Here is a 121,896-nt window from a genome sequence, read left to right as displayed (position 1 = left end):
ATTGTCCCTTTAGTTTTGTCTGTTTTTTAATAAGAGAACAGATTTCAACATCTGACATTCATCTGACGTTTAAACACAAAAAAATTAAATGACAGCACTTTGCACAGATACAAACTTATGGTAACTCAGTCAACTTGATTATTAAGAAAATATTTTCACCCATTTATCTTTGTATGAAAAGCTTTATAATGCATGAAATCTATACACCCAGTTCAAATTAGGGTCGAATATTTCTTGTAATATGCCCTTAATGGTTAATAAATCATTTACTAATAGTACTAATTAAAACAGTAATATATAAGAACAACTTTGGGGTTGCCAGGTTGGGATTTTTGTCTGTCTTCATCCTGCTCCTGCCTGACACTTGATTTCACTACTCTGTTTTTTAATAATTAGGAAAGAGGGAGTTTTTATAAATTCTGACTTGATATATTATATGAGAAACCGAGGAGTATTACCACTCACTTCACAACCTGGCAACTCAAGACATGTTCATCGTTATGTCTTCTGTCTGATCTATAAATCTGTTCACCTGTTGTTGGCTCCTTTCTGTCAAAATTGTTCAATACCAAGATACTCAATGTGAATACATGTACACTACTAATGTACAATTCCCAAGTGGTAGCTAATGACTTTGTTAATGGTAAATAAATGATTTAATGCTGCTCTAAAGATGAATTAGAATTAATAATATCCATCTTTAAAGCAGCATCAATCATTTATCAAATGCTTGTAAGGAGTGCTTTATTAAAAGTGGTGTTTATTGATCATGAAAAAACTTCCATCCACACATTCAGAGGTTGAGTCCATTTATAATGTACCTGTGACCTCTGTGGGTTGATTTTCAGGCATGTATAAGTGTAAAAGAGCGACACGTGTACACACTCTCCTGTGTATAAAACATATTTATTTTGGCTACCAATTCAAAGCAGTGACCTTTCTGTTTTCTGCAATTTTCACAGGCTACACTGCCTGCGCTTCCTCACCAACAGCTGCCGTAGCTTGATGTAAACAAGGTTAATCTTTATTTCTTTTTATCAGTCAACGGTGTGACTACACCACTCCTGTAGCCAGTTTTGTAGTTTAACATGGCTCCAGTGCAGCCCAGCAGGACTCCTCCTTCCCCTCATGACCGTCTATAAAGCCGTGGGAGAGGACTGGGAACATTAATCCCTTCAAAGGCACAGATCTAATTCAAAATCTGCCGCTCCAAACTAGTTGAGAGGACAGTGATTGTTTCTGCAGGGAAGCCAGATAAAGATCAGAGAGTTGATATAGAAAAAACTACAACTTCCATTTCAACTGCTCTCCCACAAAACTCTGGATATTATCTTAGGAAAACTGCATATGTTGGCCCTCATTGAATGTTCTTAAACCGAAAAAAAAAAGGGGACAAAATGTGATGTGATGTGTCAGTTTGGCCTTTGTTTTAAAAGTTTTCTTAAATTTGAATCCCTCTGTTTGATTATTATCAAACTATTATCTGCACTGGAAGAGATCCTGTGATTTTTAACGTGAACATCCCCAGACACATTGACATAAAGGAAGAGGATTGAGACGTCACTGTTTCAAGTGCTGCTGCTGTTGTCACCTGATTTAAAACAGAGGTTTCCCCTGTGTGACAAGTTAAATAACATTCATTTGAATTAGCTGCTGGACCCCCCCTTCAGCTTAACACAGTTAACATTTTAACAACAAAGAGAGAGAGAGAGGAAGAAGAAGAAAAATCTAAATGAGGAGTAGGTTCTGATAAAACATCTGATTGAAATGAGTGTGGCAGACAGAAGTATTTAAATAAGTCAGAGGGGGCATAATTAAGTGTTTAATGCCGTGTTGCAGTTCAAAGGCACAACAAAGGAAAATGTTTTAATTCAAATTAGAAATGTAAAAAGCGACGCGCATTCTCCACAGAGGAGAACTTTGTGTCGAGTCACTTGAGTTGGTCTCTGTCCCCTCCATCAAGCAGCGAGGCTCTTGGAGATCTCCGGAGATAACAATGTGACATTGTCACACAGGGTTTCTGCCACAAATCCTTAATTACAAAAAGGAGGATCAGATGACTGCGGCATCCAACACCGGGGTCTCCAGGCGGCGCGGGGGTCTTTGATCAAGAAAATCCAATTATTTGTGTATATACATTTCCCACATAGTGATTACTTCATTAATTGTCCCGCCTTTATCTCCTCCCCTCCCCCTCCCCCCGCTAATAATCAGCTCCTTTATCCGGACCAACAAACACACCATAGGAGCTTTGTGGATTCAAAGGATTTGCTTTCCCCTCTCTCAGAGAGCCGCCATTCTTTGATGATTGGGCAGCGGCGAACTTCAAAGTAATAAATCTTATTTCTGACTGGCTGGCGGCCCACCAAAGTCCTTATCAAATTCTAAGGAGTGATCCCTCGCTCCTCAGATTCACAGAGGCGATCTCCGAGAGCGGCCGCACCGAGGAGCAGCGCCACCAGCTCCGCAGCCGCGGATGTCGCACGTCGATGCGAGTTAGAACTTTTTTTTTTTTTCTCGAACTACTGTTTTGATTCGTTTGTTTCCGTCGCGAGGCAGGAGGACGCGGACCATGGCGGCGGTGGCGGTACTGCGGAACGAAACGCTCCAGGCTTTCCTCCAGGTTTGTGCGCGACTTTCTGTTGACTTGTTCCTGTTCTGTGTTGACGACTTGAACAACTCGTAAACTCACTCGTCCGCGATGGTTTACGTTCTGGATTACGAGTCTCACGCGCAGGCGACCTCGGATCGCTGCACGTCGAGAGCCCGGTGTCGTGTCATTTAACGACGGACACTAACAGCGAGTGAACGACGCCGGCCGCGACAACTTTTATGTCACGAACACGCGATTCGGTGCAGAGGGAATTCAAACTCTTTAGGCATTTAGTTGAATAATAAAATAAAAAAAATAGTAGCTCATTAGACCTCATACATGTGTTGAACAATGGTCGTGATATAAAAACAACATGTGTGTGTGTGTGTGTGTGTGTGTGTCCATTATGCAGGATCGCACTCCCAACTCCTCTCCAGACAACTGTAAGCACTCTCCGCTGGCTCTCCTGGCGGCCACTTGTAACCGGATCGGGCATCACCACGCGTCGAACCACGCAGATTTCCTGCAGGTCCCCTACGACCCGAGCCTGGCCTCCCCTTCGCGTCTGTTTCACCCGTGGACTAACGAGGCAGCCCCCCAGAGCAGCCTGGCCGGCGGCAACTCGACTTTCGGACTATCCTCCAAGCCCCAGCTGCCTGCGCACATCCAGGGCTCCTTCAGCTCGCACCACGAGCTGCCCCTCACCCCGCCGGCGGACCCCTCGTACCCCTACGACTTCTCCCCCGTGAAGATGTTGCCTTGCTCCATGCAGTCCCTGCAGGCCGCCTGCCCCCCCACCTACGTGCCCGCGGTCAGCTACGCGGCGCCCGCGCCCCTTCCGACCGCCATGCCAACTTTCGTCACGGGCCCCTCCGGCCTCGTGCACCAGCAGCAGAGGCAGTTGTCCCCGAGCCCCGGCGAGGACGTCCCGTGGTGGAGCCTGCAGCAGGGGAGCCCCGTCGGCCACCACCGCTTCCAGCTGCAGCGGGGCCTGGTGCTGGGACACGCGGACTTTGCGCAGTACCAGACGCAGATCGCCGCCCTGCTCCACACCAAGTCGCCGCTCGCGACCGCGCGGCGGTGCCGGCGGTGCCGCTGTCCCAACTGCCAGTCGTCCACGGCCGGCGACGAGCCGGGCAAGAAGAAGCAGCACATCTGCCACATCCCCGGCTGCGGGAAGGTCTACGGCAAGACGTCTCACCTCAAGGCGCACCTGCGCTGGCACTCCGGGGAGCGGCCGTTCGTGTGCAACTGGCTGTTCTGTGGCAAGAGCTTCACCAGGTCGGACGAGCTGCAGAGACACCTGAGGACTCACACGGGGGAGAAGCGCTTTGTGTGCCCGGACTGCTGCAAGAGGTTCATGAGGAGCGACCACTTGGCCAAACACGTCAAAACTCACCAGAACAAGAAGAGCAAGTGCCACGACAAGACGCTGGAGCACGTGAAAAGGGAGGACACGAGGAATATGTTGTAACACAAACGCGAGACATCCCCTTAGTGCAATACACTCAGTCCTGCACTAGTCCAGGTGCACAGGTGGAGGTCTGTTTTCTTCACTTCGACCTCTCACATCCCGACAGTAGTTCCCACCGTGGCCGGTCTGTGTAGCACATTTTTTTCTACGTGTATATAAAGTTTCATAAGTTAATGTTGGGACCATGGAGAAGTTACAGCTCATGGGTTTGAATCCACTGTCTTTGTCATATCAAGGAAGACAAGTTTTCAACTTGTGCTTTTGATCATTGTCTTCGGTGGAAGATTTCACTCCCCTGTAAATTATATTTAATAGCTTTTGTTGAATGAAAGTGTCCGTCTTTTGCTCCATTACGGGGTGTTTTTAAGCATGCTCTTGAAAAGATCTGCTATTGTTGATATGACCCAAATACTGTGTGAGAATAAAGATTATAACATTTTCCTCATCTCGGAATAATTCATTTAATCTCCCTCAGTTATATGAGCGATGAGACGGGCAGGTTTTACATGTGCAGAGGAGCCGAATCTGATGTCACCTGGAAGAGCATTTGCGTTTCTTTGTTAAACTGCGTTGAAAGTTTCACAAATCTAGTTTTACATTTCAAACAAGTCTAAGTAAACTTCCTTTGCAGTCAAACGTGCTAATAGTCAGTTTTTGAGCTGTTGATAAAGGTCATACTCGTCATTAACCCAAAAGAGAACATGATTTTTTTTAAATTATTACATGAGAACAAAGAAGGTTACAAAAATCACAATCTACAAACTACCACTTTTTTTTTCTCCGTATAACCTTGAAAAAAAACACGACTAAGCTACATTTAGGTATCAATGAGGAGACCGAGGTTGGTTTGGTCTGCACTGTGTGTGAAAATCCTTAAAGAAATATTTAGAAAATGTGTAAATGCTCGAGAAATGTAGCTGTGTGAGCCCCAAAAATTGACACCAACAGAGTAAAAATGGACAAAATTCTTCTCCCTGAAAGCTGAGCACTTCATACACATTCTGAGATAAAACTTTATGAAACTTCACACTTTACAGTTTCAAAAAAGAGGACACAACTTCATAATTATGCTGAGTTTTGTTAATTTTCTTTTCTCCTTTTCGTAGGAAAAGATGAAACAAATAGTAAAAAAGAATAAATTAAATTAATTAGTAATTGGAGAATGTCCTACATATTCACATTTTCTTCACAGAGTTTATTTTTTCGACCATTTGGATGAACTGAAGGGATGTTGTATTTTATTAATGCAATCTAATAGATGGGGTCTATTTGTTTTGCGCCACAGTTGCTGCATTTTATATATTTTCCTCTGACACTGTGGATGAGACCAATTCACAGAAAAACACTTTTGAATGGATTGTCACTGGATTCAAGTTTTTGCACTGAACGTGTAGCTGCTGTAATGTCTCACTTTAAAGTGACAGTTGACAACATGTCCAGTTCCAGGTTCGACCAAACTGACTTAGGAGTTATACATATTATAATTTTTTTTTAAGGCAGATTGCACATTTGAGACATTTTAACATCTACATTAAGTGTCATGCAATATTAATAACTGCTCCACCACAGCAGTGTACTGTGATTCAATCGCCTTGTTCAAAGGCACTTTGTCGAGGTATGACTGTATTTGTTTGACACCTTGTTGAGCAATTATTTCATGTTGACCTCCACCCAGAATTTTCAGCACTGTTGAGTGGAGATTTTAAGTCTTGATCGACCTTCTTCATGGGGGGAAAATACCTTGAATTTCAAATCTTTGAGGCTTTTTCTTCCACGAAACTGATCCAACCCATCAAGGGTGAGGAACTCTTGGGCCTCTAACAGATCTGAGCGAGAGTGAAGGCAGGGAGTAGCCGCTGCCTGCAGCGAGCAGTCACACTGTCGTCCTGTCTGTCTCATGTGGGATCACAAGAAATGTCAGAGTGAAGACAACAACCGCTGCCACTCACTGGAATTTTTGAACTCTGAGTTTTTGCCTCAACAGCGCCCCCTTTTGAAAGACAAATCCAGATATTCTATACAAATGTAAGTCATCCCAGTAAAGGTTCACGCTTGAACGACTTTCTTCCATGATTCTACATCCCTACGCGTTGTCCCAGAAAGACCAACAAACACAGTCGACATGCTCAAGTCCATTTATCAAACAAGGTCAATCAGAGATGCTTTTGGCTCCTTTGTCGTACGTAGGTTAGATCTTTGCCATAAAAAGGCAAAGATCTAACCTACGAGCTACAGGATTCAATCAAATTCCCAAAGAGACTTCAACCTTTGAGAAGTTTGGGGCCCCCTACTGAAGCTGCTGCCCCCGCGACCCGACCACGGATAAGCGGTTGAAGATGAGATGAGATGAGATGAGACTTCAACCTGAATTATACAAGGTTAACCAGGGATACAGGTGCTGCATGTCAGCCTCAGTAAGACAACTTCTGTTTCTACAACAATTAGAACAAGATAATATATCATTGGTGTTGTAAAAGGTTTGTTTCCATCAGTAAAGCCAACCAGGCCCTTTTTTTGATCACAAATAAATGATCATAAAATGAAAAACACAGAAAATAGAGTTTTTATCTATAAGTCAAGTGCTTCAGTCATACACAGTAGCCTGCACAACACATGTATTTGTAATTTATAGTGAGAAATGACTGCTGCCTTGGTCAGAGATGTGGGACTGTGACAGTTGTTTTACCAAATCCAAAGAGTCTGCATGAATATTAACATACATTCTTCACAAAAGAGGAGGAATAAAGATTAAGGAAAAAAAACGCACTGTATAAGAGGAGATTTGACCATTTGAACTCTTTATCCAAATTTCTTGATCCTATTATAAAAATGATGCCAAATAATATTAATGTTGAATGCACCCAGACTGGCTGCTCACAGAGGCATTGTGAGGGGCACTGTTCTCCAACACTGTAAGAGCTTAACTGCTCATAGAAAAGAAGATCGTACGTGCTGGTTTGAATTTATTTTGCCAAAAATGAATTAAAGATTAAAGGTCTTTTAAATTTCCATTCACCCAATGCCCGTCCATATGTAACTCCACATTATTTAACCTTGACCATATGATTGACAGAGAAGCATTATTAGCAATGGTGTTGTTGCAGATAAATGCTTTTTATTAATTATCTTATTCTTTTAGCAGATATCAGGACATTTTTTATTAATTATTACTGTATTCAACAATTACTACCACTCTTGGGAAGGACACGATCAATATTATATACATTGTAATATGTCTTCATATTGTGTATGAATATGAAGCATCTAAAAAAGATATTTATTGATATCTATAATGTTTTATATATATTCTGACAACAACAAAAAACAATCCACTGATGGAAGTTACTCAAAGCTCTGGAAGCAGTTTAGTAAGTGGACCTTGAGTTAAGAATTTAATTTTGTCGATATAGTTTCTGATGAGTAAAATTTCAGGATCAATAGTGGTTAAGGTGTTCAAATGAAAAATGTAATAATTCTCAGTGGTCATGTGCAGCTTTACAGATCAGGTCCAGTCAACAGAGGGACAGACTTTATCATCAAACATGAATCTATACGTCACTGTGGCTTTGGCTCCACACAGGCCGTCAAAATGAAATGATTGATGTGGCAGTGGCACGACTTAAATCCCTGATGTCAACAACTGTGCTGTACTCGGCTGTACACTATGGAGGATTCTTACTGTGTGTACTGCCTCCGATTTTACAGCTGCCTGTGTACATTCAGTTTGGACATTTGATAAAATGAATGTTGAATACATTAGCCGAAGCTAGACTCCTCCTTCTTACCTCCACATTTTTTAATAGTAAAATAATAATATACCAAACAACCGACAAAGATTTTGAGTTAGATTTGGCTAAAGCCTTTTAGCTGCATGGAAATACATCAGGGAAAGGCATAGCCTTTAGAAACAGAGAGAGAGAAGCGCAATAAACTAAACAAAAGATGCAGAACATATTTCATGTCAAATAACCAAAATTATTCTAGTTTTTCTAGTTAACACAGTTTATATTTGGACACTGAATGAGAAAATAGGTTTTTAGGGCCTTTAGGTAAACTGTGACACTGAGGGTGAAACATGTCCTGCCCATGTGAAAACTGAAATATTTATTCAGGTTTCCCATACGAGGCAGGGCACATATTTGGACTCTTCATATGTCATATCAGCAGACGGACAAAAGGGAGGCAGGGTGTAAAAAAAAAAAGGATTGTAGAGCATAGTAAAATAAAGTTGCATCTTCACTTCTGAAAGTGTTCGGTGTGACACAAAGGTGAAGCAGTGAAACTTGAACAAGAAGGCTTTTCAAAAAAAAACAAAATAAGAACATAATCATATTACATGTATATAGAGAAATTAGAATCAGAACATTTATCTTTTTATCTGTTAGTTTTGGCTAAAGTTTGTGTAAAACGGAACCCAGAGCATGAGCTGAAACGAGACATTTCCCACGGTCAGTGATGAAACCACATTCAGAGATGACGGTCGGGCTTCACTCCCGGAGTTCAGACACTGCTCAGTTCATTTTGGTTCCATACATCAGGAACATATTGTATAACCAATTACCTCATTGTCACTGGCACATCACTTGACGATATGAGGTTTTACCTCTTGTTAGTCTTTGTCAGTCCATCTTATAACCTGTAGGTTGAGTCTTGTTGGTTGGAACAAATATGAGGTAACTTGTTAAATATGTTTTGCACACGTATAAATGACCATTATGTTGATTAGAGATGTTTGTATATGCATATTCAAATGAATCTTAAACACCGACTCTTCATACTGAACTGACTTTACTGAATCACCTCGTCACTGACTAACGGATCAGTAGCTTTTGGCTGTGGAGCTCCTCTCACTGGTGACTGGGAGCAGGATTACTTGCTTGTTAAAAGCATATTTAAATACTGTGAAATCCACACAAACAGACACGATCTGATAAATCTGTTCTGAGGATGCTACTGTGTTACAGAATCTTATAAAGGGGACTTGTATATTGTAGATAAGGAGCTGTACCAAAACAGTTATCAGTCTTTTTTATTTTTTTAACAATGACCATGATCCACCTTAACCACAGTGAGAAATACGTTGCCCCGACCTTTCCGGAATGGTTATTTTAACCCAAAACAAATTGTTCCTCTAACCTTGACCAAACGCTAATTTCAACCCAAACCATGACCTAAATCTAATCAGAACCCAACCAAGCTGATTCATTTTCTTTTAACAGTGAATTGTATTAGTTTGGAAAGTCAGAGATAAGTTATGTCGACCTGCCGATAGTGATGTCAAGATTTCAGAAAATGCTTCAATGTGTCATGAACAACCATCATATTTAGTTGTTTAGTTTGAAAGATATTCAGCGGCATCAGTCAATGAAAGCATCACTCTTATGAATCTTACTTTGTTCACTTACAGTTACAGTACACACGGAAGTGCTTTTGAGAATTATGCGATTCCCTTTCTCAGTGTTCCACCTCCACCCATGGTGTACTTTACACAGATAAACACACATCTGCTTATTGACAACCTGTAACTGACTCGGAAAGAGATTCAAGCTCAGCTTCAAGTGTCTGTACCTGTGAGAGGTGACAGAAGGTTTTCGTGTCCCACATAAGACCCGTTCAAACCACACCAGCGCTCAGGGCAACACAGCAGACCCATTCAGTCGGGGACAATAAACCTCCTGTTATAGTGTAATCGAGATGTCCACATATTACTTCTCATCCAATTTTGCAAATTGACGGCAGCAGCAGAAATTGAAATGAGTAAAATCCCCTGTTGTTCTTTTGATTATTTAATCTACACATGTTCCTTTACACAAGACAGAGATGACATTGCTTTTATAATTTCATGAAGACTTATTTCTCATTGTTAAACAATTCCTCTGATTGTAAGCAGCCATTTTGAGCAATTTACATTTTTATGAGAAAATTAAAGGATTGTACTTTTGCATATTTTAATTGGCTTTTAAGGGGAAAAGGGGTATTGGGTATTTAAACCATGAAAACCATTGAAAAATTGTTAAATTGGATTCTAACTTTGACTTGTTATTTCTAGACATAAAAAAGTGTTGTGATAAAGAGGACATTTCATGCCAGTTCTGATTAAAATGTTGACCCTTGAATGAAGATTAATATGTAAGGGGTCAGACAGTCAGTCTCACACTGAGCTCCATGTTTTATACATCAGTAAACAGTGTATAAAGTGTAATTAAAATGTGATATTTTTTTTGCCCCGCCTTAACTGATTTCCATCTCCTCATTGAATACATAAATATGTTTAGATGCAGATAAGTATTTACATAGCTTCACAGTGTATGCTCAGTGCGAGGACTTGAACCAGCGACTCCCTGTGGACATGCTTTCATTCCCTGAGCCTTCAGGACCGAACCATGTTTACACTTTGTCCTTGACCCTGTTTGAGTTCAAACCATATTTTTACGTGATGTTTTTGTGACCCTCAAATAAACAAAGACCGTTCCTGTCTTTACAGAAAAAAAGCTAAATTAATTCATTATTTATTATACATGGTATCTGTGTCCTTCTCTTGATAATATGATGAAATAACAGTTTCCTTGTCAACATAGAGCTCATTTCTCTAATCAGTTCAAAAGATGAAGTGCTAAGTGTATGCTAAGCTAACTGGCATTTTCCAAGACATCTCCCGAAAAATAATTGAGCGAAAATACAAAGCTTGTATGGTCAGAGATGTCATACGAGAGGTGATGTCATTAAGAAGTCGCCAATACGTCAGAGAATGATGCTGATAAAAAAACGCATCAAGTATCACTGCATCCTACAGGACTATAGACACAACCTAAAGCTTATCTAGATTGAAAACATAAGATCATATGGTAGAGATGATGTCACCATGACATCACTATGGAGTCAGAAAATGACTTATCTTCATCTTATTTATATTAAACCAATCGTTTTTCATCGTATGGTATAAGTGATGTCATCATGACATCATTGTGAAATGGTATTATTACATTTTAGCATTTCCCGATTGGGGTTATATACAGCTGATGATTATAATACATCTTAATTGGAGTGGTGCATCAAGTTACTGCCAATACCTCATTACCTACTGAAGAGCCTCTGCTAGTTTCAGACTAACACAGTTTTCCTTTGTATGTGTTGGTTTATCACTACATTGAGGCAGAGGAAAGCTCTGTTTTGTTTTGTGTCTGGGGGCTCTCTCTCGGGCACATGACGCCAGCTTTTCTAAAATTCTAGCTACGGCCCTGAAATGGTCACGGGAGATTGCTGCTGATGGTATCACAGTATCACCTGCTCCAACAAGATCAAACAGGGGATTTCACACGGCGGCAGCCTTAGCCTATTATATTCTTAATCCTCAACGCAATTAATCTGTGCCATGTGAATTAAATTCATCCATTTTCGTTTTTTTAAATGTGCTACATGAATTACTTTATTTACCTCTTTATTTTCAAACACGATGACTTTCCTTTTCGGAGGACTCAAGGCAGAATCATTGTGTTTTAAAGCCAGATTTGTGCAAAGCTCGCGCAATTCACTGACAGCTGCAGGCTCGCAGAGGAACAAGAGCACGACCAGGAGAAGTTTGTTCCCTCCAGGAGATTTCTTATGTCTTTCACAGGCTTAATTTCAGTTTCTGGCAATTCAGACAATTAGACATGTTCAAATTAGAGTTTGTCCACAGACTGCGGTGAAAATAATCACTGTCACACAATCAGGAGTGGTCTGTCTCACTGACAACCCCTCCTCCTCGTCCCTTCCCTCACACTCTGTAGGTTGGGTTTATACCCCATCTTGTGGACAGGCTCGTGTGGTGTTGTTGTGGAAGAGAACATCACAACCTGGTGTTATTTTTTTCAACTGAGGGACAAAAATTCTGTTTGTATGTCAATGTCATTGCATTCTTTTCTTCTTTTTTTTAAACAAAGACCTATTGTATTCGCTAGAAGTGTATTTGTTGATGAGTATTGACTTTACAAAAGGTTTAATTACCTAATGAGCAGAGCAGGTAACAGCCAGGGGCCCGAGACATCAAGTGGAACAGGTTTTCTCTACGTGAACATGGTTATTGTAGCAGTTATTTGATTAAGTACATATTTCTGAAGCATAATATAAACTGAGGGCCTCAGTTTGTCACAAGGGCCTTGAAGGATCTTAATACAAATACTAGCTCATTCTCATTTGTACATTCATGTCTGTTATTAAACTCTGAGTTCTTAGTCACTCTACAGTCGTCAGAGTCTATAACATAAACAGGAAGCAATTATGATATAGAAAGACAGACACTTTGGAAGATACCTACTAACACTAACCTAGGACTGTAGATGTATTCACATGAAAAGTGATCTCTTCATGGCCAGCGTGGATCAAAACAGCCCAGAGGTTGAGGCCCCCGGTGTCGAAATCTAGTCTTTAGAATTTATAGAGATCATTTTATATTGTGTGTACGTGGTGCATGTCAACAGCATGAATACGTGTTCAGTCATATTACCAGATCCTGACTGACTCACATCAGTTCTGGAGCAGAGGTACAGAGGGAAGAACCAGGTGGTCGATGAGAGTCTGAAGAGAAGAGAAGTCCGGATGGAGCTGTCCGGTGCTGAAACACACCACCGACACACAAACCCCCTCCTGGTGGTTAGATGACACGTTGTGTTTGTTATCAACAGGGTCACAACATGTGACATACCCTTTGATTCACAGTGATCCTTCACCAGACCATCTCCCGGAGACCCCCTGACCTTTGCCTGTGATTGGCTGTCCCCCCCCCCCCTCTTGCTCAGTGCCTGTCCACTGAGTGTTCATGTATGATGATGGTGCCGGCGTGTTCCACATTACCGGGTCGGTTTATAATTAGCTTCATGAAAGTATTTGTGGAGTGGCCCACTTGAGCTCAGCTCCTGCATGGAGCCATTCTTGGTTTCTCACTGCCACCTTGTGGATTGAGGGTTTCTCTCTCTCTGTGATGATGTCGCAGGTCACATCTTCACCATCCACCACCACAATCTGTCCGTGGGACAAAAAAAATCCAATGTTAGTGACTGGCGGGTTTTTGAAACTAACAACAGCAACAAACACAACAACTGTGAACGTTTGTGAGTGATCTCTGATCCCAATACCGATATGGTACAACCATGTGCTTGGAGATGGGAGAAAGAAATAATAATCATTTCAAATAAAGATAGATTTGTATTCCGGTTCAGGGCTGTGCTGCTGTCACCCCCCCCCCCCCCCCCCTCCTCCACCCCACCCCCTCCTGCCCCCCCTCCACCCTCCTCCACCCCCCCTCACCCCCCCCTCCTCTCCCCACCACCCTCCTCTCCCTCTCCCCCTCATCCACCCCACCCCCTCCTGCCCCCCTCCACCCTCCTCCACCCCCCCTCACCCCCCCCTCCTCTCCCCACCCCCCTCCTCTCCTTCTCCCCCTTCTCCACCCTCCCTCCCCTCTCCCTCTCCCCCTCTCCTCCTCCCCGACCCCTCCCCTCCTCTCCTCCTCCTCCACCCCCCCCTCCCCTCTCCCTCTCCCCCTCTCCCCCTCCCCGACCCCCCCCTCCCCCCCTCTCCTCCTCCCCGACCCCTCCCTCCACCCCCCTCCCCTCCTCTCCTCCTCCTCCACCCCCCCTCCCCTCTCCCTCTCCCCCTCCTCTCCCCACCCCCCTCCTCTCCCTCTCCTCCTCCTCCACCCCCCCCTCCCCTCTCCCTCTCCCCCTCTCCTCCTCCCCGACCCCTCCTTGCGTGATGTGTTGCTCGTGGCATCAAACTTCAAGTCCATGTTCGTGACCGGGATTCTTAGCGGAGCTGTTTAGATCCCGGAGACAAGCAACACTCCTAGAAGAGAAGAGGAGAAGAAAAGAAAGAGAAGAGGAGAAAGTGTCAGTGCCCCGCCGACACGCGGCGTCGCCCCGGGTGACAGCGGGTCCCATCCACCCCGACGAGCAGCAAGGTCACCTTGGTCTGGATGTAGTGGAGCAGGGGAGCTCGGCTCTCCTCTGTCTGCCCCCCTTCTTCTTCTTCTTCTTCTTCTTCATCTTCTTCTTCATCTTCTCCATCAGCTGCTGCTGCTGCTCTCGGAGTACCGAGCAGAGAGCGCAGCAGCCTCCTCTTCCTCCTCCTCTTCCTCCTCGGGACTTCACTGGGTGATAAATCCACTTGTGCTCATCGTCCCTCGCTGTTCACCTGGACACGCGTCGTCACGGTGAGTGGCTCTGCTCCTCCGGGGACTGGAGCAGCGGAACCAACTCCTCTGTCGTGTTACTGGAGATGATCTAACAGGTGTTTTGGTTTTGTGTTTCTTCCCCATAACGATTATGCTCCCTGTGACAATAAGAGGTGGTGTGCGTGTGGACTGAATGGGTGTAGAAAGTATTTATGCTCGTCGAAGCTTTGATGCACCACGTTGGTGTGATGTTTGTGTGTGTGTGGGGGGGGGGCACCGACTTCAACCTGCATCACAGTCAATAAGGCAATAATCACCTCGAACAGAAACAAAAAATACATTACTGCTGATCATCTGGGCCAAATGGATCTCCTCTCTGAGGTTTTTCTTTTTAATTATTATTTCATATTCCTGAGGATGAGATATCAATGTGTTACAGAGCCCGATGTCTGCCTCATTTAAGCAGGATGGCAAACATGAAGCTCCATCATCATCCAGCCTGATGCTGCCCCTGTCGCTGGTTATTAAAGGATCAGTTTGCTTTTGTCGACTCAATAGTTGTGACCTAACTTGTCGTCCACTCTTTATTATTTACTGACTCGTCTATTGATTCTGAATTCCATCCCCTGCCCGCCTCTCGAATGTGAACTTGTAAGGCACATTTTGCCCTTCGGCCACAGGTCTGTGTCTCCAAGTTACATCTCTTTCAGTGTTGAGCCGCAACAGACACATATTCACTGCGCATCCCGCTGTCTGTGCGCCTTTCTCCCTCTCCACCAGACAGTAGACAGGGGTTGGGGGGAAATAACGGAGGGGGGTTGGAGAGAAAAGAAAAGAAAAGTGAGCAGTCCCTCTGAGGTGAGGACTTTGGCACAGGGTCTCGGGAGCGATGGCGGCGCCTGCACCCTCCTCCTCCTCCTCCTCCTCCTCCTCCTCTGGCGGCGAGCCGGAGCCCAGCTCCACACGGTTACGACCACCGGGCTCAAGTAGGTCCATCAGCGATCAAACGCTGTTTCAAGTGTGCTATTTACTTTGCGGGGCGATGCCATTAATCATTTCCATCGAGGGAGACATGGGGGGGGGGGGGGGGGGGGGGGGGGGGGGGGGGGGGAGGGAGGGAGGGGGCAAAAAAAAAAAAGGAAAAAAGAGCAAAGAAAAAAAAAAGAATCCGCTGCCACATGAGAAGGCTTCGTCCTCCACGGAGCTCCCGGAGGATGCTGCTGTCACACCGACGTGCTCCACGACATCACACTGGGCATCACACTGAGGGCAGTTAGCCTGCGAGACCACAAGAAGGGCTCGATCCTATTTATTGTTAAAAAAAATTTAAAAATTTAAAAATATATCTTGTAATATTAATATTAGAGTGATTTATATTAATAACAGCATATTAGCATTTTTAAATTCCTTTCCCCCCTCCATTGGTTTGGTTAAATGTGCTCTGAAAGGCTCAAGTGCCGGGGGGGTGAATTCACCTTTATCAAGTGGACTAATGGCACTCAGCACTGTAGCCCCCAGGGGGGCACCAGAGTGGGGACCACAGGCAGCTGATTCTCACCAATGAATACGCGTGACGGAGGTCTGAAATCATGTTCCATGTGCAGGAGCGATCGTGTCACGAGAAAAAATATTTTGGGGGAAATACAACATAAAATCTCTGGCTCCTATATTTATTATTTGATTTTTAATTTTTTTTTTTATTATTTCGATGGTAGAACGGCTTTGCGTTGTGAATTGTGTGTGTGTGTGTGTGTGTGTGTGTGTGTGTGTGTGTGTCTGATGATGTTAGAGGCCCCATGCAGAAATCAGATGGTTTGCTTGTATTGTATTGGTTCAAATATCATATATTATTTTCTTCCAATTTTAATTTCCTCCCTTTTTGTTTTCTCCTCGTTGCTCATCTAATTCCCTCTGGTCTGGAGGGAGAGAGAGAAAAAAAATCATTGTGAGGACTGAGATGAAATGCGTCCAATGAGCTGAGCAGGGCAATGATTTATCTAATGGTCCAAAGCAAGGGTTAAATTGGGGTGTGGGAATGGGATCATCATCATCATCATCATCATCATCATCAGCACCCCCCCTCCTCCTCCAAATGTGTCTGCTTCTGAGGGTCTTGCCTGCAGCCCCCTCCCCTCCCAGGCGGGGAGCCCCTGATAACGCAGTAATTCTCTGTCTGTCACCGGTGCTCACATTTGAACCGGCATCTCTTCGCCCACTTAGATCTGGAGGCGGGCGTGGATCCAGAACGACTAATTCATTTCAAGTCCTCGCCTGAATCACGAACGGTTACACCGGGTGGAAACAGTCCAATCCAGGGGCCCGCGGAGGGAGCGCGGCTATAAATGTTAAAAAAATAATCCCAACACACCCAAGATGGCTATTTTTGTTTCAGCATGCGACTTCACTCAACCTCATTCTTTTCCATCTATTCTCGGGATTAAATGGATACAAATATGCAATGACAATGGATTCTCCTTTTGTGTCATTTGAAAGGCCCCCTAATTGTTTTCTTTATTAATCATAATAATTTCAGGCTATGATGCTTGGTGTGGAGTTGCACATGGGTGTACTAGGAAATTGGGAATGAAGATATGTGGTAAGTCTTTTTCTTTTTTCAACTGTTATTTTCAGTATTTCCAGTACAATTATTCAAACATTTAAATTTGTCAGGGAGGGATATCATCTCTGTTGTCAGTGACAATGAGCTCCATGGCCTGCATCGTTTCAATGGACAACAAGGGGAATTTTTTTAAATATCATCCAGACGGCGATTAACCGTTTTAGAAAGGCATCGAGGGCCAGAGCATGACTTGACCCCGGGGCCGGAGTTTGAGAGTGTGTGGAGGTGTCACCACCACCGACCGACGACCGACACACACCGTGGCGAGGGTCGCGCATCAGTGCGCAGCGCACATTCGTATTTGTTCCTGGCATTTTTGAGCGACAAGATCTGCTGGTTTCATTAGGGCCATTTAATTGCATTGGACTTCAAGTCAAGCTGCAACAATGAAAGAAAGAACAAATAGAAATAAATAAAAGCTTTACTCTTGTCGTGTTGTTACGAGCCGTGAAACAAATAGGGGTTGTCTCTTGCACAAATTCAATATTTCAAGATTGTTTTTACTCGTGCACTCGATGGCCCCCTGCAGGATTTATTGACAGATAATATATGCAACGTCTTTTCTCACGGACTCTGATGTGGCTCCGGGCTGCCGCTGAGGTGACAACAGAACAATCCACAGCCACATGACAGCAGTTTGTGTCCGCTCGGCTTGAATTTGGTGCTGATGTCACCGGCCACTACCTCCCACAGAGACCCCCCCCCCCCCCAGTGCACGGTATGGGACCACCCTCCACCCTCGCCCCCCCCCCAAACCACAGAAAGTCTAGATTCCCAGAAGGGGGCCGGGGCGAGGGGAGAGCAGCAGAATCACTAGTGAGCAAACAGCCGCAGCTCTCAACATGTACGGCAAGTGTAACCACTCTCCGGACCCCCCCTCTCCCCCCCGCCATCGTGTAGGGTTTTTGCAGAAGAACAACAGTCTGGAGGAGCGCAGCCGGATCGTGAGCTCCCTCCAGGAGCGCACGGCCAAGAGCCTGCTGACCTGCGACAACGGCGGCGGGGACGCGCGCTTCAGGCGCACGGAGACGGATTTCTCCAACCTGTTCGCCAGAGGTGAGCGCGAGGAGAGGGGCTGCAGATGGAGAGGAACACGACACGTATACGTCAAAGATGTGCAATTCAAATTACACTGCGATGCATTTAACATAAAATATGAAATCAAACAACATAGAAAAACAGAGATGGATTTTCTCATGACCAAAAGCACAAACATGATTCTGTACATCGTTACAATGAAGCATCTTTTCAAACTATCTATATTGCATTTTGTCTTGCCTGCATGTTAATTCGTGATTGCCTTAACATTTGTTTTAGGATTTGCACAAAATAGTTGAAATAGCCAAATGAGTAATTATTATCCTGCTGAGAAACCCTGAGGTCACCAGAGAATTCAACAGTGACTTGTGAAAAAAGGATCTGCAAAATGTCACAGCACGAGAGGAATCTTTAAGTTCAGGCTAAACCACAAGTGACCCCAGACAAACACAGATTTAACGGGTGTCTTCTTCTTTTTTCATTTTTATTTTTCGTAAGATCTGTTGCCTGCTAAAAATGGCGAGGAACAGACCATGCAGTTCCTGCTGGAGATTGTGGAAATACTCACCAACTACATCCGGAAGACCTTTGACAGATCCACCAAGGTGCTGGACTTCCACCACCCCCACCAGCTGCTGGAGGGCATGGAGGGCTTCAACCTGGAGCTCTCCGAGCAGCCCGAGTCCCTGGAGCAGATCCTGGTGGACTGCAGGGACACCCTGAAATACGGAGTGAGGACAGGTGAGAGAGACCCCGAAGGTGCGGCTAACATGCCAGAGTAATGATTACAGATGAGGCTTTTTCTCTCTCGCACATTCTCACGTGATGAATTGTTTTCTGGGGTATCATGTTGCTTTGTCGTCTCTCTGTCGATGGCAGGCCACCCCCGGTTCTTCAACCAGCTGTCCACTGGATTAGACATCGTTGGGTTGGCTGGAGAGTGGCTCACCTCCACAGCCAACACTAACATGTGAGTACTGTGCTACGTCAGGTCACTCCTTTAAAAATGATCTTTGGACTCTACAGATGCGGATGATAATTGTTAGCAATAAGAATTCGACCCAGAGTGAAAAGCTCATTTGTCCTCATTGTTTTTCGACGTCTCCATTGGAGGAGGAGCTTTCATTTGAAGGAACATTTGTAGTGACATACAGTAATTACTGTTTTGGGCCTAAGAATAACCTTCAGGCTCTAATAGAACATCATTCAGCGAGAAAATAAAAAGGCACAGAAGAAGACATTTGTACAGCTTCTCCCCCCACAGTCCTGTCAATGTGGGCCTGTGCACAGGCGGTGGTCACATAATTCAGCCCTGCAGGCAAACTAAATTGCATATTGATTCGCGTTCACAGTTTACATGGTGTCTTTGTTTCATGTAATGCTAGATCCTGTGACATAACAATGCTGGGGGGGGGGGGGGGGATAGCCTCTCCCCCTCAGACCATCTGCACACAATATATGAGCAACTATCACTGGGGCTCAGCAAAGACTCTTATGTGCACTGATGTACTGTAGGAACATCTTTACTGTAGTGCAGAGCAACACATCACATCTCTCTGAGGCCAATGACGCTGAGGTGTTGTTAACACTGCTTTAGAGCGGTGTCGGGTTTGAAATATTCTCTCCCCTAATGTATGTAAGTAATGGTCAGACAAAAACATAATGCAGGACCGTTGTATTTGATGCATCATTAAGCAGCATCTGGATGAAATAAGGAGATAACATTTAACCAGGGGTTCTGGGACTTCCTGGTCAGCCAGTGGTCCGAGATGCAAATATGTCGGAGGTCCTTTCCCACCATGTTTCCCATTCTCATTGCCATTATAGTAGCTATTTAGATAAAAGTGAAATGCTGGAAAAAAAAAGTGAACCATTAGTCTCAGACAGTTAGATCTCCATAGCGTTGTGTCATCAGTACTTGACCATTAACAGATTTGGATCTCATTTATCAACGCTCAATCAATCTGTTGCTAATGCTTTATTGATTCTTAAGCCATTCATTTAAAAAAAATTGTGTTGCCAAAAAAAAAAAAATAATAAAATTCAGCTTGAATGATTAGGCTGTATGTTCAGTGACTTTCTGTAAAAGACAAGCAATTGATTTGGACCAAATTAAATTTATCAACAATTTATTGATGACAGCATTATTAACAACTTAGCATCAACAACCCCACATTTTCTTATTAATGGCTTATAACTGACTTACAAAGCATTAGTAAATTATTTCTAACTATTAGTACAATTTATAAAACCTCCACAAAGGGGAACTCCTGATTTTATATCGGTATAAACCTTTAAAACAAGCCTCTAAATCTTGAACAGTGTTGAACAGGTTTTTCATACAGGCTCTAATCTCAAATGAGGAAGCGCTTGTATTTTTGGCAACATCACAGTTGAAAACTTGTAACAGAAGGCGGGGGTTGCTTACATACTTGTAATTTACCTTTATTAATTACTCCATCAACCGTAATTACCCTTGGCAGATATTGACTGACACTAATAGACTGACAGTCACATCCAGGGTCTTACATAATCAAAATGAGCGAGCGTTGTCTGCATGAATGAATGCGGTGAAATTAATGTGCGACATCTGCAGAGTGGCATCTGACTTGTTTATTTCCCCCCCCCCCCCCCCCCCCCCCCCCCCCTCCTCGATATCACCACTCTCTGTGTTGATATGTAGAAGATGCTGTGGGGCACAATGTGACATCCTGTAATGTTCCACTGATTCATTTTCTCTCTTTGCATGACTAGAGAGACACTCTCTGTTTGTAATTAGAGGCATATTGGTCAGAAGAAGATGGATGAGTCTGTCTGTGTTTTAAATCCCAAATCAACTCCTCTCTGAGGCAGAAGGGACTTTAATTAACTTAGATGGTACAGAAAAATTTGATACTGTACTTTTAGAGGGAAAAAAGCATGGAACAAACAAACACAGTCCTGCAATTACAAGGTTTAACTTTGTTTTGTAAGAGCAGGCCGTTCTGCTCTTGCTCCATGGTTTATAATAATGGTTAATCACATTAAAGGTACACTGTTGTTATATTTTGAATATTTTCCCTGGGTTTACATCACAATTTTCCCAAGTTCGGGGGAAAATGCTCGATTCATACAGAGATACGTGGATGCGCAGTAACTATGCTATGAAATTAGAATATTAAAAATGACTGTTTTTAGATTTTTTATATTGTCAGAAAAATGTATTGTTCCTATTGTGAGTTCAAGTTTATGCTTTGTTTTCAAAAAGCAATGAAAAAAGGGTTCACATGCATTTTCTACTAAATGGTGATTCGTTTCTTGTTATTTTAGGTTTACCTATGAGATCGCCCCTGTCTTTGTACTCATGGAGCAGTTGACACTGAAAAAGATGAGGGAAATCATTGGTTGGCCTGAGGGAGAGGGTGACGGAATATTTTCTCCAGGTAAGAGCCGAACCCATAATGGTAATAAAACAGGACTCGGAGCAAACATTGTTATTAAGTCGAATAATAAAAAATATATATTGTTAGCAATGCTCTGAATTTGTTGTTTTCACTGTAAAGATCTCACCTAGTTAGTTGTAATAAGCTTAAGTTGTGTAAATAAGCTATAAGCTAAAGTTATGCCATCACACTTGTTACATCACTTAAATGTTGCAAATGGTACATTTGGGGCTAATTTGACCAAAACCTAAAGTACCTCAAAGCTGTGCGTGATTACTGTGCTTGAGAAAATGTGTTGCTTCTGCAGGAGGAGCGATCTCCAACATGTACAGTGTGATGATTGCCAGATACAAGTACTTCCCTGAAGTCAAGACCAAAGGCATGACAGCTGCACCCAGACTGGTCCTCTTCACCTCAGAGCATGTTAGTCCTGCACTGTCTCCTCATCAATCTTCATTGTTCTCCTGCCATTAATCGCAATCACATTAAGTTTGACAATTAATACCAGTATCTTAAAGAGGCAACAGACAACTTTCGTGCCCATAACAGTTCCTTTGTGCCCTAAATCGAGTCGTCAAGGACGAATATAAACACGGAAGATGTTATTTTTCTATTGCCGTTACACTGTGCAATCAGTTTTAACATCATAATAACAGGTTTAAGCCTAAAAGATGTCTATTTCAACTTCCACTTGTACACGTAATTTCAACCTGGGTTGTGACAGTTCGCCATCTCTTCTTGCAGAGCCACTATTCCATCAAGAAAGCCAGTGCAGCTTTGGGCTTTGGAACAGAAAACCTGATCCTTTTGAACACAGACGAGAGGTTTGATTTATACTTGACCTACATGCACGCAGCCTGGTGAAATCTCAAATATGTGGACGTCTTTCTACTGCACACCCTTCTTCTTTTCCAGGGGGAGAGTCATTCCTGCTGATTTGGAAGCCAAAGTAATAGAAGCCAAGCAAAAGGTGAGTGTCAGCCACAGTGACTCAGATAATCGTCCCCCAGCTAACTTATTTATTTACCTCGGCCAGTGACTCCGTACAAGGAGAAACACTCACATGAGCCCTGGAGTTTACTTTTAGAGGAGAAAACACTTATGTGTGCCAGAGCAGCAACATTATTTCACTAAGGTTAATGCTTCCTTCTGCTCTCTCCTGGAAGTAGTTCTTCAAAGGTAAAATGATGTGCAGACTGGAAGAAATTGGAAAGCAATTATGCCCCAACAATAGGCACAGGCAGGAAGAGTGCATTATCTGAGAAATGTGCTTCAGCCCATCTCTTTCATGTCAACGTTCGCTGGGAGAGAAAGAACATAACAACTTGAATTCAGCCCAGAATTGTAGCCAGTGTCTCATTTCCCCCCCCAACGCTTTTTGTTTGCAGGGGCATGTTCCGATGTTTGTGAACGCCACCGCCGGTACCACTGTCTACGGAGCCTTCGATCCCATCAATGAAATTGCAGACATCTGTGAAAAGTATAACATGTGGCTTCATGTGGACGTAAGAGAATGTGCTTAATTATCAGTAACACAGATAAAAGCGGTTGTAGATAGCAGCCCCCTCTTAGGCCAGTGTAGTTTCCATTACCGTTACTTGATGAATCGTCACTGCAATAAGTGTGTCGTGTCCTCTGAAGGGTGCTTGGGGAGGAGGTCTGCTGATGTCCAGGAAACACAGACACAAGCTGAACGGAGTAGAGAGGTAAGAGAACACAACACATAATGTTAATGACGATGAATATAGTGAGCACACTACATCGACTTTTACACATCAAGTTCAGGGTACTTGTCACAGACAATACTTCTCAGCGTGTAAAAACAGTTGTATCTAGTCTTCTGTGGCTCTGGAGAAGCTTTTTAAAGTCAGAGAAAACACCAATTTTTTAACCTTTACGATTCACCAGGCGTTGTGCGGTATTTACCAATAGATTCTATTGGAGTTGCATCACAGGAAATGTAGAATCCATTGGTTTGGGGGAAGAGAGCTGAAACTTTCTCAGTGGCCAACGTTTTGGTATAGAATAAAAAATCTTAAAAAAACTTTCATAAAAGGCAAATAGGGAATGCCCCTTTAAAATCTACGCCATAAAGTGTAAAATGTCAAATCTGCAGTCAGCTCACATGGCCACAGATGTTTTAGCCATTCCTTTTGATACTCATGCATGGATATTGGCATGAAATTTAAAATGGCAATGTACTTCTCAGATTACCACTTCTGTTCCACACGCACACGCACGTACGCACACGCACGTACGCACGCACGCACGCGCACACACAGTTTACTGTTTCAATATCCTTGCAGGGCCAACTCAGTCACCTGGAACCCTCATAAGATGATGGGGGTGCCACTGCAGTGCTCTGCCATTCTGGTCAGAGAGAGGGTGAGAGCGTTCTTCACTTGTGCCACAGCACAAACAATGTGCACAAATAATCACAGATGCTCGCACACACGAGACATTTTCCGCTTTCCTGTGCTGTTTTATCTCTCATCACAATTGTTTTCCATTGCAGGGATTACTACAGAACTGCAACTCCATGTCTGCAGGCTACCTCTTCCAGCCAGATAAACAGTACGATGTTACTTACGACACTGGTGACAAGGCAATTCAGTGCGGACGGCATGTTGATATCTTTAAGTTCTGGCTTATGTGGAAGGCAAAGGTGCGCATTTGTCTCGAGCCGTGTGTTACTTATTGCCTCCATATCTAGAATGAGATGGTAAAAACTCATTATTCTTTTTTTCTTTCAATCCACCTAAAAGGGAACAGTAGGGTTTGAGCAGCATATCGACAAGTGCCTGGATCTGTCAGCGTACCTCTACAATAAGATAAAAGACAGAGAGGGCTTCAAGATGGTGTTTGACGGAGAGGTGAGGTCATTATTTCTACCGATAGGAAATGTCTTTCAAGTGAATACACAAATGTACACTGAAGATGATATGCTTTAACACTGAAGGAAAACTGTCTTTATTACACTTATCTGAACTCTGCTTTACACACCTGATGTTTTGTGAACAGAATATTTAATAATCTTAACTTGGTTGAAAGATTGATTGGGTCATTTTGCATCGCCGTCACGTTGGCAAGAAAAGCTGAAATTCTGCAAAGCACTTTTTATTGGCACCATTACAAATATTGTTCCAATTTCCTCTTATCAGCCACAGCACACCAACGTCTGCTTCTGGTACCTTCCACTGGGCCTGCGAGGCTTGCCGGATGGCGAGGAGAGGCGGGAGAGGTTGCACAAGGTAATGACTCTTTGCTTTTAAAACTCTGCTTCTAGTTCCCCTGTGTCTTTACTTTCACACTGATTAAGATAACCTGCTTACAGATTCAGGGACTCAATGCAACATCACTTACTGTGAATTTACTGGATATTTTCCCGCTGTATTCTCACATGGGCTCACTTCGACATTTTCCGGAAATTTTACAAGGCGGCTGGCAGGAAAAGCTCAGGAAAATGTGCAAAGCGACATTCGCAGCCATTTGCCCCTCCGGAGGAGTTCAGGAATTGTCTGAGCAGCAATGTAGTACAAGTCAACACATTTGTAGAGTTTGGATGGTAACGCCACGTTTTCCCACAACAGGTGGCCCCAAAGATCAAGGCCATGATGATGGAGTCTGGGACAACGATGGTGGGATACCAGCCACAAGGAAACAAGGTCAATTTCTTTCGTATGGTCATCTCCAACCCTGCTGCTACCAGGTCAGACATCGACTTCCTCGTTGAGGAGATTGAGCAACTGGGGCATGACTTGTAAGAGCTACCACTTTCACTGTAAAGCCGACCACTACCCCCAAACATCTGGAGAGCCTAGAGCTCAGCTTCACATCCTTTTTTGTCTTATACAGATGTTGACATTTTTGCTTACAATGCACAACAAATAGTAACATGCCCTGTGTGTCACTTCTCTGTCTCGTCTGTCTTTAGCAGCGGTGGCATATAATTAAAGCATTTGCACAAGCGGGTGTCTGAGTAAAAAGAACATATACGAGAATCACACATAAGCACACCGTTATTCTTGCCAAACAATAATATGTTAAGTGTGATGTCAATGTGATGAGTTTAACGAAAGGTTCCTTTTCATGTTAATGTGACAAGAATATCTGAGCACTTGGATGATTCTGTCATATAGCAGGTATAACTGTCATTTTATTGTTGTACTATATGAAGATCAGTATCAAAAAATGAATAAGATCAAAATATTTTTTCACAAGTATCAGAGCACAATGTAGGGAACCTCACAGCATTGACATAAATAGTATTAATGTAAAATATATACATGATGTTCTGACTGTTGGTGCTCCATCTAGTCTATGTCATTATCAAGCCAGATGCAACGCCATATTGTACCCTAGCTGTTACTTCCCTTTGATATTACATACGTGCGGATATATAACACAGTCATTGTAACAGGTACTGTACTTGAGTGCTGTGTTTTTAGATATTTTTGTGTAGATTGTGTATAGTATTGTTACATTGCCTTTGTGCCAAATGTGTCCAGGTTTTACAGTGAGAAAACCCTATATGTAAATCAACCAGTATAGTATGTGATAGAATAATAACTTTATTTATATCAAGAGATTATAATTGTGAATAGGTTACCTGCTATTCTGCTCCATTCCTAATGTATCCTTCATGATTGGAAATTCTGCTGTATCATACCAAGTCTTTTAGCGTAATTGTGAACCAAAGAAGGGATGAGTTACAACATGTACACGGACCTTATTCGAACCTCATGGATGAATTCATATGTTTATGTAAGAATACTTTAACTTGCAGCCCTTAACTTAGTGCAATCCATGTTGTGTAACTGTGCAATGTCATTGTATTTCACTGACTGAATGTTGTCCGGACATTTGGCTCGATGTGGGAGGCTCGACTGGCAGTGCAGCTGCTGCTGATGAAAAGCACAATGCTAAACCATGATCATGTGGCAGCTTATATTCTAGGGACATATGATTGTCTGTATTATAATGTGTTCAGTGGCGTGAGACTGTAATATGTAACATTTTGTTGTGTCCCAACATGCTCACTGCAGGCACACTTTTATGTTGAGGAGAAAACTATGTGAGAAACGGGGATTATTCATCATATTTTTTTGCTTGAACAATTAAATGCACAGTGTTTGCTACTGTAATAACATTTAGTGAACAATTGTACATTTCTGAATTAGTGGGATAAAACGTCCCTTGTCAAACTCAATGTAGGCACTTTAACCTAACCTCACACTATCATTTGCAGAGTATTACTGTTTTATCCACAGCACTAATAAAGACATGGGCTGTAGAACATCTGCGGACACAGTTTTTTCAGTTTGTGAAAAAGGACCTTTGAACTGATAAATAATCTAATAAATATGTGTGGAGAACAACACTGATGTGAGAGCATCTTGGATAAGATTGTATGTTGCACTCTGTTGTGTCATCATGACTTTGGATTCAGTTATACATCAGGGAGGTTGAGCCTCCTATGATAAAACAGAAATACATTTAGACTACTCACATTATTTGGTATTTTGCTGGGCCTCGTGCTGAGTGAAAAATACTGTTATCACCAATCACATATTGACGATAAGGAAAATCTATAGATGTTTTACAGCCGGGGTCTCTGAGACCATAAATAGAAGTAATGAATTATTTTCTTGCAGACGATTTCTGATTCATGTCATCAGATATGAATCAGGTTTATTAGCAATTCTCTATAAGTAGAAAAGGTTAGGAATTAAGCAAGTTGATGAAAACAGTGTTAAGTAAGTTTATTTGTTTGATACTGTTCATTAATCGCTGTCAAAGAAGATTGAATGCATCACAGTATCAAGGTGGTCACAGTTAACGGATGAGAAGATGTTCTCTGTACCGTTATCCAGCCTTTAGACAAATATATGCTAAATAAATTCAATATATTGAGAAAGAAATTGCAGTGGGGTAAAATAATTAATTTACAGAAATTTACAGGGCTTATTGTTTGGGGTTATTGTGTTTTCCATCTCATGTTCTTGAAACTGTTCACTTTATAGCTTTCAGTCCACCTGGCTGTTGCCAGTTGGTGGGATTAATCACCGTGTGGAGGGGCTTTTTTTATTGGCTGATCATCTCATAGCCTAGATTTCACGAGAACTCCCTGCCAATTCCTTCACTCCTCTCATTACTCACACTTTTAAGATATTTATCATAAAACGCATTCCGCTGTGCTCTCTTAACATTTTTTTCCCCTCGAGGAGGCTATTTCAAGGCTCTGCCTGGCTGCGTTTTATTTCGACACAGCCGTGGAGGGGACTGGCTGTTTCAGTGGCTCTCCTCCCATCCTCCCGTTTTTCACCAGGCAGACGCCGTTTCTTTGTTTCACGGTTGAGTGCAGCGATCATTACAGGCTCGGTGTCACGGGCTGCTTTGTAAAGTTACAGCGCACAGAGGATTAAAGGAATAACCACCCATAATGGTGTAATCAAAATGATAACCCTTGACTTATAGCCACATCTATAGGGAGAGTTATTTTTTTTGGGGGGGGGGGGGGGGGTTTGTTTGTTGATCACTCTAAAGATGGCAGTATCACTGACGGTTAAACGTGCCAAAGCGTAATGACATGGCTAATTTGGAAGCAGGTGTTGGAGAATCCTATAATGATTAAATGCAAATGAAATCAGACCTTCAGCCGCTGTAGTTTGTCACAGTCTAGTAACTCTGGACATGAATGAATGGCCACCCAAAGTAAGTCCACACAAATATCAGTCGCTCTATTCACAACAAGGCAACAAAAATGTTTGGATTTGGTATGCGAAGGCAAATTAGGTATGGCGAGGTTTGTCACACAATAAAATTGATATCTAGCAGTTATGTGATCAACCATCAGTATCGCCGTTAATTTAACTTCAGGTGGGTAAAAGGATAAGGAGCTGGAGCAGTTGTGTATCTGCGGGAGCCTCTGTGTCTGGAGGGGAAGTGGGCTCTGAACACCAGACTGTGAAACACTGACGGTCTCGGCACTTGTCCGTTCATCCTCCATTGCACAACTGGCGCGCACGCGAGGACACGCGGACACACACACTCTTTAGAGCTGCAAATGAAACAAAGACAGTTGAATCTATGAAGCTCAATGCACAGCCTATTTCACCTTGTGTTTATTGTATTTCCGTGATGGTTACGCTTTTTGTTTTCCAATGCTAAGGCAAAGTTTCCTCTCACAGTAGGACAGTGGGACATTCACCCATCTGTCCCATCTTAGTTGTGTTAAGTCCTGTCTCTAATATCTACAACTACGAGTCTTGTCAGTGGTTTCCTGATGTGCCAAATATATCTCCCGCCCCTGGGAATCACTGCCACATTAGCTTCCTGATAGATACTGACATTCCCATTGTGTAAGGCAAGTCTAATGAAATGATGATGATGATAATGATATTGACTGCGGGCTGCTTGCCATCCCATCCCCCCTCTTCTCTCCACACACACACACACACACACACACACACACACACACACACACACACACACACACACACACACACACACACACACACACACACACACACACACACACACACACACACACACACACACACACACACACACACACACACACACACGATAATGATTGGGAGGCACAAACAGCATTGAGAAAAGCTGTATCAGATATACAGAATGTACAAAAAGAAAAGAAGAACAAAAGGAGGGTTGTGTTTTAAAGAAGCATTTAGAATGAAAAGAACACACTGTGGAATAAAACAAATATAAAATAGCTCTGTAACTAAAACTACGGATCATCTCTCTTTTTTCAGCGTACTAGTAAAATCTTTTATGACCAGTTTTTACCAAAAATGAACAAACAAATCCTCTCTACCAAGGTTGATATTTCATGGGTCTATGCTGGTGAGGGCTGCCTCCAGGAAATATTAGCCATTTGCTCGCCCTCAAATGAGAGACTAACAAAGACTCTCTCTCTGTTCACACCTACTCTGCTTTTATAAAAAAAACTACTAGCAACATCCAACCCTGGATGCATTGGGTATACCGAGAGAAAATAACACTCAAACCTCCACGCACTGGCAGCAAAGTGTGTGATTACCGTAATTAAATACGAGAGTCAATTTGCAACTCACTATTGTTTTCACATTAATTTTGCCCATTTTGTTTTACTCGAGCAAAGATACAGCGCTATATTCTGTCTGCCCTGCACTAGCTGTAGAGGATGGAGGTAAGTTTTATAAAGTATATGTTTTATCAATATTCCACTAAGAAACGTTAACTGAGGTTATGTGATACTGTTGTTACCATCACACTACTTATGCAGATCTTAATATTTATCATAAAAAAATTTATTGAAATGCCTTAATGAATAATTGTCTGTTTACATAAATCCAAGGATCAAAATTTGTGCTTGTAACTTGTATTTTCAGGGTTACTGTACATACGGAATGTATGTGTCCATCTCTCAGCAATCCCACGGCGATTTCTTCAATTATTCCATTTTGTAGCCTGTGCTTCTGGTGTGTATTTGCCTCCATATTCTGTTCATTTTACTCTCAAGCACAAAGCATGCTTGACATTAGAAAACAGTGATAACAGAATCAATTGTAACACCTCTGACTTCTGAGGTAATAATAATGGGTCACACTTATCTAAATTGCCTCGTCCTATTGACCGAATGCCCACGGCCTGATTAATCTTGGCAGAAAGTAAATTTTAAGCAGGAGATTAATAGTCCAGGGACTGTAACTTGCCTCTATGACTGGAGACTGTAAACCTAATGTGGCGCCTGTTGAAGTTGAAAGGTGGATAATGAATGTCTCTGTTGGACATTTTATAAACGAGCCCGGGGGCAATTACACCGCAGCTAAACAAGTATCTGTGCACTGATTGTTATCACACTTACTAAATGAATGAAAGTACCCCCCGGCACATCACCAGATTATAGCACACAATATATATAATCCAATGCTTTGAGGCACCTGCTGTTTTCTATGTCTAACACTGATTTTTTTTCTTTGCTGAATAGGAGCTATGGGTCCGGACAGGACTGGACAGGAAACATGTGTCCGATCTTGCTGCAATTAAAATGATAAACAACAACAATAATGACATGATTACTGCTTAGTAGTGTGTGGCTCTGCTCCTGCTCCATCATCTTAACACAGGCTTTTTCTAATTTACTCTAATTCTATCTCTGCCTCCCAGCACAGCAGAGTGCATTATGTCAGCACAGAGCAGGTATTTATTAGACAACCCTTTCATCCTTCCCAAAAAAATAATCACCTCTCAGACACACAGCACTAAGCAAATATAACCCAGATGGTAAGAGCTGATGACGTCTGGAGCTGTGGCTTTGCTTACTACGCAGAAATGCCATATGCAGCAAGCAATTAGACCTAGACGTATTCATCAAATTATAGGCATTTTAAATTTCTGGCCACTTCTTTGTTAGCGTCTTCCTCACCTCCTCCTGATGCCCGAACAAGAGTACAGTACTCTTCTTTGCAGCTTTAGCTGTAAATTCCTTGGAAGATGGAAGTATAAATCTGAGAGAGCATCCAGAGCAGTGATCACAGAGTTTTAAGGCGTCAGCAAGCTTCTGCTGAAATACAGAGTTTATTTATCTGCACCTTGAAAAGAGCAAGTGTCAACACGTAAAGTATATATCTCACTGGTAATAAATAATGGATATAAAGATCTGTTCAAATGGAACAATGAAGAATTTAAGTTTTAAATGGCTGCAAATAATGACTAAAGGTTCTGTTTTTGACACGGATATGCATACGACATATATTGAAACTTATCTTGCACCAAATCTTTTTTCAGTTGCTTACTCTCTTCTTTGGAAATATGTGAGTCATATCAATTACATGTCTGTGACACATGTTTTAAGATCTATGTCGGTGTTTGTGTGCAAATGTAAAATTTCAAAAATATGAATTAAAATGTTTGCACTCCCAGGAGCTTAACGTCTACAAGTCTCTGGTATTTACACATTTGAAGCAGGAGACAAAAGCGTAAAAAAAATAATGTCAACAATTAAATCTTTTTTTATCCGACTATATCACACCGATGCTTGATCTACTCTCTTGAATGTGGGAGCATTTTAAGCCAAAAATATCCTCAGTGTAGCCTGCAGAGAGAAGGCTGACGGGATAAGTGATGATTAATGAGGAGAATCACAATGCTGAGCAAGTTTATTTCAAATTATTTGATAAGAGCAGCTGCACTACAGAGATATTCAATTACATATACATTAATCTGCTCTCGAGCCCGGCGTTGTTTATAGCATTGATGATATCCCTTATTATTACTGTTTGATAACAGAGACCGTTTTATTCTCTCACATCTTCTGCTCTGATGCGATTATACGATCGAATCAAAAACAGAATAAAAACATAAACAAGTTTATAGTTAAGCTGGGATTTTTACTGATATTACTAAACTATGTTAAAGGTTATAGATGGTGACGGGGGTTAATCACTCACCTTCCAAAATTGCAGAATGGTTTTATCCCATGTATCTTTAATCAACACCAGTCATCACATATAGAGCCACACTCAAGCAGCCAACGTCCAGTATACCAGACAATAAAATGGACAAGATAAAGGCAGAACTCAAATTGACTGCACATACGCTGCCAGCACATTGAATTTCAGACAGTCACACGGCACGGTGGTGCCGTAGAGCAAGGCATTACTTGATGGACAGAAATATTCAAAACTTTTGCTTGTACAATTTGCAATATTGCAAGGCGATTTACAGATTAAAAGTAAAGAAGTGTGCACTGTGGTTATCAGCAGGATTTTTTCTTATTAATATTATATAAAAAAAAGCTCCATTTAGAGTCTTGCATGGTTGATTTAGGTTGAACTGTAACGTTAACTTTTTTATGCATGTTTTTATTGTTCTGTCACCTCCTCCTTCCCATCAAGCAAATTGTAGAGAGCAGATAATCAATGACAGAGTCATGATACTGTCAGACACTAACCAGTAGTCTACTCCTGAGCAGGATTAGCCTATTCTCCATTGGGAATTCATAGGCAAGTCAGGTCAAGTAGAATTTATTATAAACAACAAATGTTAAGCCTAAGTGCTCTAGAATCATAGCAAAGAAAAGCAATACCAGCATGGAAAAATAGTGTGTCTGTTGTTTGCTGAACAAAAATTATATATTTAGACAATGCACTATGTGAGGTTCAACACCAGATTTTGACTCAATTTAGTTGAAATCATTAAGCATTTGTGCAAATGTCTCATGGGGACACCCCTGAGGGTGTGGGGCCCCATGGTGGGGCCCTTGAGGCATCTGAAAATCCAGCCTCGCAAAAATCAACACATAACTAAATCAAAAACAAATTTGCTTTCCACCTAATTTCTAATTCTACCGATAAAAATTTCGAAACCTTGATGAATATAGTTAGATCGAACCTGACAGTGCTGCGGCTGCTGCTGCTGCTGCTCATCAGATCACACTTCACCGAAGCGGAAGTGCTGGGAGCCAGGATGGAACCGCCGGAAACACGGACGACACTTGTCACGGACATAGGTCACGGGACGTGATCGGGAGGAGAGCCGCCTGCTGCTGCTGCTGCTGCTGCTAACCCGACACAGCTAGCCCACCCCCCGACTCACACATCCGGGGAAACATGGGGGGCTCCCAGAGCTCGGAGGTACCAGGTGGAGGAACCGAAGGCTACCACGTCCTCAGAGTGAGAGCGGGTTTTAGTATCTTCTATGTACTGCGTTCCCTTCACCTGAGACACCTGCGGAGACCTGGAGGAGGAGGAAGAGGAGGACAAGTGTTATCGTTTAATTCTGCTGCCGCATACTTGACAGGACACCGCAGAGCTAGCAGCTAGCTACCATCAACTGTCAAAGGCTAACTGTCAAGATAGTTGACTGACAGCTCGTGTGAAGTGTGGTGGTCTGTGTCAACGCCCCCCTCAACCTGATGTGAATGTTATCATTCACCCGTGAGCTTGATATGCTCGTGTGGACTTTCTCCACCCGCTGGTTGTCACTTCACGTGTCAACGTCTTCGTCTAACGCAATTTACACTTAACAATTTACATGAGCGATTCGACTGCGCGTTTGTTTTAACGCATGCGCAGTCGTTGACAGCTGTATCCGGTTGGTTTCCTGTTTCTCCGACAGTGCTCGTGGTCCTGTTGTATCCTGCTTGATGCCTCTTGACTAACCGGTGTAACCACTGTGGAACTTCTGGAAAATTGGGCGTGGACCTTCGTTGTGAAAGCCCCGTTGTATAGCTCAAATAAAAAGATAATGAAATAGCCCTTTAATGCCTCCCAACCCCTCCCCCTTTAAAAAAAGAAACCAGTTTGGCCACGCCTGGGGAAATTTACATGATATTGATTTAGACATAAATCATTTGTGTTACTTTTAATTTAAAATACAAACAAAAATCAGTAGGCTCTTTTTTTTGGCACTTGAGTTATGCATTGATGCATTTGAGTCCTTTCACTTATTTTACCTACTGAAGTACACTTTTGAATACAGGACTTTTTTTCTTGTGAAGGAGTAGCTTCACTTTGTTCCATTGGTAATTTTACTCAAGTTAATGTCTGAGTTCTTCTTCCTCCACTGCCTCTAGCCTACATTTCACCCTTAAGTATTCCACATAAATGTCTCTCCATTCAGGCTTCTATTGCCCCTTTCTCTAAGATGCTGTATTTTACAGGTGCAAGAGAATTCCCCCAGTCACCGTGCAGGACTGGAGCCATTTTTCGATTTCATCATTTCCATTTGTGACATAAGACTGGTGAGTTTACTTCCTATAGCTGTGAACCTGCTTTTTTACAATAGAGTATTAGGGCCATATAGAACCATATTGATTTTCGAGAGTATAATAATAATTGAGAAGACTGAATATTACTACTTTTTTCTCATAATGTTACAACTTTTGTCTCATAATATTAAGTCTTTATTCTTGTCATATTGACACTTTTCCCCCTCTAAATCTGAGATTTTTTTGTGGCCCTAATACTCTGTAGCTGTAGCTTTACTATGTCTCACACAGCCATGGTATTTGACTGTTTTTGGATGGATCGCAGAACAAAGACAATGACGCCCTGAAGGAGCTGCTGAAGATGAACGTAGAGAGGCCCATCAAGATGCTGCTATACAGCAGCAAGTCAATGGCAGTGAGGGAGACGTCCGTCACACCCAGCAACATGTGGGGAGGCCAGGGGCTCCTGGGCGTCAGTATTCGCTTCTGCAGCTTTGAAGGAGCCAATGAAAATATTTGGCATGTCTTGGTGAGTGTTGCAGATCATAGAACAGTAGCATAACAAAATGTTCAAAGACGGTACAGAGCAAGTTATTCCTATGACCTCATGTGTTTTATAAATGTTTTGAGTACAGGAAGTGGAGCCAAACTCGCCTGCATCCCTGGCTGGTTTGAGGGCCCACGCCGACTATATCATAGGAGCCGACAGCGTCACGAACGAGGTACCTGCTCTGCAGATTGGTGCGTCGGTGTTGACACAAAGGCGGCAGCGAGTCACTGTGCTGTCCTTCTCTGCTCCCCGAACAGAGCGAGGATCTGTTCTCGCACATCGAATCCCACGAAGGGAAGGAGCTGAAGCTGTTCGTCTACAACACGGACGCAGACAACTGCCGTGAGGTGGTCATCACTCCCAAATGTGACTGGGGTGGAGAGGGAAGGTAGGACAGTCTTCAAGAAAATCATCTACTTTTCCCCTTGTCAGTTAAAAAAATGGGAATTTTTGTTGTGATATTTTTATGAATCCAATATAAGAACTCACTGGTTCATTTGGCTATTAACATACATAATAAACATAATGTTCCAGGTGCAAGTCTGGCCCCTAACAGATCAGATGATCAGAACACTTTTCACCATTATAGTTAGATTACATTATGAACCTTCATACTCAGATTTCAGTTTTATTTTGGTAGTTTAATTTAATTCAAGATCTTGATTTATTGTTTATAATAGCGGTGGTCATGCTTTTTATATTTGTTGTATAATATCTAATTTAATATTTGCTGAAAAGTAATCTTTAGTCCATTTTTTTTTAAATTAAAAAAAAATGTATTTTTCTTCAGTGAATGGCAATTTTAGTTTTAGATCGTCTTGTTTTTCTCAGTAAATGTCAAATGAAAAGACTTCTCCTGTCCAGTGACAGCTGGATTTAATAACTGTTTTTGTGGAAAATCTAGGGAGGTTTTTAAATTGTAGCTGTGCTGTCAGAACTATTACACCAGATGATTTCTCTGTTTCTTCAAATCGTGTCTAGTCATGTTGACATTTCACATCATCTTTAAAGCGTCCATGATATGTCTGCACATTTTCCCTCATAGATTTGCTGCATTTCTCTCACTTCATTCAGTCTAGGATGTGGGATTGGCTATGGCTACCTGCACAGGATACCCACACTGCAATTTGCAGAGGGCGAAAAGATCCATTCCCCTGCACAGGCTCCGAATGAACCCTCCCCTTCACCTAAAGATGGATTCACAGAGGTAGATAGCTCAGAATATACTGCATTTGCATCCAAAGGAAAAACTTTATTTTGACGTCATCTAGGTTCAACATCTTGTGAGGATTTACGGAGAAATGGATTTTGGTTACCAGGTCCATCTCTCTGCCGTGATTCCAACTGTTCCGGTCGCTGTGTCGTCTTCTGCATCGACTGGATTAGAGCAGTCTCTCGCCGGCTGGTCGGTCGTCTCTAATCCGACCTCTGTCCTCAGCAGTATACAGACAGGTACTCCATCATCTTTGTAACACAGGCTGTTAGAATTGAGGTGAGCTCGATCGACCTATAATGATACATGCAGATGAAGTGAAATGCATGTGAAAAAAAATTAATAAAAATGTCTAAAACTACAAAAAGAAAGAGCAAAAGCCAAAAGTCACATTTACCTTGCTGTTGTTCTAACGTGTAACAACAACAATAACAGTTTTGCAAAATATATTTTCAGGGCACCCTACGATTCCACTGCCCAACCAAGCCCCCTACTCACTCCCCCTGTCTGTCAATCCTACTCCAACAATACCAGGTGAGTAGAAATTATTTTGGGGCCTAAGCTTACTCAGCTACTCTGCTAACATAACATTCTAATGTATATATATATATTTGTTGCACAGGCTTGATGTCCTTACCTGGAGGTCTTCCACCATTTCCAAATTTGCCAAACCTCAATATGTCTTTGGCAGACATACGCCAAGTATTGCCCCCTGGAATTAAATTCCAACACCCAGGTAATGTTTTTGTTCTTAGGCGTTTGTTAAGTTAGTTGTAAATAAACTTTAAGTCTGATGTTATTCTATGTTTTTCCTACTGTCTGCAAAGAACATGGAAACACTATACTAAGGTGGAAGGGAATTCTCTAGGGCTGGTATGAGCAGGAGGGATGATTACAGCAAGGAGAATCTCTTTCAGCATTCATATGGGCCGCTGAGCTGACTTTAGTTTTTAATACAAAAATGAAAAGTTGTGAGACCATCATTAACATTGTTGGTTATGCAGCGTTCAGAACGTTGTGCATGTTATGGTTAAATGCCTAAACAATCACCAAATATGGGATGGAAAATCTAGCTCCTGAAATGTTCCCAATTCAAAGTTGAATTGGGAACTTCCTCCTCTCAACCTTCCCGGTGTGGTTCCTTGTGTTATTCTGCCTCCATATGACTTTGTTCTTCCTCCCATCACAGCGGACACAGCTCCTACTGTTACACAGGACAGAATATCTCCCTCCTCCCGCATTCAAATGAACAGGTCACTGACCAATACCCCGATATCATCAACGACCACCTCTGAATCAATAAAAATCACAATGTCCATAGACTCGTCTTAGCAGAGCTCCATTTTACGTTTGTCAGTTTGCTCAACTCTTGACACAACATACAGTCAGTCAATCAGCTGCTCTGGTCAGTTGACAGATTCCCCCTACAGCGCCTGTTTCTTGGATACTGGAATTACGCCGCTGTTCTTCTCAAGCAGTTTGCTGATGGACTGAAAGAAAAATTACAAGAATCAAACTTTTGCTGCAGAGTACAAATATGCACTGTGCAGCAGAAAAACACTTAAAAAGTTCACCTCTGTCAAAGTATATTAAAATTTAAGTGGGTTTTTTTGAACAGGTTACTTTCTAATGTGCAAGTCAGAATCTTTGCATTTTTCTTTTGGGTAAAACTTCTTCCCAATAGTGTTCTACTGGGCATTTTCCTTTAAATGAGCAGGTTTTCTTGCTGTTGTAGCCATGGAATATTTAACAGTTTTGTACAAAAAGAGTTTGTTTGATTAAACTATTGTATTTTCTCTATCTCTGCCTTGTATTGTTATTGCTCATCTCCTGCTGTCATGTTGTGAGCATCCCTTTGTACGTAACTATGCAGTACCAAACAAAGACACGTGGGGTCAGTAGAGCCCCAGGAAATGTTTGCAGACTGCACACAAAAATGTCTCTTGAGGTAATAACTACGGATGTCAACTAAATACACTGTACAACACTTTTCACTGGGAGAAAAAGTTTCCTGGTATTTATTATTCACTCTTAGCAGAACTGTACAATTTATACCCGAAGTGGAACATAGAGCCCTTGAAAAAGTAAGAGCAACAAAGCAGCAAAATGAAACCACTTCAGGAAACTAGTTTTACATTGGGGACAATTTAAGTCTTTGTACATGTTACTGCTGCAGCTCCAAATTTGAAAATTCACCTGTACAGCATATACAGTTGCCAATCTATCTGATAATTAATATTCCTGCATAGGATTTTATACATTGTCATTTTTCTACACTTGGTTACTTTGTGCATTAAACGTAAGTATGCTGCCCCGACCTACACGTCACTAGATGTCACTTGTATGCTACACATTACATTCCCTTGGCTAGGTAACTCAAATTAAAGCCTAATATGTGTGAAAAACGAAAAAAGTTCAGCCAAATCAACAGTGAAATCTTTGTAGTTCTACTCAACAATGACTGTCCTCTCCTCACAGTATATTAACTTCTAGCAGCTGAATCATTTGCACCCTGGCAGGACCATGTTATTTAATCTTAACGGCGGGCCGCCAAGTTTCCCTTCGGCTCTTTAAGGCTTTATCCAACTGCAACATCTGAACAGAGTGCACAGTCACATTTTCTTCAAGGTACGTCGTCAGTTTCAGTGCTTTCGTCGGACCCTCAAAAGATCCTTTTACCCATGTCCTTTAAAAAAACATCCCGTCACTGTCCCTCCATCAATCGAGTCCTGGTAAACAAGGAGGAGCCTGGCACAGGTCGGAGGGCGTCAGGTGAGATCTCCCCACCTGTGACTTGCTCCTCCTCTTTCTGGCTGTCGCTTGTCTACCGAGCTTGAGCCTCTGAGGCGCGCCGCTGGCGTAGAAGCAACTTGGTCAGTTTGCCCTTCTGTCACAGTTCGATGCCGTCAGTATGAGATGATGCTGGAGGAGGCCGGTCCTGAGCCGGCAGCGTTCATCTGCAGATTTCCAGAGGAGCTCGACCTTCGCATGTGGGGGAGCAGGTAGGGGTCGCTTCCGAGCTGGTGGACGTCGATCCGGTCCTCCTTCCTGTATGCCAGGCACCGCCTTATGAAGGCCTGGAGAAGGGGGGAAGAGCAGTATCCCAAATTTCCAAGTCAGTTTGGGATGTTTGGGCTCTTTAGAATATTTTTACTTGATAATACAATAAGATAAGACATCTTAAAATGACCTTTTTTTTTTTTACAGTAAGTTCACTTACCTTTGCTTCGTTACTAGCAACAGGCTTGACAGGGAACTGGATATCTGTAGCTTTGAGAATGGTGTTCTCCTGCAGGATGTCTTGTTGTGACTGGTTGTGGCCAAAAGGCTGAAAAGGAGGAGAGTTGCTTTAATCATCAAGCACAAATTACAACAAAATATCAAAAAAGGGTTAGGATCTCAATTTCCCTCCTTACCTTCCTTCCATACAGACACTGGAAAAAGATGACGCCCACAGACCACACGTCCACCTTGTTGGAGATCTTTGGAGGTTCTTTACCAACCACAAAGCATTCGGGAGGCAAGTACCTGGCAAAAAAAAAAAAAGTAAATTCAATTTTAAAAGTTGTTCAGTGTCTGTACAAGCTGTCTGTTTTTCACTTCAATGTCCATTGGTGGATTATAATTGAGTACGATTTTGAGATACTCACGTATTTTAGAATCTGTTTTTTATGCTACCTTGTACTTTTACTTGTCTACATTCATTTAGCAGATGTTAGTATTTACTTTTTAAATTAAGATTTAAAGACTGCATACTGTATGATCAGTTTATAAATAGGATGCTGATATAATCTATAAACTACCCAACCATTCAAAAAAATGTCAAACAGCTGCAACATAAAACAACTGCTTACATGTTAATAATATAACACTGACACTTTGCATAACCCATGCTTTTACTTGTGACACTTGTTGATCATACTCTGAATGCAGGACTTCTACTTGTGATGGAGAATGTTCACAGTGGGTTTTTGATCCAAATACTGAACTAGCATGTGGGACATTTCTTCTCACCAATAGGTGCCTGCACCCTGCGATGTCAGGTCCATCCCGTCCACACCGTAGTTGTCGTCGTCCATGATTTTAGACAAACCAAAGTCAGTGATTTTGATTTCCCCGCAGGCCGTGCCGTCCACCAACAAGATATTGCCTTGAAACCAAAGGACAATAGGTCAGCACCATATTGTTGATGATGTGGTGACTGTCATAAGTCGTCCAGGGGGTGTGTGTGTACCTGGCTTAAGGTCGTAATGGATAATTGGGGGTTTGATTTCATTCAGGTATTTTAGTGCGTTCACAATCTGCATAACGATGGACCGTCCCTCCTTCTCAGACATTAGCTTATGCTGCTTCAAGTAGAAATCCAAGTCGTTGCCTTCGCAGTACTCCATGACCGTGCAAAATCTATCGGACGGAAAAGAGACTTGGTGAGAATTACAGCTCAGACACTCACGGCAACAGATACAAGCTGTAAAGGAGAATGCATCAGTGACTAACGTGTCTGTGTCCAGTGAGAAGTAGTCGAAGAGTTTCACGATTCGGGGATGATCCAGCTCCTTGTGTATTCTGTACTCTCGACACGCGTGCCTGTGGAGAGGAGAGGGGGGACAATTATGTGTCCATTAGCAACCAAAGCAGGAAGGTGCAGGTGCTGCACTGACAGTCAGGCACTGAGGCTTATGGAGAGGAATAACAAATACAACGAAGGTGAAGGACATCGGAAAAACTCGTTTAAATACTTAAATACTGCAGGTGAGGTTACAAATGTACAAATGTAGCCACCTACTTGTGATAGTTCTCCTTTTTCTCTTCTCTCCAGTTCTTGTTAAGTTGGTGGATTTTCACAGCAGCATATCTTTGCTCAATCAAGTCAAAAGCCTGTACAACACGAGCACAAAACATTGGCTTATACTTGGACAGCAACACCTGCTTAGAGTATTTTCTTTATATTGAAACCTACGATAACATCATTGATATCAGTGACTCACCTTGTAAACTTCACTAAAGCCCCCTCTCCCTAGAAGGTGCAGAAGCAGATATCGTTCATTCAATGTTGGATGATCTTTAAATCTTTGGATTGAAACAAAGAGAGAAAATCAAAGTGTCAGTGACAAATTCTTCAACATCATCTGTGCCGTTTCCTGACCAACACGATAACAGAAGACGATTCGAGAAGAATAGTGTGACAACATTACAGCTGGGGATACTGGCCTTGCATGTTGATCATGTTCCATTGTCAATACAGTCACTGTCAAAAAAAAATTGATTCAGACTCACTGTGAGCTGTCTTCGTTATTTATTCTCTTCAGCTCTCGAATGTGAAGGTTGCGCACTCTCTCCAGACGCTCGAGCTCCGCCTGGATCTCAGCTTCTTCCTATAAATGATTCAAATGCACAAACACACAAAGGCACAGAAGAAACTTCAGAGTACTGACTACAAGGAGAGGGGCTCATCAAAACCCACTTGTGCACAGTTGAATAGTTCTGTATTAAATATTAACGGTCGACTTGGTACGAAAGTCTGTCAGGGGCGTCCTTTGATGCTTATTCATCGGGAAAACAATGAATACGTCAGCAAACTACAGGCTCGCTCACTCAATCCTTGGGGTGATTCACACAAAAGGAGCAGTGGTTCGGCTCAGGAAATGGGAGCAATCAGGTTGAATATTCTTCATATAATGAAAACAATTTTGCTCCATTCAATAATTTACTGACTCCAATTAGACTTTAATTCCTACACTGTGTAAAAGCAGCCCATTATCCAGGTCCTGGTTTAATTTAGTAAACCCAAGAAATACATTCAAACACAATATCTAAAACAAAAACAAATTCCCCACTGGACAAATTAATAAACGTTTTCCCAGTTCAGCAGCTGACAAACCTTCTTGAGGTGTCCGAGTCGCAATTTGAAGATCTCTTCCTGTTCATGGTACTCTGCTAGTGTCAGCCTTCACAGGAATAGAAAAATATGGAATACAGTCAAGTCAAACTTGCATAACAACTGCTACTGCAAAAGAATAAAGCTAAAACGACACTAAATTTCACCACCAAGGGAACGGCTGCTCGGATACATGTGATCAACAGGAAAACAGGACTTACAGCTGAGGTAGGCTGGGTTTTAGAAAGGGATCATTTTCTGCTCCATTCACCGCCTTGGTTTTGCGTTGCTTTGGCTCTGAGTTTGTGGTTGGTGCTTGGGAGTTGCTGGAGGATGGAGGTTTCCTCTTGGCGAGAAGTTTTCTTTGCCTCTCAATGTCCTCTCTCTGTTGGTTTATCGACTCTTGCTGTCTTTTGATGGGAAAGCGGTGATTTTCGTTAGATACGCAACATTGCTACACTGTGCCTGAAACATAATTTTTCAAGTTGAATCTCTACAACCAGATTATGTAGAAACTAAGAACCAACCACACTAATAGGCGGGTCGTGATCCAGATCTAGACCCAGACATCATCCTATCAGAACCAGACCCAATAAACCATAAATCACTGAAAACAGAGCTTTTGTATTTTAACCAGCGCAACTTTTCTTGTCTTTACATCACTGGTTTGGCGTCGAGAAAAACGAGTCAGTGAGTGAGATTCAGTCGGGGGAAGAGACAAAACAATAGTCTTAGGGGAGAGGGAAAGAAACGGAAAAGGAGGTGTTTAAACTGTTCAATTGTTATGATGTGTCAATTGTTCATCTAAAATTATGTGTTTTTTTAACATTAACGGTACAAAGATCCAGACTTTGCCCTTTTTTAAATTTGATAGAATTTCCCTGGCTTGCAGTTTTCAAGGTTGTTATGGTTATGGGGAAGTCTACCAAATTACACCTCAGTCCCGCTCATGTACAGTAAAGACACCCAACACTATACTCCTACAATATCCCACATGTCATGTTTTATCTAAAAGATTAAAGTTTCAGCACAGATATTTAAAAAACAAAGGAAGAGTGTGTTCGTTCAGTAATAAAATCCTCACAACGACTGACAGCACACGTGTGTGATGTGATCTGTGTTAAACAAAGCAGCAAAATAAAAAATTATATTAAAAGATATCCCCCCAAAAATGTACACTTCTACTGACAACATGTGGTTTGAGCTGCCATGATCAGACTGGTTGTTCTCCGGAGCTTCTAGCTGTGAAAGTGCTTCCAGGGTTAGAAAAAAAAAAAGTATAATTTTCATAATTTTTTAAGTACCATTTATGTATAATTAAAAGACGCTTACTTCACAAGGTTTTGGAAGGCGTAGCCGTCTGTCCATTGTTCTGTAAATGAGGCTCCATGTCTCACTGTGGTGAAATGGCCCAGACGTAGTCGATCCTGCATGCTCTTCTCCCGACAGGCCTGCTTCTCTTGGTTACTCTGGAGGGCAATACAAAATAAAGGTTTGCGAGCAGCCACGTAAATACCGAGTGTCCATTAAGAGTTAAGAGAAACGACACAAATACCTTTTCTATAAGCAACTTCTTGCTCATGGTGATGCATTTATTCAAGCGTTCCTTGTACTTTTCAAGTAATTTTTGTTGTTCGTCTATCTGTCTCCTGAGATCACAGTTTGCCTATGACGCCGGGAAAAACAACATCATATCAAGTCAAGCAAATATGTAGCATATGTAACATTCCTAATCCACCATATATTTAAAATCTTAAAAATTATCTTTCTAATGTTGACGGACAATACAAATTCTACTTTTTATTATTATTATTATAAAAACTTTGAACAACTTGTTTCGCATTATATTAACATCACAGGCCAGTCGAGTCTTTCTTCAGACAGTGAACAGAGTGAAGGTTTCTTCTTACCCTTAGTAAATCATCTATTCTGCCCTCTTTTTTCTCAAGGTCTAGGTTCTTAGTGCTTTCAAGGGCAGCCAATTTCAACACTGTAAGGTCAGTCTAGAGTGGAAAAACAAAAGAAGATTTTTTTTAAACTTGCCCGGTAATCTAGAGCATATTTAAGAGTGACAAGACCGAGTGATTTGCCTTACCTGAACAAATTTGACTGCTAGTTGCTTTGGATGCATCATGTGGTCCCCAAAAGACAGACTAGTAGGAGATGAGCTATTTTGTCTAACCTGCAACAGAAGAGGCAGCCATTTCCTTAGTGACAGGATGACACCAAATACAGCAGCCAAGGAGAGGTTCTTTTTTTTTTACTTACAGCAGCGCCCTGAGTGGAGTAGGAATGTGAGTTCTGGGGTGAGCGAATCACTGGTGGGAGACCTCTCACAGGACTGGACCCATTTCCTCCCTGGAACTAAAAAAAAAGGTAAAAAGAGGACAAGTGGCATCTCTGACTAACATTTGGAAAAGTACAGACCTGCCAGGGGCTTCTTTTTTTTATCAACCCACTGTTATTTTAGAAACGGGAAACAGATCGTGCCACAGATGTTGAACAAAGAGTTATTTTGCACAAATTATTCACTCAACACTTAATTTTAAGGGTGTGAAACAGATGAACAAACAGAACACTTACATCAAAATAATCACTTATTTTGGGTCCGCGCACAATCGATTTTCCTGTGGGGGGGGGGGGGAAACGAGTGTTGGATTCATTAAAGTATTTTCAAAGAATAAAAGCAATAAGCAAGAGTGGACACTGAACCAGTTTAACAAAAACACACTCACCTTGGCTGCTCTCTGATTGAATCTCAGGTTTCCTTTTTCTGCCTCTGGTTGTTTCCGACTGTTTCTTCTCAGGGGTCTGAAAAAATATTAATAAATAAATTTTTACAAAATAATCACTTCTCAACAGAGCTTTCACATAATGCAGCAGGAGATTGTCCGAGTCAGACGCGTTCAAATTTCCGTGATATTCTGTGGTGCCTGGCTAGAGCATGCATAAAGCAAGGACATGACAATAATTCTGCATACTTGTGTTATTTCTATCAAGTCAAAGCATACATAACCAGCAGTAGATCTAAAATTAGTTTTGGTAGGAAATTATATTGCGAATTATTAACATATAACAAAGGGAATAATTACATGAAAAATACAATATCATATCAAATATTTTCCGATAGAACTTGAAAGGATCATCAATAATATTGATAAAATTCTATTTTACCTGAACATTTTTTGGGTTAAGCAGTTCTCAGAGAGGCTTTCCTTTTGATTTTAATAATGTTTATTTGACATTATCACTTAACCCAGAAGGAACACAACGAACTGCACTGAGCAAAATTTTCAGATGTCATATCATATACCTACCGAATAAGCAGGAGAACTGCCTCTTTTCACATCTGAGCCCTATTAAGAGACAGAAGAAAGAGTTTTAGACAAAACCATGAGAAAGAGAAAGAGACAAAGCACCTGGTTGAAACGAGCAGATTCTGTTTACAGGTACAAGATAGTGAAATACCTTTTACAGCATCAGTACTTGACTACTAATAATGTAATAATGATGGTTCTTGATCAAAAATGATCTGTGAGAAATCTTAAAGGAAGAGCATGAAACAATAACACGTATGCAAATAAGCCATGATACCAAAGGGTCTGTAAAATCCATATTTCTGTATAACTATTTGACACTTTTCATGACCATCTTATCCTCCATACTTTGTGCAGTCAAGGTCTTTGTCAACAGGTGCTGGTCTCATGTGAGTGTTCACACAGATGTGCTGAGCAACTGCAGCCAGCATGCGTGATAATTTACTCCGCTTCATTTTGTGAATCAAATTTAAAGTAGGAAGTTAAATTGAACTACCCAAAACATGAATTGGAAAATTTGCAACAAATGCTGCAAAATGTGTTACTGGAACCTTCTAAAGGACATTTACACAGACAATAGCAGGGGGCTGCAGTGATGTGGGTGTGCTGCCACAGTGTACAGAAGAATATAAACTGTTTCAAGTCTTTTTAAATGTCAGGACACAACATGGTGGTTGACATCCCATGCTGTTAGATCAATAGGGAACCCTAGAATGTAGTCCTAGTAATACACACTGTTCAATGGTGAGAGTGGGTCTGTTAGAGTCAGTTTCACAGATGGAAGGTCCGAAGGTCATGTTGCCAAATGGCCAAGCAGTTAATTTTGATAAATATAATAGATTTGTCATATACATGAAATCCATTGGGTCAACCAATGCTAATGCACCTACCCCCTAAAAAGGAGAAGTAAAAGTAATAGTAATAGGATGGCTATTTTTAAAACTCTAGCTCTCAGAAATCCACCTTAGCAGTAACTGATTTGCATGAAACATCACTCCATTTAAGGCTTACGAGCAAAATAAACTACAGAGATTCCCATTTATCTTAATATGAACAAGGACATTATTACAGTAAGCACCTGATTTCACTCATGTATTAAAAAAGGGGGAAGATACACTTCAATCACACATGTAATGAAAAGCATTGGCGGGCCCATGCATATCATGCACTCCAGTGTATATAGGCTACTATATATACACACTATATTTGCCCTGCCACAGTTTCATAATGATAGCCTACTAAAATTCACAGTACGAGGGTACTGTGTGCATGATGTCCCCTACTGTGCAGTTCTCAATTTTAGCAGAGGAAAACTCTTTAATAGGGCCCTTCTCCATAACAGTAAGCAAGATTGTGGTACCCATATAATTATATAAAACAGCGGTGATTATGCTGGTACATGTAGTGTCAGTCAGTGTTAATGGGTTTCTAAGCAAGACAAGAGATTTGGACTTGTACCTCTGACTCCTTGTCACTTGAAGATCCCAGGCTTCCAAAACTGTGATTGGAACATTCATTATTGGTCAAACCCTGAAAAAAAACAAAAGTATAATTTTAGGATAAGACTACGTATCAATATTCTAAAAACAGCATTTTCATCAATTACTCCATAACAACATTAAGATAACAGACATTGCTTGATATTTACTCACTTTGGTTCCCCCACTTGTGCTGCCAGTGCTGCCCCCTGTGCTGCCGCCGACCCCGCCCATAAATCGTGCCTCCAGCAGCTCCTGTCTCCGGGGGTCCAGGCTGTGCAGCTCCTCCATGGTGCCTGGGAGGATTAGCAATAATACACAGTATGTCTCAGTTATTTAAGGATCAGCTTAATTGAAGCCCTTGAATGCCCACTCAAAAACAGATGGCACTGTGGCGATGAGCTTGAGTGCAGAGTTGTGATAAATGTCATTTACAATCTCAAACCCTGACAGGTGATATTATTTCCGTCTAGACCAGAATATAGGCCAAAACCAAATTAATGCCAATTCCCCAGTGGCATTCCCAAGATAGGTTTCATGCTACATTTATGTAGCACTTTTTTTTATTTTACTCCTATAACCATAATCAGATGTGCTACTAGTAGCTTACTACTACCACAAATAACAACAAACTAAATAGCCAAAACAATTTGTTACAACTCAAAATGTAGGGGACAAAAGATCCCAACAGTAGACACAGGCATTTCTGTACCACGAGCTCTATTATCATGACTACAAGAGCAATGTGTCAACTGCTAGGCAATGATGAATACTGTGCTCCTGTGAGACTGTTACATGAGCTCCCTCGGCTTCAGTGTTGCTGCAGACTCAGAGGGGTCTGCCCACTAAACCTGGGTTTTAATGAGACATCCATTTTGAATTCATACAGGGCTGTAGAGCATACAGTAGGGTAGGGATTTTTGAATACGTTTCAGCGAAAGAGAACATCAAGTGAGAGATAGTCATTAAAAATCACATGAGCAAACATTATAGCCTACTTGTTATTTGTTATCCACAAATATACTCGCACAATTAAAATTCTACATTCAACTATAAATGAATTTTGCAACTGGGTTGGATAAAACTACTGTATGGATGCTGCTTATGCATCTGAGGAGCTAAGCAAAAATTGTCTCATTATAACCTAGCAAGACTACTTTGCGATATACACAGCAACACTAAATATAAAGCCCAGTGATGCTGGCAAATATAAATCATGTAGTGAATAAATGGCTGATATGTCAACGGCTGTTTAATCATAACCTCAACATAAGCACTAAAATCAGCTCATGTGGCCCTTTAAGTCTGTTTCAATTCCTATAAAAACTATAACTATATTTATGAGAAGCTGTGCGGCTTTAAAACACTCGCCACGTTCTAGTACAATTTTAGTTGTCCGTAACCATTTCTCGCCTTTCGCCCTGACCGTTCATGTCAGTGTCACATCATAAATGCAGTATCAGCTATGTGGTCTCCCTCAAGGATGTCCCTTTGATTCTGACATGAAGGCCCTTCAGTGCATAGCTATTCTCTAAATTCATGCCCCTGCAGGAACAAGCGGTTGAACCCTTACAACCCTGGCCGTGGATGTCATTTTGGCTCCATGCTGCTCGGCAGTGTGACCACCTGTTTATGGCAGACACTTGGGAAGTCTTAAAAGATCCCTGGCATACAGACGGGTTGGATTTACGTCCCCCTCGAATCATTCAAGGGGCACTTGTACCAGCCTTCACAATTTTGCCACATTTGCAAAAGTGTCATACTGACGTGGGCAGCCATCGCACATATGAATCCTCAACCGCTATAGGCGACACTCACTCACAACACAAAGGAATGTGAAGGCAACTCAAGAAGTTCTCCTTCGTCACAATGTCCGGTCGAAACCTCTGAGGGTGCAACGAGGCTTTATGAACACGACTGACAACCACTCGAGGTCACCAGGAAAATGAACCACATGCACGACCCGTGTGATGGAGTGTGTGTTAGCATGCTGCACGATCCTCACGAGCCCCTCGCTCGGTTCCGTCGGGGCCCCTCGACGTTCGGCCGTTTGAGTCAGTGATACCGTAAGGTCACACAAGGCTAACCCGGCGGTCCATGCAGTAGCATCGACTGCTACATGCAGACCATAGTGCAACTCCATGGTCGATCCGCATACTGTCATGTCTGAAGCCCGCGATGTGCGACCGGTCCCATGCGCAGGACACTGTTGGCGAAGGGACACACCTCGGTCAACACACAAAAGATGGGCAGTGGTGCGGTGCCTGAGAACCCGTCGCTCGACGTCTCTCGTGGATCTTACTCGCACGTCCGAGTAAGATCCACGCGACCGGCGTCTGCTCTTCCAACGGCCGCAGCAGCGCGTCTAACACGGGAGATGCTCGGACTCGCTCACCTCTCCGCTCCGCTCCCGGGGGTGTAGCCTGGGGGGGGGGGGGGGTTAGTGTCTGTGCCGGGGTTGGCGCACCGGCCTGGCCCCGGACACACGGCGTCTCCGGTGCTACGCGCTAGCCAACCGGGCTCGATGGACTTCGGAGCCGACGCGTTAGTGGCGCGCTAGCTAGCAACAAGCGGGGCTTCGCCACCAACATCGCCCTCGGTCATTTCTCGTTCTTAACGCAACTCCCCGCTCGCTGTGCGCGAAAAGGGCCCGGGCGAGCGGGCGGTCTGGGAGCGCGTCGCGGTACCTTCGTGGGCCTTCACCACTGCCGCGGTGTGTTGCTGGAAACACGCTCCGTGTTGGGGACGTGGAGAGCTGGGACCAAAGATGGCGTCCCCTCCAAACTTCCACTACTTTGGACACTCATCAAGCTACTTTCCGTGAGTCGGCGCCGCCGCGCACACGGTTCACTCCGCCCGCCGACGGGGGGACGAGCCGGGCGGCGAGTCGCGGCCGTTCGAACGCGTTTCCAACGGAGTGAAAATGTTTTTTTTCTTCTTTTTTTTGTTAAGGACGAACCTTCTCACACCTCGGCAGCGCGTCGTGGCTGCGGGGCCACCTCTCCTCTCCTCTCCTCTCCGCTCCGCTCCGTCTTCAAGTGGCTGTCTGTGAAACGTCATGCATCGTGTGCAAAATGCTTATCGCGAGGTCGATGCATGTTTTTCTTAACGTCAATGACAACAACATGGGGGGGGGGGGGGGGTCACGTATCCATAAGGTACATGAATAAACAAAACGTTTCAATACTTTTTACAGCACATACTAACTATGCATAGTTTGTTTCCGTACAAGTTATAGACTGATCAGCGGGAAGTTCAAAGCTCCAGAATGAATACTAAATAATTCTCTGAACTGGTCATACGGAAAAGTATGGAAGCCCTTTCCTGCCCAAAGGTAAAAAAAAAAACCTCAAATTAAAAAAACAAACAGGCATGATAATAGGAAAGTTTGACTTGTAGCATTCAATTTTTTGTGATACCAGCCTTTGCCAAAAATGTTAAGAAAAAAATGGTGGTAATAAATTTCACTTGAAATTTTTTGGACTAAACTAATTTTGGCATCTCAAGTATTTTACTTTCTTTATCACATCTTATCTTGTATAACTTAAAAAAATGGCTTTCATAATACACTTTATGACCCCATAAAAAATAAAACACAATAAGGGGGCATTGAGTGAATTTCTGTCATTATAATAGTCTGTGTTATAATGTTTCATGTTCACTGTTTTTCCTCCTGTGTACCTACTGTAAATAGGTTTCCTCCATGTAGTCAATATACTCAGTTTACAGATATTAAGTGATCACAGGCATCTACAGTATATAGAAGAAAATAACACCCACAGCTTTGTTTAACAGCATGTTGTATACGTTTATTGTATACAGTGTTGTTGTTGTTGTACACGTACCACTTTGTTAGAAAAATAGTTATAAGAATTGAACACATGAGCAGCAAAGTCTAAAAAAGGCATATAGTTGAATGAGGCTACACATGGTGGGATGTTATGATGGCAAAGGTGGAAATGGTTTTCTGTACTTGCTCTGCATCCAAACTCGGTGCATTGCAACTTTCTTTCCTCTGTTCACTTGTAGTCGCCTATCCTCCAGATTCTGAAGTTCTTCCAGTCCAGCAATGGAAAATAAATCATGAACTTCCTCTGTAAAGAAATATAGAACAACACAGACACCAGGGCTGTATAAAAAAGGACACCAATGCAGATTATAAACTCCCCGAAGTTCCCATATCTCCCCAAAGGATCTCAGTATCATCTTTATTACCTATGGCCCTGTTACAACTACAGTATTCATTCCATGAAGAACATAAAATGCCCTAATGGGTCAGTGATACCTTCTGTGAAGAAATAAACGCAGGTTCCATCTCCACGCGTGTAGAAATTCTCTGATAAGCACCGTCCTTAAAAGATGTAAAAGATTACATTTAAAGATTAAATCTATCATATTGTAAAACACTACACACACACACATTGTATAAAGAACTCCCAATTAATTAGGTGGAGTTCATAAAATTGTTTTACATATATTGGTGTATTTTATTATTTGGAGGCTCACCTTTCTTAAACCTGAGTTGTGTAAAGTCATATCTCCCATAATCACGGAAAAGGAATATCCCTCCATGTTTCAGGTATGTAGATAGTCGGTTCACGACTCCTTGTACTCTAGCAATGTAATATCAGTTAATGCAACAATGATGTTGATTAATAAGATTGCTGCTACTGACGATCTCAGGGTCAAATACATGACATTAGGCTATCTATTTGTCGTAACCTTCACCTACCGCTCTGGATGAATGGAGGACAGCACAAACACTGCCACAATAACATCCAGGCTCTGAAGAGGGAAGGGAAAGGAGGCCATCTCATCACAAATGTCATGGACAAAGGCATGACACATAGAGTCATCGTAGTCTGGATGGTTCTATATGAGGAAAATAAAGTAGGTTAAGTGCAAAACAGTGTCATTAACAGTGTTAATTGCCAAAAAGTGGCCGAGATAAGGATTGTTATCACTTCTTCATCACATTCTACAGGACATGTTTTAACTATTCCTCTGGCTCTGTGACCATGACCTTTGCACTCCTTCCATAAGTGATTACTTGTAAGAAATCCATAGTCAATAGAATTCCACATTTATTTAACTCAGGTTAAAATGTTTGTGTTTTTCATTGAATATTACAAGGAATAAAAGCAAATTTCATATAGTATGTTTGTTTTATGTTTTATTTTATCTATTTATTTAGGCATTTACTTTAAATGTACTGAATCCATCTCCTCATGAATGAGTCTACTTCAACTGTAGCTCAACAAAAGAATAAAATACATACATACTGTTTGAGTTAAATATGGGTTATCTTTACTTACAGATCAATACTGCACTCCCATTGAAAGATTGTGATTGGAGGGCACACTTGTCACACAATCATCTCTACAGTATGTGTGAATTACTGAAATTACTTTCCAGACTGTTTCTTTCTGTTATTAGTATTTAGTATAATTATTGTTATTAGTATTTAGTATAATCTATTTATTAGTGTTTCCACACAAGAAGTGATTTTGTTTTATGCTTGATGTGTCATATTTGGAATATTTGGGGTTTGGGTCTTATTCATATTTCATTATATTTGTCAGTATGACAATAAAAAAATGTATTAAGCTTTATAAAGTATACAGAATACTGTTGCATATTCCTACCAAACAATCTTAGAATTGCTTACCTTGACTAGCTGTATTGCACATGGAGAGAAGTCACAACAGTATACAAATGCATCTGTTTCTCTGTGAAATAGAAAAGTCAATTTAACATACATCAAATCAATACATGTACATGTTTAAACATTTGATGAAGCAATTTTGTGGCTTTTTACTCTAAATGAAAAAAAAACCCAAATGCAATCTCTGCCTTCCTCGAATGGGCACTTTTTTGGCAGAGACAGGAAGTGAAAAGAGTTAAAGGCCACTTCAACACTCTCATCTTTATTCTAATCCGGTTTTGACCCAGACACAGATTTTAGAAGTCGTGCTGGAATTTAAGAATGTAATATGGAAATATGGAAGTGTAAAAATATGTACTCACTTTATGGTATTAACAATGGGAAATACACTGTTACCAACCCCACATCCAACCTGTGAAGAGAGAATACATTTTGTTGATAATTTCTGAAATGTGTCTCTGTAGTAGTAGTAGTAGTTTACTATAGCAACTTACAATCTTCTCTTTTCTTTACATCATACAAAATTGTGTAATGGTCCACATTTAAAAGTATATCAAAACAGTGAAAATGTATGTGAACATTTTTATATACCTCCAAGATCCTGAAAGATGCATGTTGTCCAGGAAAAGAAGGAGTGTGAATGTCATCTTCATTTTTTTCTACTGATACTCCTTGACATGCCCTCGGATAATCAGAGGTGCGTGTGTGTTGGGGAGAGGCATCTCTGTGGTCACAATGCCTCGTCTCAGATTCCATGTCGGTTCCAGTAGGTAGCAGGGTTTTTGTCTGCTGATCACCTTGTCGCCTGGTTGTGGCTTGGCTTTTTGAAGGAAGCAGTTCTGGGAATTCTAAAAACAGCCACTTGCGATCTTTGAAGAACTTATTCTGGTGCATCTCGTAAAACTTGTCCCAGTACTGCTCAGCTTCAGTGTCAAATGTACCTGTGTGGAGGAAATTTAGGAACATTTTAACCATTTTGTAGCCATGAAACTCCAATTAAAAACAAATCAATCTAGTAAAATATTTTGCAGGAACACATTCTTGCCTTGTTCCTTTAAAGGAATTTGTACGGAGGAATTTTCTTGTGCCTTCTGCCGTGCATTTTCTTTTTCCTCTTCTGTCCACTGCACATGATCCCTAAAATGTAAAGCATTACAAAGAAATTGTTCAACTATAGAAGAAAATATAGATATTGGAACAAACAAATCTGCACATTGTTTTAAAGGAAATAAAAAGGTTTTAGGCTGTGACCCTAAATTTCACCTGAATGTTTTGAAAAGTTAGCTCATCTACATTGAAATCCTGTGATAAAGGAGCTAATACAGATGGGTGACAAACAAATATTAGCTCATAACTCACCACATGTTGTGCTTAAAGACGTCATCAGGATTGTTCAGTATCCGGGAACCCAGTGGAGCTGAGCGTCGTCCTGCTGAGCTCTTTCGTCTCATGGACAATCCGCGGAAAACTTTAGCCAAATTGGCCCCAGAGAGGCATCGCACTTTATGCATTTTACTCTGTAAAAATGCAGCAAGAGTTGAATACAGTGCACTTGCGGCGACTAGATTCATGGGAGCTGTCGCTGTTTAATATTAACAAAATAATTCTTTACTCTTCAGTAGATATTTCACTGCTGGTTATTGCCATCAACATCTTCATTTTTTTTTGTTTCACATGTATTTTATTTCCAAGAACAAATTCTAGGTTGATATAAATACATTCAAGCTAAAATTATTCAGAAATTATAAATAGTTAAGTCTAGAAAATACACAAAAATTAAAGAAGACTCCTTCACAGAATTGCATGCTAAATATAATCTGAATGTTTTGAGAAGACAAAGGTCCCTGTGTACTCAGTACAGAACTGTCCCAAAGAGGAGCATTTAGGGTTTTTTGGTTTTGTCGAGAGCAAATAGATTTGAGTGTTTCATTGCCCCATGTACTGTGACCTGAGGACGTGCTATTTTAAAAAATTAAGTTCAACAATTGTGATTTGTTTTGAATTTCCAAAGATTGTACTGTAGTACAGAGCGCACTGCATCCTCAACTATTACTTTTATGTGAATTAGAAATAGTGAAATGTTGTTTTTTTTTTACATTTGTGAAACTTTACAGAACCATTATATAACTGACCAGGATCCAGCCGGCTTCATTGTTGTCTTTTTTTCAAGTTAAATTTCATTGTGTGTTTTACTGTTTTGCAGATGGAAGACAAAATCTCTTTACAGGTGCAAAGAAAAACACTCTACATTAGATATTTTAGGGGAAGACGGTCAGGAACATTGAAGGAATCAGCTCCTGACCACGTATGTTTTAAAGAGAAGAGAGTTAACCTCGTTACCACACTGAACCACAGATGAGTCAGTTATTATAAACTGAATTTTGGGTAAACATAACCTTGAAAATGACCAATCAATAAAAGAAAAATGGGTGGCTAAAACAGGAAAATGATCCAACGCAGACCAAAAAAATAATTAAAAACAAAAACTAGCTGAAACTTCATGAGTGACCCACACAGACCCCTGACTTGAACATCATTGAGAACCTGTGTGTTCAAGAGAGAACATATAAATATCTCAGAAGAGTGGAATGACTCTTCTTCTAGTTTTTTTTTTCTAATGCCTGGACCCCAATACTATTCCATACTCATGTAGACTCGTTCATAATGAGGTTGGCATTTTGCGTGCCTCGGTCAAAGTACCGGCGGCGGACAGGGGGGCGCTACACTTCACAACAGTGCATGTCGTGCCTTTGAGTTTTTCGTAGAAGAAGAAGTTTGTACCAAAAAAAAGTGTAGCGTTAGTTAAAAATGCCAAATTATCCTCCACCAACTCATAGCTACAGATCCGATCTGTACCGTTTCTCATTTGTGGACAACATCCCGGTGTAATCAGGTCATATATTTAAATATATATATATATACATCGTGAGTTGCGGTCGTCTTTGAATGAAGTAATCGACAAATTGTTGCTAACGCTAGGTGCAGGTTAGCAATCTGTTCGCTAACGTTGTCACCACACCGGAGAACAAACCAAATCCTCACCTGGCGTCCACAGCTGTTGTTGGGCGTCACCTCGGCCTGTCGTCTCCTGACATGCTACCAGACAGTCCTCCTGCAGACTGAAGTGCCACCTGCTGATGGCGCCGTGTCGGGGGAGCCGGGGGAACAGGGCCGTGAACACCACCGAGCTGCTGAGCCGGAGGAGCAGAGGAGTCGAAGATGCTGGGACTCTGATGAGACACAACATGAAGGTCCTCAGAAGTATCCTCCTCCAGGTAACGGAGAAGGAGTAGAGTTGGTCAGAGTTATTGATTTACTAATACACTATCTCCTATAAAAAAAAAAAATTAAAATAAATAAATAAATAAATATATATATATATATATTTTAGGACAACAGGAGTTTCATTAAAGTGTGGAGCAAGACCTCAAAATCTTCCATCATGTATGAGAATGGTAAAATCTACTTTGAAAATTACCAGAACTGCTACAGTTGGTGAGTATGAATAAACTGAATAAATTTCTTAATTAAGCACACAAGCAATATATAATCATTCCGCTCAGTTACATATAAAAACACCTTTCAAATAGACACGTCAGTCACATGAAACATGAGCCGAATGATGCACACTTGTCTTACTGAATAAAAAATTAGACTATGAGATGCAGCAAATGGAAAGATTTCAAGAAAAAACTATAATGTTGTTTATTTTGTACACAGGGTATTTCTATTGCATCATGCTTATTGACACAGAAATGATTAAATCATCTTTGCTTCCAGTGTTCATTCAGAACCTCAGGTTTTGTACAAGCTGCCTAAAAGGTCTAAAGTGGAGAAATTTGAAGACGCCTTGCTGTGTCAGAGCCCTCTTGTAAGTGAAAAGAAAAGAAACACTGTTGTTGTTGTTGTTGTTGTTGTTGTTTTGCATTAGTAGACCTCTTAGCACTGAACTTTTGTTGAACAGATTTTAACAACCCAGTTTCAGACTCTTGAATAATTTGTCTATTTCACAGGACAAAACTTTGGCATCTCCCTCTGATCATAAAGCCAGTCTCTTGACTCTGACAGCCAACAACTGGCTGTATCGCCTTTCAGCTGTAACGGGGGAAGAGCTGCAACGAGTTTACCTCTCCTCAAACCAAAAGTTCAGGTATTGTCAAGGCTCTGAGTTCTCTTTTGCTTCATTGGAGATTCATATATTTATTTTCCGTTTTAGTTAATTCAGAAAAACTTTTGACCCCATTCTGCACTTCTTTTCAAGGTATCTTGGCTGGGAGGTCTCTCAAGAGACATTCTATGTTAAATCAGTTCAAAACAAAGAAACGCCTTTAGAAAGACGGGTGAGGTGAATCTATTTTGTTCTTTTTTAAGATTAACAGGACACATTTTATAAGAGAAAAAAAAACTAGGATGTTGATGTACGTGGAATTTAGTTTGTGAATTTTTGTGGGTGTATTGTATAAACCAAGGAAAATAAATATAAATCTGGAATCAGAGAATATTCGGCATTTTATTCTTGATAAGTGACATAAACTATTACTCTGTCATCAGAATGACTATATTTCAAATATGTTGATTTATTATTTGACTGAACAACTATTTATTACATTACTAGTCCAGAGGAAGAGAAATCTGATGCGGAGAAGGGATGGCATAGTTTTACATTACACCTTTTTTAATTCCTCAGGCAGGCATCACTCACAATACAGTCATGCACCTGGCCATCTTTCACGTTTTCCCATTGCAAATTGTGGGCATTGTAGAGATCAACAAAAAGGTATGTGCAGATTTGTTTTTACTAACTTATTAAAGTATTCAAATATGTCCGTACGAGTGATGTAATGCGATGGAAATCTTATTCTTTCAGGTATTTGGAAATGGTGTTACTGATGTCGTTCTGTCTCAAGGTGTCCTTGCTGTGTCTTACAGCAACAAGTCTGTGAAGCTGTACAGCTTTGAGAACATTGTGCAGAGGGTTTGTATATATATTTTTGTCCTAAAAGAGCACCTATACAATGTTATGCTAGCTGAATATTTTATTCAATTAGATGTAACAAAAAAAAATACTTGCATATTGAATATTTCTTTATCATTTTGGATCATGTAGCTGCTTACATCTGTTTATCTGATGAGTATTCTCAAAATCCCTTTCTATGTTCTCAGTACATGACTGAGAAGTTAAAGCTCGGAGAGCAGAGTTCTCTTCTTGGAGATAATAAAGTGGGAGAAGCTCCGTTTGGTATCCCAGTTAATATCCAGATCACAGGTGGGTCTGTGCTTAGGTTTTTAGACTGGCGGTATCTTTGTGTTAAACCTACTTGGCCACTGTAAGCAAGCATGTTTTTGTTCACAAAGTAAGCTTGAGGTTTTTTTTGTCCTATTGCTCAGATTGCCCTCCTGTGCTTTTTGAGGTGTCCTGCTCTAATAATGGCGTGCAGATTGGCGGGTACCCCTGGCACTACATCTATACACCACCACATAAAACTCACAAGGGAACTCACCACATCTGCTCACTCAAGGACAACACTATGGTAAATTAACAAGAAAATCCTCTTTAACCATATAATAAAATGGCACACTTTTCAATAACTGATAATCTGTCTACAAAATGTATGCGTACTTGGCTTTAATAGCTGCCCCCAGTCTTGTGTGATAGACTTAACTGCCACCAAATTGGTCAGAGCCTATTGAAAGTGTCAGGGTAAGAAGGGCCACAGATGTTTTTGACAGTCTCTGTATTCAGCTGCTGAACAGAATCAAACCTGTTAGCCATTTTTGAAAACCCACAAAATGGTCCAAGTACTTTTTTTGCAGATATGTCACATATGATTATTCCTTCTGTTTTTAACAGCTTTTGTTGAGACTATAACTCACATTAATTTATTGCTTGAGATAGTTGCCTGCAACTAACTCTGCATAATGAATTATGGAATAAACATTAAAACTGTACAGCTGCCACAGCTTCCAAAACACAAGACACTGCAGGTTTTTTTGTTTTAATCATTGTAATGTGCCTATAATAAAGGTAAAAACACTGCATTAGAGTACAATGCAGCAAAGAAATACATTTAAGGTGTTATTATGTATTATTATATAATATGCAGTATACCTTATTAAGCTGAGAACCTTATTTAACTGATATTCAATCCCTCAAAGCCCTAAAGCTGCAACAGAAGCAGCATTTTACACAAACCACCCTTAAGTCACCCTTAAGGTTTTGCCTAATTTCCACATCGATGTTGTTGATGCTTTGAAAACTGAAGCTGCACATCACAGAAAATCCTTCTTTACTTTCAAAGAGCCAGAGTGTTCATATTTACTTACTCCTTCCATTTTCTTCTGGCAATTTTTGGGGAATTCAAGCAGAAACCTACAAATGACTATGTGCTCATGTCAGTGTTTGCTCTTTGTTTGTTCTTCCCTGTTTTCTGTCTGTAAAACTGGTGCTTGTGTTTAATCGTGTAGAGCTTGTGTTGTTTTTTCTTGGGTTTTGGGATACTTTTAATGTCATTGTTGTTCTTAAATGTGCTTTATAAATACATTTGATTTGATTTGATTACTCTGTAACTGATATATTAAAAATGTATGGATTTAGGCATCGAATGGAATACAAAACATGAGCTGCAGCTCTCTGGAGAGTGATGGGATCTTCTTCCACCCGGACGACTCAGGAAGGATCATCCACATTGGTCCGACCACCATAAAGTGAGTACTACAGTCAACTTTTACATAGCAGTGAGTGTACAGCTGTAGTACATCACCAGTCAAATCCTTGTCAATTTGTTTTGCCTCAACCTTTGTTTGTTGTTGGTGCATATGATTTTTCACACAAAGACATTTTTTTTCCACAGTGTCCTTAAAATCCTTGGTGAACTGAACAGTGGTTTGCCGTCCAAGGTAGTTGAGGACTTCTCTATGATGACCCTTCGAAATAACAGTGTAAGTATCATGCTTCTCTACCTAACAGCCTTAACAGACTTGGAGGCTTAGGGTGCTGGTCCTTATAGACTTGAGATCATTGCACACTTTAGCTCCATATGCATCTTTTTTTTAACAAGATAGGTGAGGTTTCAACTTTCATGCCCTCAGTCCTTCTTCAAGATCAACAATAGTAGGACTCTCACTAAGACACTTAGTATTGTTGATCTCGAACCAAAGCCTGAGATCTGAAATCATCTGTCTTAATAAAAGAAAGATGAACATGGAGCTAGAGTGTGCAACAGACTTGCTTTACCTTGATCATGAATCATCCTTATACCACATTGTCACTCTGACACTGAAGGAAAATCCTGTGTAATAACTCAGCCTTCTTACAACAGAGGCTCAGAGTAGATGATCTAACTGTACAGGTGGACTTACAGTAACATCCCATTTCCACAATGTCATCTGTAATTAACTGTTGCAGCCTACCTCACAAGTCACTGTCACCTCATCTGGCCGCACAGTGAAGAGAAGATTTCATCAGCTGGATGACGACCCAGATCAAGAGGTATCACAATCATTTTAATTGCTCATGCAGCATATCCGCAAAGAATATATATCCATTATCTGTACCTTTAAGGGTGGAGCAAAATCCCATCTGACATTGAGCGACAAAATAAATATATATATATATATAGCTATATTCAGAGAACTCCACACAGTGTCTGTGGTGACAGAAATTGGATTTTGCAGACTTTCCGTATGGTGGAATATGAGGATGAGCTCGACCTTTTGGCTGTAGTGGTAACTAACGGTGAGGAGGGAGAAGGTAGAGCTCACATCCGACTGCACGACAACCAGAACGGACAGTTACAGAGGACAATCGATCTGCTTGAACCTTGGGATGAAGTGAGTAGCTCGACATGAACACGCCACGGTATCTGTGTGTGGGAATTAATGTGTGCTTTTATCGTCTGTTTTTAGACCTACCGCCATGAGTTGTTCTTCGACAAGGACACGATTGTTCATATTGAACAAAAGAACTCCAGCTTCTGCTGCCATGTTTACAAACTCGAGGCCAACAAAAAAATTAAGTGATGCAATTAAAGCTGCTGGAAATAATGTAATGGTTAATTTTAACATTTTGTAAATATTTGTGTAGAATTGGGTTTTTATAGAGTTTTCTGTTAATCATAATACTTTTTTCCGCCCTCTGGATCAGTGCCTGAATATTTCCTATGTGTATTACACTTGATAATAAAACTGGTTATTTAAATCACTGTATTACTGTTCACTACGTTCTGTCTCACGTGTGGACACTTTTATACTGTTTCTGTCTAATTAAAATCTTATATTTTTACAACTTACACTGCATGTCTGCCTCATTCTGACTTTTGAACACATTCATATATTTCTAATTTGCTTCTGCGTAATTTTTATTATCAAACTGCTTTATCAGCCACAGCTTTTAATTTTTTTTTGAAGTTTGGAAAAGCTGGAACAAACTGGAGAAATCCATTTGAAACTGTGGGGAAAACTCACATTTGTCGCAAAAGTTCACATCAGCTCAGAGATGAGCTCGTGACAATTTGGTGGTCAAAGGTCGAGGTCACTGACGTCACACTACAGAACACGTAGAGCATTTTTTCAACAACATACCTAAGGAACACAAGTGGACAGGCGAAAGTGACCTAATGCCCCTGAAGGTGGTCGCTGTGATTTCGGACTCAACCCCCATGCAGACACTTGAAGACACCGCTGCTCCACACGCCCACTCGGCTCGGGGTCACGTGACCACGTGACCGCGCTCCCTCATCCGCAGCCTCTGGAGTTGTGCGCGGTCACAGCTGCTCCGCCGAGCGACGAGTCCCCGCTGTCCTGCGGCTGCCGATGGAAATGGAGGGTTTGAGACGGTTCCTGGTCGCCCTGACGGTGGCCGTCTGCGTCGGAGTTGTCTCCATCGCGTCCGTGCTGGTGTGGGTGCTCCACTACAGGGAGGGCTTGGCCTGGGACGGAGCTCTGGGCGAGTTCAACTGGCACCCGGTGTTAATGGTCACCGGGTTTGTTTTCTTGCAGGGAATCGGTGAGAGAACTTCTTTTTTTTTTTTGCCCAAGGCTAAGTTACACAAGCCCTCGCTGTTACGAGGATCGTGGGGGAAGTTCGCCGTTGACGAGAAAGACTCGTTTGCAAATACTCGAGCATTTCGTTCTATTCCACTACTTTTGTTTTACTAAAATGCATCTATGTAGCAACTTGCAGTTTGTTTAATTCGATTTGACGCACAAACAATGCGATGCACGTTCTAAAGTCTGATGCCCGAGGACATAAAAGACCTTGCATGTATCTCCACATGATTGACAATTATGTGTCTGATAAGACTCGCTCAGGTCGGACTTGTGCAAAGTTGAGTTGTGACTTACTCGAGGTTAACACTGATTAGAAGGATTATATTGTAACTTACCCCCCCAATAAAGCCATCAGAGAAGTTCCCTGAGATCCCAAGTCAATAACGTGTGCACAATATATTATCATGTGCACACAGGACTAAAGAAAGACAACCGTCATGACCTTGGATACTCAAGTGATATAACACTGACAAGGGTCAATGTGAAAATACATACTTTTACATTCGATTCCTTTGACACATTTTGCTGGTAATACTTACTCAAGGATTTGCACACGTACCGGTGTATTTTTATAGTGTACTATTGCTTCTTTAACATAAGTAAAGAAACTCTTTTTACACAACTGCGATGTAAAGTCTGATAATAAGGCTTCACATCTTCATCGAATCATCGTCATGTAGACTTAACATGGTTTCAACACCAAAAAAAGTAAATTGTATTTAACGACAGCGATAATGTCTGTTTAGTCATGGTTACCACCATCAGCTACATTTTTCATACCATGTGCCTGCCCCTTTTGAAAACCTCCGTTAAACATTATTATGGCCTTACTTTTTATGGGGAAAAAGGTTTAGTGTTGTCAAAAAATATATTTCACGGTTGCAGCATGACTTGTTTGAATCACACTGCATGGCCCTCTCTTGCAGCCATTATTGTCTACAGGCTCCCCTGGACCTGGCAGTTCAGCAAACTGACGGTGAAGTTCGTCCATGCAGGCTTGAACTTAGTGGCCTTCGTTTTTGCTGTTGTATCTTTGGTGGCAGTTTTTGACTTCCACAATGGTGCGAATATCCCCAACATGTACAGTCTGCACAGCTGGCTGGGCCTGATAGTTGTGATACTGTACTGTCTGCAGGTAAACAAACTTGTTTAATTTCAAATTATTTGAAGTAATGGGTAATGAATGAATTCTCCTAATTGGTGTGGCGCCAGTTATTTGCTCGTAGTTGTACATATCACATTGTTTTGCATTTTTAGAACCACTCTACCTTTACCACCTTTACTAATCTATCGTTTAAGGAGCTATAGACTGGTTCAATGCAATACATTTACAGAAGGACAGTCTGTTTTGTCGTCAGTACATACAGTTTTTCTCTTCAGGAATACTAAGAAAAAACATAACTCTGCTGGTCTCTAAATGGCTGAGTCAGTGTGAATAACATTCTTGATTGGTGCAGTATCTGACAAGTGCATTTGTTTCTCCCCTTGAATGAGCAGCTGGTTCTTGGAGTTGGCATGTACCTGATACCTATTACACCTGTATCCTGGAGAGCAGCGTTTATGCCCCTCCATGTCTACACTGGTCTGCTCCTCTTTAGCAGTGTTGTAGCTGTGGCACTCATGGGCATAACAGAGAAACTGATTTTTGGCCTGTAAGTATTTTTTTATAATGCTCTAAGAACAGGTGTATCATATTTGTTTGCTGCATAAATAATGAGTATAATTTTATTCTTTGTACTTTGTACAAAGGACCGACCCGAAGTATAAGGACTTGCCCCCAGAGGCAATTTTTGTGAACGTTCTTGGAGTCCTCCTGGTGGTTTTTGGGAGTCTTATCCTCTGGATTGCCACTCGACCATTTTGGAAACGCCCCAGTGACCAGATCTTGCACAATCTGCATACCAACGGGGGAAGTGAGGACCACTCCAGAGTCGGTCCAGTGCTGTCGCAGACGTCTGATGAGCCTGATTCTGAGGCCTCTGAGGATGTCAGGAGGAGGATTAACAAATAAGACGACAATTAGCCAAATGTATGTTCACCCACTGGTCAGAGAGGGCTTGCTGGTCCCTCCATACATTTCATTTTCTTGGCATTTTGAGCTTGTTAGAAGGAGATTTTGATATTTATGTGTGAATAATAGGCTATGCTGACATACACTGTATACATAATCTAATTACAGATTTTCTATTCTCCAAATTTCTGAGTATTCTGATACCTGTGTATTTGAATGTTGAGAGAACCTGTCTATATTTTACAATAAACACTGTTTCAATCTCTAACCAGCATCTGAGTATTTCGAAATATTTTAATATTCTAATAATCAGCTGCTGAAGAGGGGATATATTCACACAACCTGATGAGCAACCATCAAGACTCATGATTACCAGTTTCAAAGTTGATTTTGTAACATCCTTCCACAATATGAACCACTATTATTGAATACTATATCCAGCATCTGGTCTTCGCATTGTTCGCCCTACGGAGAAGATAGTTAACCTCTTTTGTCTCCTCCCGGCTCCTGTAGTTGTGTTGGCAGCTCGGGTGTTTTGGCTGTGTATTTGGTGTCAGGTCTAAAAACCTGCTGTAAGGTTAGTTATTTACACATTAGAGTCGCATTATCTGTGGTGCCACGCACTTATAACATTTTCTCCCGCATCCGTCACTTGTGTTTGTAGCTCAACTCGCTCTATTCACAGTGCTGTCAGTGTAGCTCAAAGCTAGCCGCTAACAGACAAAGCTAACGCTACATCTCTAGCTAAAAGAAACGAGAGGAATGGTAAATACCAAGCTTTCTGTTACTTAACTTAATCTACTTAACACAAACAAATGACACTAAACGTCGTGGAGTGTTATGGATTTCTAATTAATGTGCAAAGGGGATGGTTGTCTCAACAAGGAAGGCTAACGTTAGCATCTGCCGAGGCCGATTGCCATCGTGTTTACCACGAAACCGTGGCGTTATTGGTTGAATAAAAACATGTTGTCATCATGAACTATACTTTAGCCTTGATACCAAACAAAGCGAAGTGATGAGGACCGGAGAGAAGGGGACGAACGGGGAGAGGCGAACTCCGTGCTAAGCTATCCGGGAAGTGAACGGTGTCTTCAGCCGTAGGGTGGGGCTCTGCTGACGGACGTGAGTGACCGGTCATTGGGACGGTGCTTAGAACAGGACATGAAGCGGAGAAACAGCGCGTCCGCGTCCACAGAGCAAATCCATGTAACTCACTGAGCTGCGGAGCAGACAGGAAACTGCTGGGCGGTCAGTAATACTGCTGCACCTGCATCTGGAGTCGGTGTCTGTGCGAGGTGGTGCTGAAGCTGAGAGCATCAGCTGTCAGGAAGCTGTTTTCGCCTTTATCTCTCAGTGCACAGTATAAACACAGGAGGTCCACGTGATGCTCGAGATGATTCGCCTTCGATCACAGTCGTTTCCAATGTGTCTAAGCTCTTAAGTGTAACTTGAAGTCAAAACATGTGTTTTTGTTCACAGCCGTGGCATCATGTCTGACAAGAGCGAGCTGAAAGCAGAGCTTGAAAGGAAGAAGCAACGCTTGGCACAAATCAGAGAGGAGAAGAAAAGGAAGGAGGAGGAGCGCAAGAAAAAAGAGGTATATGTCACGTGTAATAAATGTTCTTAATCTCTCTGGCATTGAATGCAAAAAAGGAATATGGAGAAGGAGAATTCTCTCCCAACACTTAATTATTGTCAGTCTTGGTTTCCCCTTGTTGTTTGCTTTTGTGTGAAATGTAATTTACAGCTATAATAAATGTGTAGATGAGGGTTATGTTGACGTTGTTCTGTAACACTGAGTTGTCTGACATCATAGCGGGGTAATGTGGATATTTACAGATTGCATTAATGGATGATGCGTCGTTGTGCTTCTAGGCGGACCAGTTGAAAGATGCTGCAGCTCACCAGGACGACACTGACCTGGAGAAGAAAAGGCGTGAAACTGAGGCCTTGCTTCAGAGTATGGGCATAACCTCAGATGTTGCTGTTGGTACGTTGATGCATTGTACATATACTATGAATGACCTTTAGGAAATAACTGGCATTTTCATATATCCTGTTTCATATATGTGAAATTTATATTTTTGTGTATTGTTTTGACTCTATGACTATAATATGAGGGTGTTTACATTCTTACTGTACTCCAGTATGGAGCCAAACAACCTAAGTCACTGTTTGAGTGTATTATACATTACAAATTTTATCAGAGGCCTCCACCTAGAGATTTTTTACAGACTGATACTGTTACTGACTAAATGTCCTGTCCAAATATATATTAAATAGATGCTAGTTGCAAGTTTTCACGGCATATTACCTAGAGGAGCTTGTACAAATAACTTGTGAAAGATTTCAAGTGGAAGATCTGATAAAAGAAGAGAATATTTGTAAATATATAACGTGAATATAATTTCTATGTTCTTATTCATGGCTAAAGCACCAGAAACGTGGTATCTATTTCTGCTGGAGTCCATGCTGACCTGGGTTTTTGGAGTACTGTCATGTTGTGAACACCAGGTGGCAGAAGAGGTCCATACAAAAATCTCCATCGGCCTCACCGCAATCATGCAAACAAACTTGAAACTGAAAGGGCAATTCATCATATTTTTGTGCTATTATCTAATATGTTGTCCATTCTAAATATTATAACAGTTATGCAAACATTTACTTTAAAAGAAAAGTCAGTATATTTGTTTTATTAATGCTTCACTCCGTCTGTGTGGATGTTTGTTACCTACAGACTGATTTGCATATTTAGCCTTCTTTGCTACTAATGTCAAGATTTTACACACATTACATCAATGGTCTGTAATATTGTAGCTGTGAGGAACTCTCCTTCCAAGTTTTAATAACATTTGTCCAAAATTTGCAACAACAAAGTTGCCACCGCACTGCAGGTTATATGCATTTGTTCTCTGTTGTGAGCAACTCAGCGACTTTACATGATAACCGATGATTATTGTCTGTCTCACTGTGTAGTCCCTCCTCCCATGTCTCCAACGGCCAAATCGGCAGGTACGCCAAGCGAGGCAGGGAGCCAGGACTCTGATGGAGCCGTGGGACCCAGGTATACACACACACACACACCATCAAATATTTGAATCACAAAGATTTCCCCAATCCCTGTACAGGACTTTTCAAGATAAAAAAAAGCCAATGTAATACGGATTTATAAGAATTAAGGGCTATTTTTTTTCTTATTGATCTTACATCTCCTCAAACTGATTGGTTTGTCCACTTTTTGTGCTCATTTATGCTTATGCAAGCAGGAGAATGGTTTCAGTCCTCCTCACAGCTTCTCAAGCTACCAAAATTGCAAATGTTGTTTTGCAGCTTATTAGTTCTGAGGAGGTTTGGATCTGCTTTTGCTTTCTAAGCTCTGCATCACTTATAACTCCAGAAGCAGGTTATGAATAAAATGTAAAGCCTGATTATATTAAGAGTGATAGAGCTAAAACTTATGCAAAGTCTCGTGCCCTTCAAGTGAATGATGAGGAGTTAATGCCAACTGAGAGCGTGTTTATTTAATTTGTGTGCCGTTGAATTAGGACAATTCTAAATTAACAATAAAACAGCAGGCTGCTGTGATGCCTGGGGGACTTCTTAACCCCTAATTAGAGCCCCTTCCCTGCGCCGAAATCCAAGCTCCCCCAGTGTCCCATCAGGCCTAGGGAGCTGTTCCCCCTATGTGTTGACTCATTTCCCTCACCAGCATGGCCATTTCCTACACACATGGAGGTCATGTTTTCTCCCTGAGGGCTCTCCCTCTCCTTCCCTCTCTGTCTACGCTGCACTCAGAGCCTTTGGTGTGACACAGTTCAGGCTGTATCAGCCCCGCAGGCTGCACATTACACCCTGTGTCATCCCACTCGTGCGTCCATGCATTTTAAGCAGATAGATTCCTTCATATGTCATTCGGAGTATTGTGTGGACAGACTCAAGCTTGATTTGACCTGAAAAACAACAACAACAACTACAACAAAAAAAGTGTTTTAAGTGTGTTTGATAACATGCAAATTTGACTGATTTGTGACCCAGGATCCGATCAGCATGTTCTTTGCCACAAAGCTAACTGTTTCCTCTCCTCATTTGTGCTTGCCTGTCTCTTTCACTAATGCCGCCTTGTTGCTGTGACACTAACCAGGACTCTGCACTGGGACTCTGACCCGTCCACACTTCAACTTCACTCTGATTCTGAGCTGGGGTACTGGACACTCTCTTCTCTCCTTTCCTGGTCATTTTCCCTTCTCTCAATCTATGGCATGATTACTTTAATTTCAAAGTCATGATTCAATTAATGCAGTACAAGAAAACAGTCAAGTTGTGCATGCAAAGGCGGTCAGACCAAACCTTTTAATGAATTCACACTGGTTTTTAAACTAATCTCAAGTCTTTGCCATCCCAACAAACACTAATTTACTTACTTTGATCAGCACAAGAGTCCAAACACAGTAGAGCTGTAACTGTAATATGATTGTTGTTTGCTTTGTTTGGTTGAATTTGTTACTGATTTGTTGTGATGTTGCCCAAAGTTTGAGTTGTTCTGTGCTTCTAGGCGAGCAACTCCAAAACTTGGAATGGCCAAAGTCACACAAGTGGACTTCCCTCCTCGTGAAACTGTGTCCTACACAAAAGAGACCCAGACACCTGTCCTGACCCAGCAGAAAGAAGGTGATTGTCACGTAATGTTGTACAGGTTAACGTCGTAAAACACAGACAAAAGTTGTGCGTACGTGTTCACAACTGTGTTCTGGAATATGTCAATGTATATAGAAATTTCACAAGCTCTTTATAAGCTGTCATATATGGTCGATTATAATGTATTTTTTTTGCTGATAAATGTGTTATTTTGCTTTATGCACCATTTTGTGTGCAACTGGATTCAGGAAATGAACAAGAAGTGGAAGAGATTTGATTTGACCAAGCACTGAGATGAAAGTAAAGGAAAAATGAGGCCCAGGAAGCAAGAAGTCACAGCAGAGAATTGAATCAGGCCATCTCTCTACAACCGACCCCCCTTTGGTATAATTAATGAGCAAGATGAGAAAACCAGTGGCAGGAAGGAGAAATGTGATTGGAGGGGAAGATATGAAGCGCCACACATATGACTGCCTACTGCCTCTGAAGCATGTCGATAAGTATGTAATTGCTGCACCCGAAGCTTTCATGTGGTGGGACCAAGAGAATATTCGGGCTGCTACTAATGTCCACATGTTGGACACATGTCCATAAAATATGCAATATTTGTGGGAGTGCTGCTCATTCGTGGTTGATTTTTATGAAATGACAGATGGTGAATAACACGCTTGACTAAAATCCTGATTAGGAATTTTGTTTTGTGTTTTTTTTTTTTCTTTTCAAAGAAACAGGACTAGTTTAAAAACTTACAATACTTCAAATTATAGCCTCTGGAATGAGTCTTTTTGATTGAGCTGATTTCTCAATTTACTTGCATCAGTTAACATCTTTTTAAGCATACTTAAAAGCTTGGTAAGGTTTTTAAACAGTGTACTGATTGTCGGTTCTACCCGATCAGGTGATATGTAGAATTTCAGAGGTGGCATGCACCGTGAGTAAGATAAAATTGTGTGATTTTGTGGAAAGCCATGAGCAGAACTAGTGAAGGATGAAGAGCATCCCTCTGATCCTTGTCGCTCTTTACTCTGGACTCTACTGAGCATTGTAAAACTGTGTTAAACAACGATGGTGTCTGCCAGCTGTTCAACACGAGGCCCCCTTCCCCTCTCTGCCACTATGTAATCATTTCATCAACTCCCTCGCTTCCCTGTCTTCTCCCTTCACTGAACAGGCACATAACAAAACACAGTCAGTGACATTGTGCATTTTCACACCATCACTCCTGGCACTCGATGAGACGGCATCCCCTCTCCCAGCTTGCTCCCCTTGGCGCATTTTTGATGTGCGGGGTGGCGTCAGGCCTGCTCCTGTGATTGAGCGATTTATCATGTTGTCAAAGGGAGGCAACAGCGCAGCACTCTCAAGGTCAGCAGGCGGTGGCATTAGAGGGAGCGCTGGCCTTGCCCCGCTCGCTGCAAACCAAGGGTTCCCACAGTGTCATCTCGGAGAAAGGAGTAAAAGCCTTAGGACTTTTTTTTCTTCCGTTTTTAACATCACCTGCCACATTGACCCTGAAGAAAGACCCCCTGAACAGTCGAGGATAATTCATCTTATATTTTTATATTATTTGTTTGTAGGTTCATGGGGACAGTAGTGCGTCTTTCTACCACCGAAGAAGCACTAGACAGTCTTTGTTCACCTAGTGTAGCCTGAATTCTCATCTCAGATAACTATGACTGTATAAAGATGACTCGCATATCGATATATCTATTTGCCTTGCCATCGTAATTCATCCAAATTTTTTACCTTTGAAAAGTATACATGCATTTAAAAAAAAAAAATTAAATCTGTTGGCAGTTTTTAAATATACATTGATTTTAAGACATTGATAAATGTCTGTGGTTCATCCATAGTATTCTCAACTCTACTGGTCGGTTATATGTAGCATCAGTATGCACTCCTCAACAAGAGGCTGTAATTATGGAGTAAGATACTGTTGGAGCTTGCGTGTGTGCGTACGTGCACGTGGGTGTGGCTGGCCTGATACATGATTTAAAAAGGCTTGTTAGGAATAAGTACATACTGTAGTGGAGTTTAGTAAATCCGATATTTGATTGAATATGATTGTTTTAATCATTCTGAATTCAGAGGCAGGTTAGAACTTTTAATCACAGAAGCCCCTAATGGCCTTCTTGTTTCAAGTGCCACTTGTTACAGCGGTCAGCTTTCATGCACTTGATGATTAGTGCTGTTAAATATCAATTGTATCCCTCTGTCAAATAGCAGCGTATAATTTTGAATTGAACATTTTTCATATTTTCCAGTTTTTATTCGCTTGGTGTAGATTTGTATAGTTTCAGTTCATACACCTATCTGATCTGCTGTTTGTTTTGATTTTCATTTAACTACAGTATGAGTCTGTGTGTTATCTGCGAGTCGTGGTTTTGGATTTGTGCTCACCGTTGGCTTGTTTTTAATCTTTAGACCTCACTGTCTATTTGAGATGTGTGTAGCCACTGTTAAAGAAGTTGAAAACAATAGACTTCTGTTTCACAGATGACCAAACAAATTGTCAAAATCTTTTTTTTTCTGGTTGATGCAGTCACAGATTCGGACATTGTACAACTTGGAAGAGATTCATCACTTTTTCAAAAACTGGTGCTAGACGTAGTCTATTGTAGAAGACAAAAAAAATGACACGTGCACGTGTTTGTGTTGCTGTATGTGTAGACACAGGCAGAGTTTTGTCTTGTGTGGTTTCCTTTCATGTGGCAGAGAAAACCCCCTGTTGCACGTGCTGAGGTCCGATCCTCGCTCTGGCAGGACATATAGAAAGTGGAAGACACCTGCAGCGAAGAGCAAAGGTCATTTAGTTTTATAGTTGTACATCACTGGCCGCATGCTGTGTTTGCATTAATATATTGTCCATTGACTAAGACCTGTGATTACTCTGCCCCCCCCCCTCGTTTGCCTTCCCCCCCAGAAAAGCTTTTATTCCTTAAGTGGTACAAAAGCCATAATTGGGCCTGCTTTGAGAGGAGGTGTCAGTGTATGGGACATCGGTGATTCGGGTGAATTCTGTTAAATGCAACCCCCCCTCCTCCTCTTTCCTCCACCACCCAGCCCCGCTAGTCACTACTGCCCCCCTACACATCCCCAGCGGGGTCACCAGGATCACTAGCTTTTCTCCAAATGGCCATTTTGGCTGGCAGGTGCATTATACCCTTTATTTTCAGATTGTCTATCCGCTCCTAATGCCTGGCAGGTTGATTGCTCTGGCTGCCTCACCACGAAAGGGGCTGACGAGCACGGCCGGGACTAGCTGAAAGACAATGATTACTGTTTTCCTTTAAGCCTGATTGAGGCCCTTGAAAGGAAAGATTTTAACCTTCTCCTGTTGGTTGCAGAGTGTGGCCGCACATTGAAAGGGCTTGTTTCATCAACCCAGTTTCTGTAAACTCATCAGTGCACCCAATAACCTTCTTCCCCAAACCTCCATCTGAGTAAGGGGATAAATCAGTTTATGGACAAAGTGACAGATGACATTATCATTTAGATTATCTCGGTAGGAAGGAAATTCTGGCATGCGGTGCTGTCATCCTAGATTAACTATAAGGTTCATACCAAGATAAACGCCTGTAGGAACCAGACGAGTATTTCCCCTCTCTTCATGAATCTGTTGTCCTGCTCTTTTTTTTTTTTTTTTTTTATACATTGAAAGCACACGCTATATTCTGTCTTTAAGAGATGTGTTTTGAAAAAGCATGTTCATCTTCTTTGAGGTTGAACCGGTGTGCAGTTTGCCAGCTGCTCCGGCCTGTATTTTCCTTGTACATTCTCTGAGGTTGAATAGCAGTTGCAGGACCTCCTGCTAGGACGGTAATTGCATAGGCTTGCCGTTCAGGGAGAAGCTTGTCTCGGGGCGGCCAGGCGGAAAACCTCTGTGCCATCCCCATGCCACCTCTGAAGAGCACGAGACAATCGCAGCATCGCCATCTGCTTTTGCACCATGCCGTCATCTGGCCACACCAATGGGACGGGCTCCTGCAGCTGCTCCACACCCTCTGCCCTGTGGCCTAGGAGGGGACAACCTGCTACAGGGAGACAGAGGAAACGGCTACACTGACAGCTCAACTCTCCATTGAATGGCTGGAGTCTCATTAACAATTGGGAAAGACAGGGGTCCCTATGACAACAACACACCCGCTGCGCTGCGTCCCTTCAACACAAACTTCCTTGCTTTAGAGGCGCAGGTTCTTTCTGAAAGGCAACATTGTGCTGACGAACCAAACAAATCCAAGGCGGAGATACAAAATCAGTCTATTTCCGTGCTGATAATTATTGGGTGAAGCTTTTATTGAAAGAAGAAAATAATAGAGGTGGAAAACGTGACCAAGAAGTATGAAACAGTTGGACGGAGGCACGATTGTCTTGTTTTCTGAAAGTTTTCACTTAGAGTTTGGTGTTATTCTCTGTTCTGTTTGACGTTTTGACATAAACAAAATGATTTGCAATTTGTTGCAAAGTAATATGTTGATACAGAGATGTATTTTATAAGACTCGGCTGAGTATATTTTCCAGTGTTTAACAGGGTTCACTTATTGATCAACAGAAGAAGAAGAGGAGGAAGAAATTGCTCCTCTTGAACCAGTCGTTCTGACTCCGACTGAGAAACCGGACCAGAAAGAGGAGGAGGAAGGTACTTCAGCCGTCACTTAATTTTTTTAACAAATTTGACAAATTCATCTTTATTGGTGGACATGGATTACAAAGAGGTTTCTATTCCTGTAAAGCAATGCATCACTGTTCATATGATAATGACCATAAGCAGCAGATAACCTCAATACATTTCACTGTGTCCCTTTTTCTCTCTCTGTGTAGCGCCCCCTCACGAGCTAACAGAGGAGGAGAAACTCCAGATCCTGCACTCAGAGGAGTTTGTGAATTTCTTCGACCACAGCACTCGTATAATTGAGCGGGCTCTATCAGAGCATGTGGACCTCTTCTTTGACTACAGTGGCCGTGACCTGGAGGAGAAGGAGGGGTAATAATTGGTCTGCTAGTCTTCTTCAAAAAACAAATATAATTGGTTTTGGAAGAAGTGTTTTTATTGATCTGTGGTGCTTTGTTTTTCCCCCCTCAGTGAAATCCAAGCAGGAGCAAAGCTCTCTCTCAACAGGCAATTCATGGATGAGCGCTGGTCCAAACATCGTGTCGTCACCTGTCTCGACTGGTCCCCCCAGGTCATTTTTCTTCACAAGGCTCTTTCATAATTTAACCGACAGTTTAACACATTTCACAGGACACGGTTTGGAAATTGTTTTCAATTATCCAAAATGCCAGTCCTGACAATGAATTTGTGGTTTGTTTGTGCTAAAATGAAAATAATACGTGCATGTGTCGCTAAATGGCTGTTAAAACAACTTAGCTTTGCGCAGCCATAATGCTTTATGATTACATAGCTTGACTTTGACAGCATTTGCTTTTAGCCACAACTCCCCCAGGAAAAGTAAGTTATGTCCCATACAAATTGTCACCATAATGATTTGTTTCCTCCGGTGTCCAAGGTCATTTAATCCATGATTCTGCAATGACTTTTGACAGTGATTGAACACCAACTCTTGGTGCACAGTATTCACTTGTTCAGAGCCATTTCCACACCCTTGTTATTTGAAATTATGTATTCACAAACTGTAAACGTCAGATCAAGTATTAGAAGCTGAGCCGAGGTTAATGGTTTGTTTACCTCTGGATAGTGTTTCTGTATTTCCTCTCTGCACTTCAGTCGGCTTATAATCTTCAAAGATTATGAATGTGCTGCTGTGCTCTGCTGAGCGCCTTCAGAACAGTAACTTTTGGTTGAAATTATGAAAGGAAATAAAAACGCAATTTGACAAAGATTCTACGGAGTCGGGCGACTTAGACGAGCCATTAATCTTGAGGAAATGGTTACTCATTCTTCAAGGCATTCAGCAGCATCACGCAGGTCAAACGAGGCTTCTCCACATGGAGCCAAGCCTGGGGGGCATGTCTGCATGCCTCCTCCCAACATTCATTTGTGCCTTTTCTGTCACCAGTATCCTGAACTCCTGGTTGCCTCATACAACAACAACGAGGATGCTCCTCACGAGCCAGATGGCGTGGCATTAGTGTGGAACATGAAGTACAAGAAGGCAACACCGGAGTACGTCTTCCATTGTCAGGTACCAGCAAAGCAAAGCTTCTGTATTTCTCTTCCCCCCTGCTCCTCCCCTTCCCCTTCCTCATGGGTGGCTTCTTCCATGACAAGCGTGGAACACTGCCAGCCAACCTCTGTTTGCTCACCCTCTCTGCTCCCTGCTAAGCCCCTCACCCCTACTGCCTTCATCCACATTGTGAGTTCACCGTGCTGGCATCCACCTCCACCACATCCATCTACAAACACATGTTGCTGCGGCGCCGGAGAAGACCTGTGGTGCAGGGGTTGAACGGAATCCAAGCACTGCAGCAGGATTAAGTGTGTGGGGCAGGGCTGGTTATCATGTGCATCTAAACAAGGGCCCTGTGTTCAGACAAACGAGCAGTGAGAGCAGCAGAGCTCCTCCGCTCTGCCCAGCCTTATTATAATGCCTGCCCTGAGGCTCCTTCACCAAGACAAGTTGAGTAGAACCACATGTTGTTGCCTCCAGAGCGGATGTAGATGCAGGCGCACTGCTCAGATGAATAAAAACTCAACAGAAGTGTGAATGCAATTTTCCACGTTCGTCCAAGTCGGCTCAAAATGAGATTTTCCTCATCAAAGCGTTACAGTTTTGTAAAAAGTCAATTTAGAAAAGATATTGAGGTAAGATTGTGGCAGGTAGAAACCAGTAATAAGGTTATGAATCAAGTCATAATCCAAAAGTAAATAATAGCTTCAAAGTTTGTTTTTGCTTACACTAAAAGAAGTCAGGTATAAGTTTTGGGAAAGTGGGAACATGCACAGGACAGTTCTTGAATTTTTTAGATGAAGCAGGAGAATGGCGAATTCCAACTGATGTTTTTTTAAGTTGTGATTACTGGACACTTTGAAGATTTAATGTAGGTCTACCTCGTGGTCAGTGATTGTCCACCACAGTTTTCCGTAGCCCAAGGTGTTGACTTGTTTTGCCCAAACAATGTATAAAATATATATTTACACGAATATGAGGAACTTTGTATAGCGTCAAAAGGATTTAAAACATTGAGAGTTTGTGATGCCACACTGACCAGCCCTGTCGCTCAGATTTTGCATTATTGATATGGGAGCCGGGGCCTTGCTCCTGAAGACGTGTGTGATGTGGGCATGGATGCATTTTGTTTGATTGGATGTTTTGACTGTCACTATAAACATGTACTTTTTCATCACCAGAGAAACTAAATATTGCCCTTCCCTTTCTCCACTTTTCCCTCTTCCTGACAGTCCGCTGTTATGTCGGCTGCGTTTGCCAAGTTCCATCCTAACGTTGTGGTGGGGGGCACATATTCGGGCCAGATTGTCCTGTGGGACAACAGAAGCAATAAGAGGACCCCTGTGCAGAGGACTCCCCTGTCTGCAGCAGCACATACGGTACTGTAAACAACTGTCAGAATGCAATTGTACTTGATCAAATACAGTGGCAGACTAAAGTTTCTCCCTCCCACTCCTCTTTTCCAGCACCCGATTTACTGTGTGAACGTGGTTGGCACCCAGAATGCCCACAACCTGATTAGCATCTCCACTGATGGAAAGATGTGCTCCTGGAGTCTGGACATGCTTTCACAGCCACAGGTAACACATGTGGGGGTTTCTTTCTTCGGAAGTGTTTCTGAATTACATTAAAAAAAAATCTAGGATTCAAATTTTATCCACAAAGTTTAATTGTTAAAACTTAAATTTTTCTAAGATTTGTCTCTTCAGATTCCTCTCACTTCCTGTCCCTCCCATTCAGACTAAATGTCAAACTTTTTGGCCTGACTTCTTCCTTTTGAGCATTCCAGTTTGGTATTTACCCGTCTACAACCCATTTTTCACTTTCAAGGAAATTAATTCTGCCAGCTGTGTCATTTCGTCCGTGCTGCCAAGACCTCAACCTCCTGTCAAACGTTTTTCTTTTATAAAGTGCTAGTTGAATTTAGATTATGCATTAATAAACTGTCAAGTGATTTTTATAGGTTGTGCTTGGCAGAGTGTGTGTCAACATTAAAGTCTGAGCAGGGAGCGTGTTATGAAGGTTGTTCCATGCCCCCCCCCCCCCCCCCCTCCACAGGACAGCATGGAGCTGGTGTTCAAGCAGTCCAAACCCGTAGCTGTCACCTCCATGTCCTTTCCTCTCGGAGATGTCAACAATTTCGTGGTGGGCAGTGAGGACGGCTCCGTCTACATGTCGTGTCGTCATGGAAGGTGTGTTCGTAAGCAACTGCGGTCCCCGGCGTACCTTCCGAGCTCCGCCAGGAAACTGAGGCAGCTTGTTAGGCCCACCTAGGACCGAGTGTCAAATAAATATAGCCCACTCACTTCCCAGTGCAACACAAATCCAACACTTGATCTCCTGCTGTTTGAGGTTTCACTCCTCCCCAGTCATCCTGTTTTTCTTTTCCGCTTGTCAGTTGTGTTTGTAAAGGTCGTTCAACATAAACAGGGCACACATGCAGGGGAAACAAATCATTTTTTCCCCCATCCTTTTTTTTTTCTTCTTTTCAGTTAGTTTCTCTCAGTGAGAGAGTATGTTTACAGTGATTTGTCCCTGGGAGAATTGAAGCTGCAGTTCATCCCACAATGTTCTCATTTAAGAGACTTGGGCTCCTCTTACAGTGGATGGTCCTCGGCAGAGAAATGTGGCTTGAATCAGAGCTGCCACTGAGTAGCATGTTAGCTCTACACTACATGTCCTGCAGTATGCCCAGAGACCACAGAGAGGGGATGGCTGCTCGGCGTCGCGCAGCAGAATCACCTCTGTAATTGAGGGAATAATTTTCCACCTCATTTACAATGGTATGATACTCTCAGTGCAGTTAATAATGCATAAGCATCACTCACGCTGAGTATTTACCTCTCTACGTTAATTATCAGAGCCTCAGTAGGGTAACAGCTCTGCAACATGTGGTTGAGAGGTTGCAGACGCTTTTGCCGCCCTGCTGATCATCACATGATTTAAGTAAATGATTAATGTGAATATAGAGGTCTCTCTGCACCTGTAGCTTTTATTTCATGCGTAATGAAACGTCCATTTAGTGAAAAAACAGGATTTCAAACGGTCCATTCTTAAAATGTTCATTGTTTCCTTCCGTACTGTAGAGAAATTTGCTTTCAAATATCATTACAACTGAAGGTCATTACTCAACATCTGTGGCTTTCGTAAATGTATATTTGTCATGCTCAGTTTAGTCTGCCTATGCCTTTCCACTTACTCCCCACTTTATCTGTGTGCCCCACAGCAAAGCGGGCATCAGTGAGATGTTTGAGGGCCACCATGGGCCCATCACAGGGATCCACTGCCACACAGCCCCCGGGCCCCTGGACTTCTCCCACCTGTTCGTCACCTCCTCTTTCGACTGGACTGTCAAGCTGTGGAGCACCAAGGTATGAGCGAGATCTAGCGCACAAAGAGATTTGATCTAAAAGGAAAAGTTCAGGGTGATGATGTTTTATGTTGACTTGCAAGTCACATACTTCAATTAAAGGTCCAAAGCCTGTTCTTACACTTAGCAGTTGTAAATAAGAAAAAAGGCCTGAGGATAGTTTAAAAATGAGTGATAGCAGTGGTAATTGTGTGCCCTCATTGTTTGAACAGTGCATGAAAAAGTTGTTTTTCAGTTGAAATAAAAACCCAGCAGTACTACTCGTACTACTACTACTACTAAGCAGTCATCTTTATCATCGTTTAGCAATGAACAATAAAAACAGCCGATAGGAATATCATTCGTTTTGTTTGTATTTAGTCCTGAAGAAAAATATTTGAGAAATCTAAAAGACATCTGGTGTGGAACATGAGCTGAAGGCAAAAGTTGGACAGCTTGACAAGGATGAAGAAACATTTTTAAATGATGAATGATGAAAACATTATCATTTTGTACTCATTGAGCAAGTGTTGGCATATCTATATAAAACATGTTCGTACCTTTGCATGAATCAATACAAAAACTGAACAATTGTCATGATGACAAAAATATTTTTTTTCCTCCCAAACATAACTGCAGAACAACAAGCCCCTGTACTCATTTGAAGATAACTCGGATTACGTGTATGACGTCATGTGGTCACCGACTCACCCTGCTCTGTTTGCTTGTGTGGACGGCGTTGGACATCTGGACCTGTGGAACCTCAACAATGATACCGAGGTACTGCCGTCCACTGAACGCTCACATGTTTCCTTTGACGCCTTGAAAGAAAACGAGAATTGTGTGTATCTACTAAGAGCTTACATTCAAATCCTAATGAACAAAACATGTTCCCACTCCTCTGATTGTGTTATCGCTTCAGGTCCCCACTGCCAGCGTCACAGTGGAGGGTAACCCAGCACTCAACAGGGTCCGATGGGCTCATACTGGCAGAGAAGTCGCTGTGGGAGATTCTGATGGACAAGTTCTTGTGTATGAGGTTGGAGAGGTGAGAAGGCATGACTCGGCTTTTTACCACTTCGTTTCTGATGGTTCCGTTCTGTCACTTGAGGCGTGTGGTTGTGATTCTGCCTCTTACCTCTGATAATTTGATAAGTTTGCTTTTAATTTGATTTAACAAAAAATGTGAACAGACTTAACCTGTGACTGCAATGTACTGAAATGTTATCAATGCCTCTCCGCAGCAAATTTCAGTGCCACGAAGCGACGAGTGGACCCGTTTTGTCCGCACACTGGCGGAGATCAACGAGAACCGGGACGATGCAGAAGAGCTGGCAGCTCAGCGCCTGGCCGCCTGATATGATCGCCATGGACACAACGCTTAAGGGACCAGCGGTGCACCTGTTAATACTAACCCCTTTTTGATTGAAGCGGAACTTGGGGGTTATGATCAGAAAGAGTTATTGACATGTTTTGATTTCCTGTACTTTAATTGGACAACTTTACCATGTCAGTTAGCTGGACTGTCACCAGTCTTCCTTGGAATAACACAGGCCACATGGCAATCAGACCTCAGACACTAACACAAAGCCATGGTCATGAACACACAACACAAGTCGTCCTCTCTCCAACCAGATGCCTTAATGTTTCATTTTAACCTTGACTGTAAAGATCCTTACCTGTCTTAATTCACAGCATGTTAACATGAGCCTTAATTTTGAGTTTAGATTTCAAAGCCAAATACTGTACGTGCTCAAATATTCACCAGAGACACTTAGATGTTTTCCATCTCCACCAAAGTTGAACAGGAGCAATCGCATCTTTACACATCCGAGAATGTAAACATCTCACAGCTGTAGCTCATGTCGTCATCCCTCTTCCTTTAATTTCCCATGTTTGTATAAAACTGCAATGTCCAAAATCCAATTGTATTTCTACTTCTATACGTTATATAGTGCACCAGTTTCCGCCTGATTAGTGCAGCTGGTTAGACTAGAGATAGTTGGGATATCCTCGATGCTGTAACCGCTCGGTGAGTTCAGGATTTGTAGTGGATGTTGACAGGATCTGAACAGAGGTGGTTTGTTTCCTAAAGAATCTCAAAGCTTGGTGTCAAAAGGGATAATGTACTTTTCACATGGTAGAAAAACAAACAAACAGTTTCAATGATTTATTTCAATAAAATACAATAAATACATTTAAATTATTTCCCCAAGTCCCTGGTCATGATTTCCAAATAAAAGCTTGAAAACATCTGTACATCCTCGTGTCCCTGAAATACAACTGTAGCATGCACACCAAAGCTGTTGCACGCCAGGAAAAAAAACTAAACTTAAAACGCAACGTAACAAATCTTTCGTAATGCCATAATGTCCCTCTGGAGAGAAGTACAATATGTACAATAAAATTTGCGAGCTGTGCAAAGACAAAGCAGTAAAGCCATACTCGTCATGCAGGGTTCAAAGCAAGACAACCGCTCAAGTGCGTTGAGTTGAACACGTGGTTCAATAAAGACCCTTGTGGTGAAAGCCTGATGACTGGAGGAGCATGCAGCGCTCGCAGCCATGATGAGTGACGGACGGTTTATGAGGCCTGTGGCTCGGTTTTGGACTCCGCTGGTTGGACTGTCACCACCCCAGAAGGCTTGAACTTGGGCAGGTGAAGTCCAAACTTTCTCTCCACACCGGCAAAGGTTGCAGCAGCCAGACGGTAGCCGCCCACGTGGTCCGCCGTCACAGAGGGGAGGTCCTCCGTCGGCGGTTTGGGAGTGGGCTCGGAGCCAGTGGGGCGACTGAGGAGGGAGTATGATTAGGGCGAGTTCGCACTTCGAGGTATAAATTCGTCTTATGTTGAGAACAGGTTTGAAACACTTACTGTCCTCCGAAGTCCACGTAGAACCATCTCTGCAACAGCTCGTAGGTCACCAGGGTCACACCGAACTGCGGCGAGGATCTGAAGACCCGAGCTGACGGAAGATGGATTGAAAATAACAATGTGGGATTCAATATTTATCCAGTGGCTTCTAGACAATTACACAGTGAGCCTCATCTCCCAATGTAAAATCACTTATCAGGACTGTAAGTGCGTGGGTGCATTTACCTCCTGCGCCCTTCCAAAACGCCCTGAAACCTTCTTCCTGGAGGATCTTCCTGAAGCAGTCGATGACTCCGCTGTATGACGTCTGGCCCGCTCGGGCCGCCACCTGCAGCCGGGTCTTGATGACATCAGCAGGGGTCACCAGCGAAGCAGCCGGTATACCTTAGGATACATTTCACAACATATATGAAACGCTGGTGACACATGCGTATATTCCAGCTGCAGAAATCACGCAGGACTTGAAATGGGTAGAGATGTTAAGTCTGATGTGACCCAAGGCACCATATACATATATACACACATACAGACTGGCCACTGTGAGGTATAGTGGTATAGTAATCCACGGACACGTTGCAGATGTTTGTTACCTGCAATAGCTCCAGCGGTGAGCAACTGCAGAGCCCCCAGCCTCCCCTCCTCGTCTGTCAGCTTCTGCTTGATGTGGGCGTAAACTGGGAAGTAGATGGCAGAGAAGGGGATGTCTCGCAGGAAGCAAGCTTTGGCTCCCTAAAGAAAGACAGTTTAAAAAAAAGAAAATAAAAAACTATATATATATATTTATAAATAACATGACGGGGCTGCTAAATTGGGCAGAGGCAATGGTTAATGCCTGTCTCATTCAACCCACAGGGGGGCTTTAGTGTTGACGATTGAGCCAAAGAGCCCTGGGGGCAGAGTAGCAGCCTCCAGAGAGAAATCCATCTCTCTCAAACACACACACACACACACACACACACACACACACACACACACACACACACACACACACACACACACACCCAACACGGACCCTGTTGTGCTGGCTTCATCGACCAAGAGGAAGTCAGCATTTTTCTCTTTTTTTAACAAGCCACACGCCGTCTGCTACTCATTAAAATATGGAGTATGAACACATGACTCGAGCTCTAAGTAAACCCACAAGGTTCTGGACAGGAGCAGTAGCAGAGCACTAATCTGCTGTTGGTTGGTCGTCGGCCTTAAAACTTCCTTTTGCACATTGAACACTGTTTTGGAAAATTACAAAGAGTCAGGAAACGCACCGTTTGATGTTCAAATGTCAGATCTGAAGTCTTCTCAGCCCATAAAGTACAGTTGTCCTGTAGAGTTTCCTTTGTAAGAACTTTTTAATATGTAGTAATATCTTTCTCGATTTATAAACCAGTGTTTTTCAAATTTTTGAAATTTATTTTTGATATTCTATCATTTGTTTTTCACTAAGTTACGTAAGGTTAATAATGAAAGTCACCTTCTTAATTTGACCTTTAACAATGACTCTAATCTGAATGAGAGCCATTTTTTTGATTTGTCATTCTTTCTTTTAGATTTGTGCTCGTGTTCTTGATAACATGGACGTGCTCGGCCTTCCATTCTTAACAACTCCAGTCAGTTGACTTCTGTTCTTAATAAGAAGAAGTTTGTTGGCTGAGATGTTGATCTTTACAAGTTTAATCAAATTGCTGCTACACACACCTAACAATGAATAAACCCCTCGTGCTGTTGATATAGCTCAGGAACATCAGAGCACCTTTCACTGCCCTTGTGTGACAGAGGCTGAGGCTGCAGAGGTGCTGACCTACCTTGTAGAGGCCAAAGAAGCCCAGGTCTCTCACAACATTCAGGGCACTGACCCTGGGCCCTGTGGTGATCTCCCCAGCCACCTGCAGACGGATCTTAACAATCTCCAGAGGATTGGTGAAAATCACCTGGGAACCTCCAGCCTGCAGGATGCAATGGGAAAAAGAAACAGCTGAGGATTTGTTTGTATGTAGAGAAGATGATCTACGTTTCTAAAGTGGAGAAGTGGGCTCACACAATTGAGCGATGAACTCAGGGTGAAAATGGTAATAATGATGTGTAAGCATTTCTCCAGAGTAGGAATTTTCAAATTATCTCCACAAACTTCGGCACAAAAGATACATTTTTCTCTGATTTTGTCAGAGACCGGCCTTGACAGGAGGAGGAAAAAGCGAGCATTGATGGAAGAACAACGGGGGTCAGAGCAGAGCAAGCGTCGAGTGGGGAGAAGCCCCGGCCCATGGTTGGGAGGCTGTGACCCTGGCACCGGCCCTCTGCCCCCTCGCCTCCCCTGAGGCACCTCCCGTGGCAGGGTGAGCAGCCCAGCCTGGCCTTGCCCCGCACACTTCCCCAATTCACCCCCATTCCCAGGGGAGAGCGCTGAATCACCCGGACGGCTCGGGGTCCTGGCAAGCGGTGCCCTGAAGGCACGGCACCCTCTGACTCGAGCACATTTATCACCCTCCCCGAATCTAATCAGGCCCCAGGATGGCTGCTGGTGACATTCAGGGCAGGGGCTTTATCTGTAAACATCCGAGCAAAGGTCTAAAAAAAGTGCTCTGGCACATTTAGTCATTTTCAAAAGGGGAGAGGGGGAATATCCGCTGCTCTGAAGATTAATGCACTCGTCCCCTCTCTTTTATCTTCTTCACTTCTCTCTTCTCAAGGGAGCGATAACCTAACAAGCTGACCCCATCAGATGAACCAGACTCTAAACTTTAATAAAATACCACAAGGAGGTGGGCCTGTGATGTGAAGCACATGAATAAATTAGACAAGTCCATCGATATGGGGAATCATCTTAGTAGTTAAAAGTGTGAAATGGAAACATCCTTGCTGTCCCGTGTGGAGACCTGTGCTGTGACCACGCCTCAGGTATGTAAAGCCTTGTCAGACTCAATCACACTGAGCTAGACCCCGCTTCATCCAGGACCCTCCAGGGCCTCCTCCTCCAATTACACCCTGACAGGGGTCACGACCCCGCAGACCCCGCTCCTCTGTGAGCAACCTGCAGGCTCTGCTCTGCGGCCTCCCTGTTTCACTTCACCACAGCCAGTGGACAGGCAGGCTGGAAGAATTATATCTTTAATCCACTGCTGCACTCAAATTAATTCAGGAGGCAAGATGTCAAAAAACTTTAAAAAAAAATTCAATCTGAAGGATTCAGGATCAACATTTTTGTAGATGAGCTGACCTGAGAATAACAACAATAAATCTCACACACACACTTGATAAATGAGTCATTATTATAAGAAACATATGTTGATATACTGAGTAAGATGAAATTCAAATGAAACTAATTTATCATTCAAAAGGATCCAAACGCTTTGGCATAAACAGGACATTTTTATAGTGCTTTTTCCTCCTCTATGTTTATATACAGCTTTACTCACTGGTTAACTTTACAGATTATGATTTAACATACAACATGTATGATGAATTGTTATAGATATATAGTTATAGAGTGTATATAAAGTATGAAGAATGCAATAATAAAATGTGCAGTATACTAGTATGCATTCAATGAAATTTGAGTAAAAATGAATTAAATGATTGAATTCTACTATTATTTGATGTATTGTTTGGCTAATAATATGTACTTCATTTCCCTCTGCAGCATTGTTCCTGAATACTTCATCCACCACAGTATTTGGGTCTTGCCTGCTAAGAAATCAACTGTCCAGCCGTGCAGGTACTAAAACATTTATATCATAATATTAATCAGGTTGGCAGGACTAAAATTGACATCTAATTTGCTACCATGAAATGAGTTTCTCTCGTGCCAACTGGTTAACTTAAACATCTATCCCTGCTAAAAGGGAGTTATACACAAATATTTTTCTATTAAGAAATGTTACTTTTACCAAATGCAAAATAAAAGAAACAAAATAATACGACAACATAATATAATTATCTTAAATGATATGGTGTTTATGATTTTTTTTCCTTTGGTTTTGAGTTCATCATCTACAGACAGAATCTAAAGGATCACTAAAGTTGTGCTTACACATCCACCAGCGAGAATCTCTGCAGGCAGAGGGATGGTACCATCTTGTGTGGTGAACTTGTCCCTGACAAAATCATTCATCTGAAAGAAAAAAAAACAAGGGAAGAGGACATGAAAAAAAAAAAAAAGGGCAGATGAGAGACAATCCCAATCTTGAAAGCGGGGGGCATTAATGTTAACTTGTGGTTGCAGTCACATCTTGATTGCGACGACTGCCTCTCCTCTATGCCCCCATGCATGTTTTTTTTTTTTCATTCACAGCGAATCATTCAGGGCAACTTCTTTTGAACACTCGTAAGCTACACAGTGGAATGACTTGCCGTGAGTTTGATAGCTTTCTCCGGGGCAACGCCAATGAGCTGTGGGACGAGACCTGCAAAAATATTATTCATAGATACCATTAGAATACCTGACAGACAGAGAGAGAGAGAGAGAGAGCAACAAAGTCTGGACTGAAATGAATGCACTCTCTCTTTTTTGTATTCTTGCTGAATGAATGCATCCACTGACAGCTAGAACAATACAAGCTGCAGGGTTCTTGTGTGTGTAAAACAAGCCCATAAATATTTACAGATGTGGCTGATACATCTGATGCACCAAAACACAAAGGTCCCATTGAACGTGAACTAAAGTCCAAAAATATGACACTGCCGGTGCGTACGGGATCAACATTGTTGAGGCTTGATCCCACTGTTGGTGGGGAACAGAGAGAGAGCTGTGTGGTCACGAGCAAGACTGGGGGGCTGGGGTGCTACGGTGGCGATAACCGCCATACTGTTTCACCGTCTGTCCTTCATCAAGCCAGATAAACTTCTGAAGGAGCTGCTGAGTGACTGCTGCTGGAATGCGGCCAGAAAACAGCCGAGCGTGTCTGTCTCCGAGTCAATCGCCCTCTTATCATGTGCGAGAGAGGAGGACGGGGGGGCAGAGGGAAGCAGATCGGAGCAACAAAGAGCTGCAGTGGTAAAGGTAGCAGTAGATGGCAGTCTTGACTTCCTTCACATGAACACCCTGAGGGAAGAAGTGTTGCATATCACAAACCTTCAGCACCATTATCATCACCGGCAGAGGCAGATCAGACACTGCTACTTCATGAATTCTGCTGGGCCATTTTCCTCGGGGAGCTTTTTCCCAGGTACTGAGATAATGAAAACTCGACCCCTGGGTGTTGCTTCATTCACTTCAGCGCGGGGAAGGGCAAAGGTTTCTGGTATCAATTAGCAAACCATGCTGCTGGTATTAGAGCACTGACAAACCCCGACGCTTTCCCATCGGGCCGTGTTGATTTGCAAGACACCCAGCCACATGTTGACCCGCACACAGAATCTGAAAATCGCTATCTTTTTTCACGTACGATCAAACCTGCCAAGGATTACCTCTGTAGAATCCAAAGACGCCCTCGTAACGCAGCACTTTCTTCGCACAGTCGAAGCTGTTCTTGTACATCAGCTCTCCTACGAAGGAGCCCGTGGAGCGCTGGTTCTGCATGCGCGTCTTCACCAGGTCGATGGGGTACACCGCTGTGGCACCGGTGGCTGAAAGACACACGCACACTTTGTTGTTTCTGATTCTGTTCTTCTGAAAACAGTGACTTGCCAGCACTTTGCCAAGCACCTGAAAAAAATATTACACATAATGCAAATATAAATTCATTTTGAGAATCATGAGAATTAGGGCTGAAAATAATTATTTTCATCTATTAACAATTTTGGCCATAAAACAAAAAAATCTCCATTATACTTTCCCCAACGCCCGGGGTAATGTCTTCTAATTTCAGTCAATTAAATAAGTCCAAACCCAAAGACGTTCAGTTCACTGTCAAATATGACAGGAAGCAGTCCATTAATTGATTAATCAGCGAATCATTTCAGCTCTAAAACTGATTTTCAGTTAAGATCATCTTGTCAACAGTCCTCTTTTTATTGTCACATACAATTGAGTCATACAATGATAATTAGTCATTCAGCAGACATGTTTGTGGGGAGGTTTTTTAATGATCACTGGGAAATCAATAAATTAGGCGATGTTTGTGTATAAACTCCTAAAAGCAGTTATTACACTCAGAGTAGGAAGTCTGGTAACTGTGGGGAAACTGTTTGGGGAGGCCACACTGGGGCAAGTTGCACTAAACTATATTTGCCATGTCTCGTCTGACATCAGAGGCTGCTGTAATGACTCTTCTCTCCAGCGTACAAAAAGCTGGGTCAGCACAGAGGCCGATGAACAGCTCATCATCCCCACGACGACATGGTAGTTCCATCATACGCCTGACGGTTCACTGTACGTCTCTTTCTATACGTCTGCCTGCCTGAGTACTGGTGAATGAACATTGATAAGGCTTTGTTGTGTGTTTCGGGAGAGCACACACACAAAACACACACAAAACACACACACACACACACACACAAACAAACACACACAACCTTGTACTTCTATCGTAGTGAGGTATAATGTATTCCCTAGCCCATTACCCTAACCTGAACCTTGTCTTAACCCTAAAACAGCCCTTTAAATGTGTGTCAGAAAGTGAGGACTGGCCAAAATATCCTCACTTTCTCAAAATGTCCTTGCTCTGTAAGGTCTTTACTCAAAATGGTCCTCACAAAAATAAATGTACAATACAAACACATATCAACACTTGTCTTTCTGTAGTTGTGAGGACACTAAACCATCACAACTGACTGGCTAACCCCAACCCTTATCCTAACCTTATGCTAGACACACACAAACACACACACACACACACTTATAGACTTGTTGGTGACCACACTGACATATATGTTCAGTCTCCTCCCTCTCTCACGTCCACAGCCAGCATCCTGAATCATTACCACATTATTGAATCTGCTTCATTACACTCCTTTCTTTTATTACCATGAAAATGTGGGCCGAATCAAATCCTTCTATAAAAATACCAGTGGAGAAAAACTTGTGCCAGAGCCCCTGACCTAAACCTAACTTTAATCCTAACCTTAAAACCAAGTATGAAAACCCTCAAACAAGCCCTTTGAAGTTGCGAGGACCAGCCAAAATGTCGAAATGTCCTCACAATGTCAAAATGTCCTCACAATATCGGTATGTACTGACAACGATTGTGGTGTTTTTGAACCAAAATTGGCTCTCACAACTATAGAAAGACAAGTACACACACCAAACACACACACACACACACACAGTCAGCGTGTGCCTGTCCAAGGGGCAGTTATGTCAGGGGTTCCTTGTGTCTGTTCTCCCAGTGTAATTAGACAGAGATTCCAGAGAGAGCGGTTCCGGAAGATTTGTGTCATTCCAAAGCTCCGACTCCAACGACAGCCTGGAGCCACCGGCGGCACAGCAGCACAATGCCGGAGCCTCACATCACAGCCCCTCTCCCTGCAGCACAATGGCAAGCCCCGGGGCCTCAGTGCGCCAGTCTAGCCGGCTAAGGTTACCCCTCGGGCGGGCCGGGGGCTCCGCGGCAGACATGTCACTCACCTCCAGCGAGTGAGCCCAGAGCAAACCTGTAGGCGGACTCTGCAGCCTGGAGCCAGATGGGCCGAGACGTTTCGTGAGTGTGCTGCATGGGAGAAAAAGACACCAGTGGTCAAATGAATCTGGAGGAAGACGGAGGGGGGGGGGGGCAGAACACGAGCCATGAATCGGCTGGCTACTGATCTATAGTGAACCAGATACATTGTGGAAAGAAGAATGCTGCGGAGAACTCAACGACGGACGAAGGCGCTGGAATGTGGTCATGTCATATAATGTCTGAATCATCAGCCAGTATTAAATGTCACAGACAGACCAGCTCTGGATACTGTAAATGACTGTGTGAACCTTTGCCGGAGGTTTCCACACATGCTGCACGTGGGTGGCTTCAAGCTAAAGGTCTTCTTTTATTTTTACAACAAAGTACAATTTCTCTCCTATCTACTTGATCTCGGGATCAGGGTTTGATGTCGTAAGTGGAGCCCCTTTGTTTTCACTGTGGGGCAGGGGAACAGATTAGCCCCACAAGCCTTTTCCATGTTCAGATAAGTATCTACATGAATATTACACAGTCCGAGTGGGATTTTGATAAAGTTGTGTGTGTGTGTGTGTCCGCAGGTTGAGGCCGTGAGTAACTTCTCCCAGACCAGATGAGGGGGGGGGGGGGGTATAGCAGATCACTCATTTCCACTTCCCAGATGCTTCCACCGAGGGTTGCATGCTAACAAGATCGAGGTCTTGATCAAAGGGTTTAAACTATTAGTCTACTTCCACTAAAGGGCTGCCCTGCGAATTGCAGCATCCCCCCCCCCCCCTTCTCCCACAGGAATCAGATTCCAGACCTCTGAGCGTGAGTCCCAGGAGCATGAGAGGCTTGAAAGCTCTGACCACAGGCTGAGATGGAGCCATGTTTAATCCGGTGGAGGCAGGAACTATTTTGTTCTCCCGCATCCACCTTGACTCCCACTCCCCTTCTGCCATTAGCAGACTTTTGCTAAAGGCTCAGAAAAATCCCCGAGCCTCACACTGATAAAAGCCTCTTATTAGCTTCTCAGATGTGTGATTGCGGCTGATATGTATGTGCAGCTATACTGAATAAAATGGAGACAGCCTTTCATGGCGAGGTGCAACGCAACAATCCACTCCTCCTCTATAACTATAATTGCTGTACTTTTATCTTCGGGTTTAAGTAATGTACTTCACAAGGGAGGAAAAACACAGACACTCTACTAATTCAGCGACTGAGCAGTCTGCCTTTTTTCCGCTCCTCTCTGAAAATAAAGCAGAAGGAGACGAGGCGAAGACTTTGATAAAAGGAACAAGGGATGTGGGGTGTATTAGAGGAGTCACTCAGGCTACCTGTCTCTGGGCCTCTGCTAGGTGGTATGGCATGGCTCCTTCCTCCAGCGGGGCTATCCTCTCTATGTCTGCATGGTTCAGCCGCCTTAACACACAACAGCAGAAAGAGGGAGGGAGTTAGGCCAGGAAAAAGCAGAGAGCCCCTGCATCTACCGCGAGCAGCAGCCGGTGATGTAAGATTTTCCACAGACAATTTTACTGGCATATAACTCGGAGTTAATGCATCTTTCAGCTTATATAAACCACAGACAAACAAAGATGGACGAGTGCCCGTGGCCCCGACATGTAAATGAAAGTGTTTTGTTACTCTGAGTTTGAGACAAATATTCCCCACTGGCCTGACGCTTCATAAAGTTTGTGTTCATGTTTTATGCTTGTCTTGTAAATCAGCCCGTGGAGCAACTGTAGTTAAAACTGAAGGAGCAATAACTTTATATTTACAGCCAATAAACAGACCTGTAACATACTTCTTCCATTCAAGTTGGAATAAAAACATAATAACAAGGTTTTGTGGAAATGTTTTGGATTGAAACCTATTGAGGAACAGCAGCGTAGCCAACCTGGGTGACTGCATCGACGGAAGTGCGAAAGTAAAGTTTATAAATTCAACTGTGTGATTGTTTGGCGCCTTTTAAAATGCTCTTAACCCCGTGAGTATAGAATGGCTATACGTTGTAAAAGTATTGTTTCATTATTAATTCACAATTGAAGTGAAATATTTATTCCAGCTTTGTTGCGGAAAGTGTATATCTGCCTGTAAATCACAGAATATATTGATTCAACGACATAAATGAGATGCTGAGCACTCCCAACTGATTTTCTCAGCTTCTACATGATACATATATAAAGTCATATTACTGTATTACTGTACTGTATACTGTATTACTGTTCATATTATGAATAGACAAAATACACAGGGAAAAAAAGAGTACAGAGGTCATTCAGAATCTTACCCAGAGTGAGAGTGGAGTCCAGACAGCTGGTACAGGATGTCAATCTCCATTGGAGTGATTTGTCCAAACTTAATGGCAGCATGAACAAACTCCTCTACAATGCGCCAGAGACAAGAGGAGATGATGATGATGAAGACGCAAAAATGGGACTTCAGCCACTGTGGCGTGATTAAATCATCAAAGTCAAACAGGGAATGTAAGGGTTAACCACGTCAGGAGTTTAACTACAGTAAAGGCTTGTGTTAAATAGTATTTGCAAATACCATTTATGGGTTGTTTTATTCATTAATAGATTTTGCATGTCATATCTTTAATTTTTTTTACTCTGTAGTACACCCTGTATTACTCTTTTATATGTGCCTTATATTCAGCACTGCTGAGAAGCTCCATTACCATCAGATGGTCTTTCTCAAATTAAACCAAATAGCGGTTGCCGAGGGAGGGAAAAGAGTTGGTGATTCACATCCCCCACAAAGACCCTTCCTGTCAGGTCCAAGGATTGTAAGCTTCCGATCACAAGCCCGCTTCTCTGATCACCAGCACCGCAATGATATTCTTCTTGCTTTACACCCGCCCATCAGATATATTGGATAACACAAATAACGAGTATTATTTGCAAATACTATCAGTCCATAGTCTTCTCTATGTGAGAGGAAAAAACTATGGAGCAGAGAACAGTTTTCATCTCAGTGGGAAACACAACCAGGAGCAGATGTGACTGACAGTACAGCTATCAGTTACAGATCTAACGTGTAAGGGGTGATCTGATTACCATGTTGGAAACTTTTATTTACCTTTGCAATTTAGCGCTACAGTAAATGTTCCCTGCGTGCTCACGCACACCACTCTGTCGAGAAAGTTAAAACGTGATTGGACAGCGACATTTCATATCACGTATGAAATGCACACATGACCATTTCAGTGAGGCCAGCAGACGCCCCGGGGTCTCAGGTGTACCTTTGGTAACGAGCACGTCTCTCTGTGTGCTGGCCAGGGTGCTGTAAATCTTGCGGACCAGCTCCATGTTGTTGAGCAGGGCGCTGAAGGCGTTGAAGTAGGAGAAGCTCACCATGTGGGAGGTGCTGCCTCCTGCAGCCTGGAGAAAGAGCCAGAGTCTGTCATTCCTTCTCTACAGGTGGTCGACAGATGGATTTGATTGTATTGTTTTGAATCTCCAACAAAATGTGCTGGGAAGTGGGGTTTTTTCTGATGTGTCCTGGCCTCCCCTCCTCTTTCCATTTGTGTGTTGTTTGTCCATGTTTGGTTTGTGTCTGTGGGTTTGTCTTCCCGGTTCCAGTTTTATCCTGAGCACACCTGAGCTGCATTGGCCGATAAACTCTACAAACCCGAAGCAGTACATTAGAAATGCTTCATCCCACAAGATGCCGCCATATTGTCAGACACCCTCAGTGGTAGACACGCTGCAGCGGCTTCTCTAGCTTTGAACTTTGAAGTTATAACCTCCTTCACTAACACCTGTGTCTACATTATTTAGATAAATGATCTATTATTATTAATATGCATGTAACACCAGATCCTTTTTGTTTGCTATTATGCAATTTTGGGTAGAGGTGTCGATGTGCGGCTCTAAACACATAAATACAACACATTTTGTTTACAGCATTCATGTCTTTTTACCAGTTTTTTTTTTTGGGGGGGGGGTTCTTTTAAAACCTTAAAACTAATTCTGACTCCACATCCTGGTTTATGCAGCAGAAAGTCCAGCCTTTTCTGAAACCTCACAAAATGACAGCAGTATAACATGGATCCCCGAACTAACCATAGCCACTGAATCCTGATCCCTCATTTTTACAAAAAAACAACAACAATAACAACAACAACTGGAGTACGACTTTTCCAACAACTCACTGAGACCAGGTTCTCCTCTACAAACGGAGTCAGCATGTGGTGCCTGATGGTGGCCATGATGTCGCTGAAGTCCAAGGCGGTGATGGTGCCACTTTTATTCTTGTCTTTCTGTGCAAAAGCCTGGCGGGCGTGCTCCAGCTGCAACTCCTGCACCAACACACACACACACACACACACACACACACACAGAGAAGACACACAAAAGCCATTAGTTGACAATAGAGCTGTGTTACTGTGATGAGGGGCATTGCATTACAAGTGAACTTTTTGAGGGAGAAAGTATAATAATATCAGTGTTGGACAGATGTGAAAGTCATCAGATATGACGGTGTCAGACGCTGGCGTTTGTAATCACCACTGTCTCTCTGGAGACTAATGGAAACCATGTCCCGAGGAGTCTGTTCCCAGAGCCGAGCCGGTCGGCAGGTGTGTCTGCGAGAAGATGATTCAATATGACAACCATGCAATCAGAAGGGGATGCAGGGGGAGGCTGACCCCGGGTCACTGTCTGCTGTCGAGGCTCATCGCATACAACCAGAGGATCACAAAGCAACGTCACCGCAGTATTTATCTCTTACTTCATCTTAACACTCTGGTTCTGATAACCTCATCAGTGGATTGTTGCTGAAGATTAATTCTCACAATGTTTGCTGATTATATTGTTGAAAAATCATGACGATACGAAACATTTTTACTTGCGAAGCTTAAAAATCTTCTCCCATGTCGGCACTCGCCGAAGTTTCAAGTCCAGCCAAACACTGCAACAACCATAAGGTGGCAGAGCAAAGACTGTTTGAACAACAATCAAATCTACACATCAGACTATCCGCATTTTAAGTAATAGTCAGTTAAAAGATATGAAAATGTTCTTGGACATGACAGAAAAACAATGTGATGATAATGATGGATGTGAATTAAATCCTGCACACAAAATGGTCTTTGGTGTAGCGGTGGGAAGCCCGAGTCAAGTATGATGAACCACAAAGTGCTGTGAGGGATCCCACACTGCAACGGAGCCACAGCGCAGCCTGTCTCGCTCCGGGACCACCCAGCTCCTGCCTAAGACCACAGCCCTCGACTCCAAACCAGGTTCCACCCTGACAGCACTGCTGCCATTTCTTTAACGGCACAGAAGACGAAGGAATGAGAAACAGGCCACGGCCAATAAAGCGAAACAACAACGATTAGTGTCTCAGTGACGCACTGGGCTACCGAAAACCACCAAACGGTGAAGATGCAACACCTCACCACGGCTCAACTATCTGAGATCATGTCTAGTATTTTGTTCACTTTACGATATTTCCAACTCCTCTGGACCAGGAGAAAAATGTCCCATTATAGGATGAATGGTTTCACATTTATTGATGCACGCATTATTTTTCTCACAAGCTGAATTACGCGCCGACAGTATGAATTGTAGCATATCATGTTGCATTTACATACAAAACTGTTTTACTGTAGCTGCTGAGATTAATACATTTAACACAATATTGTCTAACACCTCAAACAAGACTATGCAACTCTTACGTCTTTTTTGCTTCGATGAAATTTTAGATTCCTACAAAAAATAAAATAAAAATAATAACTCCATTCTCCAAACTTCTTCTAACCAAGTGATCAGCAGCTGGTTATTCTAGCACAGAATAAAGTTTTCCGGGGGGTTATGTTCATGAGGGGTAATAAACAAGACAAAAAAATTGAAGAAACATGAAACTAACAAATTACAACATTTCAGTTAATGATCTTTAGAAGTACCTGCAGGTGTTTCTTATTTGGACAGAGCCAGATTAGCTGTTTCCACCGATTTCCAGTCTTTAAACTGAACTGAGCTAACCAGCTGCTTCACATTTACCTTCAGCTGCATTCAGACATGCACTGTAGTCCGGACATTTACCCTAACCTTTCCAGAGGAGCTCTATTGATAACGATTTGATAACGCAAATATCAGCAAATGTTGCTCCAGACTTGTTCAGGAACCTTTCCATCCAGCCCCGCGAGTAAAATTTACGGGAAATGTCAAAGTGAGAATACCGCAGGGAAATCTTTGGAGGATTCAAAGTGAGCTAGTGTGCGCTCTACCCAAAACTCTGGAAAATGTCCTGACCCAATTTTCCGGACATTTTCCGGAGTCCATGTCTGAAAACAGCAATAGAGATATGCGAGTAGGGTCAATCTTCTCATCTGACTCTTGGCAAGAAAATTAATCAGCTTACTCCCCCCAAAACGTGCTTCTTTTCATTGTATATATCATATAGCTATATGTATATAGCTTTTTCCTGTGCCACAAAAGTTATACCTGCAGAAACTGGGTGAACTCTGTGTAGCTGAGGAGCTTGCTTCTCTCATGGCCGAAGTGTAGCCTGATGAACTCACAGTCCCAGCTGAAGGGAATGTGGTGATGAACTGTGGTCTGGCTGAAGATGTCACGCACATTCTCTGGGAAGAGTGAGACAGAGAGTTGAACAATACCGAGAGACAGATGGAAAAAACATGCGAGATGCAACTGTTATGTCCATCTCATGTCCTCATCCCATTTGGCGAGAACATCGTTAAAGTGCAGGGAAGAGTCCATTTGGACTGTGAAGCTGAATGGGCCGTTTGACAGTCCTGCTCCTTTATACATTTTGAGGGGTTCGTCCAGGAAATTTTATGTATAAGCTCTGCCCTCAATTTTCAGTCACCTTCACCAGTCCATTGCACTGAAAGAGCAGAGCAGCAGCTCCTGTGAATGACTCTGCACCTCTTGATTTATGACATGTCGGTTCCATTTCTCTCCTTGTCAGATGGAGCTGGTAATAATGTGACGTTCCAAACAGCTCGCTTGCTGTCCTGCCTTGAGATGAGACAAGCTGCTGGCATATGTTATACTTTATAGGTTCCTGAAGAAAAACGAGGCTACTGCTACATTCATTCACAACTCCCTTTTTTTTTTAAAGATATTCAATATCACACCTTAAGCACCCTTTCTAGCAGTAGATTTTTAATTCTTTTCCGAATCAGGCATGGTTTTCTATTATTAATCAATTGAAACTACAACAAACGGCATCTTCAATACGTTACATTATCTACACTAAGTCTACATCTCTCGCCAAATAGGGGAATAATGATAATATGGTGTTTAAACTACTGCCTGTAAACATTAAATGATGCATAGTCTCCAGCAGTTAAGATGGACGTACAACCCCCACACCCCCAGTGTGCCGACATTAACCATCATGTACATACCAAATGAGATATTCCCTGTTCCGGTCTTGTCAAACAACTGAAAGGCAACTATGAACAGGGCGTCCGGGGCACATAGAACTGATTCAAAGGCCAGAAACTCCTGGAAAGAGATCAGTCTGTTTGGACAAGAAAGACAGAGTGCTGTCTGAACAAAAGGACACGAGCATCTTTGACAAAAGATGCACAATCTCTCCTGCCAGTTGAATTGACCAGAGAATGTAAAAAAACAACAACCTCAGTCAGGGATGCTGACTGAGGTTAAGAACAGCAAGCAAATGTATATGTAACAAATTTATTTTTAGCTGAGCTTCAAAGTTAATATTTGACTGAGGAAACCGCAACTGATTTACTCAAAAAAAACCTCAAAGTGCATGTGCAGGAAAAGGTAAATGTTCACATTTCCATTTCTCTTTGTCTGACATAATACGTTTCAAAGTTAATTCTATTGATTTCTATAATACATTATTATTTATTTTATAAATCAATGTATATATATATTAATATTAATTAATTTTGAAGTTCACCTTTGAACCTGCTGTAGATACATAAAGGAGAGGTTCTTAATGTAATCAAAAAATGGGAATTTGAACATCTAACTAGGACTTTTGATTTTTTGTTTTCAACTATTATTCAGCGTCTTCACTGTCATTATAGGTAAATGTGTCTATAACCATGTACTTCTGATGCATTTTGCTTTATCTTATCAATGGATATTAAATCAATCAGGAGTCGTGTAAAACTGGCTGATAAAGATGGCTATTCACTCTGCAACTCTTCACACAGAACAGATTGGGCTCCTGAAAAAACAAAAGGTAACACAGGTAATGAAAGTTGAATGTCAAAGTGGCTTTAAGGGTTAATTGCTCCGTTGACTACATGATATCCAGATGTTTTATTCACTTGAAAGTACATTAAGAACCTGGTGAAACAGCACTACATAATTGACTTCGTCATAAATATCAATTAATGCTAAATGTATCTTGTTCAAAATGGATATAAGACAATGATGCCCTCCAACATTTCAAATTTTGGACAGAATCCGTTACCTCAATACAGAATTGTTGTGTATGTCTGATAGTTAAAAGTGGTATACTTAATGTCTATGTGTCATGATGCCATTTGTGTACTGTACCACGTGCTGACACCTTCAAATATGTACATTGCTCTCCGGAAAAGCTGCATTAGTGTTAACACCATCATCATATCATTTTCAATTTACAAACAAAAGACAAAGAGCCGATTTTGAACCATAAAGAGTTATTAGAGCTGACACTGTTGATAAAAGGTACAACTCACAAAACATACAGGTATAAATAAGCATAACTCTTAATCTATAAATATTAACATAACAGCACGACTTCCACAGTAACCTCCCTGATGTGACTGTCGGCACTCACCCGTCTTTAGTGGTGTCGGCCACTCCAGCTATCAGCTCCACAGTTTTGGGGTTGTGTTGAGGCTGTGTATGAAGACCCAGATATCTCTGTACAAAGTCTCTGGGGGTCATGTAATGCTCCCCATCCTCCACTGCACTGGCATACTGCGGAGGAGACACAAACAGAGCTGTAAATAATGCGGATCAACATGTGGACTTGGATTAAGAAATTCCTCTGTGTGCAAAAAGAAAGAAAACGATGTGGCATGTGAATACAATGAACATGGTATTGTTTCTTTGTGACAATACCATGTTTGTGTTCACTTTTCTATAGCAGCACATATGGTTCTTAGTTTACTGGCCCTGCATGGTGTTTTAAATCTATACAAAGCTGCGCTGCATCGCGTCAAGACAAAAAGTATCAAAAAGCATCAGTCTCTTTCAATTGGTTTCATTCTTTCCCTTCACGTACAGCAAGATATAAGAGATACACAATTTAAAAATCTAACACAACTTTACACATAATTGACTTGGTGCATACTGTGCTATCTGCTGTGATGAATAGGTTCTTCAGGGTTCTGCAGTGGCTGATGAACATTGAATACTGCACCTGTTTTTTTAACCTTTATTTATTCAGACAGTACAGGCTGTGTTCCCCAGGAACACCAAGTTCATCTAACTGTGTAATTCTCCATTTCTATCTGTGCAATTCATTGGTTTATGTGCGATCCTGTTACACTGTATATATTCAATTCACATTGTATATATTCTGCTTACATTGTTAACATTAATACAATTTTTCCAAATTTCCTTGTGTTTAAATTGTACATTTACCCATTTATTACTTTTTCTTTTTCTACTTTTAATATTTCCTTAGCTTCTGTAACTCGACACATTTCCCTGTTGTGGGACTAATAAAGGATTATCTTATCTTAACTTATCTTATCTTCACACTCACACAGTTACACAGTCACACCTGGAAACTGCAATCTGTTGGCAACGGAGCAGGGCCAGTGAAGCACTTGGGATTTGATCAAGAGCACAACAGATATGGTTAAGTGGTGCTCTTTCACTTTCTCCATCGAAATGTATCCTGCCTGTCTGTTGCTGGTTGGACTGGGATTTTCCAACAAGAAAACTTGTCTTAACTTATCGTCACCACAACTGAAACTTGAGGATAGCAATTTGGATCAAGATTTCTCTGCAATATATATATATATATATATATATAGTAAATATTTTAATTTATGGATCCTATAAGTCTGACATTACCATGAATCATTCACTGATTTTCAGTGGTCTCAAACAACCAGAGACTGTAGCTCCAGCCAAGGGAAACGTCGATCTCAGCTTACAGAAAAATCTCTGTCATGTCACAGTTCATACTGTTCTTATTCTCCCAAACTTAATTTGAATTGATAAAATGCTTCGCCCACGTGACGATAAATCAATAACCGTCAACTTGCAAGTTTGTCTTGTGACGCCGCTTGACAGAAGCAAAACAAGCACGCCCCAATGCAGCAGTGTGCTGAACCTGAGATCGACAGTCGGGGCTTTAAGATGTAAGGTCACTTTTAGAGTCTGGTTGGGTTTCAAGTTGGAACAGAGATAGCTCTGGAAACACAAGCGCCACATGAACTGGCAGCAGAAAGGCCACACTCGTGGGCCTGAGCCAAGCTCAGCTAGCGAGAGCATGACATAAACAAAGAAGGAGTGTGGGAGGGGACCTTCAAGCCAAGTGTTTTCAAGGCTACAATTCAATGCACTCTGCTGAATTAATGTTTTAAGTGAAAATATTAATTCCAAGCCATTTATTGCCACATTTCTCCACCACATGATTGTGTATCCATTCACCCTCACAGTAGGCCTCAAGTAGTTCTTAATCAAATTATACAGGCAGTCAGAATGAGCTTCCAGTAATTAACTCTTCCACCTGAATATGCATCGCAAATTACGCAGCCCTCTTACAGCCGAGTCAAGAGATGTGGAGGGAGTGCAGGGGGGGGGCATTTTTAACCGTTACTTTTAAAGTTCAAGTTCATACTCCAAGCAAACAACAAACCCCGGACACAAATATCAAGGATGTGTATCATTGAAGGGTCATTGACGGCGCATGATGAGAAAATCAGTGACCTGCTGATGATCAAAACACACACTGAGCACACACATGAAGTCAGGGCAGCGGAGATTCTCTGTTGAAGCAGATCCAAAATTAGTCTGAAGCATTTCTGTGACCTTTACTGAACTATGTATCCCAATGGACGCCACACAGAAACCACTTGCTGCCTGCGACACATTGCCGGACACACAGTTTGTGTATGCATCCCTGTGTGTTGAAGATTGAAATATTTTTGGTTTCTGTGAGCAACAGTCTTACCTTCAGAAATATAGTCTTCAAATCATGGGGGTCGCCTCTTTTCGTCGCTTGCACCTGTAACAGACAAGTTGAAGTTTGCCATTAAAAGAACCAGAAAAAAGTTGACAGCCAGAGTAGCACGCTGACAGTCTGGACTCCAGCGGCGACACTCTGCCACATGTTCGACCAGCTGATCAATAAAACTGAAGTTCACACTGTCACTGTTCAGCTTTGGATGGGTTTGTTTTTTTTTACGCCGTCAACTCGGCGGTATCGATCCCCCTGTAACAACTACAACACGAGCCTGCGCTGCGATCCTCTCACGCGGCAGACACACGCAACAGAGGGAAGACATGACGGCTGACAGCGCGAGGCCGGGCGGAGATGCGCCTGCAGGATGGAAAGATGCAGGGTTTTGAATAAAGGGGCACTCCGCTGCAAATCTCTATGCCAGAAGCGTTAAAGCGTGCAGACACGCTGCCCTCCGCGTCCCACTGCGGGTCCTCCTCAGTCGCTTTGCCGCCTTTAAAAACCAATATGCGATAAGAAATATTGACGGAGTCACCTTGACCGCCATGCTGGGAGTGACGTCAGCTGCCGAGGACGAGCGCAGGCGCTGGGCATCGGGACGACGGCGGCGGGGCTCGGTGGGGCTCGACCGTGCGCACGCACACACACACACACACACACACACACACACACACACTGAATGTATATTTAGCCAAGTATTGTCCTTTCCTGTCTTCGGGGGGCGGCGTGTGTCCGCCGAGGAGCCGCGCGGAGAGATGCGAGGCGCGCGCGGAGAAAGTTGCCCAACACAGATAGAGCACTTCCTGTCGGCTCGAGGGCAGGCGAGGACACGCGGCGCACCGAGCTGCAGGCAGACTGCAAGGTGCACATCTGCAACAACATCTGCAGCAACGTTTACAGTTACATTCATAGCAACATGTACAGCAACATACAGTCACATACAGCAACATTTACTGCAACATGTAGGCTACAGCAATGTGTGCGGCAACACATAGAGCAACATGTACAGCAACATATACAGTAACATATACAGCAACATTTACAGCAACATATACAGTAACATACACAATAACACATACAGCAAGATACAGCAACATTAACTGCAACATGTAGGCTCCAGCAACATGTACAGCAACATATGAAGTGACATACTGCAACATGTACAGCAACAAAGACAGTAAGATATACAGCAACATATGAAGTGACATATACTGCAACATGTACAGCAACATATACAGTAAGATATACAAAACATGTACAGCAACATATGAAGTGACATATACTGCAACATGTACAGCAACAAAGACAGTAAGATATACAGCAACATTTGAAGTGACATACACTGCAACATGTGCAGAAACATATACAGCAACATGCAAAGCAGCATGTACAATAACATACGCAGTGACATGCACACCAACATATACAATAACATTTAGAGCAACATATGTAGTGGTAGTGACGTATACATCAACATATACATCAAAAAAATCCTACACAAAAGAAAAACATTTTAGGGTTGACTGTTTTGCTCAAGGAGCTGCCAGAGTTTAAACCACCAACCAGTGAATGGCCTCCCCACTCTACTGCATGTGACACATCCATGCCATTGATTGAGCCAATTCAGACATTCACAATAAAATCTCTAACCCTCTAACTCTTCTTCCTCTAATGCATTTCTAGAAAGAAAATGCAGGGAAAGTGTAAACGACTGTAGTTTGAAGTTCAGAGATCGAGCAGCATGCCCCTGCCTCCATGCAGACATGATTTATTGCCTAAGGATGGTAAAGGTATGGTATTCTTTCAGGAAAGGGATAATCTGGTGATGACAGTGTGTTAAAGGTAAAATTACAGTGGCTTAAACATGGCTGCATGGGCAAGTCATTCATTGGTGCTCCTGGAGGACAGAATAGCCGAGGCTAGGATGATAGTACAATATTACCAGCGCTAAGAGGGATGTTCAGAATTACACTTCCCCCAGAGCTTCAATTTCTGCTTATTTATGGAGATAAAGCGTTACTCCAATCCTGTAACCACTTTCTTAATAACAAGTTTATTTTTTCTTATACCAACTAAAGATCAGGTAGAATTTTGGTATCAAAAATGTGTTGTTTATTCTGAGTCACGGTGATCGGAAAAGTGATACCTTTCAAATTCCTTATTAGTAATCTTCTATTTTTACTGATAAGAGGAAGGATTTTTTTTTTAATAAAAAATTGAAGGTTCAGGTAAACACAACAGATCACTGCTTCACTTAGCAATAAACTGCTGCATCAAGCAAAGAATAAAGAATAAATCTGTCATGACATCATATTAAAAATGCATGAGACAAGTATTTTTCTCAGTAATAGGAATTCATTAACCTATTAATGCTATTTACTCAGTATCTATGAGTAATGGCAATAAATAAACTAAGGCTGGATTCAATGTATCATTGTCAATTTTGGGGATATTACAAATCCTTAATAATACAGAGTTTGACAATTGCCGTTGGTCTGACGTCTGTGTAGAGCTTGAAATTGTAGAAAAGCTGATATTTTAGTTACTAATATTTTGATATTTTATTTTTCAGTTTTATTTTTCCTCTGTCAAAACCATTTGATGATCAAAGTATATAACAAAGGTTGGCTCATTTGTTTTTTTATTTGGGGGTAAAAAAAATCATCAATCAATATGTGTGACAGTTGGTTTCCTTAATAATGAATAGATGTATAATCTGTCAGAAATTGGTATTAAAAAAATAATGAAAAAAAGGGCAGGGGCTTAATAAACTGGGTCCAATAACATGTTAATGCTTATAAACGTTTTCACCAAATTCTCTAAATTACCTTCATAGTATTTAGCATGTCTTTTGGAATTAATCATATTTATCAACCAACGTACAATGATATAGATTATTTACCAATATTAACCAGTGTAGGTCCAACCACTATGCTTTGTGCTCCGGGAAACTGTGATGAATATTTTTTTGTTTGTTAGTTATTTGACATTTTATTGACTAAACCACTGTAACTGAAAAAATAACTGACTGATCAATCAAAATGGTTAATCGTTATTTGCAGCCTTAAATTTTGTGTGTTCAAATAGATATTGTGTCTTCAACTAAATATTATAGAGTAAATATATTGTAAGCGAACATATTTTCTATTTTGATTGAAATCCACAAAAAGAACCCTACATCCGGTTTCCGCAAAGGAAACACAAGGACCCGGAAGTTGTCGCGATTCCGCGGGTCTTTTGGGACAACACTGGTCAGTAGCACACAGGGTGCAGAAATGGCGGGTAAGTGGATAAATGCCTCAGTTGTGGTGTCTTCGTTTTAACGCGTGTTCACCGACGAGTGGACCTTAGTGCTGCCGTTAAGACCTCGGGAGTTGTAAATGTGACGGTGCTCTGTCCAAAACATGGCGAGCTAAGCTAGCTGACGTTACACTGCACAGACAGCAGTGCTGGGCTGGCCTGCTAACAACAGTAGCATGCCACCAGGCTGTCACGGCGTGCCCGTGTGTCCGTGTGTTTACGTAACGCCTGGGTTTCAGGTCGAGTGTGTGTGTTTGAACGCCGGAGGATATTTGTGCGCGTTGTCGATGAGTTTTGCCACAAAACACAGCGTTACCTTTACTGTGCTAAAAGGCGATGCTACCTCACCTGGCAGAAACACTTGACATTCTGAGCACATTAGGTCGATTTTGACAGATATTCGCTTTATATAAGTCTTATATAAATTCAGTTGTGTCTCGTTATCACAGCAGGTTGTAGAGAGTCCTCACAGAGACAAGGTTCACCTCATCAGAAGCACACCAGCATCCTCTGTTACTCAGAGGACAGGACAGATTGGGCTAATTAAAACTACAAGTTGGGGCTAATTGGGTTATAGAGTCCACAAGCATAGTGTATGTGAATGCTTGTGCCTTCTCCTGCATGCTTTTTAATGAATCCTTCAATTAGGCATCGGCTATTTTGACAATCGATACATTGTTTCTGTACCTCCCATCTAATATAATAAACACACTAAGGTTCCAGCTTCTTCAATGTGAGGATGTATTTTTTTTTTATATCATTGTAAAGTGAATATATGATTTTCAATATGGTGCTCAGACAAAACAAAACATTTAAGATGAGCTGTCACTGGTAGAAGAAGGTGGACATTTTTCAATATTTTCAGACGATGTATGGGCAAAATAATTGATGAAACAAGCAGCAGATTAATTGATAATGTATGCATGATAAAGTAATTGCTATTTGCATCCCTGGATGATGATGATAGAGATTGTTGATGACATCAGGCATGAGAGCATTTTATTCCTTGGCAAAGCTATTTCAAGTGTTATTCAAATTAGGTTGAATCTACACTGTTGTGTGATTGATTTCTAATAGCACAGGCATTTGTGTTAAGACTGCCAGGAAACTTGTCCTCAACAGGTGTCGGCTTTGTCTTCGACACTTTGTTTTGATTCATATGACATGTGTAAACTTAGCTATAATTCTGCATCCTGTTGATTTTAGGTTGATGTCCGGCCAGCAAAGAATTGAATTGGATTAAACCACTGGCATTGAAGTTAATATTGAAAAGTTTTAAGTTTAAATTTATTAAGAATTTACATATCCGGTATGTGCAGCATGTAACGGTTCAGTTAAACCCTTGAGTAGGGCTGCCACCAACCACTGTTTTCATAATCAATTATATTCTAGAGTAATTGTTTTGTCTATATAAAGCCCTGTATAGTTTCTCATGTTTTGGTCTTAACAACAGTCTGAAATACAAATCTGTTCAGTTTACTATTCATGTGAAAGAAACAACAAATCATCACCAATGTTGTGAAAGTGAACTTTTACTTAAAAAAAGATAATTGATTATCAGAATATCAATTAATAAACAAATTGTTGCAGCTCCACTCTTAAAATGAAGAGGGAGAAAATGGGTCTTTGAAGTGATTAACAATAATAATCACTGTGTACGTTTCCTCAGCAGTAAATACCATGGAGAAAAAACTGGCTGAATACAAGTGTGACACCAATGAAGCAATATGTTTGAAGCTGGGTATGTTTATGTTTTTTCTTTATTTTATGTCTATGTGATATTATTAGAAATGTAAACTGCATTTTGTTCACTTCAACTAACTGAACCCAATCTTCTTTCTCTCTTAGTTCGCTTTCCTGAGGATGTTGACGATGATGGCACAACATTCCACCCCGAGTACAGCCACCAAATTTTTGGAGATGAGTGAGTTTCTTTTGTCATCATTACTTGTTATAATGATTCAGGGACGATCACACACTCCCCTGTGCAACATTTCTATAACAACTCTGACTCGATACATCATTTTATTGCCAATATGTGATCATTTCTCATAATCTTTCCTGATGGAGGACATCAAGTGAAGTTGGTGTTAACACGTGGCCTTGCAGATTATTAATATCCTCAAAAAAGCTGCAAAGAGTCACTTTACTGTCCTAATGTGTTACACAAGAGAGGCATTGCTATTGGTGGCAGTGACACCTGTGTGTAGGCTTACAGCAGCATGTCTCTAAATTGCATTTTCAAATTAGTCAAAACTAGGATTGGTTATTTTTGCACTTGCTGCAATCAGCTCAAAGGGAACTCTGTAATTAGAGCATTAATTATTTCAGCGAGTGCAATTGCTAGTAAACTCAATCACACATTGCATAATGATGAAATCTATTTCGCTATAAACTGCCAGCGATGTGGTGATGAAGGAAACAATGCAACACGGTGAAAAACATGACCCAGACCTACAGTAAACTTTTATCATCCACTTGAGCGTTATAATACATTTTTATTCAATAACAATAATCGGATGTTTGTTTTTTGTTCTCCTGATATTGTTTTATTTTAGACGACACATTACACAAAACGGCTACTTTATTGTTTTCCCTTTTTAAGTCACTGTCCTTGTCATGCAAAATGTGTTTTGATCATTTCAATCACTTTGTCTGCAGCGAGGTCGCTTTTGGATACAAAGGTCTTCAGATACAGCTCTTCTACACAGCTGGAAACCTGAGCACCCTCTTCAAAGTGAAATATTCCTCAAGAGTTACTGATACGTTTGATTGTGTGGAGGTAGGACATGCAGTTCTTTATTCTTATAATTTCCAGGCTGTCGCCACTCTGTGTAATGTCACAACTGGAGAACTAAATTGATCAGGGATGCTGATGTTGCTTGGTGTCTGCTGCATGTTAAAAAAATCACTTAAGGGAGACACTATGATGGAGGCTATCATGAGCTCTGTGGACTCTCTGAAAAGGCCTCAGGGCATCATGGACGAGTGACACTGCCTGAGACAGTTGTTGACCGAGTTTCTCAAAATGGAAGGTGGTTTATGGTCTGAGACCAAATTGGAGCCTTTCGAGCTGCAAACTGAACATTACATTTGACATAAGCCAAAACACTTCACATCAGCAAAAAACACCAACCTCACCAAAAAGCCTGGTGGTGGCAGCAGCAGCAGCCTCATTCTGTGGTGATTCTTCTCTGCTACTGGCTCTGGAAGATTTCTGAAGGTGGAGGGTGCGATGATGGTGGTGGTTAACAGAGAAATCATGGTGGGAAACCCCACTGAGATAAATTCAAGTTGGGCAAAGATTTTACACTCAGTTTCCAGGTTATTGGGTAGAGATTAGCTAAACTTATTACAGTCTATTACAACCATCCTGTAATAAATCCTAACCCTCATGAAGGTTGTAATTGATTGGTTGTTTTTGTTGAAACCTGTTTGAAAATTTGTTCTTTCAACGTTGTGATCATGTTGCAGACTGGAGTTTGTGGATTCATATTTGTATCAATATAAAGATTTGTTTTTACTTTGCCATTGAACAGTTCTGTCTTTAGATGAGTCAAAACACCCATTTTACCTTTTTTATTATTATTTTGTTTTAATTGTCAAACAAGTAAAATGTGTAACAACACATCGAAGCACAGCACAAAAGATATCCTTATTAATGTGAAGTTTATTAAATCAAACTAAATTTAAAAAAAACACCAGGTAGCTCTACTGAGTGGTTTCATGACAGAAGAACAGAGCAATCACTTATTTTTTACTTTGACCTGTAGTCTTTTGTATTTGGTTTGTGGTAGTTTCTTGTCTCTTCACTTGAAGTAACTCCCACCCTCTCTGGGTGGTGATATTATTCCTGTAAGAAATCTCCTGTTTTGTTAGACTAAATCTCATCCCACCATGGTCCCCTGTGTCCGGGGACACTAATCCTACTCCTCCCTGTCGGAAGAGAAAGGGTTTTAAATGGTTTTGTACGTGGGGTTTAACGTGAGACATTGATTTCCTTCAGAGGTTTGTGTGATTGAATCAGCAGGAGGAGTAATGTGACACAGTTGGAGATCCTATATGTATATTTCCAGGAGGGAATTGTTGTTCAAGGCGTCGACGCAAAAAAATATCTTTGACGTTGAATTTCTGTAAACTGATTTTAGATGAGTTTAGATTTTACTTATAAAAAAACAAAACAAATGAGACACGCAGTTTATATCAGGATTTATTCATTAATTAATCTGTTTAAGATAATTAAGATACTTGCTGGACAGTTTCAGTGTTCCTCCCAGAGTAGCACTGTTTAATATGTTCAACTTTCTGCTTTTTTCTAGTTGCCCAAGAATTTACATATCAACAGCCAGGATTTGGACAAAAACTGACAGTAAAGTGAAACACTTGGTCCTGGTTTCCCCTTCCCGAGAGGCCACTTGCAGCTTTGAATATTTCCTGAAAATGTCAATGCAGAAAACGTGCAGAATGACTACAAGAGTTGGCCAGGACCCCTATTGAGGTCGGATGATTCAGCTCTGGGACATCTGTCCTGTCTGGAGAGGGCAGGGGGCCCCGTACTGGTGGTAGTGGGAGCAGTGGTGTAACCTGTAAACTCAACAGGATTTTATATTTTTTTTGCGGATGCACTCAAATTATGAACAGCCCCACATAACAGTGATGGTGCTGCCCGATCGGGGTGATGACTAGCACCGCATCACTTTTCATCTATGCCAACTTTCGCTCACCGAAAAAAAATGGAGCCAATTTACTGTTTTTAAACACAAAAAAAGAGCCATTAGACTCTTTAGGGGATCACAGTTTGCCGCTGATGTTCAAACTGAAACCCGATGGCTACCTTTACCGCCTGCGTGCGCTCAGTGTGCAGCGTTGACCCCTGAGTGTTCACCTTGTTAAGGGTTTGAGTGCAGCTGGTGTAGAGGCAGGGAGCGAGGGAGCAGCAGAGTTCAGGCTGCATCTGAAGAGTGTTTGTCTCTGAGTGCGTGTGGATGGTCGGGGTGCGGCGCGGTGCAGCTGGTGAGAGAAGAGAGAGCAAGAGGTTTATGCAGCTGCCATGTTGATACAAGACTCTAATCAAATATCACCGTCTTCCCTTTAAATCAGCCAAAAACACGTACGACTGACTTCTCTTTGAAAGCACTCATATTGGTGCACATGGGCTGCAAACTGGAGGATACTGTGTTCTGACTGCCTGCAGTGGTTGTATGCGGACGTATAAACATGCAACTTAAAAATGTCAAATTAATACTTTCCAAAATTTAAAGAACATAAATATTACTGTACATCCTGATTGTGGTGTGGCCTAATGAAGTGGATGGAAGAGATGAAATAATACCCAACACAACAAATTAGATAGGTTTGTTGTCCCTTTGTTCTTATTGTTGGAAATCAAAGACATTAACAAAATGTTCTTAAGGGATATTGTTAAGTCATATTCATGCCAAACTAAGGCATCTATTCTGGAAGGCTGTGCAATTTAGTGTCTAGTATGTCGGAGAGTGCCCGTGACAAAGGGACTTGTTTGTCCATGGCCTTTTTAAGTATGCTCCTTGTTCCTTAGAAATGTGGCTGAACAATTACAATGGTTGAGAGGCATTCAGCTGCAGGTGCATTACTTCCAGTTAGATATTAGCTGATGTCTGAAAGGGGGGGAATTAGCAGCATGTTGTATTAGCCTTTTGTAGTGCATTTTGCTCAGACCTTCTTCATTTCCCAGTTTTCAATGCTGAGCAGCAAGGGTCTCTGTGTCGAAATAATGCCCATCACACATGTAAATGGTGTGAAAGGGCTGCTTAGCAAAGTGTTCTCATGTCAATCCTCGTGGAAATGGATACAATGCAAACATTACAGCTGAACTAACCACACGTTGCAATGAGTAAAAAGTCCAAGGGGTAGGGCCCCTTTGTCTCCGAGGCGCTTTTAAAAACGCAGGGGCAAATTCATTTGATTGGGTTCACTTGGCAGGATTAGAGGAGAGGCCTCTATTATGGATGCCCAAAGGTTTGTTAAGTTGAGATCAATTCACAAGATTTTATTTCCCAGTGAGAAGCAAATGCTTTTATTGTGGCAACTTCATCACATATTCATGGTTTAACATAAGTAGTAAATGTACTGATTTAAGTGGTCTTTTCACCGGGAGAGGGGGAGGATGCTGCCGTGGTCCCTGCTCAGCTGACAGTTTTAATTGCCTAATGGTTTTTCTTTTCACAGGCACAGAACATGTCGGATTCCACTTTTATTTCTGCACTTTTATTTGCAGACTTTCCTCTAATCATTTCTGTGAGCATGAAATCGGTGTGTACGACACAAAGTACGTTTAAACGTATATGACGATATATTACTGTTGGACTTTTTTTTTTTCTTCATCAAATTCATTCACATTATGCTTTGCAGCCTGATGAAGTTGAAGGGAAGATCCGCGAAATCGTTCCTGCTGGGTTTACCTGCAACACGGACGACTTCATCTCGCTGCTGGAGAAGGAGGCCAATTTCAAGCCCTTCGGCACCCTGCTCCACACGTACACCATCCACAGCGAGGACGCTGGAGAACTCACATACCAGATCCACAAGGTACGAACATCACTCACTGCCTGCCCCAGTGATCCAGGGAGGCGTTTGCAGTCTAACATCACTTTAACTTTTTGCAGTTGTCGTTAATCGTCTCAAATCATTTGTTTTGTGCCGTATTTGCCCCAGGCGGATATCACCTGCCCCGGATTCCAAGAGTACCACGAGCGCCTGCAGACCTTCCTCATGTGGTTCATAGAGACGGCCAGCTACATCGACGCAGACGACGATCGTTGGGACTTCTTTTTTGTGTGAGTGCCCTTGTTAATTGACATCGAACCCCCACCACCACCACCACCGTCGCCGCCGCCCCTCTTGCACCCACCACTATGCTACAGCCTTTATTGTGTCATTGAAAAACAAAGCCCCCCTTTGAGGCGCTTGTGACCAATTACCAGGCCAGTTTGATTATATTTCCCCCTGTAGGATAATTGTTGATCAGGCAAGAGCTTCCTTTGTGCTGAAAGCCCTTTTCAGATTTTTCAGGGGCAAGAGCTGAATTGAATACTGTTGTCTTTTGAAACACTGAACAATGTCTTAACAGTAAAAAGAGCCTCTGCCAGTGTTTTCTTTACCGTGGCACCTATTAATACTGACAATGGGGAAAATGGACTGAAGTGATGTTGAGGAGCTCAGTCCCTCCTCCAGCCCCTTCTCTTCCTCTAAGTTGCAGTACTCCAATTAAGTGCATAATGTATTCAGGTTGTAGCAGGTGTACCAATCGGGGCCCGGGTACTCTAACGCGCTGACGTCGTGGGGTGAAGTGTGGGCACGGGAACAGAGGGGCTGAAACGGTCACTGGATGAGAGTGTGCCTGTAATTGACCTGTTTGCCTTTGTGTTTTATCTGCAGATTTGAAAAGTACAATAAAGATGGGGAGACTCTCTACGCAACTGTTGGCTACATGACAGTTTATAATTACTACGTGTACCCAGACAAAACCCGACCACGTGTAAGGTAATTGCCGTGGCAGCACGTGCCTTCCCATTCTTTTGTATGAAAAGGGAGTGGAAAATTATACATTTCTTTATCCTCTTCGCATAGAGCCCAAATTACTGGCTTATATAGCCAACCATTCAACCTGATTCTGTTTCATTACCAAACCAGGGTGATTTGTATGTGAAAACAACTTTATAGATCAGCCTTTGATGTGATTTGATATGTTGCATTGATGGATCAGTGTACCAATCTATTATTTCCCTGTTTTACTCAAAGACTTTCTGTTTTCTGCTCAGGGTAACTTTGTGAATGCCTCATTAATTTTTTTAACGAGAAGTATTTGAGCTCACCTGTTTCCTTGTTGGTTTGATGTTTGCATCTCTCTCTCTCTGGCCTTTTAACTAAACAGCCAAATGCTGATCCTGCCTCCCTTCCAAGGAGAGGGTCACGGAGCTCAGCTCCTGGAGGCGGTGCACAGATTTTATTGCAACCTGCCCAAAGTGCAAGATATCACAGGTGAGTGGGTTGTTTTTTTTTCTTTCTTTCTTTTTTTCCTCTCTCGTCAAATGCCATTTCACTGGTTGAAGAAGGCGTGGATAAACATTTAATCTAAAATCTTCCAGTCACCCTCTAACAGTTTAAATAATTTTTTCTGCAGTTGGTATAGTCCAGCGGGTGAATTCATTTGGAGGGCTGGCATATCTACCAGTTCTATTGAAACTAGCTGGATCAAAATAGTTGGTTTGCATAGAGACACAGGATGAATACTAAAGAGACATGGCAGCTTTTTCTTTCACAGAGGAATGCTTTTCAAATAAAGAACTTACAATTATTTTGCAGTTAAAAAGTTAATTTCTTTGCTGTTGTCAAAAAGTAAATTCTTGAAAAAGTTATAAAAACATTTAATGTCTTGTTTTTGTAGGAATAAAACCCCTTTGTATTCTGTTTGTTTTCAGCCGAAGACCCGTCTGAGAACTACGTGAAGTTGAGAGACTACGTGCTAGTCAAACTTTGTCAGGGCCTGCCGTCGTTCGCCGCAGACAAGCTGCACCTCGGCTTCTCCGCCGTCATGATCAAAGAGGCACAAGACAAGTTGAAAATCAACAAGGTGCCGCACAGGGCTGCAACTTTATCATTCAATACATGGCCAAGTCTATAAAATGTCAGAAAACACTGACAGGGGAAAACTCATTATTATTTCCAGTTGCCTACTTTGTTCACATATTAGTTATACAGCTATATATAAGAAAGAAATAAGAAATAACAGCAAATCCTCACATATTAAGAGTTGGAGCGTGTAAATCTTCGGCGTCTTTTTCTTGATATATTAATCAAATGGTTATTTAATTAGTGGAATGATTCTCGATAGTGTAGCTATGAAGCTTTGCAGCACGGCCGAGTGTCAGACTAGCTGACCACATGAGGTAGAAAATAAAAACTTGAATGTTTTACATATTCATGAAGGCTGTAGCAGGTAACATCCTTCACCGTTTCACACTATACGAATGCCACATTTTGAGCCTAGGGAAGAGTAGAATATACATAACATTGTATTGATATTGTAGTTATATAATAATCTCCACAATATCAAACAAATCTGATTATAAACTTTTAATTCACCCCCTTTTCCTTGTCATTTGGTGAAATAAGAAACGTCCTTGTTCGCACTTTGCCCTAAATACAATTTGGTTCTGTGTAGCTTCCTTGAGCTGCTTATCATAGTGTGGAAACTGAGGTAAAGGGACAAAGTGGTGACTCTTCAGGAGAAAAATTTGCTCTTGAAACAGATATGTACAGACCTGCTTTATTATACATAGTGTGTTCGGTTCCGGTGGAAGCATGTCGACACATAGTATTAATTCTGTGAAAACTCATTTAAATTATTATTTTTTTGATGCACAGAAACATGCAAGGCGAGTGTATGAGATCCTGCGTCTGAGAGCCACAGACATGAGTGATGAAGAGAAGGCCAGGGAGTACCGCTTGGAGGTGAAGAAGAGGCTATTTGGACCGTACAGGGTGAGGTTGTCATCATCACAGCTTCAGAGCAGTGGGGCCTTTTGTCAGCATACTGTAACATTATAGCTGCTCAGTGTAAAGTGGCCCATGTACAGCACTCACGTGATTGGCTCACAGCTCTGCATTGTTATTCTTTATTATGTTATCCTTTTTTAAAAATTGATCTTGAAAAACTGATCCTGTGAAAATGGATAGATTATTAGTACCATATTGTTACAGCCACAATAGGGCGCTCCAGGCGCCTGTGGTTCTGCTGCTGCTGGAGCCTTTCTCCCATTCAGGCACATGTCATTAGTCAGGATTTGCATTTTCTCTGGGAAAAATCTTTTTCATGAAAGTTTGTTTAAAGAACTTTGCCAAAGAGCTTCTCCTATTCAGAGTTATGTAGCTTCTACTATTGCACTGCTTTTTGAACTTCATCAGGAAAACAGTGCAATTTTATCTAATCGTTTTTGGTAGTCTCATGTTTTTCAGGGGCGGATTTTCTTTGAGTTTCAGACGTAGAGTGTAACCGACTTAGGCTCGGCTAGCAGAATATCATAATCTTCTCTGATTCCGTTTCACCAGACTTGACAGTGGGAAATACTGGCTAGATCTGTGTGCGCCAGCATAACACCCTGCATCCTGTTTGCTCGTGACGTTTTATATTTGAGCTGGTGGCGGAGACTTCACATGCCAGCCATTAGGGAATTTTCTGTCAGCAGGGGAACCGCATGTCTCCAGAAAAGGCAGAATCTGACATGGAAAAGACCTATGTGGTGAAGAGGGAAGCAGGAATTCCTTGGGAGAGTGGCAAGGAAAGATCTGGCAGCCAGATGCAGACCATTTTTTCCTTCCCTGAGGAGATTTAGTGTGTAGTTAGTCGAACGGGCAGAGACTGCTGCTCTGTGAGGGAGATTATACATTTCTGCTCTTTCCCCCAATTCCCCACTGACCATGTCTGCATGTGTATGCATGCAAGCAGCAGAGTGCACTGGGCCAAGTGAATGTGTACTTGTCCTTCCACGTCCAGAAACTCTCAGCACTCTGATTTCTCTGAAGTCTACTTTATAAAGAATATATTAATGTCGCCAATAAAGTATATAAGGTATTCCTTACTATAAAGTCATGTAAATGTAGATGGATAGCACAAATTTCTCACCACATGATTTATGTGCCTCTGTACGAGATAACCAAACTGTTTTAACAACCCCGTTGACGTTTGCTTGTGCTGTTCACGTCGTGCAGAAGAATCAGAGGGAGCTGACGAAGATGAGGAAGTGCCTGCGACCGGAGGAGCTGGTGTCCCACATGGGTCAGATGGACACTCAGACGCAGCACGAGGAGCTGGAGAAGAGTTACCAGGTCGTCGTGGAAGACTACAGGAGAATCATCGAGAGGATCGCGACGCAGGCCTGATCCACAACGAGAGACGCCGCTGGCCCGGAGCCCACCCGCTCAACAAACAGGTGGTGTGCCCTGTCTGTACAAAGCCCACGTCATCACAGACTTTAGCTGGAACCAAGAGGAAACTCTCCTGATGTGACCAAGTCACCGTTTTAAGTTCAGGAGGTGTTACAAGTGTATAGTAGCTGGTGTAGCAGTGATAGGTTCCAAAGGCAAAATTGTCCGTCTGTTTCCCAGCTGATGTTGATACTGTAGAGGAGAACGGTGCAGCTGGAGGTGGAGACGTCTTCTCTCTCTCTCTCTCTCTCTCTCTCTCTCTCTCTCTCGTGTTTAATCACATCGCGTGACATTAAGATGACATGTAATATTTCACAGGTGACATGAGGTCCACTACGGTGCAGAGAAACCCTGCTTCTTCTCCATCACAGACATTTTTTTTAAAGATCTTTTGTTAGGACAGTTCCTAATGTGTTTGAAGCACTTCAGACTGAAAAAAAAAATGGGTTTTGTATGTTCCTCAAATGGTGTGATTCTTATGGAAGAGGAGAAAATAAAATGACAATTCTTGTTTTTTTTTTGTCATAAATGGTTTCATTCATTTTAGAGAATAAGCCTGTGTTTTTAACGTGGACAAAATATTCTTGCATAATAATTCTGAGATTTTACAAAATTAAAGAGGCACAAACGAGGACAACTGGAAGGATTAACAATGTAAATATAAATGTCAAGTGTATTAGCATGCTAATATTTAGCAAAATAGGACAAACCCTTATGATGGGGCTACATGAAGGTCAGGAATCCTCTTTTCTTTTCTTTTCTTTTTTTTTTTACAGTTCATCCTCTGGGAACCATGAATGTCTGTACCAAATAGATATTGAAATATGTATATTTGGAAAAAAACATGTCAACCTCATGATAGTAGCAAAGGAAAAGTCCGACGATTACCAACATCAGGAGGATTCATCCTCCGGGAGCCATGAATGAAACAGTACGATCAGTTGTTGAGATATTTCCGTATGGACGGTGCTATATTATTTCATCCTAATGTTTTATATAACTGCTTTATTCTGCTTTTTTGACAGAGTGGTGAGCTGTTCTTTCCTCAGCATTTCTGGCTATTCTCACTCCGATCCTCCCTAATCATACTCTCAAACTGATTGATGCTGTGAACCAGCAGAAACTGAACCGTTAACAAATTACGTGTCCACATTATGCAGCCTGGGTGCATAGGAGGCAACGTATAGACATGCAGATAAAATGTTAAAGGTTTTCCAATGGTCCAGCTGATTAATGCATTTCCCAGTATGTGTTTTTATATATATTTTAGCCATCGCAGGGATGTAATTTTGTACCCGACACCCTCTTGCGGCTAATGCAACTTCTGATTGCCGCTGATGTTTGAGTGTTGCACTAATGAGTATTATGGTTTTCAATTGAAAACCTTTGTGGCACTGTACTGCCCCTGCTTGTGCGGATCACTGTGATGAATACCCATCATACTTTTATGATACTTTAGCACATTGTCACTAAATGAAGGCTGCCGGGTCAATTTTCAATTTCCCCCCCTCTCCACTTGAAACGAGACAAACCTTGGAACTCTTCACAGCTCTAATTCAGATTGATTGAATCCACTCGTGGCCACGAGGGGCCTCATCTCACTGTAGTTTTTTCTGCCATGAGTGCACATTTTTTCGCGTTTGCGCTGCACAGACTCAGCGGCCTGACCTGCTAGTGGGATTATTAGTGTCATTGTTTAGTAGGCTCACGAGTTTTTGTGCCGTCCCATTAATTCCACTAGCCGTACATGACTGTTTAATAGAGCCACCGTCGCGCTTTCCCGCAGCGTGTTGACGCAGCTTCTCCAGTCGTCACACGTGTCCGGTGGACGAGGAGAGCGATCCGAATGTGCACGTGGGTTGGTTGGACAATCCGCAGGCCTCTGTGCAGTTGTCAGGAGGTAGAGAAAAGCCCTTTTCGCCCCCTCAGACCACACAGTTGAGTTTACAGAAGCTTAATTATTCCCCCCACAGTTCACACATGGTCTTTCCTGGACCCTCATGTCCCACTGCACCTGTCTGTAAATACTCAAAGTATAAAAGACAAATTGTTTTATTTAAAGTTTGGGTAACTCGCTGATTTGCTTGCTTGCCGAGAAAGCACGCCAGTCGCTTGATAACCAGCAGAGACTCTAGAGACATTTTTTAGACTTTGGTTTTTAGTATGGATTGAACAAACTTCAAACAAAATGTTATAATTAGAGAGATTTCGTGGTGCTGGTAAGTGGATTTAGATCCTTTTTAGATAAATCAGTTTAATTGTTTCCGCTATTTGTGCTAAGCTAAGCTAACCCACGGCTGGCAGGTGCTGCACATGAAACGCACTGACATGGGAGGGTGTCAGACTTTTAATCTACGTCTTAACAAGAAAGAAAAGAAAATTTAATATTTTAAAAACTTGAGCTGTTTTGATTTATTCTTCAAGCAACAATACCAACTCTTCTGTGGTTCTAGGCGTTTGGAGATGTTAGCCTTGGGAATTGTGATGAACATTTATAACCATTTTCTCCCATTTTATAGACAAAAAATATATTGATGGTTTGAGACAATAATTTAGCGGACGAATCCAAAAACGGAATGTGTTATTTTCAGCAGCATGTTTGATTCGATGCTAGATTATAGGCTGCGGTGCTGTTTAGACCGTTTTCAAGAGCTTAATTTCATTAGGCTTTTGAGAATGGCTGTTTTGGTAAACAATCATCAGCAGTTCGCTCTCTTCAGAGTTTTCTTCCTTGTCAATCAAACCTGGAAATGGCACAGATTACAAAGCCGTTGCATCATGTGCCTTGATTGTGAAGTACAGTACATTTCTGTGTTCAAATTGGTCTCTTCCAGCTCTTTGAGCCATTCAAGATGTCAGGATTATATGTAAAAAAAACAAAAAACAAAGCCACATCTAGGGTAAAGGAGTGCACTATTCAACATGACTATTTCTGCTCATTCCCCCTCTGCAGTCGATCAGACATTCAGGTGCAGTGAATTGACGTCTAAAGAAGGCAGGGTACTTTCTTCCAGAATCGAGGCTATTACAGGGGATCCAGCAGTGGACCCTCGGTCGCTGTGCTTTTGTAAGTGGGACACAGTCTGTCCATTACGTTGAGTCAGAGTAGAGATGTAGGAGGTTGATTTATGTCTGAAACTCGTGGGTGTCAGTCCCCCCCCCATCTCTAACTTTTTTTTATATTTCACAAGAAAGAAAAAGGGAGGGACATCCATCAATGTTTGCGTTTTTTTCCTCATCGTGTTTTGGCATGCTTAATCAGGCAAATCGTCTCGCTCACATTAAAGCAGGTAGAGAGGCTTCACGCCATCACTCTGTGAAATGACAACAACAGTATCGAGCTTGCCTTGAATATTTGGTTTCACCTGTTGGCATTTGTGCTACTGTTACCTCATGGCGCCTCCACCTCTCTGCACTGAGGCAGACAGTCAGGGAGTGTTGGACCGGAGCCCAGCCGTACTGAGGGCCCGCTGAATATGATACCTGTGTGGATGAGCTCCAGCGTCTTAGCCCCCAGGTTCCCAGCATACAGCGGGGCAGGGAAGTTGTAGCCTGCCTCCCCCACCACCTCCACACCACACCCTCCCGCCACCACTGCTTTTCTCATTGTGTTCCCGTTTTCTTTTATGCTCCTCGGTTACCCACATACCCGGAGGCGACTGAGCCCCCTCTTCACTGTCAGTGAACCCAGGCCACTTTCTTTTCTCTGCTAAACGAGTCCTCTTTAAGATAACGTTTGATGCGCTGACAGCCAGGACCAAAACACTGTAAAAGAAACTGAGTTTGACATCTTTTAATTGTGCACCAGAAAGCAGAGATTGTGGTTTCTTTGGTGATTGGCTCAAGTGAAGGACGTGATGAAAGTGGTGGTGTTGATAGTTTAGCAGTTTAAAGTCCCCGGAGTCCAGTCTGCCGGTTCCCGGCTCCCTTAATCGTATCATGATTCATCAGGAAGTGCATGACTTACATTTTTATTTGTTTTGGTAAATCACCTTTAGTGTCAGCACAAATAAAAAAAGCAAAAACCAATGCAAAGGTTTATACTTTGGACAGAACATGTTTTCATAAAGGAAGTCTTCAATCTCCTTTAGACACAGTTGTTCATAGAACAAACGGCAGATGTCCATGTAATGAATAAATTCTGTGAGTATCCCCCCCCCCCCCCCCCCCCCCCCCCCCCCCCCCCAATATTCCCAGTAATTGATTTCCATCTGTGCACAACCAGAGCTTGTGGTTGTGATTACATCTGTCGGCTAAATGATTTGGGATCAATGTACACTTCAGATCGGGCGTGTATTAAGATGGATTTCAATTCAGATGACATGAAAATAGATCAGTTAGTTACATAAAGCACTGGAGTTTGTTATCGTGATTGACGGTTGGTGAACAGCGGCACATGGCGGCTTTTATTGTTTTAGTCACAAGTGATGCATGTTATGATGATGTAGCTTATTGAAAATATGTCCTTTTTACAGTTTTTTCCCCAATTGATTCAAACATGCAAAAGACCCTATGCTTTTGGAGTGATCATACCACATATAATGAGCAGTGACGGGAACCTGCTGCGGCATTTGGTTTTCATTGACTCCATGTGCAGCACTACAATATGACATAACATCCACTGGGGAGTTGGGCTGTTTGTCGCAGATCTGTGGAGGACTAATTTTCAGTGTGCGCTTAAATAAAAATTAGCTGCGAGTAATTACTGGGTGGAAGAATGGGAAACATTTGCGTGTCAGTGTTCTGCACAGCATGAAGGATTTAATTGTGAAGTTATTTCTGCGGGGAAAAATCCACAGAAAACATCAACAGCGGGTTTTTACATGTTGATCTGCACATGAATGACCTCCTTGACTGAGTTGTTATTCCCCAAGAATGACTCTTCTTGTGCTGCCGGGCCTGCCGGTGTATTAATCTCTTAAATGAGGCATGATGCTGCGTGGAGTTTGATGAACATTTGCTTTTCTAGATGCAGTTTTCTTATTAAAACCATCCCATTAGGCTGTAATTGTTGCTATCTGAGGCTGGGACGGAGCCGCGCGGGGAGGGGGAGCGAGAAGTCAGACCGAGATGGTATCGGGGTCGAGGAGACAGGAAGCCTCTGTGTAATCTTGTCAGGTCGGAGATCGGAGCTGCGATCACGCTGACTGCACTGAGCTGTGCCTCTGTACTGTAGCTGCACGGGGAGTGTACTGAACTGCTGTGAACCGCGCTTATCTTTGTTGTTCGCACAGGAGCCTGGATTTCATCTGGTCGTTTATAAAGTGAGCACAGTGTTGTGATCAGGGAATATAATAAGCATCAGAAATGATCAGTGCTCAGTTCATGTCAAAAGTAAAGGGGAACAAGGGAAGGTATAGATTTGTGGAGTAACACCAGTAGAAGCTCAGACAGGTTGTTTCTCCGCTGAGTTTACGGGAACAAAAGTCCAGTCAGATTATGTGCAGTTTTAGACTCTGCTTTTTTTTTTTCTTCTTCTCTTAATTTGTGATATTTTCAACTGCAACCCAGAATCACAAGAAGTGATTAAGCTAGTATTTGGCTGCATGGGAAACAGACGGAGAACATGATCCCTTTAATACTGAGTGATTGAAGTAAAAAATGAGTGATTTTGTTCTCGATTCCACCGATGGCAAAAAACAAAATCAGTAGCAAAGGCCACTCAGCTGAATTAAACAAGTCCACAGGAATTGTATTTTTACTAGACTAACACAGTAATGGATACATTGGAGGGAGGGGAGGGAGGGGGGGGGGGGGGTGCATGTGATGTACAACAGAATGAAAAATGCTCGGTAAACCTTTACCGTACACAAGAATCAGGGGGTAGTGAGAGAGGACTGCTATTACATTACACACACTCACAACACTCACAACACGATGACAAAACACTCCCAGGACCCCCGGTACCAAATACTGCGAAAGCCCACACAGTGTCTTTTCCAGCTGAACCCAAGCTTACTAAGTAAATAGGAATGCTGCATGCAGACGCACACTGACATTTGCCAGATGCTCGGTGCTAATTAGGGCCAAGTATTCCCCCTCCGCCGGAGTGTGTGAGAAACCGTAAGTGCACCGCTGGCTGACCTGCAGGACCTGACTGGGGCAGAGCTCTGTGTTTGTACTCTGCACAGAACAGCTCTGATTTTGATTTTTAAGGATACACACATGATATGCAGTTTTTTTTCTTCATTTTCAGGGGGGAAGCTGTGACTAAAGCGTGTGTCCATTTGGAGCCCAAATGAAGAATTTACAGGGTTTTTTACTTAGTGAATATCGATGCTAAATCCAGCGAAGTCGAAGGCCTCCTCCCCGAAGCTGCAGTCAGATGCGATGTTCAGATCTCTCTTCGCCTCTTGACTCTGTCATGTAAGATTCTCACACGCTCGCAGTTCACTGCTGCTCGTGTGGGTGAGTCACGGCAAAACACACGTGCTGAGAAGTAGAATGCTTTTTGCCTAGTTGCTATTTCCCAGCAGTGAGCAGTTTACCATCGACACATTGTCCTTTTCAGGTACGACACTCATCTTTTGTCGGCTGCCCTCTAAGCCATCATACCACCTACAAGCCTCCAAATCTAATCTACCAACATCCGAAGAACTGTCCCTCCCTCCTGCATAATAACCCAGTCTGCAAACCCTCCTCCAACCCCAAAAATGGCGGCGGCGGTGGCCCATTAAGCAGGAAGTGAAAGGAGACCTGAGCGCTCCAGCCACCCACAGACCCACCCCCTCTACCCCGCCCCTACCCCTCTTCACCTTGCTCTCCCAGGCTGCAATGTGGCTCTGCGTCCTGGCTCCCGTCCAGGTTCTGGTGCTGTGAAGGTCACGGTCTGTGTCTGACCCCGGGCCTGCATGTTGGGTGTTGTTATTATTAGTGCTCCGTGCCCCCCCCCGGGCGGGCAGTCCCCAAAGAAAGAGGAACTGCCGGGCTCTGGAGAGGCTCTGGACCTGGAGAACAGCTGTGTGGGTTAGAGGCTGCGGGGCCCCCACAGTCCCCCGAGAGCACCGCTGCACTGGCCCGCCAGGAGGTACAACCGTGTTTTTTTTTTTTTTTAATAGAACCTCATTGTAAAGGACCAAGGCATGTTACTGGATACACTTTGTAATGTACAGAGGACAGGCACCATAACAGGAGGCTGGTAATATAATGCATAACGTGCAATACATGACACTTCAGACTTTGACCTCAAAAATTACACAGAGCGGAGGCACGCAGTATATTATCCCTCAGTACCTTGGGAGTCCTGATGCTGGGAGCAATGTTACGATAAACGAGCAGGACAGCTTTATGATTTAATGTTTTTTATGCATCAGTGTGATGAAATACTTTTATTTGTTTCATTGGACAAAAGAAAAAAAATCGATATTATTTTCAGATGACGTACCATTTCATAATTAATATATATTGATATTATGATTTTTTTTTAACTATATCCTCCAAATCTACAACTTCATATAAAGCCTGTCTGAACATTTAAAATGGTCAGTAGTTTTTTATGTTACCTAGTAACAGGTGCTCCTGTCGATGTGAGAACCCTCTGAATTTTTGACGTGTTTATTTGGATGTATCCTCGTTTCCTATGTACAGTTTGCTGCATAACACGTGTGCTGCAGACTTGCTCTGTGAATGATTTACAGCCACAGGTGGGCAGAGGGCATTTAAAAGCCCACCTTACCTTTCTCCTCCACCATAATTCTGCCTATTCTTGGCGTTTCTGGAGGGGGGCCTTTCTAACTGTGTAAATAGCTCTGGAAATTGCGTGTGGCCTTTGACTGTCTGTGTAATTGCAAGCCTCTTGCAGTATTTTGCTTGGCAGTCTGAGAGGTTAACCCCTGAGGGCCGGAGGCCCTGAAGCTCTCCTTCTGACTGGCAGAGGGCTCCTCAAAGCCCCACTTGTTCACCTCCGAGCCTGGGCAACTCTAAGCCGCTGCTGATCCTCTCCGAGACGAGAGGCGAGGGTGGGAGGCTGCTGCATTCAGCCGTGGCTGAGGCTCAGCAGGTTGAAATCCTGGAGTGTCATAGGCCCACACAGACGCGTATCGAGCCCTGGCTGCCTGGTTGCACCTGGGCAGTCGGTCGCACTTGTAGCTTGGTCACCTTTGCGAGAGAGCACCGGCACTGAGCTCAGGTCTTAGCCATAATCAGATCACATGGAGGCTGCTGTATAAAATTGTTTATCAGCTCCCCAAAACCCGTTTCCCATGGAATTGTAAATGTGGACTGTTCCTGTAGTTAATGATGTGCAGATGGATGCACTTAGTTGGGTTATATTAAATGAGTGTTTGATGAAATAATACACGTTAATGTCAATGGATCGCTGTTAATTTACAAAAAGGCTCATTACAAAGCCACAACATGCGTTCGAGAGTAGGTCGATTAAAAAAATATCTTCCAACATGGTAAAAAAATATTTCATACTAAATTGTTTTGATCTGGATTCCGCACATTAATTTTGTGTTTTTGAAGGGTTTTACATCTGTGCCACTGTTTATTGTCTTCATCTCAGAGGTATTCAGGGGTCATGCTGGGGATTTGAGCAGAAGGTTGAGTATGACCTGTCTGCTGTGATGGATGATGGAGCCGTTAGAAATGGTCTGTGAAGATGTTTTGCCTCTTTGAAAGTCACAGCAGCAACTGTAGAGAAAAGACAACATGCTTAGTTTCCTCCTTGGGTTCCCACATTGTCCTCTCCGGCTCTGCTCCCCCTGGGCCCTGAGAACGAGTCTCTGTGCGACCCAGACACAGGCAGAGAAGAAATATCCAGGCACAAAAGCTCTTTATGTAATGCTGTCATGTTGCATTGATTTT

At 42.2% G+C, this 121,896-nt stretch overlaps 10 protein-coding genes and 1 long non-coding RNA gene across 20 annotated transcripts; 7 read left to right on the top strand and 4 right to left on the bottom strand.

Moving 5' to 3' along the window:
• Positions 1–875: 875 nt before the first annotated feature.
• On the top strand, positions 876–4,512 carry sp5a (Sp5 transcription factor a). Its single transcript, XM_035604045.2, has 2 exons — positions 876–2,623; positions 3,006–4,512. Exons 1-2 carry the CDS (start codon positions 2,573–2,575, stop codon positions 4,065–4,067), a joined length of 1,113 nt encoding a protein of 370 aa, XP_035459938.1. The 5' UTR covers positions 876–2,572; the 3' UTR covers positions 4,068–4,512.
• A 9,290-nt stretch (positions 4,513–13,802) lies between these two features.
• Positions 13,803–26,675, top strand: LOC118320464 (glutamate decarboxylase 1). 3 transcript variants are annotated; one of them, XM_035651294.2, is made up of 17 exons: positions 13,803–14,256; positions 14,998–15,203; positions 16,751–16,813; positions 17,738–17,893; positions 18,374–18,616; positions 18,755–18,845; positions 21,185–21,297; positions 21,605–21,720; positions 22,042–22,121; positions 22,213–22,267; positions 22,686–22,802; positions 22,939–23,003; positions 23,604–23,682; positions 23,813–23,962; positions 24,063–24,170; positions 24,459–24,548; positions 24,888–26,675. In XM_035651294.2, exons 2-17 carry the CDS (start codon positions 15,107–15,109, stop codon positions 25,059–25,061), a joined length of 1,797 nt encoding a protein of 598 aa, XP_035507187.1. In that variant the 5' UTR covers positions 13,803–14,256; positions 14,998–15,106; the 3' UTR covers positions 25,062–26,675. The 3 variants fall into 3 exon arrangements, with proteins under 3 accessions (XP_035507187.1, XP_035507189.1, XP_035507188.1); XM_035651296.2 differs by lacking the exon at positions 14,998–15,203 and having other exon boundaries at positions 13,804–14,256; XM_035651295.2 differs by lacking the exon at positions 14,998–15,203 and having other exon boundaries at positions 13,804–14,333.
• LOC118320468 lies at positions 20,518–33,529 on the bottom strand. Of its 3 annotated transcripts, none has more exons than XR_004796324.2 (4): positions 33,133–33,529; positions 32,698–33,042; positions 22,890–22,986; positions 20,518–22,768 (listed from the first exon to the last, which is right to left on the bottom strand). It is a non-coding gene; the product is annotated as an uncharacterized LOC118320468 (long non-coding RNA). The 3 variants fall into 3 exon arrangements; XR_004796325.2 differs by having other exon boundaries at positions 33,174–33,529; XR_004796326.2 differs by having other exon boundaries at positions 33,241–33,529.
• On the top strand, positions 32,837–37,578 carry gorasp2 (golgi reassembly stacking protein 2). The gene is made up of 10 exons (XM_035651297.2): positions 32,837–32,978; positions 33,968–34,048; positions 34,341–34,544; positions 34,651–34,737; positions 34,823–34,953; positions 35,640–35,772; positions 35,885–36,017; positions 36,235–36,312; positions 36,401–36,514; positions 36,968–37,578. Exons 1-10 carry the CDS (start codon positions 32,916–32,918, stop codon positions 37,108–37,110), a joined length of 1,167 nt encoding a protein of 388 aa, XP_035507190.2. The 5' UTR covers positions 32,837–32,915; the 3' UTR covers positions 37,111–37,578.
• A 188-nt stretch (positions 37,579–37,766) lies between these two features.
• Positions 37,767–55,289, bottom strand: tlk1a (tousled-like kinase 1a). Of its 3 annotated transcripts, none has more exons than XM_035651291.2 (22): positions 55,159–55,289; positions 46,626–46,747; positions 46,432–46,503; positions 44,974–45,012; positions 44,392–44,467; positions 44,240–44,283; positions 43,925–44,020; positions 43,752–43,838; positions 43,567–43,659; positions 43,212–43,322; positions 42,989–43,125; positions 41,878–42,066; positions 41,660–41,726; positions 41,056–41,153; positions 40,767–40,848; positions 40,565–40,656; positions 40,276–40,365; positions 40,013–40,182; positions 39,793–39,928; positions 39,195–39,306; positions 38,999–39,106; positions 37,767–38,855 (listed from the first exon to the last, which is right to left on the bottom strand). In XM_035651291.2, the coding sequence occupies exons 2-22, from the start codon at positions 46,740–46,742 to the stop codon at positions 38,685–38,687; spliced, it is 2,187 nt and encodes a 728-aa protein (XP_035507184.2). In that variant the 5' UTR covers positions 46,743–46,747; positions 55,159–55,289; the 3' UTR covers positions 37,767–38,684. The 3 variants fall into 3 exon arrangements, with proteins under 3 accessions (XP_035507184.2, XP_035507185.1, XP_047192996.1); XM_035651292.2 differs by lacking the exon at positions 55,159–55,289 and adding an exon at positions 49,411–49,568; XM_047337040.1 differs by lacking the exon at positions 55,159–55,289 and adding an exon at positions 48,847–48,867.
• On the bottom strand, positions 50,172–55,297 carry mettl8 (methyltransferase 8, methylcytidine). Its single transcript, XM_035651298.2, has 10 exons — positions 55,159–55,297; positions 53,476–53,633; positions 53,162–53,253; positions 52,708–53,057; positions 52,479–52,528; positions 52,120–52,180; positions 51,184–51,323; positions 50,958–51,064; positions 50,737–50,802; positions 50,172–50,545 (listed from the first exon to the last, which is right to left on the bottom strand). Exons 2-10 carry the CDS (start codon positions 53,625–53,627, stop codon positions 50,391–50,393), a joined length of 1,173 nt encoding a protein of 390 aa, XP_035507191.1. The 5' UTR covers positions 53,628–53,633; positions 55,159–55,297; the 3' UTR covers positions 50,172–50,390.
• dcaf17 (ddb1 and cul4 associated factor 17) lies at positions 55,254–60,404 on the top strand. The gene is made up of 14 exons (XM_047337041.1): positions 55,254–55,391; positions 55,508–55,611; positions 55,897–55,987; positions 56,130–56,266; positions 56,378–56,456; positions 56,804–56,893; positions 56,984–57,091; positions 57,280–57,382; positions 57,505–57,647; positions 58,712–58,821; positions 58,968–59,055; positions 59,522–59,605; positions 59,791–59,946; positions 60,022–60,404. The coding sequence occupies exons 1-14, from the start codon at positions 55,254–55,256 to the stop codon at positions 60,133–60,135; spliced, it is 1,545 nt and encodes a 514-aa protein (XP_047192997.1). The 3' UTR covers positions 60,136–60,404.
• Positions 60,405–60,845: 441 nt separating this feature from the next.
• LOC118282494 (plasma membrane ascorbate-dependent reductase CYBRD1) lies at positions 60,846–63,443 on the top strand. Its single transcript, XM_035603590.2, has 4 exons — positions 60,846–61,120; positions 62,091–62,299; positions 62,662–62,816; positions 62,914–63,443. Exons 1-4 carry the CDS (start codon positions 60,928–60,930, stop codon positions 63,173–63,175), a joined length of 819 nt encoding a protein of 272 aa, XP_035459483.1. The 5' UTR covers positions 60,846–60,927; the 3' UTR covers positions 63,176–63,443.
• Positions 63,444–63,626: 183 nt separating this feature from the next.
• LOC118282492 (dynein, cytoplasmic 1, intermediate chain 2a) lies at positions 63,627–79,496 on the top strand. Of its 3 annotated transcripts, none has more exons than XM_035603587.1 (17): positions 63,627–63,752; positions 64,658–64,775; positions 65,054–65,168; positions 66,155–66,242; positions 67,320–67,379; positions 67,731–67,846; positions 72,366–72,452; positions 72,635–72,797; positions 72,897–72,996; positions 73,831–73,956; positions 75,174–75,320; positions 75,408–75,521; positions 76,000–76,133; positions 77,168–77,312; positions 77,930–78,070; positions 78,213–78,338; positions 78,535–79,496. In XM_035603587.1, the coding sequence occupies exons 2-17, from the start codon at positions 64,668–64,670 to the stop codon at positions 78,646–78,648; spliced, it is 1,884 nt and encodes a 627-aa protein (XP_035459480.1). In that variant the 5' UTR covers positions 63,627–63,752; positions 64,658–64,667; the 3' UTR covers positions 78,649–79,496. The 3 variants fall into 3 exon arrangements, with proteins under 3 accessions (XP_035459480.1, XP_035459482.1, XP_035459481.1); XM_035603588.1 differs by lacking the exon at positions 63,627–63,752 and adding an exon at positions 63,922–63,940; XM_035603589.1 differs by lacking the exon at positions 67,320–67,379.
• Positions 79,448–99,621, bottom strand: LOC118282491 (calcium-binding mitochondrial carrier protein Aralar1-like). Its single transcript, XM_035603586.2, has 18 exons — positions 99,359–99,621; positions 98,815–98,868; positions 96,460–96,602; positions 95,063–95,178; positions 94,134–94,273; positions 91,838–91,984; positions 90,926–91,064; positions 89,969–90,062; positions 89,016–89,100; positions 87,663–87,744; positions 85,565–85,723; positions 84,509–84,561; positions 84,189–84,269; positions 81,964–82,104; positions 80,755–80,893; positions 80,390–80,548; positions 80,165–80,255; positions 79,448–80,081 (listed from the first exon to the last, which is right to left on the bottom strand). Exons 1-18 carry the CDS (start codon positions 99,368–99,370, stop codon positions 79,874–79,876), a joined length of 2,043 nt encoding a protein of 680 aa, XP_035459479.1. The 5' UTR covers positions 99,371–99,621; the 3' UTR covers positions 79,448–79,873.
• Positions 99,622–102,005: 2,384 nt separating this feature from the next.
• Positions 102,006–113,602, top strand: hat1 (histone acetyltransferase 1). 2 transcript variants are annotated; one of them, XM_035604406.2, is made up of 11 exons: positions 102,006–102,105; positions 103,796–103,864; positions 103,972–104,047; positions 104,785–104,905; positions 108,514–108,690; positions 108,817–108,938; positions 109,540–109,644; positions 110,036–110,142; positions 110,583–110,734; positions 111,529–111,645; positions 112,873–113,602. In XM_035604406.2, exons 1-11 carry the CDS (start codon positions 102,099–102,101, stop codon positions 113,041–113,043), a joined length of 1,224 nt encoding a protein of 407 aa, XP_035460299.1. In that variant the 5' UTR covers positions 102,006–102,098; the 3' UTR covers positions 113,044–113,602. The 2 variants fall into 2 exon arrangements, with proteins under 2 accessions (XP_035460299.1, XP_047193361.1); XM_047337405.1 differs by having other exon boundaries at positions 102,022–102,105; positions 103,793–103,864.
• The last annotated feature ends 8,294 nt before the right edge of the window (positions 113,603–121,896 follow it).

Source organism: Scophthalmus maximus, chromosome 14, assembly GCF_022379125.1.
Source record: "Scophthalmus maximus strain ysfricsl-2021 chromosome 14, ASM2237912v1, whole genome shotgun sequence".
NCBI lineage: Eukaryota > Metazoa > Chordata > Actinopteri > Pleuronectiformes > Scophthalmidae > Scophthalmus > Scophthalmus maximus.
Note: the sequence above shows the minus strand (reverse complement) of the source record. Positions and strands in the feature narration are given on the sequence as shown.

What these genes read in the sequence shown, in the direction of transcription:
- sp5a (XM_035604045.2), top strand. Translation starts at nt 2,573, where the DNA reads ATGGCGGCGGTGGCGGTACTGCGGAACGAAACGCTCCAGGCTTTCCTC. An exon ending in CGCTCCAGGCTTTCCTCCAG is followed by an intron (nt 2,624 to 3,005) that starts GTTTGTGCGCGA and finishes TCCATTATGCAG; the next exon opens with GATCGCACTCCCAACTCCTC.
- LOC118282492 (XM_035603587.1), top strand. Translation starts at nt 64,668, where the DNA reads ATGTCTGACAAGAGCGAGCTGAAAGCAGAGCTTGAAAGGAAGAAGCAA. An exon ending in GATGGAGCCGTGGGACCCAG is followed by an intron (nt 66,243 to 67,319) that starts GTATACACACAC and finishes GACACTAACCAG; the next exon opens with GACTCTGCACTGGGACTCTG. An exon ending in AGTACGTCTTCCATTGTCAG is followed by an intron (nt 73,957 to 75,173) that starts GTACCAGCAAAG and finishes TCTTCCTGACAG; the next exon opens with TCCGCTGTTATGTCGGCTGC.
- mettl8 (XM_035651298.2), bottom strand. Translation starts at nt 53,627, where the DNA reads ATGCATAAAGTGCGATGCCTCTCTGGGGCCAATTTGGCTAAAGTTTTC. An exon ending in GTCTTTAAGCACAACATGTG is followed by an intron (nt 53,254 to 53,475) that starts GTGAGTTATGAG and finishes TTTACATTTTAG; the next exon opens with GGATCATGTGCAGTGGACAG. An exon ending in AATTCCTTTAAAGGAACAAG is followed by an intron (nt 53,058 to 53,161) that starts GCAAGAATGTGT and finishes TCCTCCACACAG; the next exon opens with GTACATTTGACACTGAAGCT.
- LOC118282494 (XM_035603590.2), top strand. Translation starts at nt 60,928, where the DNA reads ATGGAAATGGAGGGTTTGAGACGGTTCCTGGTCGCCCTGACGGTGGCC. An exon ending in TGATACTGTACTGTCTGCAG is followed by an intron (nt 62,300 to 62,661) that starts GTAAACAAACTT and finishes TTGAATGAGCAG; the next exon opens with CTGGTTCTTGGAGTTGGCAT. An exon ending in GAGAAACTGATTTTTGGCCT is followed by an intron (nt 62,817 to 62,913) that starts GTAAGTATTTTT and finishes CTTTGTACAAAG; the next exon opens with GACCGACCCGAAGTATAAGG.
- hat1 (XM_047337405.1), top strand. An exon ending in CACCAAATTTTTGGAGATGA is followed by an intron (nt 104,048 to 104,784) that starts GTGAGTTTCTTT and finishes CTTTGTCTGCAG; the next exon opens with CGAGGTCGCTTTTGGATACA. An exon ending in GGCTATTTGGACCGTACAGG is followed by an intron (nt 111,646 to 112,872) that starts GTGAGGTTGTCA and finishes CACGTCGTGCAG; the next exon opens with AAGAATCAGAGGGAGCTGAC.
- tlk1a (XM_035651291.2), bottom strand. Translation starts at nt 46,742, where the DNA reads ATGGAGGAGCTGCACAGCCTGGACCCCCGGAGACAGGAGCTGCTGGAG. An exon ending in AAACCCAGCCTACCTCAGCT is followed by an intron (nt 41,727 to 41,877) that starts GTAAGTCCTGTT and finishes ATTCCTGTGAAG; the next exon opens with GCTGACACTAGCAGAGTACC. An exon ending in AGTGTCTGTATGGAAGGAAG is followed by an intron (nt 39,107 to 39,194) that starts GTAAGGAGGGAA and finishes CCTCCTTTTCAG; the next exon opens with CCTTTTGGCCACAACCAGTC.
- LOC118282491 (XM_035603586.2), bottom strand. An exon ending in AGTTCACCCAGTTTCTGCAG is followed by an intron (nt 91,985 to 94,133) that starts GTATAACTTTTG and finishes GTGTTGGTGCAG; the next exon opens with GAGTTGCAGCTGGAGCACGC. An exon ending in TCTGGGCTCACTCGCTGGAG is followed by an intron (nt 85,724 to 87,662) that starts GTGAGTGACATG and finishes TGTGTCTTTCAG; the next exon opens with CCACCGGTGCCACAGCGGTG.
- LOC118320464 (XM_035651294.2), top strand. Translation starts at nt 15,107, where the DNA reads ATGGCGGCGCCTGCACCCTCCTCCTCCTCCTCCTCCTCCTCCTCCTCT. An exon ending in ACATGTGGCTTCATGTGGAC is followed by an intron (nt 22,803 to 22,938) that starts GTAAGAGAATGT and finishes TGTCCTCTGAAG; the next exon opens with GGTGCTTGGGGAGGAGGTCT. An exon ending in AGATGGTGTTTGACGGAGAG is followed by an intron (nt 24,171 to 24,458) that starts GTGAGGTCATTA and finishes TCCTCTTATCAG; the next exon opens with CCACAGCACACCAACGTCTG.
- gorasp2 (XM_035651297.2), top strand. Translation starts at nt 32,916, where the DNA reads ATGGGGGGCTCCCAGAGCTCGGAGGTACCAGGTGGAGGAACCGAAGGC. An exon ending in AAGGCTACCACGTCCTCAGA is followed by an intron (nt 32,979 to 33,967) that starts GTGAGAGCGGGT and finishes TGTATTTTACAG; the next exon opens with GTGCAAGAGAATTCCCCCAG. An exon ending in GACTGGGGTGGAGAGGGAAG is followed by an intron (nt 34,954 to 35,639) that starts GTAGGACAGTCT and finishes CACTTCATTCAG; the next exon opens with TCTAGGATGTGGGATTGGCT.
- dcaf17 (XM_047337041.1), top strand. Translation starts at nt 55,254, where the DNA reads ATGGCGCCGTGTCGGGGGAGCCGGGGGAACAGGGCCGTGAACACCACC. An exon ending in TTGAGAACATTGTGCAGAGG is followed by an intron (nt 57,092 to 57,279) that starts GTTTGTATATAT and finishes CTATGTTCTCAG; the next exon opens with TACATGACTGAGAAGTTAAA. An exon ending in TGACCCTTCGAAATAACAGT is followed by an intron (nt 59,056 to 59,521) that starts GTAAGTATCATG and finishes TAACTGTTGCAG; the next exon opens with CCTACCTCACAAGTCACTGT.